Below are 120,273 nucleotides of genomic sequence, written 5' to 3'. Positions count from 1 at the left end.
CACATTACTCCTTATTGCTCCATTGGTTAGTGGGTTATGGGTACACCATCCTGTAATTGGACGCTCGCCCGTTGGATGATGGATTGAATAAAAAAGAATCTACCAGCCTACATGTTTATTCTGGTTGCCTGCCGTTTTATTCTGGCTTTAACTGAGATTTATTTTATTCTGTGAGAATTGGAGTACTTTCATTTCGGCATGCATTGCTTGTTGTTGATCTAGATGTAGAATTTATCAAGTCATGCTGTGAGAAACAGGGAAGTAAATGTGAAGTGAAAAGAAGAGGCTCTTGCGGTGGAATTCGAAATACGCTGAAAAGACGGGGATATAGACATCCTTTACCTGTCATTACTTTATCAAATATCTGTTCGATAAACAACAAGATTGACGAAATCTCACCTAGGTCATCATTCGATTCAGATTTCAGAAGTGGTCGAATCTGCTTCACGGAGACATGGCTTTGCGAAAACAGAATAGGCATGAATTTGAAAAGATCAACTCTTATTAAGGCTGACGGGGATAGTAAGCTTACACTGTCACAGAAACTAGTTGGCGGAGGATTTTGTATTTTCGTTGACAACAAATGGACCTCACAATTACAAGTGCGTGATCGAATATCGACACGGAACTATGAGATCAGTGTCGTCCGGCTAGTTTATTTTACCTCGGAAATTTGGACAAATCACCATAATACTGACGTTATTCTTGTGCCAAATAACAAAGAAGCAGCAGGGGAAATGCAGAATTGCATTATTCTGCAATTTCCATTTCGATGGATAAGCCAATTCTGATTGTAGGCCACGTCAAGACAATGTGGTATCTCCGGACACCTGCCCTTGTTGAAATACGTAACCTGTCTCACCTATTCCACTAAAGTTCTTGACCGCTGTTACGGAAATGTCGAGGATGCCTCCAAAGCAATCTGTCGACAATCACTATAGGAAAATCTGATCAAAATGGCAGACATATGTTACCAAAATATAGACAAAGAGACAAAGTCAGTGCTAATATGGACAGAAAACAGTGCAGATGAACGAATATATTGTTTTGAAACAACTGACTGGCAAATATTCTTTATATCCACGAACTGACGGACAGCGTAACTTCTCGTATTTAGTTTTGTGATGGTAACATCATAAACACATATAAGTTAAAGTCTTTAGAAACAAACTAAGGATCTTAGAAGGTGTTTGCAAGAAAAGGAAATTGCTTTTCTCTCGGGCAATGTGGTTGATTACCATGATAAAAGGAAGGAATTTAATCAGAAAGTAAAGTAAGCCGAGCTTGAGCAAAAAGATGAGATGGAATAGCGACCTTTTTGAGGGATAGCAAATAAAGCATGGCAAGGGATTTATGCCATGAAAGGGAGGCGAATGCAAGAAGATACGTAAGCCCTAAAAACAGTGTGAAGTTTTCAAATCAATCGCCTCTATGATAGATATGATAGAAATAACTTCAGCATTGACTGTTGGACGATCTGTAAGAATATGCCATTGCGTCAGCCTGTACAACTCACAGAGGATGATGAAGCATCTGCATGCCAAAAAGTTATCAACCAAAATAAAGCACCTGGGCCTGCTGGTTTGCGAGGTAGAGTGATGAAAGTCTGAGGCAGTCAGCTGAAACTTGTTTTGACATGTTGTTTCAGGTTTTGTCGATTATTGTACTGTTCCAAAGTCATGGAAAGGGCCAACTGTAATAACTGTTCCAACGTAGCCAGCTGCGAATTCACTAATTGACTTCAAGCCTGTGACTCTCACCTTTTTGCTATCGAAAAATATTGAAAGAGTTATCAGAAATATCTGATGTCTTCAGTGTCAGGTCGATAAGATCTTTTGCAATTTGCGTATAAAGCTCGAACGGGAACTTAAGATGCCACGATTACCTTATTCAACATGATTGCAAAATTATTTACAATACCAAAAGACATATTTGCATGTGTTCATGGACTTAACGTCAGCATTCAATACTGTGTAGCCTCATATTCTCCGACAGCAGCGTTCTGATTCAAATGTTAGGGGATACATTATCCACTGAATTAGAGACTTTCTTCGTCACATGAGACAAAGATTATTGATGAATGGTGCCTTTTCAGGCAAGCACAGGTGCTCCTCAAGGCTGTCTTTTATCACTAGTACTGTTTTCAACAATAAACTATGAAATGAAAATTCAAATTCAAGTGAAAAGTTTGTTTATAAATATGTAGATGATATTTGGGTCTCTTAGTTAGTTAATTAAAAAATGTGCTTTATGATAGAGGTATTTTGACCGTGTTTCGACGTTGTAAAACTGGATTAAGTCAAGTTTATTGGAAGACCAAGACATTGATAATAGACACGAATATCAGTTGTTTTCCACTTGAGCTAGTGACAGTGAATGGTCTGTCTGTTGAAACTTGATTTTTTAAAATATATCTTGCAATCACAAATTGGCAAAAAAATTAAATTTCACTGATAATATCAGTTACTCATTTCAGAAGTCCATGCAACGTATGTTTCTATTGAGGAGGTTGAGAAGTTTTGATGTCAGTCGAAATGTCATTTGTAACGTCTGCAAGAGCCTCTATGAAAGCGTGCCTACTTTTGACTGTGGTATGGCAACGTAAGTGTTAGGAAAAGAATCACACTAACATCAGAGGTAAACATGGTCGAGAAAGTAATAGGTAAGAAGAAAGTCAGCTTTGTGTGCTTTATAGAACATCTATTAGCAGTACAGCACTACCCACAATTGATATTGAGCGATAACCTCATGATATTCAATAGCAATTATCAAGTCCTAATCAGCTTCTTACATGTATAAGGGTTGAATTATTTCGTAAAGTAATGATAAATCTATAAAATCAAAGGGTATAGCATGTTTCTATAAGATGTATCTCAAACGTCAAGATCCACTGATTTTCCTCACAATTGATCTGTTCACACAGCATATATATTAAAATTTAAAATAAAATAACAATCTTCCTAAGCAAGTTTTACGGGTGACTTTTGCTTAAATTACCCCTACCAAAAAAGGACAAAGAATTACGCCTGTCTGCAGTTGAGAAAGCATGAGATAGCGGTACGTAAGAACACTTAGTTCAAAAGTTAGGACGGTGACACCCCTTTTTCTTTTTTTCTTTATTATACAGATGCTTGAATCAGAAAAAAACCACAATATTCCCTTACAAGTTTTACGGATGTGTTTTGCTGAAGCTACAAAAAATGGCCAAAATAAACCGGTTTGTAGTAGAAAAATGTGTAGTATTTCCTGACCCCTTAACTAAAAATAGAGCGTGTGAGTCACCCTAAAACAGGCTGTTTCCCTCTGCATTCGGCCTAAAGAAACAGTCTGTTTTGGGGTGACTCACAGTCGTTCGGGTTGTAGACGTATGCTATTGCCCTCATGTGTATAATGACGACTCATATTTCATTGTGATGACCTTTACGATACGCCCGCTTCGGTGATTTTTTCTTTTATCTAGTAATGTTCCATGGTGTACCGTATGGATTTGTCCGGTGAACAGTTAAGCAGCTCGCCAGACAAAACCATATTCCACGTTGTTCCAATATACTTTAATTTGGTGAGAAAGCTGGCCGTCAGAAGTAGCCATTTCAATACTAAGCGACCCTGGCTATTTAGTCGTAAAAACAGAGATCATTCTTTTTGTGTTATTAGTCTGTTGTTCAATTCATTGTTATTTATTTATTTTATTTTTATTTATTCAGCTTTGATAAGAAGTCACGATGAGTCGCACAGGTGACTGACTCCTATAGAAAGCAACCCTCCACAAAAGAACAAATTTTACAAGATACACATACAAATGAAAAAACAAACAAGACAAAAAGACAAATGAATTGAGATAAATTCAAGAATATAACGATATAAATATAAAAAAACTATCCTAAAAATTACAAAAGCCCAAAAAAACAGAGAAATTAACAGAGACGGGAACTTTTACAGTGGCACTTTCCCACCCAAGTACAACTGTTATCAGAATAAAATTTATTGTTGAACAGACCCGAGTAATGTTTTGATTTTTGTATGACCTAACACTTGTTGAAGATTTGCCATGAAAGGGCATTACACTACATGAGTAAAAAGCTCTATTAAAGAAACGAATGACGAAAACATTCAGTTTTAAAAGTGGCATCTTCATGGAAGTATCATCAGGGGATTTGAATATGACAAACTGGCTTAAGTTTAAATCATACATACCAATAAAACATTTAGCCAAAAAGACAGAGTCAATTAATTCTCTCCTGTAGCTCAACGGGAACAAATTCAATTTAATCATACACTCTTTGTAATTCCTCTCCTGGGGATATTCCAGAATATATTTTGTGGCTCTCTTTTGGACACCTCCAAGATGTAGCAATGATTGCTTTGTCGTGACAGCCCATGACTTGGATGAATAATCGAGAATACTACGGACAAGGGATAAATATAGTTGGCGTTTCATTTTAGTGGAACAGGTGTGGCCACATATACGTTTCATCAGTCCCAGCATACGGTTTGCTTTTGTAACAGATATATTGATATGCTAGTCCCATGACGTATTGGAAGAAACTTCAACTCCAAGATCACGGATGCTGTCAACTTTTTCTAGGTCTAGGGAAACACCACGCATTGAATAAATAACGGGGTTGAGTTTTCTACTAATGATGAGAAGCTTGCATTTTTCAGCATTGAAAAGCATGCTCCATTTCTCACTCCATTTGTTTCCGTTTAGCTACTAGCGCATCCCGACTTTTCTGGAACAGCTCATCTCGACTTAAGCCAAATCCGTACTTAACAACCCGCTGGTACCGATCGATCGACTTATAATAACTCGAAATCGAGTCCTGCTCGTACTCCTCTCCGTTCGTCTTCCGTACACTGAGATAAAATCTTGCGAGTAACGGATCTAATTCAGGAGGCGGAATATTCTCAATGCTGCGAACTTCCGTTGTCATTTGATTGTCGCTACTTCTCGAAGATCACAACTTCCCACATGGTTTTCATTCTGGTGTTTGTTCTTCTGCGTACCAACAAGTACACTGACATCACCTGTCAAAACATTCGCAAATCTTACAGGCGATCCGGTAAACGTAGAATAGTTTGCAGGTGCGCAGGTGTCCCGGCTGGTTCTGGCTTTTCCACGAGCGAAGAAATGGAAATATCATTAGGATAGTAAAGTTGAGAGGCAAAATGTTCAAAATAAATGCATATGCCAGTCGTAGTGGTCACGTTCGTCCGTCGACAATTTCAAAAGAGGAGCAGACGACAATATTTACAAACACTTCAGAAAGTCGTCCCTCTTATTTAAATATTTGCATAAAATAGAGTGAAAATACAACCCTCGCTTAAAAATATTTTATGGTAGGTCACCGTTTGTGGAGTTCCGCGAAGAAGGATGATAAAAGAAAACGGATGCAATGACTGATTTTTAATATGATCACATTATTATCGATCGTGATGTCTAAGAGATTGAAACATTCAGTGTAAACTGAAATTTTCCTATAGTTTTTGAATATGCACATTGTGAAGAGAGATTACTTTTTCCGTGGAAGATTTTCATTGAAAAATACCATTTTTGAATTTATTTGCTGCCATCATTGACTTTCTTACAGCTAACAGATATTTCCAGGAGATAATGGGAAGGGAAGATAAATTTGAATCATCCCGCTGGGTTCTCAAGGAAGTTTTGTCGTAACTGTATATTCCAAAGCGCTGTGGTGAAATGTACGTTGGCCGACGGTCAAGTGCAATAAAATGTACAAAATCGATACGTGACGAACACACAGTTCTTGCCTGTCATATCCACATTCTGTAAAGATAATGCAACGTGGATATCTTCCTTATTGGGAGTGTGTCAACAGCATACACGAAGTCAGAATTCTATTACGAACACTCCGGTACGTTTGAAGGCCAATCACAAACCAATATTCGAGGATTGAACACGAGTCCTTCTGGGCAGTTGAAGAAGTGCACAGTACCAAAATCGCATACGATGAATCTAGTGCAGTCTGTTGGGTGCGAAAAGTAACCATATCTTGAACACTGATATTGCTCTTGAATTGGTATTGCAGTAGCTGTGCAAATTAGAAAAGAAATATATTCTTTGAAAGGAGTGTGAAATGTATATTTCATTATATTTTTTGGGCATTTCAGATTGTTCACGCCTCGAAAATGACAGATTTAAACTTTTGCTTAAAATTTTGTTAGGCAAATTTTCAACCATTCTTGTTCAAAATAAGAAAAATCGGGGGTCAATGTGCATATTTTGGTACAATAGCAAATATTACCAATTGTTAACGGTGTTTGGAACTAAAATTGGTCTCCAGCCCTGTGTTATCTGCATGGAGTAATAGAACCTCACACCCCAAGGACCTGGGATCAGATTTCTCACACGAGTTGGGGATATTTTGTCTCACACGAGCCCCAGGCTCGTGTGAGAGAAAATATCCCCAGCTCGTGTGAGAAATCTGATCACAGGTCCTTGGTGTGTGAGATTCTTTTTCTCACATGACCACAAAATGCGTTAAATTCACATGGGGCACATACAACATTATCTAAACTCGCGACAAGTCTGTCGTCTGCCTCTGTACTTTGACCTGCTCACTTTGTAGTTCCGGCGCGTGTGTTACTCGTCATGCCATTGGATAACATTTTGCGCGCGGAACGAAATAGGCTGTTTATCATCCAATCAGAGCTCGTGTAATGTTTACTGCAGAGTGTGGACGATTTCTGAGAGTGTGGGATTAATACATTCCCACGCCGCCGATCCCGCACTCCCAGCGGTCAGGAAAATGAGAAAAAGAAGTTTCCCAATTTTCACAGAACTAAGCCAGTGAAAATTTCATTTTCTCCATAAGCTTCAAAATGAACCCCCACAAGTGGTAGCCCAAAAGAATATATTGTCAAAGTTTGAGAGTCCGAATGTCTGTCCCCGAGGCGCATTCTACAGTCTGTCAGCTTAGTCACCAATACAATGCTTCATTTTGTGTCTCATATTTAAAACAATCACGTCAAAGCTGTACAGAATCGTAGACCTTCTACATACCGACCAAATGGCAAGGCCGTAAGGTAGCCTGACCTAGCTGTGGTATTTACAAAGATAGTTTATTTCCGTGCAATCCGGTATGCTACCCAGCCTGCTTCTAGTAAAACACAACAGATCAGTCATGATTTATATCAATACATTCAGGCTCTTTTTGTCCTATTTTGAAGAAATTCCGAAAACACTTATCTTGCAGCAAGTGTTGCGTATGCTACTTAAATACAGAAATGCAACACAGGTCGGCAAAATACAGTCCTGCGTTCTGATTGGTGAATTTGTTGTACTCATTCACATAAATGTCCGTGAAAAATCGGAGACATTTGTGCACATTGTGGAGAAACTCTATTGTTCTTCATTGTTTTATAAAACGTTTCTATCAGGAATATACAAATAGACTGAACACATTTGCGTCAGAATATAGTCTGTCAAATAAGAAAAATTAGTAAACGTTGGACCTATTTTCATATGGTACATCGGCATCCGAAAACAGTCTGAAGATGTTTAAGAGTTGCACATATTCCCAGCTAAATGCCCCCGTGCATCTGACTTCCTTCGGTGCTGCATATGTGTGTAAGATCGATGACCCATGAAATCAGGACGATTTCAACGCCCGACAGAATTAGAGTAAACACCTTACTTTTATGCAAAGTTTTGAGTGCAAAGGTTATTCTAAGGTTGTCTTGCTACCACTAAAATCATTAGAATTAGTGAATTCAAATAAAATCGCAATTAAAAAGGCAGCTTTTCTACCTGAATTCTCCTGCGACGAACCATGGGAGCTCCTTAACACTGTCAACAAGTGAATCGTGTGATTTAACTCGTTTATCAGTTGCAGTTGTTTCTCCAACTGTCTCGCTTGTGAATCACGTGACCGTTGTAACTCTTCAAGATCTTGTTTTATACTGTGTAAACCTCCAATGGTCTCCTTCAGTGTTTGACAGTCCTCTCCATCTGAACGACTTAACGTAAACGTGTACGAACACGAGTTGCCCTTGTAGCAATCGTCACGGCGGTTCAGACACTTTGAGTTTTCACTGACCGTGGACTGGCTGAGAACCATCGTACGAGAACATTCATAGATGATGACCGACAAAATAGACATCAATATTGGCTTCGACATGACTGTCGTTGAAATTTCTGCTTCCACCTAGGGTGGCGATGAGTATCTGGGATAACAACAGAGAAGACAGCCTGTTCTCAGACATGCAATTCCCGACTTACTCACCGTAAAATGTTATGCATTAATGCCCCACCCTGGACAGGCACGCTTTCACGATGTCCGCAGCTGACCTAAATAGTCGTGCCCGGCGGACACATCGCTATCTCTTTCATGCCACAAGGCTGAGTTCTGTAACGACCGTCTGTTAAGAGTTCTACGTCCATTTGCCAGCTAAATGAATAGAAAATCAGCTTAAAAATACTTTGACGATCACTGTAGTACACGTTGCTGTAAAACACTGTCACTATCTCGTCAAGTTAGTAGAAATGACAATTTTATGTACTGGGAACTATATAGATATGACACCTGGAGACTAAATCAGTATTTGATTTATTCTTCATTTTCTGTCTATTATCTTTCTAATTTGTATACCAACATTGTCCTGACTGATTTTAACAATAATTCTCTAACATTTTATCACTTTGCTACACAGTCCTGTTATCTGCACACGAACATTTCTGCGTGAGAAAGCCAACTTTGTCAACGTCACATGAAACTGTACAAATATCAATTAGATAAATGATGAAATTTTGGCTGATAAGTAACATAGCAAATCGCACAAAAAATACTGTGTTTGCCCATATTACAATTGCTGTGATTTTCAATGTAATCTCTGGTAATGCCAAATCGAAAAAGGAATGAACCTTCTCCATTTAAAAATATTATATTTCAGACGACTTGCAAAATTTCCCGTTCAAAATTTTGTAAAATTGCCGACATAAAGCAGAAATGATGACTGTTCACAGTTACTCGGAACGATACTTTCAAAAGCCAATCGGTCAGTTTGGAAGAAATCTCACCAAGGGTACTACATGTACTGAATAGATTTGCTATACTTATAAGTTTTAAAGTGTGTTCCAATCAGAATGCACCGTGGGATATGTCACTTACTGGAAAGAGAGCTATTTTCGTCATGTGTGCACTAATGGATTTATAAAGGAGTGATTGTTTCATACGACCACAAAACTCGTAAAGCGCTACAACAAGCATGCATGGCACTTCATGTGTATTCCAGTAAAGTATATGACATAAAAAAGCAAGATTCTCCTCAAACTTGACAATAATCTTTAGGCCATCAACTGCAAACTAAAACTCCCCTTCTGTAAGTATGTAAGAAAAAGGGATAACAATTTGAAAACTTTTGTAGAAATGACATAGACTTGCCTATAAACAACCTTTAAAATTACTAGGAGACTGAAATTTTAAAATTACAAAACTTTTCCATAAAAGTACGCAATTTTATTGATTAGAAATCAAATTATAAAGCTAGTTTTTGTTATTGCATACGAGAATATTTGAATTATTGTTTAATTTACATCTCCCTCATGATCTATTAGTCTGAAACTAAATCTATTAGTCTGAAGCAACACTGCCATCTGCATGAAGCACATAGTAGTCCTTGCCAAGGACTACTCGCAAGAGCAATGAAAGGAACAGAAGTCCAGAATAATACATAATAAGATTTTTTTATTTTATTTTATTACTCATCCATACTCATTTCGGACCAAATTACAGGATGAGGTACCCATAACCCACTAGCAATGGAGCACTGAGGAGTAAAGTGCCTTGCCCAAGGGCACAACACCGTGCTGGAGTCTCGAACTCACCATCATCTAACAAAGAGTCCGTTACTCTGGACCTATCGGGAGTCGAACTTACCATCCTCCAATAACGAGTCCGATACCCTAACCACTGCCCCACGGTGCCACCTTTAGCCAATCATACTCCATTGGAGAGTTTGGTTAAGGTAAAGGGCGACGAATTCGGACGCGCACACGCTGTAGAACGTTTCTGCGCAGATTTAACTCCAGCCTGCCGCAAATGGGTTATTTTGTAGCATGTATTTAACGTCACCTGTCATTGTTGAAATTGCGCTTTTACCTAAATTTTTGACCCAGTGTCTTAAAAATTCATGTGACCTATAACCTTGTCATATTTTGACCCCCTAGGAAGCTGGTTTTTATTCAATATAAGCGAAAAATTAACATTTCTCTCCCATTTATCTGGCGCAAATTACCCATTCACCTGGAGATATTGTAAAGAGTAGCGTGGTGTAACCCTTTTATTAAAAGTGTAAACTAAATTGTATTATGTCAGGAGTTTTTATTCGCCAAGTTTGGTCAAAATGACACCATTCAAAGCGACAGGAAGAAAGTTCGAAAATTATGTAGTGATATAATTTCGATATCGTCATTTTGTAAAGGATACTTATGTTAACATTTCTTCACAAACATCATGAAAACTATACATTCGATAGATATGGATCTTAAGTCTTGGTATTTATTAAAATTAACTCATTTGCTAAGCGTTTTATAATTGCTTTCTTTAGTTTAAGTGAATTGTTCAAATCGGCTATGGTAACGCCAATACTAAAGAAAGCGTCGCTTGACTGTAATAATTTCAAAAACTGAGAGAAAGTGGTTGCGCTACAATTGAGTTCGTATCTATCGGAGCACGGGTTATTGGAACCGCTACAATCTGCCTATAGGAAATTCCACAGTACGGAAACGGCTCTTCTCAAAGTCCATGATGACATTTGCATTTCACTCGACACAGGCAAGCATGTTCTTCTTGTGCTTCTGGACCTCTCAGCAGCCTTTGATACGATTGATCACGCCATTCTCATTTCCAGGCTCTCTGACCTTGGTATTTCAGGCATACCATTAAAATGGTTCACCTCATACATCACACATCGATATCAATGCGTGAACATAGAGGGCACACTATCAGCATCACAGCGACTGGAGTCTGGTGTCCCACAAGGATCTGTGCTTGGTCCTGTCCTTTTCTGTATTTAGATCATCCCACTTGGTCAGCTTATCAGACGACACAACCTTAAATTCCATCTCTACGCAGATGACAATCAATTGTACTTATCTTTTGCACCATCTGATACCCAGTCTTCAGTCAATATTATGGAAAAGGCAGTACATGACATCAAGCTCTGGATGACTCACAATAAGTTAAAACTAAATGATGAAAAAACAGAAGTGCTACTTATTCGTTCCAAATTTAGCCGTGCGCCATGCCAAATTGCTGACATCATCATGGGACCAAGTCCTGTTTCACTCACAGATTCAGCATGGAATATTGGCGTCGAATTTGATAGTCACCTCTCCTACCGGAAACATATATCCACTACATGCCGTTCTATTTACTTTCATCTTCGAAAAATCGGCCATATCCGTAATTATCTCACCACCGACACTTGTCAACAGCTTGTCCAAGCTGTACTTTCATCAAAACTGGATTACGGTAATGCACTTTTATATGGTTTAGCTTACGACCACATCAAACCACTTCAACATGCACAGAATTCCGCTGCAAGAGTCGTCACCCGTACCAAGAAACGTCAACACATTACAACTATTCTCAAGAAGCTTCATTGGTTACCAGTGCAGTCAAGGATACAATTCAAAGTTCTCTATACTACCTATAAAGCACTCAACGAATTGGCGCCAACCTACATAACCGACCTCATCCAGGAAAAGCAATGTACAAGGATTCTCCGTTCATCTGCTAAATGTCTTTTGAAGGAACCAAGCTACAATCTTGACTCTTACGGTGGACGATCATTTTCGCGCGCCGCGCCTACTCTGTGGAATAAACTTCCTCTTGAAATTAGACAGAAGCCATCAGCCACCAGCTTCAGAAAGAACCTGAAAACTTACTTATTCACTAAAGCTTTTGCTTAATTCTGTCTAGCGCCTTTGAACTATTGATTTATAGGATACAGGCGCTTTATAAATGGATTGATTGATTGATTGATTGATTGAATTATATCATTTTTATTTATTTCTAACGACGCCATTTCAACGTCCGTTTTCATGGAAACAAGCGTGGTGACCCCCATTTTTTATTTCATTTTTGCACTTGCACAACTTCCAAGAATATTTGTGCAAAGTTTCAAGAAAATTACACCACAACTTAATTTTGACGTAATTCGTAGTACTTCACCTTAAGCCACTGGTTTTATTGCAACATAAACATATGTCAACAGGTCAATGGAGATATTGCTTACGCATAGGTATCGTTGTGGAAAAGTACAACTGAACGATGCGAGTTGGACAAATATTGTTCTGATGAAGTCGAAATATCAAAAATGAAACGACTAACAAAGATAAAACTTATCAGTAAACATCACTGCTGACGAATGTGACATTTATATCACTTAAGCGGGTTTTTTTTGTTTTTTGGGGGGGGGTTTTCAATGAGCAAAAGCTTGCAAATTGAAGCTCATTTGACTTCGGTGAACAAAAGTCGGGTCTTTATTTTCTAGAATTTATACTGTATAGATTTACATGACGACTGCTAATACAAGAAATACACTTAATATGCATTAAAAGTTAGTATTATACTTATAACAGGGAAATTACTCAATAACAGCCTTGGGTTCCTATTTAGAAGCATTAAGTAAAATTTTTTCCATGTTACTTACTGAAGGCAGAGACTACTTGAAGGTATATTGTTTCGTAAACCAATAATATTTGAGGCTTGGCTATTATAGTAAGACCTTATAACATAATGGTGAGTGACAGAGAATGAACTCATATATCGCCAATTGTGTGTTAAACTTACATTACAAAATGTACGATACAACAACATTTATAAAAACAACCCACGTACCAAGACGATTGCTATCATCTCTGGATTGTTTTCAATGGTATTAAGTTTTATAACATATGTACCACAGTTTACTTGCTTTACTTGCGCGCGCGAACTACCGGTATTTGCACTGCAGTGCAAATACCAAAAACATTATTCCATACCTGCATGCAAATGAATAGAACAGCGCGTGATCCTTGTCTTGCAATGTGTGTCGCGTAAACTATTTAAAATGTGTTCGCTTGTGTTTTTAGTTCCTTTGTTTTCTCGATAAAATAAACAGGGGGAAACATATGTAATAATAACAGAACCCCATGGCGAGCGAGCAAGCTTGCCGTACCTGATCATGAGGTATTTGCACTCGTGTTTGCGTTGAGTCCGGCTGTCCTTTCACTCGCTGCGCTCGTGAAAGCACGACCGCCGGATCCCCCGCAAACACTCGTGCAAATACCGCTGGTATGGCGCGCTTGCACTCTCTCGCCATGGGGTTCTGTCATAATACAAATGAAAAGAGAGTTTATTTCATGAATACAATAATAGCTGTTACAAGAAGAAAGTTCGGTCCTCAACTGCGAAGAGTTAAACCCTTTGACGAAACATAAAATTTTCTTTGAATTTACTCGAAAAAAATTCTAAAGTGAAGACTCCTTTTGAAATGACAATACAAGATATTTGCATGTTTTCCCCCAGTAGCAGTGATAAATTAAATACGCCACTTGAACTACACCTGTGAAAAGTTAACGTTCTTGTTGACATTTCTCTGTAAAAACTATACATGTATAAAATTGTGTACGGAAAATTGCTTTCGTAGTTGATGACCGTGGTTCTAAGATTATATCAAATTAAAAAAAAACATAGTAACCGACCCCGGATTATAACCGATGAGCAAAGCTAACACCTATAAAGAAATATATTAACGATAACATACTTGTAAATTCTATTTTAGGACTAAGAAATAAGAAACATGAAGGGGTGAATATTTTACGCAGCAGCTTTTTCTTATATTTTATAGGTCAACATGTCCTTCTGATGTCCTCGCACTAACAATTGATTTTATCCTTTGCAGTATAAAATGGCATTACATTAGTAAGTATCAGCAGCCGTGCTGGACATGTTGGAAGGACTCCGCTCTGATACACTTCACTGACATTCTATTCCAGACAGGAATACCGGTGACACGCCTTCCCAGGTGAGTATTTTTGATATTTTGTTTTACTTGATGTTTTCTGATAACTGTTATCATATGAGCCATGTAATATAACCACAACGTCTCTAGTATATAGGATAACATGCGCAAATCGTACTCAAGGGTTTTCTAGTGTTAATGACTTCTTCTTTCTTCGTAAGCTTTGTTATGCATTTTTCTCGTTTTACATATATTCCTGTCATTACTTACACAAATGTATAGATCATCCTATCAACGGCAATATAGGGAACACCATTTGCTTCGAAAGCGTGACATGAATATAAGGAGTGGCCTTGGTAATTGTGTAGGTTTTGATACTCAACGAAATGTTGACCCTCTAATTTGTATACGATGGAATCAGAGTGCTGACTTACTATGACCAAGAAATGCTGCTCACAATATTCCAAATGACAGGATGATCTACCTTCAGTTGTGTTGAAAACTTGATGAATTTCGAAGGTTGAGTTTGAAGTGTTCCATATGTACAATGGAGAAGAATCATGATCACTGTAGAAAATTGTATGCATCAGATATGCGGTACCTACGATGTCAAACACTATCATACCTGACGTAGTACCTGTAACTGGTAAGGTTTGATGAGGTACAAACTGGGAAATGTCAGCACTGTATTTGTAAACGTGTGAGATTTGCTCAGGATAGGCGAACCAACTGCCGATACAAAGATAAAGTTCGCTGTCGCTCGATTCGAAAAACTTGATGTCATGTACGTTATAGCGTAATGAAATTTCTTGCAACAAAACGAATTCGCTGCCATTATATAGATACACAAAAGTGTTTTCAACAAATATGCCATCCTCCATATTAGCCAGTGCATTCGCCAGAAAGATCTTTCCGAATGCCTTGCTTTCAATAAAAGACCATGCGGCACTAAACGGAAGTCCATTCCAGTAGGGCACGAGTGGGTACGTAAACTGTCGATTTTCAGTGAAATCGGTGCCCTGCCACTTGTACAGCTTACTCGTGCGATAGTCACTGTCGGCTGTTCCAGTCATGAAATAGTGGTCTCTGTTCCACTGAAAATATTCTGAAGCAATATGCCATCCACCATAACTCTTTGAGAAACCACGTGATGGTACACTCTGTATTTTCTGTAAGGTACGTTCACAAAATAACACATTATAAACATTGAATTCCACTCTTGTCACTACAACCAAATACGCCTGACCACCTGAGTTGAAGCCCCTCAAATCAAATATTCCATTTGCCGGAGTTACATCGGATGTGGCAATCGTCAGATTGAGGTAACTCTCCAAACTCCTGGTAAAATTGGCTTCGATAGGACATCTAGCATCTGGAGAATGAATGGATTGCGTAATATTAGTTTTACAAATTTGTGAAAGTTTTTGTAAAGACAGAAAGAGTAACAGACATACAGACGGATAGATAGATAAATCGATAGTGTGTGTTTGAGTAAGTGAGTGTAGTGTTTTCATCAAATATTCTTTCCACGGTGTTTGACGTCATGCTACGTACTAGGAAATGGAAATGTGAAAATAAATTTCAATTCTTAAGATCCATTATTCGATGACCATGAAATTATTCATTCAAGATTGTTTACATTGCTTGCTTGAGCTAGAGAGGCCGTCCTCTGTGTCACTTATTTGACAGATAGACTAATCCTGACTTTTGAGAGTGACGGAATCTGTAAGCAAGTCCCGTGCATGAAACGGCCTAAAATCAATTAGCAGGACACCATAATGGAATAGTAAAGCTATTTGTTTCGTTCATTCTACATTCATCTCATACTATTATATGGATGAGTGTGAAAAAAAAGAGAAATGAAAGTTTACGATAATTTATTGTGTGTCTGATTATCATATATCAGGCACTATTATCCTAAATTGTCAAATAAAGAAACACTTTTCCATGGCATGACTGGAGATTCAAAAGAGGACGTAATCGCCATATATTGTAGGTTGCCCAATACAATCACTTTGTAGACATACTTTAAACAAAATTCTAGTAGCATACATATCAATCATTACCATTGAAATTCCTGCCAAAGGAACTGTTAATAAGCATAGGAGCAATTTTCAGCAAGCATGCGTACAATACCGATGTTGATGATGATGTTATGAGAACTAATTAAAGGGGAGAGCCTTGACCTTTAAATTTCACAAGGCCTAAAACAATTAAGATGCATTATACAGGATCCAATGGTTACCTTTGTGTTATCAAGAACAGCTAAATTTCTCGTTTTTAAAATTGTGGATTTCACAGGAGGTCGATATAACAGTAACTAACACTCTTATCATTGTAAATTCTGCGAACTATAGAAGCGATACATATGTCCAATGTCTTTTATTCAATACTGTGTATGTAACCCTATATATATTCTATATGTGACCCTCTCAAAAAATATGGCTTTTTTACTACGCAGCTCTATTTTCCGGGGGTACGACGCAGCTCTTTTGCGTGCTCTTGGCGAACACCGACGCGCCCTCGACCGCCTCATTCTGCCGCCTGCTGCGCTGTACTCACGGAAAACGCCCGGTATATGGAATGCCATCGATGGCTGCCAGTGGCATTTTATTGACCAATCTGATTGGTGAACACTGCATTGCAAACGACACTACCGAGAGGCTAGGTGAGAGTCTGAGGGTTGAACTTCAAGAGGCTGATGTCCGTCTTGAGATTAGAGAAAGGTTTGAATACATTTTTTAGCTAGCATCTCCATATAGTCGCGACAGGCAAATGCTTTTTAAATCAATGCTTAACTTTCCTTAAGTTTTTTCTGTCTTTTTTAGACCAATACCAAATTTGACATCAACGAAATCCGTCCATTATCGTAAATCAGATCTGACAATGTGGTGTCAAAAAGATTAGCATTCCAAATCCATGGCTTTGTGTAATGAGAAATATCGATATTTTATATATGTATATAGTATTGACTTTTATGTGACACGTTATGATATAATGTACGCAACAAAACATTGAAATACGATGTCCTATGAACTTGAATTTCAATATTGATTGTGGTCAACCTTGTTTATTTTGTGTCATCCCTCAAATAGACCAAATATGCCTGCGAGCATCAGCGTTGTCGGCGACTGTTAAAAATAGAGGGCGGTATTATCTGCTGCTGCAATTCTCGCTATTTTAATTTAGGCGGTAAACCATTAGATCTTTGGAGGGATGGCAAAAGGAGCATCTACAGGGTGAAAAACTGTTAATTTGTTTTTGCAGCCCCACTGCAGCAGTTGGCTGACTAAAGTGAGGAAATCTGGTCGAAATAGCATGCCCATACAAAATTTCCATTTCTAATTTTGCTTAGTGTATTACGTATAATGACATCCTTCCTCTTTCCAACTAATTGCTTTGAACAGCGAATTTGTTCAAAGTACTCTTGTTTAAGCGAATTTAGTTCTAGGGTTCAAGTGTCGCCATCAAACAACAGTGGCCGTCCGATGCAAGAGTTTTCATACCATAACGAATTTCCAATATGGAAAGACGTAAAATGGCATTTAAAGGACGAAATTTCCTGATGCTTGAAAAGTTCTCGGTACGAACGTGTCTATATAGAAAAGCATAACATAAATGTACAACGGATTATTCTATTTTCCTGCCGTTATGTTTGAAACAACAACTTATAGGCGAGCGGCGAATCCACAAAAGGGCCTTATTTTAGGAGTTTAATGTACCCACCTTACATACGGCCACATCATACGTCATTTGAAAGCTTATTATCTCTACTTTAAGAAAATTGACGATGTGGAGCTGCCAAGTAGGGCCATAACCTCCTAATTTGCATAATTAACAAGGGTACCCAATTTGCATAAATGCGATATAATATTTGAAATTTATTGTTAACTTCTCTGACGATACGTTTAAACTATCGAGTGATATATCAAATGAAAGGTCTTTCCATGTAGAATACAAAATGGATATTCGAAGAGATATTGAAATTGATTATACTGAAATATTTTCATGTTTATATGGAAAACAATATTTTCCCCTATTGAATAACAATATTTTAAAAATTTTAACACATACAGCAACAACACACAGCCACACCATACGTCATTTGAAAGCTTATTATCTCTACTTCACGAAAATTGACAATTTGGAGCTACCAAATCGGGCCATAACCCCCTAATTTGCATAATAAACACGCATACCCAATTTGCATAAATGCGATATGGTATTATAAATTTATAGTTAACTTTTCTAAACATACGTTTAAACTATCGAGTGATATATCAAATGAAAGGTAGTTACATGTAGAATACAAAATGAATATTCAAAGAGATATTGAAATGGATTTCACTGAAATATTTTCCCCTTTAGAATAACAGTAATTGTTAACACATAGAGTCCTATCATACAGCCACATCATACGTCATTTGAAAGCTTATTATATCTACTTGAAGAAAATTGACAATGTGGAGCTATCAAGGAAGGCCGTACCCCTTTATGTCCATAAATTACACTGGTAAGCAATTTGCAGAAATGAGATATGAAATTAGAAAATTCATTGTTAACTATTCTAAACACACTTTTACACTATCGAGTGATATATGGTCTGTGGTGATGGTATTTACATGTAAAACACAAAATTGATATCAAAAGTGATATTTAAATCAATTTATGGAAATATTTTCATATTTCTATCGAAATAAATATTTCCTCTTTTTAATAATGGTATTTAAAAAAATTAATTTAAGTATCAATGCAACAAAAAGATCCACACGAAAGACACTACTGTAGTTGTTGAAATGTAGCTTTGTAGCTGAAACAATGTGTCAGAGTAAGCTACAGTCAAAGTAATGGCATGATTCATGATCCAAATCATTCATGTCATTTCCAGTAAATCTAGCAATTGTAGGAATTCATCATCCTCTTCTTCACCAGCATTGTCATGAGTAAAAGGGTTGCCACAGTTATCGCTGCCTTGGCAGGAACAAAGGTCTGTGCAGGGAAGATTAATTCGACAGCAGACACAATTGGTGACATGTAATAAGAGAAAGCAGCTCCGCAAATCGTTCATATCTTAGTTGTTTGAATTTTGTGTACGGTACATGTGTATATTGTAAGTGTATATTATGTTATGTTTGGCCGTTTTATATATAGTGTTGATTTGCCATGGCGAGACGCAACCCTAATCTACGTGTTCTGCCCTATGGGGTAGCAAGACTAATGTGACACTGCGATCCTTTGATGCTACCTTTTGAGAGTACTGAGTTGTCTTCATCAGCCCTTCATTTTCTTTTGGTGGAACATGTGCACTGATTGAATGATTGTAGGTATTACCAATCGAGTTGTTCCAGTGAAAGTTCAGTTTGTTCAAGTACGGAAGCTAGGGTGTCTACTGTTCGTTCAGGCTGTATTTGTGTACGCTCATTTGAATCGGAGATCGAACTGTTGTAGGTTTTGTGAAGTTTGGCATCATCGTAACGCTTATATTTCCGTTTCTTATGTATGTGATTAGGCTACGCTCACAAATAACGGTGAGAGGCAGAGGAATTCGGGTTGGATTCGAAAATTTTGGGAGATTGTAGAGGGGTACTTGGAGATTTTGATCAGCATATAGGGGACCTGAAAATATTTTGGTTCCCTTTTACTATTTACGATTCCAAGGAAATTTGAAATTAATTTAATGAAAATTTAATAACATTTAAATGTCATCCGATTGTCCAAAGTTAGTAATAATTTAACAAGATTTAGAATCGTTTGGTCGCATTTCATTACCTTTATCTCGAAAATATCTTGTATTCTCTATTGCCTTGTTCTTGCATGATTATTCTAATGTATCGTAATGTTTCGCGTTTAACAAGGCCCTTGAATGTTGCCGTTTGGTTTCGTGAACCGCAATGTATCTGTTGGTTTTGTGTGTGTTTTGCAGTCGAGAATGTCCTCTTTGTTCCGATGACCTTTATAGATAATGAGGTCTAACGATATGATTTCTTGAGAAGAGCTTTCGAAAATTTGAAAGTATGATGCATTTTTTCATGTTTGATATGAATTCATTAAGCTCGTGTTGAGTTCCAATGAGAATCATACATCGTTTCTGAATCTCAGTCAGAGCGATATTTGTTCAGTGTGTTGCTGAATTATTCTCATTTTGTCTTGTGAAATGTAATGTCGGGAATTTCTGGTAAAACTGGAGATCTCGTACCGCACCCAAATACATGACGGTAAAATTCACTGTTGACTTGAAAGTGTTGTTTTTCAAGATTATTTTCAGCATAGCTATCATGTATTTTGTTGTTGGTTGTTTGATTATGCAATCATTTGATGATCTTTCCTGATTTAATGCTTTGTCGACTGATTCCATTGGTTCATTGTGCGTTGTATTAGTGTACACTGAAACAATGTCTAGTGTTACCAATGTAGTATTGGCCGGAACTTTTATTGTCTGTTGTTTATTTCTTAACGATTTATTTGAGAAAATAGTCAATGAATTTTGATCTGTGAAAGGTTGGACTGCATCATCCACTTATAATTGGGCGGCCAACGAACTTTCCTCGTGGGCGTCATTTTGTTCACTTGTATTTTTAGCATAAGGTACCAACTTGTAAGTGGTGCTAGTGTTTTACTCTTAACTAGAATAATCGCCATGGCTAATTAACACTTTATATAAAACAGCCAAACATAATATACACTGACAATATACACAATATCATACAGAAAATGCAAACAACGAAGATATGAACGGTGTGTTGAGTTGCTTTTCCTTCATTATATGACAATAAATACGATAAATGAAATATGGTGCCTTCCGTCTACATATTCCACATAACTGAACTGAAAATAAAGATGTAACACAGATGTAGTAACCAATGATGTCTCCATCAAACAAGATTTCTAGAGAAATTGAAACAAAAATGACATCAATAATACAAAAGGGTCATTCAACACACAGCTATTTATAACAAGATTGGAACTAATTTGGATAATTGGATGGTGAAGTAATGTCGGTTTAATTTGCAAATTTAAGCTCATCTGCTTTTCTTTTTACTTGTAATGTTTTTAAGAGTAACTTGTTATATTTCAACACTCAACTATAGAGCACAAAACACGCTTTAGAAAATTTGCAAAATATGAAGACCCAATTATCCCAAATTAGTTCCAATTGGTTTTATGTATTCTTGTTGTTCAGCTATAAGGGAATTAGACAGGAAAATATTCCAGTTTTCGTATCCTTAATAAACAAAAAATCAATTGCAAAACAAATTCAGATATTTATCCCCAAAACTTTAGCATTATTCGTTATTAGTACACAATATTTTGAATATTATAAACTAGTCAAAACGTTTACGATTTAATTGAAAATATTCAATAAGAATATTTTGAATACACGTTTGGAGTTCATGATTCTATTCTACATGCAAATACCTATCATTTGATATATCACTTGATAGTTGAAAAGTAAGTTTAGAGTACTTTACAATTGATTTTTGTAATTTTATATTGTATTCATGAAAATTAGGTACCCGTTTGCATTATGCAAATTAAATCATTACAGCCCTATTTGTCAGCTGCATATCGTCTTTTATCATGAGGCAGAGATAATAGGCTTTCAAATAACGTTTGATGTGGTTGTGTGATGCGGTTCCATGTGTTAAAATTATTATAATATCGTTATTAAAAAGGGGAAAGTATATTGTTCTACATTAGTACGAAAAAATTTTAGTAAATCATTTTAATATCTCTTTGGATATCCATTTTGTATTCTCCGTGCAAATACCTTTCATTTGATATATCACTCGATAGTTTAAAGTATGTTTATAGTAGTTAATAAATTTCTAATTTTATATCGCATTTATGCAAATAGGGTACCCATGTAAATTATGCAAATTAAGGGCCACGTCCGTACCTGACAGCTCCACATTGTCAATTTTCTTGAAGTAGAGATAGTAAGCTTTTAAATAACGTATGATGATGCTGTAAGATTTGGCTTTTTGTATTAAAGTTTTTTAAATATTGTTATTGAAAAGGGGAAAATATTTTTTCAATATAAATATGACAATATTTCAGTAATATGAATTTAAATATATTTTTGAATGTCTTTTTAGTATTCTACATGCAAATACCTTTCATTTGATATATCACTCGATAGTTTAAAAGTATTTTTCGAGTAGTGAATAATAAAATCTAATATTAATCGCATTTATGCAAATTGGGTACCCGTGGGACTTATGCAAATTAGGGGCTACGGCCGTACTTGACAACTAAATGTTGTCTATTTTCTTCAATTAGAGATAGTAAGCTTTCAAATGATGTATAATGTGGCTGTATGATGTGGCTGTATGTGTTCAAATTTTTAAGATATTGTTATTCAAAAGGGTTAAATATTTTTTTCAGTATTAATATGAAAATATTTCAGTAAAACCATTTAAATATCTTTTTGGATATCAATTTTGTATTCTACATGCAAATACCTTTCATTTGATATATCACTCAATAGTTTAAAAGTATGTTAAGAGTAGTTAACAATGAATTTCCTAATTTTATATCACATTTATGCAAATTGGGTACCCATGTGAATTATGCAAATTAGGGGGTTATGGCCCTACTTGGCAGCTCCACATCGTCAATTTTCTTGAAGTAGAGATAATAAGCTTTCAAATGATGTATGATGTGGCCGTATGTAAGGTGGGTACATAAGTGTGAAAAATGGGTGTGTCTGCCGCTCGCCTATTATATATACCGTAGTTGTCATTATTGATACTGATACAAAGTTGTGGTAAAATGATAATTGGAATTTTCATTACTTAATATCTTTCCATTTATCGTCGACACAGCATGAGAAGTAAAAGCGCTGTGTATGAATACAATATTCATTTCGTATTTTCAATTCGTCAATTTCTTAACATCTGCTAACGAGTCTGATGTTAAAGTTCATGTACACCAACGAAAATGTGATGTAACTCTTCAAATAAAAAAGCCTTGTACTACTCGACGACAAACGGAGACTATTCAGCCCTATATGCACAAAATTTCTAGAAGTGAAAGTTTGATAGCGAAAATTTATAAGTTAAGGGTCTTACTAAGTATACTTATCGCTCGATTGTGTGTTGTTTACTATCGCTTGCACGTTCGTTTTAATGGTCTGGTGGTTATACAGTATATTGCAACTACATTCTAAACTAAAATTCCGATTAACTTTCAGTGCGGCCAGGTATGTGCATAATGTGCGGCTATGTAGTGATGGCTGTATATCTTATACGATAAGAGGCGGTCGATCATAAAAAGTGACGTATTTAAATAAACGAGATTTTCTAGTTGTTAGACAGGGGTCAGACCTCGATTACTTTCAAACAAAGCAGTAATTGGGGATAGTCTATCGATATTTGGCTGTACGAAAAAACGGAAGTAACCGGAAGGGCCAAATGTGACAAGAAACAAAAATAGAATCAAACGAAACCGCACGACCAAATGCACAAACACCCGCACAAAACGTGGATTAGTTCTTCCCTTATATAATGGACAACATAGATGCCAGAAAGCAAATTCCCGATAAAGAGTGGAAAAGTGCTGAGTACCGAAACGAAATGATTTTTCATGTGCATCTGAGGTACATTCAATCGGAATGGGTGTGTTAATATTCATCTTAACCGAGGCTGCACGTATAACGTCACGACAAAATAGTACACGACTATGACTAAAAAGCATTCAAATACCCGCTGTTGAAACTATTATTTTGAAGAAATGCTCATATGGTGGATAAGCAGAAAAACTAAGACAATACACTTTTCCTGTCTTACTGTTAAGGCTGTCCTTTGCAAATAAATTGTTGTTTTTATCGTTATTTTGTAAATGATTCACCTCGATAAAATTATGCCGATACAACAAAATACATTCCTACTAGTGCGGGCAATAATCAGTACAGAAATGAATAGTGCGAAAGCAGTAATCAAAATAGCGATGAAATACACGTTGGTAAACATTTTCTCAAGTACAGTATGTCGTAAAGTTTTGCAAGTTATAGCACTCGAGTGATCCTTGAGGTTAAGTACACAATGTTAGTTTCTTTATAAATGACTGTTTTCCGTGGTGGTCAAGCAGACTTTATGACGCAGTTTAATTAAATGAAACACAGTCACCAAAATGTTGAATTTGTTGCTTTAAATGTATCTTGAACATCACAGTAGAGACCAAAGTAATTCTATTATATATTGAATGAAAGCTCCAATTACTGCACGCGACTTTAAGCGATGTGGCATTGCATTCATTAGACAATAATAGTCAACATGCCTTTGGTATTTAGTGTATACGTATAGCCATAATCGTATGATATCTTTTGGTTGTTTGCATGGTAAGTAATATATTCTATCTCCATACAAGTAGAATTGGAAAACTCCACTAGCTACGCATGAAAACGCTAATCGGGAGAACTAAACGTAATATGTTACCTGATAGGGACTCAACTTGGCACTGCAACTTTGTGACAGATTCGTTCAAGAGATTTATCAGTTCATCTTGGTCGTCCACCCGTCTCTGTAAGTCCACTACCGTTCTCCCTTGATTGCTGTAGGCAATTTTCAATCCATCTAAATCTTCCAGTATTCCGTGTAGATCTTGAATGGTCGCTTGAAGCGACGGACACTGTTCTCCATCTGTTCTTGGTAATGTGAACGTATATGAACAGGTGTTTTCCTTGTAGCAGTCATCACGACGGTTGAGGCACTTGGAGTTTTCACTCACCGTAGATTGGCTCAAGACGGAGATAGTGTACTGCTGGAAGGCTATGGCGCAAATTGTAAGCAGAAATGTCATCGCAGCCATGACTACGTAGATTTTCTCAAGAATATAAAAAGTCACCACACTTCGCTACTCTTAAAGGCCCGATAGCTGTATCTTTTTCGCATTATTTTTGTGATTTTACTTCCAAACTAAACAAGTTCATGGGAATGTACTTATTGAGGGTGTTTATACAGGTTGAAGAAACTGTCCACTTGGACTATATGTGCAATTTTGAGCAAGATAAATAATAAATGTTTGCCCAAACATAAAATGGCGCCCTCATGCAAATAAAGCAAAAAACACAGTACGCAGTGCATATATGCATTGGAATCTTCACAGAAACAACAGAGTAGTCCAATATAATGCATAGTGCTGAATGTTTTCCACTGGGACACCATGTGCTATGTTTTCTTTGTAATATTACCAATTTTTAAAAATGGCGGGAAATCAAAATAACGGTTAAAATTTAAATTTACTTGTCCAATTTTTCAGTGGTAAAAGACTATATCCTTTAAATCTGCAGAATTTAAAGAAATCAGAGAAAAAGAAAGCCTTTTTCAGGTCGACAAATTTCAAGAGTTACAGCTACAGGGGCTTTAAGTAACTTTGTGACGAAGGCGGGCGCTCACCCAGGGCGTAGTATTAAAAACTTACTTCCCGTGAATGTTAATTTGAAAGGTCAAAGATATGATCGACCTACACATGGTACCGACTCATTGTGTAGGCCTATTGTTTGCTTAGTAGGTGACAGCACGGACAGAAATTTTAGTGGCGAGGGTCAAAGTAATGCAGGGAAGGGTCAACGTTTTGGCGATTAAATTGCTTCTTCAAAGAGTTGGGTATTAAGGCTCACCGTTTTCCGATATTGCAAGCGGTACACTCCATTATGTGTCAACAGCCTTGTGTACATATTGAGGTACACCACTAAAAACAAAGTTAATTGGTTAGACTTCGCCTTTATTGCTGCAAATAGAGGCTGCAATAATTCTGAATCTGATATGTACAAATATACATCCATACTGGATATTTCGTAGGCGTTCCCTTCATCACATATGGGTTGTCAAAGAGTATAATTCAGTTATTTTAAGGTTTACCGACGCACAAGGAAATACTGTGGTGCAAGGAGAAAGCGGAAGGGACTTTGTAGTGGGGTTTCTTTTTAATGGGGATTTCTCGATAGGTGTAGAAAGAGGGGAAATTTTATAGGGGAGGGAATTTTTTTCAAATTGCAGCGTGAGAGCAGTTATGAATACTGTATGAGTTGATTTACATTGGCTGCCTGTTGAAGCACGTACTGAGTTCAAGATTACGTTAATTACTTTTAAAGTCATTGGAGGCTGTGCACCAGTGTATTTGACAGAGCTGATAGAGCAGTGTGCTCCAACCAGAGATCTCCGTTCTGCAGACGAGTTACGTCTGATTCCACCTCGCGGTAAATTCAGTAAGGCCTACGGCCAAAGGCCTTTTCAGTGTTGCCTGTAGAGATTCGTACAGCAAGAAATGTTCAGTCTTTTAAATGCGGTTTGAAAACCTATCTTTTTAATCTGTACTATTAGTGATTTGTTTTTACTTTGCGGAACATTTTCTTCACCTTAGGATGTTCGTGTGGTGCGTTCATATCCCTGATACTTGCATTAAGTTTTTTTTGTAAATTAGCTTATTCTTTTGTGTGTTCTGTACAGCGCACTGTGACGTATGTGTAGTGCGTTTCTTAACCCTTTAGCAGCAGCGCCCTCTATTATCGATCATATATGATCGAAATTGCGTGTACGTCGGCTTTCCCGCTGTTCTTATATAGCCGTTCTGACGATGAATGAGCTGATTCAGCCATATATGGCAAGGTTTTATCCTAATAAGGCAATATTCGTTTGAATGATGTCATTTTTCTCTCCGAATAAACATGAGCCGAGGCTCTCCGAAACTGAGATACTGTAGAGCTTGTGATTCATATGGAGATTTTCAAGAGAGACACAGCTTATTAGTCTTAAAGCTGGTGAGACAAGGATTTTCACAAAGTAGGTTGGTTAGATCTTTTAAGAAGTTCTATGGTAGATATGGAGATCTTATATCTAAATATGGCAAATCTGTCACTCAGATGATGAAAGACAGTATTCCCGACTTTGACTCAGAACAGTAATTTAGCAGATAGCTGAATTACCGTACAATAACTTTGTCACACTAGTTTCAATCTTGACGGGTGTAGCATGCTAGCAGGGTACGCTTACCCATTCCGGACACCTGGTACCACCACTTATATAGTGGTTCAAGATTGTACTACCGATTTTGTCAGTGATCTTATGTTTCTTTGTGTGTTTGTTTTTACTGTTTATTGGACCTGGTAATTTATTTGCCTTGAATGATAATGATTGCTGGAATCGATTTGATGTCATATTATCATGTATACGATCTTGAGTGTAGACTTCCAACGCAGATTTCTGCGTGACATATTAAAAGAATTCGCACAGATCGAATTTCTTCCAAATCACTGTCAAAATGAGCGACACTGACGACAGCAGCGACTACATTAGCAAAAGTTCACCCGAGGAATCTGAATCTGACGATGGTTTTGAGCAGGATGATGAAATAAGGTGAGTTTCAGTGATTTATTGCCGCAGCGTATTGAATTGAACGTGAAAAAAAGGCACGTTGTTTCAAAATATTATGGTCTCATTATTTTTGGCGACTTTTATTGGCATTTTGTAATTTTTGTGGGATTTTGCGAAGTTTTCAAGGCCGTTACTCAACTGACAGTTCGCAGGTCAGCGTAACAGAAAGGTCAATTTGTGTGACCATGTACGCCATTTTGTGTTCACTGCTGCATTAGCAAGCGATTCCGCTTTTGATGAGTACATGAATTGTGATCGGCCTGTTCATTATGATTTACCGTTTGAAGGATATTTTACTGTTTGGAGTATTTAGTGAGCTTGGTATATTATTTAATCCGCTTTTACGTCTCCCCGCCGTACCACAGGCGAGGTACATGTACATACGTGATGTGAACAACATGAGCACATGGCGATCCGTCGCGATATCACACTGAGGTTTGAAGGTCACTGACAAAATGTATTGAAGTTGGCAGCTTATAGCGTTTTGGGTCGTTTCGTTCAAATTTCAGAGAAACAGTCGTCCGCGTTGTAAGTTTTTACTAGTTACTGGCAAATTCCAGACTGGTGCTGGTTACATCTGGACTCGATCAATAAACGGCAAACCCGAAGTTGTACCGCTGTTTACAAATTGAAATAAAAGACCCGAGAATCTCAATAGATAGAGGATTACAGAAATTCACTGTGGGGCAGATATTCGCATAATAATAGAACACAAAATTGTCTATCAGTTTGATGTTGTAGTGTTCGATATCATCCATTTTATTATTTCTTTTCTGATCATTTCTTTCCTAATCTTTTCAAATTTCCAGAATGTATCTAAGATATGGATATTCCGGCCATGGTGATTTAGACCCAAGTCTGTAGGGATCAATCTACGGCAGCTTACCAGACAGGGAATCCATCATCTGACACATGCTATCGATTTTTTAATAATAATAATAAATAACTTGTATGGTGATGACCATCAGCGTTTCCAGCTATGAAATAGAGGTCTCCGTTCCTCTTAAAATACTCAGAAGCAATATACCATCCAGAATAATCCTGCAAGACACCGTCTGATGGTACATTTGCAAGGTCCGTTCACAAACGAACACATTGTAAACACTGAATTCCTCTCTTTTCACTACAAGTAAATTTACTACGTGATGTAAAGCACTGCAAATCAAATATTTCACTTGCCGGAGTTACATCGGATATGGCAATCGTCAGATTAAGATAATTCTTAAAACCCCCTGGAAAAACTGGCTTTGATGAGACATGTAGCATCTAGAGAAAGAGTGAACTGTGTACGGTAAGTTTTACATATGTGTGCAATTTATTGTAAAGACGGACAGGCATACGGATAGAGAAATACACTCAGATAGGTGTAAGTAGAGTGTATGGGGGTGTATGTGCGTGTTTGTCACTTATCGTGTCATCATGTTCTTATGTTGACGCCATACTAGCAGTGAATAGAATTAAGCAAATGAACTAATCGCAATACATTGTAGGTTTGTCAACACAATGATAGGGCACAGACAAGCAAAAAAATCTTGTGTGTGGATAGGGATAGACGTCCTAGAAGCTCCTTTTTAAAGTTAAGGTAGAATGCACCTCGGAGACAGAAATTACGACTCTAAAACTTTTATATTATTCTTTTAATCTTCCTTCTGTAGTGGCTCATTTTGAAGCTTATGGAGTAAATAAAGTTATCATCAGCTATGTTTTGAGAAATTTGGGAATTTTACTCCAACCCCCCGAGATAATACAGAGATGGCGACCAGTTCCAATTTCAATTCCAATTTCAAATTTTGTGTATTTTTTTCTCGCACGGCGACCCCATTTTTATAATTGATTTAGTAAGACAGTGGTTGAAAGCTTAATTCAGAAAAGTTTGAGCACATGTTTAAGTATCCATTTTCGTTGCGCAAATTCAGCGAAACGTCGATATCATACATTTCCATCATTATTATGGAAAATCGTGTCAAAGTATCCGTTAATAAGCTTAGCAAACAAAAATATGCAAACGCAAACGATTTGCACCGCTGAGAGTGATGCCCAAGATATTTGTACAATATCGATGTTGATGACAATGTTAATGACAATGTTATGAGAAATAGTTTAACGGCAGAGCATTGGCCTTTAAATTTCCCTCCTCCTAGTACAATTCAGATGCATTACAAAGAATGTAATGGTAACCTTATTGTCATCAAGAACAGCTGAATTCCCCGTGTTCAAATCTGTAAATTTCCCAGGGGGATTGAAGTATTAATAAGTAATATATGTTTGTAACATTCTTGTAATTGTCAATTCTTGCCATCAATGCTAACAATAGAAGCGATACATATGTCGCATGTCCTTTATTCAAATACTGTGTGTTTAAGGTTGTATGTGTAACCTTCTCAGAAATTATGGCTTTTTTTATGCAGCTCTATTTTTTGGGGATGGGGAGAGGGGTGAGGTACTTCGCAGTTCCTGCTCTTGGCAAACACCGTCGCGCCCTCAGTTGTCCACCTGAACGAGGCTCTTAGTGCTGGCAAGAGCTGTTCCTCTACGTTGAACATTGGCAAAAGTTGCAGGCTTCACTGGTCGACTGCCTCATTCTGCTGCCTGCTGCACTGTTCTAACGGAAAAGGCCCGGTATATTACGGTTTACTATCGGTCTGATGGTCATTTCAACTACATTCTAAAATTCCGATTCACCTTGAGTGTTGCGAGGTATCTGTATGATGTGCAACTATTAGCGATAGCTGTATATCTTATACGATAAGAGGCGGTCGGCCATAAAAAGTGACGCATTCGCAATGTGATTTCTTAGTTGTTAGACAGGGTCAGACCTCTATTACTTTCAAACAAACCGGTGATAGGGGATGGTCTATTGATATGGGGCTCAACGAAAAAACAGAAGTAACCAGAGTGGCCAAATGTGAGAAGAAACAAAAATAGAATCAATCGATACTGCGCGACCAAATGCACAAAACATCCGCAATATTATAAGTCACTGAATACCACGGTATGTTGTTCACGTCGATACATGGTGAAAATCTGCGAATTAGCAAAGTTAAGTACAAGCACCAAATGTAGATAAGTTCTTCTCTTTTATAATGGACAACATATATGCCATAAATCAAATTCTCAACATAGTGTAGGGAAAGTGCTCAGTACCAAAACGAAATTATGTTTCACGTGCATCTGAGGTGCATTCAATCGGAATGGAATGTGTGAATATTTATCTAACCCGGGCTGTACATATCACGTTAAGACAAAACACTACACGACCATGACATTACGCGTTCAAAACACCCGCAGTTGAAACTTTATGATTTAAAAAAATGTTCTTACAGTGGATAGCAAAATAACTAATACAATTTAAATTCATTTTCCTTTCTTTCTGTTATGGATGTCCTTTACAAAGACATTTTTAATTTTGTCGTCATTTTGTAAATGATTTCGATAAAATTTAGCTTATACAACAAACTCCATCCCTATAAGTGCGGGAACTTATCATTACAGAAATGAATAGTGCGAAAGCATTAATCAAAATAGCGATGGAATCCACCTTGTAAATATTTTTCAGGTACTGTATGTAGTGAAAGTCTGCAAGCGGTAACACTCGAATGATCCCTGAGGTTAAGTACACAATGCACGTTTCCTTATTTATACCACTCCAGATCATGCGACCTATTGTTCATGCCATCCATTTTTCTCCTCAAAGCACGATACCACCTATTGTTCGGATGCTAATTAGTTATCGGTCATACTTTTATTCACATGTTGATGACTCACTTCTGCTTTCAGCTAAACTTGATTTGTGAAAAACAAAGAGCCGTTCATTGTTTGAGACTTCGTGCTATGCATGTGTCTTCCGTCCATTTCTGTTCACCGAGCATTTCAAAAGAGTTTAAGAGAATCATTGCTACCGTATGAATGCCCGTTACCGCTTCAATTCCTTTTGTGGCCCGCAACCTGCATTTTAACGCTTCTGTCATCTTCTTGGGTAGGTCTGTTGACGTAACAACTTGCATGTCCACATACAGTTACGTCTACTCCTGAAAGTTATATTTCACCAGTGTTAGTGTATGTGCTGATTGAATGCAATAACCATGTTCCAATCTAAAAGATTACCAAAGAAAATATTTCTCTTTATCCTTTTGTTTGTACAATCTAGTCTCGAAGGCATTTCTGCCCATAAGGTCGGAGCCTGAAAATGTATTATACGACAATCCTGTTCAATTTAAGAAGATGAAAAATAAATTACATTGAAAAAATTAGTGAAGTAAATAAAACCACCCTTAAACGGCATGTTTCAAGGTTAGCTATGAGCAGTCCGAATAATCTGTCTGGCAAAAGTCAACTGAATAAGTTTGGTAAATACACAGAACCTATGGGAAATATTACAAACAAATACATTTACATTTAAAACAGTTTCTGATTTTCGAATGAGGTAATTACTTTGCAGACCCCAATTACTTTGAAGTTTATAATAGCTTCACTGGTTTTAAAGATCAGAATTTAATTCAGACTATACAGGGGACTACATTTTGTATTCTTGGAAGAGGTCTGGAAGATTTAATGTGGACGGGAGGCATTATTTTGTTTTTCTACCTGCTCAACGACAGCGGGAATTATTCTTTTTTTAAAACTTTTAGACTTCTTGTAGCTTTTTGTGACTCCCTAAGATTCGTTTTTCTTTCGGGGGCCATTTCCGAGTATATCTCACGTTCGACAGCAAGTTAGGTTAGAAACTTACACACATGAAAATATGTACATTTTTTTACATCCCATAACTGCTTTTATTTAAGGTAATAAAGAGATGTGAACACGCATACGTTTAGAATGTTATCAGCATACAAGATAAATGTAAACATTAAGATGATAAAATCAACAAACAAATATACAGATGATCTGCTGAATTCAGCATAGAAATACTATAAACCTTCCTACCATTAATTTAATTTAATAATTGACAATAAATGTGATCCAAGTAAATACAATGTCGCTGCGCTATCCAGTTATTTTTCAAAGCGTATTGCCGGTATTTTGAATAAAAGAAGGCAAATTCCTTAAAAATGACAATTTGTTGTGTGGAATATCCGGATTTTTGGAAAAACAGGCGCAAAAGTTAAGCAATCTTTCGTCTCGGAAGAGCTCTTGACAAAACACTTTATGGTAAAAATGTCAATGAAGTTAACTCGATAGGCTTATATTGTTACTTTAGGGACGTCACAAAAGAATTTGACCTTGTCCAGAGTGATGCTTATCTCTAAAATTGCGAAATTCTGTCATAAATGGTAAAATACAGTGAAAAACTGACCAGTGGTATAATTTATATTTCAATCAAGGAATGATGTTCCATTTTATCAGCCTTGTTCAACATATTTTCAAATGAAACCCCATAGATAGTTGACAGCCATAGGAATAAACCTGTTATGTTTAATTACAGAACCATAAATTGTATATAGATCATCTGGTTCTTGTGTTACAGACTGCACATCAATTACAAAACTATCATGATCAATTACAATGTGTTAATCTTGTTATAAAACACTGACATTACATGATTTTAATACACATGACATGATTATAAAGGATATCAACTTCAAACCTTATGATTATAACAGCCGATAAAGCTTTGTTATTTAGGAACAATTCTTATCTCAAGGGAAATCTTCAAATTTAAATAAACTGTGTTGCCTTTAAAATTCATTAGTCAATGCAATTCATAATCAAAAATGAATATTTAGTACCCCTATGTTTTCAACTTTTCTCTAATCTTATCATATTATGAAAGATTGGTTGTATTTATGAAACAACTTATTGTCAGCAAGGTTTACACCAGTAATTTTTCACAAAGTGAGAATAAAGGAGACCTTCTCTCTAATGAATAAAGCAGAAGTTATTCAGACTAAGTATTGGTCTAGATTTAGAAGACTGCCTGAAAATTATTTCTATACATAGTGCGATGAAAGAAAAATTATTTACAAAGAAAGAGTAGATAAACATATCAACATAGTTCTAAGAAAACCTAATAATTGGGTATTTGTATAAATAATGTAGATCTATGAGAAAACGTTCCTAAAATGAAGTTAGCAAATTAGTATATTCAATCTTGGAAAGAATAGTTTAAGTGAAGATAACACAGTTTGCTAAGAGGCTGTAGATTGTCCAAGACCATTTTGGGATTAGAAAGTAATCCAGAAGAAGTAAAACAATTTAAATTGAGGAAAAATGTACAATGTCGGTTTTGTTATCATCACCTGAAGATTGTAAGACATCAGGAAACTAAAGATACCGGCGAACAGGTCGAAATAACGTGTTGTCAACTTGTGAACAGTACATGCCAGTTTTCGCTTCAACGTGCACCTGTATCCGGAGGTGTTCAGGATGGCGGGGTTGTAATTTATTAAAAATATATGTATGTTCAACGTCAGCCTTCCGAGTTTCACCGTTAGCATTCTTCAACTATTTTGGCAATATAATTGGTCTCCTGATTGTCATACAATCGTCACACAAAGTTCAATTGCTGAATCGTACGCAGCTACATACATATATCTAGTTCATTTGCTTGTCCCTTGATTTCACTTTGTCATTATATCTAATTTTCAACAAAAAGGTTAAATACGTATGTTTAGCAGGATGACTTTGTGTGTACAGGTAAAAATCTGATACAATGTATTATTTTCAACATTTATTGCAAACTCGATGAATATTGTTGAAGATAACATGCATCTTAAATCGATTGTGAACTTTGTGATTGAGAGAAAAAAATTTAACCGCTAAAAATTACAAAATAATAATACCATAACTGCAAAACAACCTGGAAAGATACAGTCGTCGGTGTTATCTTTCTGAAGAAAACCATCGATACTACGTAAGCCTTTTATATATGCCACTTGTATTTCAACTACAAACTCAGATGTTACGCTAAAAGTTTGAGGGCCAAAACAAAAACTTAAAACTAATTACCGATTTGTGCATAACTGCCCATTAAGTTATGTAGATGTTTAAAGGAAACATGGCTGTCACCATTTTACCACGCAACTTGGTCTGAGGGAGCGCCGTAAATGTTATTGTGACAAAAAGTCACAACCGACCGGCGCGCGAAAACTGTATAAGTTAAATGTCAGCAGGTTCATTCTAATTGATTTTCCTTCGATTTTCGCAGAAGCTTGCCATTTATTCGTCAAGCCATCTGTACCTTCATTGTTTTATTGATGTCTGAATGAAATATATTTGCAAAAGACACCCATACCATCCCTCGGCAAAACGAAATGGTCAACCCCTTATAAACATGGAAATGAAATCGACCAAAATTACATCATGATATCTCCGTTCGCTAGTACTTTTGCATATAGCGATATTCTATTGTGTTGTTTTTGTTTATTTATTTCTGGGCGATCACACAAGTCTATATATCACTTTGTCAACAAGCAAGTAAAGATTGCCATTTGTGTTAAACATGTGGCATGAATATAGTCTAGTGTTTCTATAATTATCGAGAATCTGATACTGAATAAAATAACCATTCTCCAACTTATATATGATAGAATCAGATTCCATGCTTACGATTACTAGGAAATGTTGATTGCAGTATTTTACATGACATGCTGATTTAGCATAGGTTGTATTGAACACCTGTTGAATCTCAAACATGGAGGTTTGCGTATTCCATTTATAAAGGGTAGACTGGGTCGAGGGATTAATCGTACTAGATAATCTCATTATATGTAGTAAGAATGTATCACTATCGATATAGAAAATTAACATATCTGACGTGACACCAGATACTGGCAGGGCTTGATGGTAAACAAACTCAGAAACACTGGCATTGTATTTGTAAACAAATGAGGTGTACTCAGGCGGATAGGAAGGACTAAACCAAGAACCGAGTAGGAGGTATAGCTCATTGTTATCTACTTCAAAAAAGCGAACATCAAATGTATTTCTAAACGTATCGATTTCTTGGAAGTAAACGAACTGGCTCCCGTTCAACTTATAAACAAAAGAAGGCAGAGCTTCTACAGCATCTCCACTACTAGCAACAGCATTCGCCAGAAAGTATTCGTTGTAGAATTTACTTTCAAAAAATGACCATCTAAAGCTAAGACCAGAACTTTGGTATCTGATGACGTCATCCTCTACAAGCTGTGTTCCGTCCCACCTATAAACACCAAGGCTGTCAGGTCCATAGGAATTAAGGATGAAGAAGTATTGTCCGTCTATTTCAAAAGACCCGGTACCAGACATTCCATTATAACGATTGTAGCTGCCAACGGATGATATATTTTGTACTTTACGTAACACTTGACCACCAAATACTTGATAAACATATAATTCCTTTGGTGTAACAACCAGAAGATATGTGTTGTTTAACCCGAAGGATTCGAAGCTAAGTATTTCACTAGTTTCTGTGATGTCAGACGTAGCAGTTGTCAGGTTAAGGTAATTTTCAAACTTCAGACTGATGTCACCGATCGTTGAACACATATCTGCAAATAGAACAGAAACACAAAATTTCTAATTTAGAGCAGAATATTTTGTTGAACGTAACAAATATCACCATAAATGGTTTCGCTTTGATTGAGAATAATAGACAACGTCAGGGCGAGATAACAGTAAGCATAAACATGCATTGTTCCTTTAAGACTCAACTCCCTCATAGCAGATGCTTGGTTATCCGATATTTTTCATCAAAATGTTTAGGAGAAACTGTGATTTGTCACGGTACAAATGGCTTCAGCCATATCGTGTCTAAGTTAATAATTTGTAGCAAAAATGAAATGTGCGCAATTGATGACCGACGCCCTGTATAAAATTCAATAGGGTGGCGATGTATTCACACATGTATTCGAAGTGCGATTCAATAAACCAATAGCTACCTTTTCGAATAAGCGTACAATATGAAATAAATACGATTTAAGGTTTATGGTACGATGAGAAAAGTCCCTAAAGAACTGATACCTCAGGTAACTGAAGAAGTGTTGTCACAGGCAAGGTGTCATTAACAAAATAGAGATACTCTCTGCGTAACCGTTTCTGAGCCAGTGCATATCATTCCTTGCCTAAACACAATGATCAACAGTGGCACAAACACACACACACCAACTCTCTCTCTCTCTCTCTCTCTCTCTCTCTCTCTCTCTCTCTCTCTCTCTCTCTCTCTCTCTCTCTCTCTCAATTTATTTGTTAATTTAAAGATATAGTTATACAGCCTCCTAACAGATGAATTAAAGTAAAAACACATTGGTAATCAACTTGGCAGTGTTGCTTGTAGCGAAAGAGGAAACTGCCACGTTCAATTGACGCTGCAAAACTCTCTGACAAACTGCGAAATAAAGTGCGGTACTCTCTGTTATTTCAACAGTAATGTCAAATCAATGCACGTTCGTGTGAGTTTTCCAGACAAAGGTAAATTGTTAGCCATCTGACTTTCCAAGCATGAACTTTCACGGTGTTCAGAAATGTGACTATCGTCGACAACAGCTAGGTGAGAACTAGCGCTGGCTGGCGCTAATTACCTGTAGAGATCAATATTAATGACGTGCAAGGCGAATACAGCCTGGGTGTTCACAGATAATTTGACATTAAGAATGATCGCATTTTCCTAAATTTCGCTCTGTGAAAAGTAAGAAGAGCAGTGATGAGGTAACATTTCCCTTTCCATTTTACAGAGCTGAGAAAGCAAAACATATTCTCAGGTTAAAAGTGAATAACAATAAGATACATGTGTCGACGAGGTGTTGCTTGCTACAATACATGCAAACACGAATCCCGAGGTGTGTTTTGTAATATTCAGTGGAACATGCATGTGATTTAACATTATTTCGAATTGACAGGTGTTAGTTTCGGCAATTTGATAGCTATAGTCTTCGCCGAGCCCTTCTCTAGTCCACATTTCAAAGCTCAACTTATCATGCGGTAAAGGGGCAATTATCGCCCTTGGAAATAGTTTTCAAGGTGCAGATTGACTTGAAAGTGGAATCGCAAAATGGAGCTCGGAGCACCCCACTAACCAACCCCCCTCGTATATACTGACATGCGTTGCGAATCTACGCTAAGGAAATTGAACTCAAGGAAAATAATAATATAATATAATCTTTATTTCGAGTACTTGCTCAAATGTAAAAAAAACCCCAACAAGACAGTAAACAGCTAACGCCCGCATCACCAAACAATACAAAAAAATGAAAACACTAAAAGAGCTTTTAAAAATACAGAATTAAAAACAATCTGATACAGTCTTTGCCCAAAAGACACTTTGCCTTACAACATCGACAGATAGAGCTGCTTTAATCAAGGTATTTGTGCTTTTATGCAATCTAACATAGAATTTAGAACGAAGCATGCGTTGTTTGCTACCAAAGGTCATAATATGGTTGCTGACAAAGGTTTCAGAAATACCTAAGCGATGTTTAATACGAGTAGGATTCTGAAAGCGTTATTATATGACACTCGAACATCGTTAATACATTTCTGTGTAAATACACTCCACAAATGTGCACAGTACATGGTTGAACAGTACGCTTTAAATAAATGAATTTTGACAGAAAATGAACAATTGTAAAACTTACGGATTAGGGAGTTCGCATTAGCATAAAAGCTTTTCATTTGTCGTTTAATATCATCCATGTCGTTACCCAAATGGTTTAAAACAATACCAAGATATGAGTGTTTTCTCACAAATGAAAGGGTGGAATTGTTCAAATATACATGTGGAATACATGTTATTTTGCAATGTTTTGGTAAAATAGACAGACACTTGGATTTGTTTGGATAAAGACAATGTCGTGAGACATAGCATAATGACGACTTGTTTCCAAGAGTTTGTTCAAACCCTTCACAGATGGACAAATTAAGACAATATCGTCAGCATAAGGAAATGATTAACGCATTGCCCAGCAAGGTGACAGCCAATTTGTGTTTTACAAAGTGAATCACTCAAATATCCATATAAACATTAAATAAACGAGGAGATAAAATCCCCCCTTGTCGAACGCCATTATTTGCAGTAAAACTCTCAGAAATAGCGTTACCCCATTTGACACAAAATTCTTGTTTGCGATACCAAAATACTAAAACGCGAACAATATACACAGGAACACGTCTGTCAATCAGCTTGCGAAAGAGGGTCCAATGATTGACCCTATCAAACGCTTTAGTGGCATCTAAAAAGCACATAAAGACTGGACTATTGTTGCGATTATAGAAATCAATGACTTCTTTTAACAGAAAAATACACATGTCAGTCGAATGACCAGTTTTAAATCCAAACTGATGATCGCTTGTACCAAGATAATGCTTACATCTATCAAGTAGTAAAATTTCGTATAACTTTGAAATGGCTGTAGCTATGGCAATAGGGCGATAATTTTTAGCACAAGTTATATCACCGGTTTTGTCTTTAACAATTGGTATCAAGGTAGTATCTAGCATAGCAGATGGTAAATGTCCATGAACATGTACAGCTGTAAATAAAAGTGACAACAAAGGGTGTACACAGTTGTGTGCATACTTGATATGCTCAGCAGCAAGGCCATCTGGCCCTACTGCTTTCCCATTGGCTAATCTAACAATACAGTTGGAAATTTCATCGGGCCTGACAGTCATATTGTCAATAAAGTTAACATTCGAAATTCCGGCCCTTACATAGGATTCGTTACTATGATCAGTGACAGATGACAACAGACCAGAAAAATGATCTCGCCACATTCCAGCGATATTTTGATGACCATTACAACCACCCACAGATGATGACAATGGTGAAGACTTCTTACCACTGACACCTTTCCAAAATTGCTTAGTATTTTTGTTTGAGAGATTTTCAGCAAGGGCGTCAGCTCGCATTTGATTTTCACTTTTCTTACAAATCTTCAAAATATACTTAAACTTGGCACGGGTTTTCCTCATTATTTCAAAGATTGGACCATGGCGAGGACTGCCATTATCCCTCCACAAGATAAATGCATCCCGAGCAATTAAGTGGTGCTCCTTTACATAGTGATTCCAACCCGGAACATTCTTATTGATATAATGTGTTTGCTTCGATGAAATACACTGAGACGCGGCAGATGTCAGGGCATCAACAATATTGTCATAAAGCTTATTTATAGAATTCAGGTGAGAGGAATGTTTACATGTGGAATCACGACAAGAGAGTGCTCCAGCATCGAAGCTGATGGTTCTCAAATAATGTTCTGACAAATCATGATAATTCTGTACGGAAGTTTTATCAATACAAGACCAGTCGATCTTATTGAAAGTTGAGCTATTTTGGGCACAAAACTGAAAGTCATAATTCTGAAGGGAATCAAGATTACATACAACACTTAAAGGGAAGTGATCTGACCCGATATAATCATGTAAAATGTTAACATCACGAATACATGAATGTGCAGCAGAGTTGAAATGCAGTGGTCAAGCCATGATGTAGAGTGATGGACTTCACTATAGTACGTGAAGTTGTGGTGATTGTTTATATCAAGGAAACTGATATCGGAACAGATGTAATTATTGTCTGTACAAAAACTAGTAATTTCTTTACCAAATTCAGAGTTACTTCTAATGTCGGCATTCCAGTCCCCTATGACCATAACACTATTAGTTTGAGCATTATCAATGCAGTGGCGAATTTTCTGCAGATATTCAAGAAACTCGTGGTAATTATCTCTATTATGAAATGGCATATATACATTTATGACGGTCAGAATACCACCGGAATGCTTAATTTCAAGCCAATAATACGGCTATCATCATAACGTTTAACATTCACATCAACAAGGGATTTTCTCCACATGACGGCCACTCCCCCATATGGACGACCAATCCGAATACCTGCCTCATCATCCATCGACGTCTCACCAACTGCATAAAATTGTCACTAATATGTGATAACAGGTTAAGCTCTGATTGCGTCAGCCAATGTTCTTGAAGACAGCAGATATCACAATCTTTGCACAGTTCCTTTATAGTCTCAATAGACGATTTCATTCCACGACAGTTGTAAGAGAGAACAAATTCAAAAAAGAGAGAACAAATTCAACATAGTTTAATTATCACGTAACGTAAGCCATGCAACTTAGGGACCGTTCAGTTTTTTACGGCCTGGGGGGCGGCAAAATCTTGTTGCCGTTTTTTAAAAAATATAGACCCCCCTTGCATTTTTTGTGAAAAAAGATGACACCCCTTTGTCAGACGAAAAAATTTGATGACCCCCCCCCCCCCCCCCCGGCTGAAAAATAACCAAAACCCATATGTCAAATTTACCCGCATGGTTTGGATTTGAACTCCGGTACGCGGCGCACTTTATCCGTGTAGCAGAGATGCCAGTGCACAAACTTCTACGCCACATCCATGCAAATGTCTGTTAATTAGGACAACTGTAAGGCAATTTTTAACTTCATTTCCATAGACAACTTATGTCCATCACACTGTTATGCAAATTCCCCTTTTTGTCTCAGTGCTACCATTCAGGGTCGCGAGCATGTAAATGGTCTTTCAAAGATGAGATAGGCACTTAACCAGATACTACTGTAATATGAGTTGGCCGCCGAGGGCAGCCCGCTGCTTATAATTGTAGTGGGTTGGCAAAGTCCGGGCCTGCCGGTAAAGAGGGTCATGGGCCACACGTCGATCATGGCCATTGCATGAAGTAAACCTATTTATTGTAGTGGGCCGCCGAAGGCGGCCCACTGGTAAAGAGGGTCGATCATGGCCATTGCATGAATTAAACCTAATTGGAGAGGAGCTGCCCGTTAAGAGGGTCATGGGCCATTACATAAAGTCAATTTATTGTAGTGGGCCGCGGAAGGCGGCCCGCTGGTAAGAGGGTCGATCTTGGCCATGGCATAAAGTGAACTTTATTGTAGGTATTATGTTTTTGAAAATCTGGTGACCTCCCCCCCTTTCCTACCAGTGAAAAAGTGATGACACCCCCCCCCCCTTTGCGGATTCCAAAATTACGATGACCCCCCCCCCCCCCGGCCGTAAAAACTGAACGGTTCCTTACCGTCACACGTTTTTTTCGTCCAATTTATTGATAAGCCGTTGCTGTTCTTCCAACCTCCTTTCTTGTTCGTCCAAACGTGCTTTCATTCTCTGTAGATCCAGGATAGTATCACGGAGTGCTGGACAGTTCTCTCCATCTGACCGAGGTAATGTAAACGTGTAGGAACACAAGTTGTCCTTGTAGCAATCATCACGGCGGTTCAGACATTGAAAGTTTTCACTCACTGTTGACTGACATAATCCCAAAGGGATATAGCACTGGTTTACAGTTGCAAAAAATACCACCAGCAATGCTTTACTGATCATTGTGAGTGTCTTATTGTTGCTTTCACGACACTAATATGATCACGTCAAGCAGATTCACTTTACAGTCCAAGCAGGAAATAAAATATAGCCTTCACCCCTGGGGATGGCAATTACGATCACGTGATATTTGGGCAGTCACCTGAGCTGACCCTATTATAGAGGCCTATTCATCGAGGCTAACCTGATTCCTAGACAACAATAGGTATGGATGCATAGGTAAAGTAAGACTAGGGTATTGTTATTACCACCGGTACTTAAGGTAGAATGCGCCTCAGTCGGGGATAGATATTTTGACTCTCAAACTTCTCCCATTCTTTTCTGATCTACCGCTTGTTCGTTTCATTTTGAAGCCCTTGGAGAAAGAAAAACTTTCTCTTTCTTAGGCTTTTGGAATTCGAAAATTTTATTTTTCTTTTATCACAGGGACCATTTTGAATTTCAAATATCGGTAAATCTCGGGTAATTTATTTCTGTAGTGCGAATTGTTCGTTGAACCCCAATTTTTAGCGCACGTGTTCATACACGTGGCTAATGTCGTAGTGATGTCTGTCTGTCTGTCCGTGTGTGTGTGTGTGTGTGTGTGTGAGTGTCTGTCTGTCTGTCTGTCTGTCTGTCCTGTCTGTCTGTTTGTTTACACGATAACTCAAAAACGCCTCAGCAGATTCTAGTCAGATTTGATACACAGGTACCATATGCTACTTGCAAGAACTGATTAGAGTTTGGTTAGTATGGTTTGCATATTAACGAAGTTTAATATCATTTTTTCCGTACAATGGTTTCCTTATGAAGACGGTAATGACAGTGTAGATATATATCAAGAAATACCGCACAAAATTTTATGAAACTTTTCACAGATGACAATCTCAGACCATCATGATGGTACTGTGAGTGGTATGGTAATTATCTGCTCATTTGCATATTTAATGAACTTTTGTTATTGGTGACATGACTCTGAAATTTCTGCACCAAACTTCATGATACTTGCGACAAATATTGATCTGATATATATCTAATGATACTTAGAAGCATTGGGCAGTGTCAAGCTAATATATAGCTCATTTGCATATTTATGAAGTTTTGTCATTGGTCATATAACTCCGATATGACAGTACCAAATGTAATGAAATCTGCTGCAGATACTGATCCGACTGATATCTATCGGGTGTTAAGCGTTTCTTAGTGTGAAATTAATTAAGGGTTCATTTGCATATTTAATGAACATTGTAATTAGGTATATAACTCTGAAATTTAGGCAACTAATTCAGTGAAATCAGGGTCAGATAATGATCTGATCAATATCTAATTGTATTGTGAAGCATATGGCAGTGTCAAGTTAACAAATGGCTCATTTGCATATTTTATGACGTTTTGTAATTATATAACTCCGAAATAATTGCACCAAATGTGATGAAATCTGCTGCAGATCTTGATCCTTCAGATATCTAATTGTGGTGTAAAGCATTTACTTTTGTGGAGTTAATTAAGGGTTCATTTGCATATTCAATGAACTTTGTAATTAGTGATATAACTCTAACATTACAGCATTAAATTTAATGAAACGTGCTACAAATTTTGATCTGGTCGATAACTTTTTCCCATGAAGCATTTAGCAGTGTCTAGTTAATTAACAGCTCATTTGCATATAAAATAAAGTTTTGTAATTAGTGATTCAACTCTGAGAGTACTGTGCGAAGTTGATAAAACCTGCTACATATAGTGATATAACAGATATCTGATTGTTCTGTGAAGCGTACTACTATTAATGAACCTGTTGTAAAACACGTGAGCACATTCAGTTCACATCTGGTTAAGTTCTTAGTTTTGAAAGAGAATGGTTGAAATATTCCTTGGTTTGAGTAAAAGCTTAAGTCCTTCATTTGATTTCGAGGCGCGTACCACCTTAATCATGGAGTTCTTTCTTTTCGCACAGAGATATTTATTTTGTTTTGAAAACTGTGACATAAGTTACTTTTATCCAAGGACACAACACTTTGACCTTTCACATTTTATTTCTTTTTCGATCTTGCGACAGGTAGCGCTGTAAACGTCACTAAATTTGAGCGAAAAAGAACAAATTGCTGTACTAGAACTAAGATGGTAACAACTTCAGTTGAACAATAGCGCTATATTTGTGTGAAATCCTGGAAGAAAACGTCATTTGTGATTCTGATGCATTCAATAGAGAATAGTTGTCATCAAATTCAGTTTTCCCTTTAATTATACATTGTCAATTAGAATAATTAATGTTTTTTACTGTAACTAATATCACTTTTAGCATTTTGCCCACTCTTTTCTGATCTCCAATTTTAATATTTGTGTTTTGAGTATTTTTCTACTTCGCGAAGTCCCTCCGAAGCACATATTTGAAACATAAATATCTTGATACGATTAAGTATCTGCAAACCTTCAAAGATAAATAAAATCAATACGGTAATCATGAACTATTTCCCTTTAATATGAAGACTGGAATTTCTTCCACTGTATAAAAGGAAGTTCGGCAGTGATTCAATAGTGTACATAACTGTCTCTGAATTACAAAAACAGCTTAAAACGCAATCAGATTGACAAAAATGACGGTGAAGTGTGAGGAAGCCGTTACGAAATCCCATAAAACTTTCATAGAAGTGTGCTTTTGTATTGCTATATGAAATATGTAGACGTTGCAACGTTTTCTACCACATTAAAACTATTGCAAATACACTCAACATCTTATTGATTTAACCGTAGTATATTTTCATGATTGAGAGTATCACACTCGGAAGATATAAAGTACAAATCATATTTATTCAATGAATACTCATTTTAATCAATTGAATTATGTCACGAGAGTATGGAACCCGCTGAGAACGAATGTATTCATTCAAGATAGAATGGTATTGCTGCCTGGATGTTAGGGCTCAAGCACACAGACCCAACAGCAAGATTGCTGGAATTGAGAAACAGCGCGGAAATCAGCCTCACAGATCAAACTGCAGACGACTTTGGAACTGACGGCTGTCATCGGTTAATTTCGTTCTTTGATTTTCCAAAAAGGTGACTGCTCCCCCGATGAACTCTGCCGTTTTCACCCAAGTGTAGTCACCCGATGCGTCATCTCCTTGTCGCTGTAAGTTGATGATGTCATAATCGGTTGTGCGAGTATCACCGAAAAAATCCGAACAATTGCCATTACTGGACATGATTAGGAAAAAAGACGCACAGGAAATATTCATTGAATGATCAAACCACGTGTTATTTCTTTGTTGTGATCCGGACATGTGCTATTTAAAATATTTCCTTATCCTTTGTTTGGACAGGTAGATCAGTATCATTAAGTGAATGTCAGAAATAAAGTGACAGTTGAGTTAATACAATATATCTTTATAAGATATGGTACCAAATATGACAATTCTGTTTCTCTATGATTGTCACTTCCGGTCAAGACGGGTGTAGCTGATAGCAGATACGCCTACCCATTCCAGACACCTGATGACACCACAGACCGGTAGTTCACATTGACCCTATAGTTATTGTATTTTCTATTTATTCCCCGGACCTGGTAGACTTTAACTTCGATCGAACTTTCTGTTAGGAAACTTTAAACCATTTCATTGATAGTAAAAGTTTGTCCGTTTTTGCTTACAATTTTTTTTTAAGTTACGAGACTCATGTAATTTTGCACTAAATTTCGATTATCATCCACATCTATTTTCAGCCACACGGCAAGTGATAAAAACATTAAACTTGAATGAAATTTGTCTGATGAATGCTTTTGCGAATAGAATACATACACTGTAGGGTAATACTGTATGTAATACATTGCTGGCAAAAATTGAAAAAGATTACCATGTAGGATGATCATCGTACCTATACAGACGCCATATTTTTGGAGTGGATGCTTGCTTAATTTTTGCCCCTTGTTTATGTGTGCACCATCGCAAAATATTTTACTTTCTTCAAAGATTGGATTGATAGAAAGTAATGACACTGTCGTTGATGGCTCACTTCTGCTAACAGCTAAACTTGATTTGAGAAACCAAAGAGCCGTTCATTGTTTGAGACGTCGTTTTAGACATGTGTCTTCCGTCCGTTTCTATTCACTGAGCATTTCAAAAGTATAAGAGAATAGTTTCTACCGTATAAATGCGTATTACCTTTCTTAATTCTTTTTGTTGTTCGCAACCTGCATTTTAACGCTTCTGTTATCTTCTGAGGTAGGTTTGTTGGCGTAACAACTTGGATGTTCAGATGTAGTTATGTCTTCTCCTCAAAGTTATCTTTAACCAGTGTTAGTTTATTTTATGTGCTTATTGAATGCAATTACCACGTTCCAACCAGAGATGTGACCAAAGAAAATACTTCAAATTTATCTTTTATGTTTGAACAAACTAGTCTCGACGGCATTTCTGCACAGAAAGTCGAAGCCTGAAAATGTCTTATACAACAATCCTGTTCTGTTAAGGAAGTTTAAAAATCAAAGGTAGTGAAGTAAATAGAAACCAAACTTGGACTGCAAGTTTCAGGATAAGGAACGAGCAGTCCGATTAATCTGTCTTGGAAAGTCAACTGAATAAGTTTTGTAAATACATAGACCCTATAGTAAATATTACAAACGAACACATTGCCATTTTAAAGTTTCTGATTTTCGAGTGTGGTGATTTCTTTGGAGAAATCAACTTCTTTGAAGTCTAAAATATCTCAACCTATATTTTAAAGATTAGAATTTAATTTGCACTATACGGGGATACTGCATCTTTGCAAATTGTATTCTTGGAAGAAATCTGGAAGATTAATTCGGTAGGGCAGGCATTATTTTTTCCTACCTGCTCCACGGCAGCGGACATTATTCTTTTCTTTTCAACTTTTAGAATTCTTGCAGCTTTTTGTGACACCCTCAGAACCTTTTTTCTCTGGGGCCATTTCTAATTATATCTCACATTTGATCGTAGGTTAGGTTATAAACTTACACACATGTGTACAACTTTTTCATCCCAAAGCTGATTTTATTTAAGGTAATAAAAAGATGGGAATATTACTACATTTAGAAACTTGTATGCATACAAGATAAATGTAAACCTTAAAATTAAATCATTAAATTTAAAGATGATTTGGCGGATTCAGCATAGAAATACTATAAACCTTCTTATCCATAACTTTTTCGATAAAAGTGATCCAAGTAACTATGATAATAATGCAGCTGCGCTATCCAGCTGTCTTTCAAAACTTATTATCGTTATTACCAGTATTCTGTACAAAAGACGTTAAAACTAAATACAAAATTACAATTCATTGAGTGAACTATCTAGGTTTTGGAAGAAGAGACGCACTTCAAGAAGAGTTCCTGATAAAACATTGTACGGTAAAAAGTCAATGGAGTTAACTCAGTACGTTTATATTGTTACTTTAGGAACCTTGTCCAGAGTGATGCGTATCTCTAAAATTGCTAAATCTGTCATAATTATGGTAATTTTACGATTTACAATGATCAAAAATTCAGTGAAGAAAATAGCCAGTGGTGGAACTCAGATTTCAATCACGGAAATATGTTACATGTCATCAGTCTTATTAAACATATTTTCAAATGAAACCCATAGATATTTGGCAGTCATAAGAATAAGCCTGTGATGTTTAGTTACAGAACCATAAATTGTATGTAGCCCCTTAGTTCGTGTGTCAAAGACTACACACATCTGTCCTCGTCAATTAAAATGTGTTAATCTTGTTGAAACACTGACATTATATGACTTTAATACACGTGACATTCTTATAAATAATATCAACTTCAAAACTTATTATTATAAGTTTCGTTGTCTAGGAGCAATTCTTACCTAAATGGGAAAATTCAGAATGAACTGTGTCAAAAATTAATTGGTAATTGCAATCCATAATTCAAATGAGAACATTACCCCTGCGTCAATTTTTCGATCAAATCATTTCTCGAATATTGTCATATTATGGAACAAAAAATGTGACTGATTGTACTGATTACATAATTTACAGTCATCAAAGTTACCCCACTATTTTTACGAAGTAAAAATTGGGAAGACCTAAGCGTTCTATCATGAAGAAAACAGAAGTAGTTCAGACAAAATATTGCTCTAGATTAAGAACATTGCCTAAAAATCCTTCCTACATAGTGCAATGAAAAAACAAATCATTACCAACAAAGAGTAGATAAAACACGTGAAGAGAATTCTGAATCACATTAATCTAGGAGAAACTAATAATTCTGAATATAAATAATATAAATCAATTAGCAAACGATCCGAAAATGAAGTTAGCAAATATGTACATTCAGTCCTGGCAATAATAGTTGAAGTGAAGAAGGGCACAGTTTACTAAAAGCGTGTAAATTGTCCAATACCATTTTGGGATTAGAAAGTTATCCAGAAGTAAAACAATTTCAGTTGAGGAAGATTGTAAAATTTAGGCACTGTTATCATTAACACGATTGGAACTAATTCGGGATAATTGGATCTTAATATGTTTAACATTTCTCAAAAGTGTTAGGTGTTGTATAGCCGAATGTGGCAATATTACAAATTACCCATAAAAACAAGTGTGTACCTTAAAAAGAAAAGTAGATAAGCTTACGTTTGCAGGTTAAAAAAACTTATTTCACAATCCAATTATCCCAAATTAGTTCCAATCGTGTTCATTACTTTGAGATTGAACGACATAAAAAATATAAAGACACCGGCGAACGGGTCGAAATTATTTATTGTAAACTTGTGCTCGGTGTATACCGGTTTTCATTTCAACATGTACCTGAATCCTTAGGAGTTCATGGTGGCCCGGTTTTGATTTATCAAAAATATGTCCAAAGTCAGCCTCCCGATAATCCCACACAAGTTTTGCCCTTTGCATGCATTCTTCAACTATTATGACAATATACTTGGTCTTCTAAGTGTCACACTATTGTTCAATTGCAGAGTCATACGCAGCTTCATGCATATCTAGTTTCTCAAAGTTTGCTTGTCCCTTGATTTCACTTTGTCAGTAAAGCTAATGCTTATCAAAAAATTAAATACGTATGATGAAAAATCATAAGCAGGATATCTTAGTGTGTACAGATAAAAATTTGATACTGTAACAATGTAGTATTTTCAACATGCACTGCAAACAAGGTTAATATGGTCAAAGTTGAGATACATCTTAATTTTGTGATTGAGAGAAATTACACGATAACAACACAATAAAAGCAAAACAACCTGGAATGATACGGTCGCCAGTGTGATCTTTCTTAAGAACACTATGGATACTAGTATGCCTCCGATATATACCACTTGTATTTAAATTACAATATCACATATTACGCAAAATCTTTGACGTCACAACAACAAAAAAATAAAAACAGTTGGTGATTAGTACATTTACTGCTAATTAGGTTGTGTAAATGTTAACAGGAAACGTGGCTATCATCATTTTACCACACCCCTTGGTCTGAGGGAGCACAGTTTATATGATAGTGACAAAATGTCGTGACAATGGCGCGTGAAAACTGTAAATGCTAAGCGTCAAAAGGTTCATTCTAATTGAGTTTTCTTCCCTTGTGCAGAAGCTTGCCATTCATTCGTCAAGCCATCTGTACCTTCATTGTTTAATTGATGTCTGTATGAAATATCTTTTGCAAAAATCACCCACACCATCCGTCCACAAAACGAAATGGCCGACCCCTTCTAAACATGGAAATGGAACTGAACAAAATTACAGCATGATATCTCCATTAGCTAGTACCTTCGCATATAACGATATTCTATAATTGTCTTGGTTTGGTTTTTTTCTGAGCGATCACACAAGTCTATATATCACTTTGTCAACAATTAAGTAAAGATTGCCATTAGTGTTAAACACATGGCATGAATATAACCTAGTGTTTCTATAATTATCGAGAATCTGGTACTGCACGAAATAACCATTCACCAACTTATATACGATAGAATCAGATTCCATGCTTACGATTACTAGGAAATGTTGATGGCAGTAGCTCACATGACATGCTGATCTAGCAGAGGTTGTATTAAACAGCTGTTGAATATCAAACGTGGAGGTTTGTATATTCCATTTATAAAGGGGGGACTGAGTCGAGGGAGTTTCCGTACTAGACATACTCATTATATGTATAAAGAATGTATCACTATCGATATAGAAAATTAACATATCTGACGTGACACCAGATACTGGCAGGGCTTGATGGTAAACAAACTCAGAAACACTAGCATTGTATTTATAAACAAATGAGATAAAGGGATCTGAAGGACTATGCCAAGAACCGAGAGCGAGATATAGCTCATTATCTACTTCAAAAAACACTAACATCAAGTGTATTTTTCAAAGTATCAATTTCTTGTAAGTAAACGAACTGGCTTCCGTTCAACTTATAAACTAAAGAAGGCTCAGTTTCTACAACATCTCCTACACTAACAAAAGCATTCGCCAGAAAGTTCTCGTTGTAGAATGTGCTTTCAAAAAATGACCATTTCAATCCATCATAAATTGGATAGCGTGAACTGATGATGTCATCCTCTACAAGCTGTGTTCCGTCCCACCTATAAACACCAAGGCTGTGAGGTCCATAGGAATTAAGGATGAAGAAGTATTGTCCGTTTAGTTCAAAAGACCCTGTACCAGACATTGAATTCCAATGACCATAGCTGCCAACGGATGATATATTTTGTACTTTCTGTAACACTCCACCACCAAATACTTGATAAACGTATAATTCCTTCAGTGTAACCACCAGAAGATATGTGTGGTTTAACGTGAAGGAATCGAAGCTCAATATTTTACTAGTTTCTGTGATGTCAGACGTTCCGGTTGTCAGGTTAAGATAATTTTCAAACTTCAGACTGATGCCATCGATCGTTGAACACATATCTGCAAATAAAACAGAAACACATTGATCTTAAAATTTTTCATTTAGAGCACAATATTTATCTTCACTTAACATATATCACCATAAATGGTTTTGCTTTGATTGAGAATAATAGACAACGCCAGGGCGAGATAACAGTAAACACAAACATGCATTGTTTCCTTTCAGACTCAGTTTCTTCATAGCAGATGCCGAGTTTTTCATCAAAAGGTTGAGGAGTAAGTGAGATTTTGTCAGTGTACAAATGTCTCAGCCAAATTGTGTCTTAATTAATTATTTTTAGCAAAAACAATGAAATATGCGCATGTCCAAGTATAAAATTCAAAAGTTGATCAAGACGGGTGACGATGTACTTCACACATGTATTCAGAGTGCGATTTCAATAAAAGAAGTGAGGTACCTATCTTCTGAATAAACGTACAATATGGAGTATTTGGTGAGACCGCTGCGAAATGTAAATGAATATTTTTTATTATCTCATTATATTTAATTATCTAATTATTTCAAATTAAGGCGTTGGCAGAATTGTCGTGTCACATGCGATTCAAATGGACATGTAAAAAATATAAATAAACACGGTTAAGGTTTATTGGTACGATGAGAAAAGTCACAAAAGAACTGATACTGCAGGTAAGTGAAGAAGTGTTGTCCGAGGCAAGGTGTCATTAACAAAATAGATAGTCTCACTGCATAAACTTTTCTGAGCCATGATGCATATCATTCCTTGCCTGAACAAAATGGTCAACAGTGGCAAACACACACACACGTACACACACACTCTCTCTCTCTCTCTCTCTCTCTCTCTCTCCTCTCTCTCTCTCTCTCTCTCTCTCTCTCTCTTCTCTCTCTCTCTCTCTCTCCTCTCTCCCCCAAACGAAATTATTCGGTAATGCAAATATTTAGTTATACAGCCCCCTAACAAATGAATTAGAGTACACACACATCAGTAATCAACTTTGCAGTGTTGACTGTTGTAGCATTAACTTTCACGTTTCACTTTCTGACGTTCTTCATATGTGACTATCGTCAACAAAAGCTAGGTGAGAACTGGTTGTTGTTGGGCGCTATTTATAGACAGCCTGGGTGTTTCATGGGTAATTTGACACTACAAATGATCACCTATTCCGAAATTTTGCTATGTAAAAAGTAACAGAGAGCAGTGGTGAGGTAATATTCCCTTTTCCATTTTATAGAGCTGGGGAAGCAAAACATTTTCACAGGTTAAAAGTCAATAACAACAAGTTACATGTGTCGACGAGGTGTTGCGTCACTACAATACACGCAAACACGAAGCCTGAGGATGTGTTGTGTAATATTAAGTGGAACATTTATGTGTTTTAACAGTGTTTCGGGAGGGCAAGTGTTATTAGTTTCGGCAAATTGATAGTCAGAGTCTTCGCTGAGCCCTACTCCAGTCCAAGCCAAACTTATCATGCGGTAAATGGGCAATATCACTCTTTGAAATAGTTTTCAAGGTGCAGACTGACTTAGAAGTGGAATCGCACAATGGAGCTCGGAGCAGCCCACTGAACCCCCCCTCTCTGTCATATATTCTGACATGCGTTGCGAATTTACACTAAGGAAATTGAACTCAAGAGAGAGAACAAATTCACTAATAGTTGAAATTGTAAGCCATTCAACTTACAGTCATACGTTTTTTCTTCCAATTTATTAATCAGCCGTTGCTGTTCTTCCAACAGTCTTTCTTGTCCGTCGAGTCTAAGTTGTTGCTCTTCCAAATGTATTTCTTGTTCGTCTAGTCGGAGTTGTTGCTCTTCCAAACGTGTTTTCACTCTCTGTAGATCCATGAGTGTATCACGGAGTGCTGGACAGTTCTCTCCATCTGACCGAGGTAATGTAAACGTGTAGGAACAAGAGTTGTCCTTGTAGCAATCATCACGGCGGTTCAGACATTGAGAGTTTTCACTCACTGTTGACTGACATAATCCCAAAAAGAAATAGCACTGGTATACAGTTGCAAAAAATAACACCAGCAGTGCCTTACTGATCATTGCGAGTGCCGTACTTGTTGTTTTCTACGACGGTAATATGATTACGCCAAACGGATTCACTTTACAGTCCAAGCAGGAAATAAAAAATAGCCTACACCCCTGGGGATGGTAATTGCGATCACGTGATATTTGGGCAGTAACCTGAGGTGACCCTATTACAGAGGCCTATTCAACGAGGCTAACCTGATCCATAGACAACAATAGGGATGAACGCAAAGGTAAAGTTAGACTAAGGTATTGTTACCACCGGTACTCAATGTAGAATGCGCCTCAATTGGGGGCAGATATTGTAACTCTCAAACTTCTCCATTCTTTTCTGATCTACCACTTGTTGGGCACATTTTGAAGCCCTTGGAGAGAGAAAAACGTTCGCTGTCTTAGGTTTTTTGAAATTCGAAAAGACTATCCCTATGTTCTTCATAGGGTTCAAACAGGGATGGCGGCCATTTTGAATTTGAAATATCGGTATTGTGTAGGTTTTTTCTCTCTTTCTAGCACCAAAATTTGCACGGGGAACTCTGATTTTTATTCTTTATTAAAAAAAAAATGGTTGAAAGATTCTTCAGTTTGAACAAAGCTTAAGTCTTTCATTTTCGAGATGCATACCACTTTAGTCATGAAATTCTTTCTTTTCGCTCAGAGACGTTATGGAATTAACTCAATACGTTTATATTGTTACTTTATGGACGTCACAAAAGCATTTGACCTTGTCCAGAGTGATGCTCATCTCTAAAATTTCTAAATTCTGTCATAAATTTCACGATTTACAATGATCAAAAATGCAGTGAAAACTAGCAAGTGGTGGAATTCAGATTTCAATCAAGGAAAAATGTTACATGTCATCAGCCTTATTCAACATATTTTCAAATGAAACCAATAGATATTTGGCAGTCACAGGAATAAGGCTGTAATGTTTAATTACAGAACTATAAATTGTATGTAGATCATCTCGTTCTTGTGTCACAGACTGCACAGAAGTGTCCTGGCCAATAAAAATGTGTTAATATTGATAAAAAACACTGACATTATATGAATTTAATGAACGCGACATGCTTATAAATGACATCAAATACAAAACTTATGATTATAATATTTGATAAAGCTTCGTTTTCTAGGAGCAATTCTAACCTCAAAGGGAAATTAAAAATGAGCTGTATCATTTGAAAAAATTATTTGGTAAATGCAATTCATAATAAAATAAACTCATTACCCCTATGTCAACTTTTCGATCAACTAATTTCTCAAATCTTATCAGATTATTAAATAATGTCTTTATCAAACAATTTATAGTCATCAATGTTTTCACCAATATTTTTTACTAAGTAAAAATCGGTAAGACCTTTTGTCATGAATATTTAGCTGAATTTGTTCTGACTAAGCATTGGTCTAGATTAAGAAGACTTCCTAAAAATCATTCCAACATAGTGCAATCGTTATGAAAGAACAGGTCATTACCAACAATGAGTAGATAATACACGTCAAGAGAAGTCTGAATTACATTAATCAAAGCTTAAGAAAGACTAATAATCTGAATTTGTATAAATATCCGAATATGAAGTTAGAAAATCAGTACATTCAGTCCTGGCAAGAACAGTTGAAGCGAAGAAGGACATAGTTATCCAGAAGAAGTAAAACAATTTCAGTTGAGGAAGATTGTAAAATTTATGCTCTGTTGTCATTACTTTGAGATTGTACGACATAAGAAGTATAAAGACACCGGCGAACGGGGCGAAATTACAGCGCATGCCAGTTTTCGATTTAACATGTTCCTGAATCCCGATGAGTTCATGGTGGCCTGGTTTTATTTTATCAAAAATATGTTCACAGTCAGCCGTCCTATAATCCCACGCAAGTTTCGCCCTTTGCATTCTTCAACTATTATGGCAATATATTTGGTATTCTGATTTCTCCTTCAAGAGACACAAAAGTTTGATTGCAGAGTCATTAGCAGCTACATACATTTCTAGTTTCTTTGCTTGTCCCTTGATTTCACTTTGTCAGTAAATTTAATTTTCAACAAAAAAAGTAAATACGTATGATGAAAAAACCATAAGCAGGGTGACTTAATATGTACAGTTACAATCTCATACAATATATGATTTTCAACATGCACTTCAAACTAGATTAATATTGGTGAAAAGGACATGAATCGTAAATCGATTGTGAACTTTGCGATTGAGAGAGAAAATTATTCAACCGTTTGAAGGTACAAAATAACAATACAATAAGATCACAATAAACTGAAAAGATACAGTCGCCGGTGTTATCTTTCTGAAGAACACCTTCGATACTAGTACACCTCTGATATATACCACTCGTATCGCAATTACAAACTCAGATGTTACGCAAGAAAAATTGAAGACTACAACAAAAAATATAAAAACAGTCGCCGATTAGTAAATTTACTGCCCATTAGTTATGTAGATGTTAACAGGAAACATGACTTTCATAGTTTTACAACACAACTTGGTCTGAGGGATCACCGTAAGTATGATAGTGACAAGTCACAAACGACGAGCCCGCGAAAACTGTAAAAATTACATGTCAGAAGGTTCATTCCAATTGATTTTTCTTCCCTTGCGCAGAAGCTTGCCATTTATTTGTCAAGCCGTCTGCACCTTCATTGTTTCATTGATGTCTGCATGAATTTTTTTTGGAGAAATCACCCCTACCATCCCACCACAAAACGAAATGGTCGACCCCTTCTAGACATGGAAATGGAACTAACCAAAATTACATCATAATATCTCCATCAGTTAGTACCTTCGCACATAGCGATATCCTGTTGTGTTGTTTGTGTTTGTTTTTGTTTCTGGGCGATCACACAAGTCTATATATCATTCTGTCAACAACCAAATAAAGATTATCATTAGTGTGAAACACATGGCATGAATATACTCTAGTGTTTCTATAACTATCGAGAATCTGGTACTGAATGAAATAACCATTCTCCAACTTATAAACGATAGAATCAAATCGCACTCTTACGATTACTAGGAAATGTTGATCGCAGTATTTTACATGACATGCTGATCTAGCATTGGTTGTATTGAACAGCTGTTGAATATCAAACATAGAGGTTTGTATATTCCATCTGTAAAGGGGAAACTGAGTCGAACCTCCCATTGTATGTACTAAGAATGTATCACCATCCATATAGAAAATTAGCATACCTGACGTGGCACCAGGCACTGGTAGGGCTTGATGGCGAACAAACTCAGAAACACTAGCGTTGTATTTGTAAACAAATGAGATGAAGGGATCTGAAGGACTATACCAAGAACCGAGTAGGAGATAAAGCTCATTGTCTACTTCAAAAAAGCGAACATCAACTGTATTGTTAAAAGTATCGATTTCTTGTAAGTAAACAAACTGGCTTCCGTTAAACTTATAACTAAAAGAAGGGCGAACGTCTACATCCTGTGCAATACTAGCAAAAGCATTCGCCAGAAACTTCTCGTTGTAGAGTGTACTTTCAATAAATGACCATCTCATACTAACATCAAAGCGATCGCCAGAACTTTGGTATCTGATGACGTCGTCCTCCACAAACTGTGTTCCGTCCCACCTATAAACACCAAGGCTGTCAGTTCCATAGGAATAAAGAATGAAGAAGTATTGTCCGTCTATTTCAAAGACCCGGTACTAGACATTCCATTCCAATGACCGCCAACGCCAACGGATGATATATTTTGTACTTTCTGTAACACTCCATCACCAAATACTTGATAAACGTACAATCCCTTTATTGAAACCACCAGAGATATGTGTTGTTCAATGTGAAGGAATCGAAGCTCCATATTTTACCAGTTTCTGTGATGTCAGAAGTAGCAGTTGTCAGGTCGAGATGATTTTCAAACTTCAGACTGATGCCACCGATCGTCGAACACATATCTGCAAATAAAAGTGAAACACATCGATCCACAATTTTGTAATTTAGAGCAGACGACTTTGCTTAACGTAACACATATCTTTATAAATGACTTCTCTGATTCGGTTGAGAATAACAGACAACGTCAGTACAGGGCGAGATAACAGTGAACACAAACATGCATATTGTTTCCTTTCAGAATCAGCTCCCTCATAGATGCGGTGGCTGGGTTATCCGACCTTTTTCATTAAAAGTATGAGGAGTAAGAGCGATTTTCAGGGTACATATGGCTTCAGCCACATTGTCTCTCGGTTAATTTACTTGTACCAACAAATGTGATATGTGCAATTGATGACCGATGCACAGGCCCTTTATAAAATTCTACAGTTGGTCAAAACGGCTTGCGATGTACATGTACTTCTCACATGTATTCAAAGTGCGATTTCAATAAACCAATCAGATCTCTCTCTCTCTCTCTCTCTCTCTCTCTCTCTCTCTCTCTCTCTCTCTCTCTCTCTCTCTCTCTCTCAGCCCCTAACAGATTCCGATGACGTGCAAGGCGAAGACGTTTATAATATGAGAGGATATTTTTACATTGAAAATGATCGCATTTTGCCGAAATTTTCGCTTTTTTAAGTGAAAATAAAAGTGATGGGGAGCTGTTTTTAATATCGTCAATTTTATCGCCAGGGTCTTTGTCGGGCCCGACTCTAGTCCATCAAAGTTCAACTTATCGTGCGGTAAAAGGAACAATTATCGCTCTTCGAAATAGTTTTCAAGGTGCAAACTGATACAGGAAGGGAATCGCACAATAGAGCGTCCTAACTAAAGCGTACGCGCACACACACACACACACACACAATTCTTTAAATCCTAGAGAAATGTCTCAAAACATCAAAATAGTTGTGAATCTGCACAAAGAATCCAGAAAAGAGTGAGAACCAATTCAAATCATCCATAGTATTTAGGGTATTTAACTTACCTTTATGCGTTGCTCCGTCCAATTTATTGATAAGTCGTTGCTGTTCTTCCAACCGTCTTTCTTGTTCATCCAGTCTGAGTTGCTGCTCTTCCAAACGTGTTTTCACTCTCTGTAGATCCATGAGTGTATCACGGAGTGCTGGACAGTCCTCCCCATCTGACCGAGGTAATGTAAACGTGTAGGAACAAGAGTTGTCCTTGTAGCAATCATCACGGCGGTTCAGACATTGAGAGTTTTCACTCACTGTTGACTGACATAATCCCACAAAGATATAGTACTGGTATACAGTAGCAAACAATAACACCAGCGATGCTTTACGAATCATTGCGACTGCCTTATTTGTTGCTGTTTACGACGCTAATGAGAAAAAATGATCGCGTCAAGTAGATTCACTTTATTGTCGAAGCAGAAAATAAACAGAGTACGCCCGTGGGGATGGTAACTGCGATCATGTGTTATCGAACAATAACGTTGGCTGACCCTATAATAAAGACCTATTCAATTTTATATAGGCTTACCTGATTCAAAGACGATAATAGTATGCACACTTCATGAGGATGAATGCAAAGGTAAACATAGCCCAGAGTATTGTTACCACCAATACTTAAGGTACAATGCGACTCAGTCGGAGACATATACTGGACTCTTTGAGGGGACTCATTTTAAGCCCTTGAAGTAAGAAAACTTTCACCCTAATAGCTTTTTGAAAATCGAAAATTTTATTTTTCTTGATAGAGTTAACGCAGGGATAGCGGCCATTTTGAATTTCAAATGCCGGTAAATCTTGTGTAATCTGTTTCTGTAGTACTAAAATTTGCGCGGCGAACCCTCATTTTTGTTCTTGATTATGAAAGAGAATGGTTGAAAGTTCCTTCCTTTGATCAAACGTTTAAATTTTTCATTTTCAAGGCGCATTTCACCTTAATCATGCAATTCAGAGATATCAATTTTGTTTGAACTCTGTGACATCTCTTGCTTCTATCCTAGGAGACAATGCATTTTGACCCATCACATTTTATTTTTTATTCAATCTACATGATATCCGACAGATAGCGCGGTAAACTTCACTAAATTTAGTAAAAAAGTACAAAATATTATACCAAAACTAAGATAGTAACAAGTTCCGTTGAACAATGTCATTTTGATATGAAATCCGGGAAAATATCATTCGTGATTCTGATGCAGTAAATAGATAATTATTATAGTTGTCACTATTTTGACTATTTCTCGTTTCCCCATTTTGCTTTTGAAGCACGTATTTTCGCGAGGTACTCGAAGCTTGTGGAATACGTTGATACAATCGAGCGTCTACAAACCTTCAGTTTTTGACATCAGTACGTGAATCCTTTAATATGAAGACTGAAATTTCTTCCGTTTTATCAAAGGTAGTTCAGGAGTAATTCGATAGTGTATGAAACTGTCTCTGAATGTACTTAAGGAAAATTGTAGACCAATTGATAGGCAAGGTAAACAGACTCAGTAACTCTAAAAGTCGTTCGCCCTTACCGACTAAGAAGTAGCGCGAATCATATTATTAGAAATGGTCTCAAATGACGACGATGTTACCACGTTAGCCAGTATATCCCAAGACACTAAACTTAGCCAAAAGGGAAACGATGAAAGGAATCGCTATATACGACTTCACATGACTAAATAAAACATATTTCTGATGTATGAGATTATGTCTTTGACGATTTTATCATAGATTCGTTCCCTTACAAGCTACCTAAATCTATAAACTGTTGACACCCCACTTGAACATTTGAAATGTGCTAAAGTAAGAAATGGATCTTGACAATACATTTCTTTCCCACTGATGATCGTTATATTTATTGCAAAATCTTCCAATAAACTTAGTATCAAACATAACATATTGAAGCACATGCAGTCAGATGAACAAAAATGACAACGAAAGTCTGAAGAAATCCGTTACATCATGTAAAACCCCATAACATTTTCAGAAATCGAGCTTTTGTATTGCTACAACAAATCTACAGACATCACAATTACATTTTCGACCATATTTACACTGTTATAAATATGCTGTACAGAAAAACTCTGGGTCGTTATAGTCTTCAGTTCTCCTGTTGCCTGTGCTTTAAAAATTGAAGAAAGTGATGTGTTTATTGGTTGAACCATAGACCCTCGAGAAAAACTCGAGGGTCTATGGTTGAACCGTAGTATAGGTTCGTGAGTGTGGGTATCACACACTGAAGAGATAAGGTACAAATCATATTTATTCAATGAATAATTATTTTATTCAATTCAATTATGTCACGAGAGTATGAAACTAGCTGAGAATGAATGAATTCATTCCGGATTGGTCGGTTTTGCCGCCTGGATGTTAGGGCTCAAGCACGCAGACCCAACAGCAAGATTCCTGGAACGGAAAAACAGCGCGGAAACCAGCCTTACAGGGCAAACTACAGACAGACTTTGGAACTGTCGACTTTCCATCGGAGAATTTAATTCTTTGATCTTCCAAAAAGGTGACTGTTCCCCCGATGAATTCTGCCGTTTTCACCCAAGTGTAGTCACCCGATGCGTCATCGTCTTGTCGCTGTAAGTTGATGATGTCATAATCGGTTGTGCGAGTATCGCCGATAAAATCCGAACCAATATTGCGCATTCCTGGAAATCATTAGGAGAGAAGACACAAAGGAAAAAATTGAATGACCAAACCCTGTGTTATTTATTTTGTCATGATCCGGACATGTACAATTTCAAATTTTCCCTTAGCCTTTGCATGGATAGGCAGATCGGCACCATAAGCTTATATGCCAGAAACAAAGTGACAGTTAACTTAATGTAACTACATTTTTATAAGATGTGATAAAAAATGTGACGAGCCTGTTTCTCTAATAATAAGTGACAGAATTCCTAGCTTTTACTCTCAACAGTAATTTGGTGGCGTTACTGGATTACACAATTAGTCACTTCAGGTCAGTCTTGACAGGTGTGATGCTATGGGATACGCTTACCCATTCCGGACACATAGTAACACCGCTAAGCGGTGGTTTAAATTGACCATATTGTTACTGTAATTGTTTATTTGTTTCTTTGCCCTGGTAAAGAGTTTACCTTTTGCTCGAACTTTCCGTGGGGAAACTTTTATAAATCGTTTTCTTTCGAAATCAGGAAGAATAATTTGGGATCAACGTGCAAATTGGTACGAGAGGAACAAATTACCCAATGATTACAGACAATTTCAAAACGGCCGTCAACCCTGTGTTTATTCTATGGGAAAATTTTTAAAAATTTATTTACTTTATGAGCTTCAAAATAAACTCCCGTGGGTGGCAGTCCAGGAAAGTAATGAAAACCTTGAAAGTTGAAATATATGTCCCCGTGGCGCATTCTTCGACCTTATTTTCTAATAATTATTGGTCCCGTTTTAATGTGTTATTGCCTTTAGGAAAGAAACGAAATCGTACGTCGTCCCTAATTATGATAATCACATCTACCGCATTCGTTGTAAAGTCAAAGCATGAAGTTGAAAAGTCAGTAAAACTAAAATATCTAAAACGGTTTACCGGAAAGCTGATCCATGATTTTTGTTTTCGGTGATTCGCAGGCTAGTGTGCCATCGTCGTTCGCGGTGAGCCTATCAAATACCTTGGCAAGGCTGACTACAGCATCCTCGATCAAGTACGTGCTCCCGAAGTGAGAGCTTCCTTTGTGAACGATAACTTGACCACTACAGCGCTCCTTCGATGTTGCTGCTCTGTTCTCATCGCTTTCAAGTATACAACCAAAACCATCTCCGTAGACCTCTTCCATATATTCATCGAATTCAACGTCTCTGGCGTTGGGACGAGAACGAAATGAAATGGCGCCTTCTGCGACGGAAAAGTTTCTCATTGCGTCCTCGTTCCCAATCCAAACAAAATAACCGTCCTTGTTGGCTCTCGTCGCTGCTTCCAACAAGTTAAGAACAGACTCTTCTTCAAGAAACAGAACCACCGCTGTCGTTGAAGAAATTTTACATTATACTCACCTACTGATGGGGTTTAAAACGCATGCATTAAAACTACAGCAACGATGATTTCCTCATCATCATCATCTCTGCGAACGTGCCTGTCAGCTAAGGGACCGTCGATAATCAAAGCTGACACACGACAATCGTTATCCTGGGAGGGGGCAGAGCTTATTCGTTATGCATGCGTCGAACTTACAGACTTGCGTATTGTTTACGAACATTGTTCTTGTCCAGGTGTCAAACAATGAAGAATAGACGGAGACTAAAGCCGCAGTCTGCAGATGTAAATACGTGTTCAACTCAAAATCTGATCAGGGGAGACACAACCTACTGGTACATCAAGGAGAAAGGAAAGCAGAACTAAAGAGAGTACCAAGAAAACGAGGAAAGACTACTGACTTAGATGCCACACACGGATTTGTATGTGGCTTTCAGCTTCTGATGGTACCAAGCGCGACTTTGCTGCAAGCACGCAGTACTATCTTCGCGTCCATCGAGAACAAAAAAAAACCCACAAAATATGGAGACGAAATACAAAGATCTGCCGAAAACATGTGACTTCAAGTGAAAGTGAGAACTGACAAGCTGGCACTTTTTCAACGTGACAAAACTGAAATGTGTCAAGCATTTTTCTTAGTCAGTAATATTACAACGTTCTATCCCCTTAAAAGATAATTAATCTTGATGTTGAATAATTTTTCTATGTGGGCATTGTACAGTATACGGGATCCGCCTCGCCGGAGCGTGTGCGTGCAAGTAAAGGAACCATGCTGATGTCCTTGATTTTTCCATTTCTCTTAAGAACTTTCGTTTTGCGAGGGAGGGAGGGGGTCTCAACTGAAACGTGGGAATTGCGTAACGTTTGTTGTGCGTCACCTTTAACTATCGACGGCCCCTAAGGTCAGTTTAAGTTTCTTGCATGTCATCAATGCACTCTAGTCTCACCTATGACAATCGGATTTGCATTTGACACATTATCAAAGAACGGAACTCAATTTTTACAGATTCCCTAACGCAAAAAATAAATGGTTGAACGCAAAGGCCAGCATCACAGTACTTTGGCAAAAAATGACGCGGCAATCCATGAAATTAGTCAATTTTCCAGAATCCGACATTACTTCATGCTGCTTGTTTACTTTTTAGTCCCTCTGCAACTTCGTTTGTTTGTTTTCCCATTTCTTTATTCTGTTTTCAATCATTCTTGATATGCCATGCGCATGGATTAAAATTGGCGGTCATGGTGACAATTAAATATCTTGTGCTCATACTTCATAGGATTCTTTTAGAAGATGACGTGTAAGACGTAAACGTTTCAGAAACCCATGACGTGCCATCATACCATAATACCGCTATTTATAAATTTGCATCAACTGTTTCTTACATTATGTACATACCTCTTGCATTCGGTGTCCGCATTAGATTATCGACAACACTGTCATAAAATGACGGGGTGACGTCAGCATTGCGTGACGGCACAACTGTCAAGGTTGCTATGCAGATACCCCTCTTCCTGGCTTCTTGCATGAGTCGTTGGTTGAGCAGAGTTTTTGGAAAGCTATCCTCATACACGACAGAGATATAAGTCCAATCTAGTTTTTCAGCCACGGCAGCTATAGCCTCAGCCTCGTCCGTGTCATACACGCTGTTCAATGAGACGCAGGCCACGCCTGAATATTCTGGACACATTTTACCGAAGCCTACCTGACAACAAAATTGGCAAATACTGACATTTGACAGGCGATACAATTTGCAAGATATGAAGTTCATTCGTTTGATAATTGATATACTGACGGTTCAGATAACGACCTAAACCTCTAATGTATTTCCTTACTTTCTTCTGTTTGTAAAATACACTTTCTTTTTCTGCTCCCAAATCTATTCACATCTGGATGCACGGGTTCAATTTTTTTCACCGCAGCCTATGTGCGTATTAAGTCCAATGTTATCGTTTACAAATGAATTCTGGTCCACACTGGAACTCATCTATTGGTAATTAACATCCGCATGTATACCTTTTAAACTTATGATGCTAATATTTCATATAGCAGGAGCAATAAGAAAACGCGGTCACAGTACTGCCTCTGCAGACTCTCTGAACAATACATGTCTGCCTGGGCAGTGTTATGACCGCGCATCAAGTTATTGCGCAATGCTGTTGCAGTGTAACGATATTGACCATATTTCTGAGGGTCTGCTCTACAACTGCGTGAATTTGGTATAAATACTGATCATCATTTAGGATGTTAGCTCTGTAGGGTACTTTTGTAAGTAGACAATAATGACAGAAATATAATTTGTATCCAGAATATTCAGAATCATAAATTTAATAATAACAGGGACTTTACTGCGTGAATTTGGTATGACAACTGATCGTCATGATTCAAGATTCGAGTGCAGTAGGGTACTTTTTGTAAGTATTCAATAATGACAGAGATATTTAATTTTCATCAACAGTATTCATAGTCGTAAATTTATCTGTTTTACACTCTTGCTATGACTTATAATGCCTTTTGGCCCAATGTGAATACCGGTCGATATCACTCAATCTAAGCAAGCAAAGTAATTACTTACCATCGGAACAGTGTGAGAGTGTTTGCCATAGGCAAGCCCAAGATCGACAGAGGGCGCTGCGATTATGCCAACTACAGTGCCATCCACGAGGGAGGACAGTGAACATTCTCCATCTACAAATTGACGATCAACCTCTTCGACTATCCGTGTCTGATTCTTGCCACACGTATCAATGATCTTAGCTCCTAATTCAACATAGAACATAGAAATGGTTAAGTAAGTCTCACCTTAGAGAAGAAAATACAAACTAGAATTCTTCAAAGATTGTGTTGAAGAAGTCGCAAATTCCACGCAAGCTTTTCCACGGTGTTCCTAAGAGTCTCTCTTCGAGCGTGGAATTTGCAATTTGCAACCCTTTTATATCAAAACTATTGCATCTTGAATTGAGCTAAAATCTATAAAATTACCCGCAAATATTTCTAGTCTATGCTACGTTGAAGTTAACAGTGCATCCCCACCCCAATACAATATAACACAGATGAATAGACATGCTATTCAACGTAATTGCCGACAATTTATGCCCAGACCCGAACTCACTTCTTTACGATTACATACTGGTTGTCGACGAAAAACTTTACTTGATAAATGCAGCATGCAAGTTTTCAGAAGTTACTGCTCTGACACTGAAGTTCTGTACTGTAAGCTGCAATTTTTAAATGTATTTTCTTTTTATTCTGTGTAATATATAGGCCGTTCTTACTCCTAACACCAAAATGGTGCAAAAATACCTAGTTTAACTTGTAAATACAGCCCATATGTGCATACTGTCAAATGTTATTGCTGGCAACTGATTTTAAACCCGACTTTCTATTTTTGAGCGAGTTTAATTTAATTTATACGGTAAAAAATTTGTGATCTTGGCAATCTATAATTTGTACTACTGTATACTTTAATGAGAAGAATAAGAAATGAATTTGTTCAACATAACAAAAATATGTACAATCATGAATAATAAAAGTTGAAGATTTTGTCCTTATATGCCGCTGCTCAGTGCATTGCAAGGCAAACGAAAGCTGGGGATAATCGCTTTTCTAATTAGACGTACCGATTGAAATGTTTGGAAGTGTCCACATTTGTCTGTTGATCTGGTCGACACTGTATAGCATTCTGTGCATCTTCCACATCTCGTCAGCTCGGATTACGTCACAGTAGCCATGCTCACTGTTGGTGCGCAGTTCGAACAAACCGAGCAACATCATATCGCCATTGACGACGTAATCCGGAGTATACTCAGACAGACTCGGAGAGGCCATGATGCGCATGTCACAAAGCAGCCAACAGCACATCACCGCTAATATCACGTGTCTACCACACTTCATCATAATTGTGTTTTTCTGTTGAACACCGAATACCGGTAGAGCAATTCATGCAAGAGGCATAATTTGATGAAATCCACATGTATTTTGTACGACTAAGTGTGGTGCTAGATCTACGACTGGTGTATTAGGTGACCATTTAATTCTTCTTTTGAGTGAATTAGGGAGTTTTCCCTTGTTGTGGTGCTGTGTAATTGGGCCGACATCTGGAATATTGAAAAACTACAAAGGGGTTGTTTTTCAAGAGAAAAGAGAGATTAGAGAGAGTTTCAACTGAGATTAGTCATTTGACTTTCAAAATTATCCCATAGTCAAAAAGACTTGTTTCGGTGTAAAAATATTTCCATGATATAAATGTGATTCTCCACATGGTTTCATTGTCTAAAGTCATTTCACCATAATCTGAATAGACATAGAATATGGACTTGAAATTAAGGTCTATGCATAGAATTATAATCGGTCTTCTAAACATCCCTGCCTTGGTAAATTTATAAGGACGTTTATAGCCACTCTCTTCATGGTACTGAAATTTGGGGAACGCCCATGTTGTTGTTTGTTCTAGACAAAAAATGTCGATTTCACCATAATTTGATGATATCTACATGTATTTTGTACGACTAAGTTTGGTGCTAGATCTACGACATGACAAGATGATGCGCCTGCATACTAGTAGTTTTGTATAACTAATGGCTAAGATGTACTCTCCGTTTTCACACAAACAACGAATACCGATTTAACGTAATGAAGCAAAATCACCAAAAAGTCATGACATAAACGGACACCTTGTGTGATGTGGCCTATCTGTTTGTTGCTTAAGTTTTTTTGTGGAATGAGAGATATATTGTTGTCCCCTAATCCAGCTAACGTCTCATGCAAATAAAGTCCCTTCGTTGCAAAAACGAGTCATGCCAAAGCGAGAATTCGAAAAAGCGGGCCACTTTGTCATTCTCTGAGGGGCATAATTAGATCTCGCGAGGATGTTCAAATACAGACGAAAATTGTTCTCCACCCTGGTCTTTGTAAAATATTCAAACACCTGGAAAAAATTATCGAATGCATGGACAGTTACACATATTTTTTCACTGCTTCGGATAACTCAACCCCTAAAGCAAAACGAAATTTACGAGCTTTTCATTCTAAAAATACCTCTGAAGAACGATACTTCAGATATATAATGTAAAGTTGCTTTGTCGCAAAAACTTGACAGCAACATAGTAAGAAAATTCGATGTTTGGAGGAAACAGACGACAGACCCTGCACACTATGTATTGCAAATATTCGAATGTCGGTATTTTTCAGCCGATGGCTTCACGTTATCGTGAAATAAAATGAGTACATTCTTACGTTATTGAAGTACAAAATCAATTACGTGTCTTTAACCGTCAACCTCTGTCGCGAACCACACGTCGTCTGATCGCCCAGATTGTACTGGAGTTACTACAATTGTAAGTAAACTATTTTCCTTACATGTGTACTCACAAGCAACTCTTCTTGCTGATATTAAATGCCCCCTTCACAACCAGCGATAGAGATTACAAGAGAGTCCCGGCCCTGTAATGAACGATTTTGTCATGATAGAGACATCCTATAAATATAATTCCTGATAATGGGAATCATTTGGGTTGAATTTATGCATTTATCAGTCAAGTAATTTCCGATCACTTATTAAGTATTTCAAATTAGGAAAATACGTGTAATGGGGTTAGATTTCTTATTAAATATAAATGGCTTGATTCCGGCGGATGCAGCTCGTGAATTTGAAGGTCGGACAGGATCAGTTGCCGCATCGTTTCTGGAGTCTGATTTCAAAGACGGCGACAGAAAAGTTTTATAATTTACTGTAAATATTTTAAAGTGGTGCAGTAGGCGGAAAACAAAACAGCAAAGAACCGTAGCTTCGGACAGAATGGACAAGTCTCTTGACCGATAGGTAGGCTTTCAAGTAGCTAGTTTGCTTGGAGACATAAAGAGGGACAAGAAAGACACCGACTATGCTAGGGAGTGGAAATTGGATGTAGCATGAACACAGAATAGATGTGTAAAGGGAACCTTATTGACTGAAAGATCCGTCGCTCGAGGGCGCTCTCTACGCTACCACCTCTTACAAGGAGGTGGGAGCGTAAAGAGCGACGGATCTTACAGTCTGGGAGTCTCACAGGCATGACGTTTGTAACGTACTGAAGTAATTCTCTTGTTTGAGTTTGTTCTGGATCCGTGATAAGCATGTCGAAATTGGAATGTAGAAGATTAGATTTGATTGAAGTAAAATGTTGAAAATCTGGCCAAAATTTGTTTAAAAAAATAATTTGTTCTGGGGTAATAGTTACGATGTCATGAAATCATCACAATCGACACCCAAGGTTGACTTGCTCATTGACGAAAATTGACCACATGACAGCGATGACTATCCATTTACTCTTTTGTCAATTCGGAAGTCAGCGGCCTTGTCATTAAATAGCCAATAATTTTCCAATAGAAAGAAAACTGTTTGATGAAAGCATTTCCAAAGTTTAGCAATTCAGATGGACAGACAATGTATATCCACTACTTTTAAGAGTTATCATAAAGTGGTATTTAAATACTTGACTGTATCAATATTAATAGTGTAGTTTTCGGAGGTAGTATCACATGCTTGCAGGATGACCTTCAGTGTAAAGGAAGTTGACACACACAAATATTGGTCTAAAATATATGACTATGAGAGCAAGCGAGCGAGCGAGCGAGCGAGAGAGAGAGAGAGAGAGAGAGAGAGAGAGAGAGAGAGAGAGAACTTTGTTCTTTCACCTTTCATTCAAATCTAATTGAACTTGACGCCATGGCATATGCTGTTATGACATGTAGTATTATATCAATCGTATCTTTGACCAACACTGCATGGAGCATTATTGTTTAAGGTCGACCCACAAAGATTTATTTTTTACCTTTTTGTTTCTATGCTATCGGATGATTTAGATACAGAAAAATTCTATACAAGCATTCATTGACCAAGCACTACACAGGTATGTAGAGGGACAATTATCCGTGTACAGGTAATAACTGAAATCTGTAATATCTGAATTGGGGAGGGTTTTGTAAAAATGAGCATTAAGCTGTACCTATCTGCTTAAGCAAACTTCACTTTTATTGGGTCGTAATGGAGCCAAATATACAATTCTGAAACAAAAAATCTCAAAAGTTCAATATCATAATTTTTCATCCTTTTTGGGATTTTCTTTAAAACTAATAAAACACTGAAATAAAAAAAAAACATTATTTTGCTTTGCTTTTCTTTTTCTGTTTTTTATCCTTTTCTTTGCCGTCTTCCTCTGTGTTTTCTTCTGCTCTTGGTTTTTGCCATGACAACGGATTTCTTCTGTACATGGGCCATGGCGGCAAGGTAAGCTGAAGTCAAGATGAAATGAGAATGAGTTGAAAGAATTTGTATGGTCACAATTTTCCCAGATTTTACATTGTCATGCTATGGAAAACATTATGAATGTTTAATCTTGTTTGAAAATAACACCAAAATTTAACTCAATACTTCCTAATCTGGGCTCTTTCTCAAAATTCCATTTGGTACAACTTTCGATACATTCTTGCACTAATTTTGTTTTGTTCTCCCCAACCAAAAGCCATAGTTTAAAAGCTCAGAGTTGAACTTTTGAACAGCTTTTACATGTGTAATACTCAGCTTATTATTGATAAATGAATTCAAGTTCTGACTACTACCGGTAACTATGCATGTACTTTGTAACATAACTGCACACAGGCTGTATTTGCCAATTTCCCTAACTGCAAGGTCTGCAAAAAATCTTTACTTAGGCCAAAGAAAATAATAGGTTTGTTTCTGGTCATTGACATGTGGCAAAAATGATGGGGTGATGCGATTTTTAATTTTTTTGTTTTCGGTGAAATTTGATACATTTTCCCCTTTTTTCCATAGGGGCAAATGAAAAACAGGAAAAAAAAAGAGTTGACGCGCACACTTTGAAATGATGCAGGTGGTGACCAGAAACAAATCAATTTTTTTTGGCCTTAACATCATTTTGTACAAATAGTATGCATAGTCTGAGTATTTAAATACACTTATAAATATTAGATAATGGAATGACATAAGGATTTTTAATCCGTATGAATGTTCACTGTCTTGGAAAAGGCGTTCAAGGTCAATTTAAAAAGAAGAGTGATCTCGACAAAAATTTCAGGAATGTCCTTCTTGTGCTGATGCTACAATTTGTTGGCTTGGAATCCTAATATCAGTATTTTTGTTAAAGACAGTAAGATAAACGTTGCCAGTCATTTTACCAGCGTTCCCTTAGGTGCATGAATGCACTCAAATTTGGGGACAGAAATGTTACTGGGGTTCCAAAATAACTTAGCAATACTAAACCCAAGCAAAACCACTGCTGCTATGTTCATAATAATTCAGTACACCAATCCACTCTCCCACACTACAACCAGTGCAAAATCACAACTTCAAAAGGTTCTGGATAAATGTGTTACTTACTAAGCATGACAAAACGAAACCTGCTCCAAGGACATACATGGTCTGGACAAACTGCTCACAGATGTATCCCCATAAAAAACCAACAACCTGTAAAAGTCAGACAGTTTGGTATTCTGAAACAAAAGCTTTGTACTTCTTAGATCATTGATGGTGCAGCCAAACAAACTTTTTTTTTTCAATTCAAGTAAGACAAATGTGTGTGGCTATTACACTATAAGTATCCATACTGTAAATCATTTTTTCTTCTGTCTGTGATTGAATGTCTGTGGAAGCATCACAAAAACATCTTTTGGCAATTGATGTTCGAGTGTGAGTATTTTGCAGGCATTTATTTGATATTTGCAATGTTTCCGCATTAGATTTAGGCATAACTACACCTGGCAGTCTGTTAATTTTTGTGTTAAACGTGTATATTTCTGTGACTTTCTCTTGATGGATTTTGAAATGAAGCAAATCAAAATATCAATAAAACTGTACCCCATTGTAATTGTCAAGGAATCAGTAGAAATCCATAATATTGAAAATATGGCTGACAGCCTTATATATAATCGTATTTAAGGTTCATTTAAGGTACTGAGATCTGCATCATGCAATAGTCTTATTTGTCGGTAGCTTTGTTCCTGGCTAGCTGGACCAAAAGACAACTTTACAACAAAGATGTCCACATTTTTACATGGCTGTTTTACAATTTCATGCATGAAAGTTCTTGTTCTTCTTAAAATCAGGTAAAAAGCTGATTTCATTCTTTAAAACTACTTGACATTTATGTCGTAAGATTTCACAGGACAGTGATGATGGTTGATAAGCTTATTTCTGCATTTTCAAAATGTTTTTATAGTTTCATGCAAGCATTTGGCATAAACAAAGAGACCATTTGGATTTGTCACAGAACCAAAACCAATACATGCCACAATCGCGTGGCACTTATTCATAAACAACTCCTCCTAGAAACATGCAAAACACAAAAATTGGACCAAAATGGCTAAAGTGTTTGCACCATGTTGAAAAAAAACCACTTACCCCAAATACAACAATTATGGCTTGAAACAGCTGTTCTGCGAGTTTCTGTCCCTTGTAATCCTGTGAAAATATAATATTGGTTATATACAATTGTCTGGATAGCCTTACAAACCTAACCAGCCGTTAAGAGTCTCTCTCTCGAGATTCTAGCAAATGGCAATGCATTATTAATGTTATCAAAGCGAGTTACGCGAGTCTACCAACTCAATATGCTGAATATTGTACCTTCATGAAAAGTGATAAAATTGTAAGTGTGGTGCGCCAAAGCTGTCATTTCACTTTCTTCATTCCCGTTTGTTCTTCATGGGAGAAGTGTACGGTATATAATGGACGTACCATGGGTATATAAAATTATCTTTGTTCCGCAAATAATATAGAGAACTGGCTATTTGCGATGCTTTGCTCTCCAGTTGGACATGCCTATCGTTCACTTCAGCTTTAGGTATCACCTATTCACACTACGAAGAAAGTAAGGGTGTAAATTCACAGTAAATCATTGTTTTGAGAAATCAATGAAAAGACACGTCATTCTTAGATGTTGAGTGTGCATGCATGCACCAAACGCGAAACAAGCGTGGAAATATGCTACCGATACACTATAATGATGTTTCGAACGGACAATGTCGTTGTCGAGCAGAAAGGATATTTGGTAGGATCTTACCATATGTGTGGGTAACGATTTAAATGCTTGCAACATGATGAACGGTTTGATGTACCCTGTCACGCTGAGAAAACCCACAACAATATGTTTCACCAGTTGCCGTTCAGACGCAAGCAAGGTAGTTCCCGGTAGAAGGTTGAACCGGAAGCAATCGTCCACCTCGAACCAGGCCACCTAACTGAGTGATATAAGGCAGATGGCTTCGAGGAGAAAGGCGATTATGTTGACCTATATGTGGCTGCATAAGTTATAAATTCAATCTCTATATTGAATTAGTGATTCTGATTCAGAATATCTCCTTCAAATCATTCAGGGAATTGGAATTACTTTGAACAGTATCGCTCACTGAATTGGCATTTAGTTAAGTGGTCGACTATTCATATAGGTCAGAGTTCAAAAGTTCTTAATTATTTACATTTGACCTAGTGTGACCTAAGAAATTGTACCAGTCGACGTGGACAGGAATTTCATTAGTAAAAGCAATGGCGGGGATGTAGTCTGCGAAATGGTTCGAGTTTATCCAACAACGGGTAGGTGGTACTTCTTTTACACTGTAGAAATCAGCGGTATCTGTTGTATAAGTGGTCATTTTACAGCTGACTTTGATTGGAATTATATAATGAAGTTTTGTTTCAAACTCGATCAACTTTTGAAAATGTAAACATAAATAAATGTCACTGAATGTGGTGTACAGTTTTGATGGGATGTCTTTCGGTGGCTACCCGAAGTACGTCGAAGAACTAGCAGTGATAAACATTCGACCGGGCATTTACCTCGGCAGAAATATACACTGATTGCCACAAAGGGCATACAATAAATAATGTTCGAACAAAAGTGTTTGAAGCCAGTGGTACTCTAATTCTGACCATAGACCCTAGGCCCTATGTTCTGACACAAAGTCAACAATGATACAATCGTTGATAAGAACTGTACAATACAGTGCAGTGCTACGTTGCAAGTTTGATTCAATAAATCATAATGTAGACATGTTCTGCCTTGCTGATCACATTGTCCAGTGTTTGATGTTTGATATCATTTTTTGAGCGACTGCAAAGAAGGGCTTATGCAAACAGTGTAGATTGGTGCAATTTGTGCACTTTGGTTAAACTTTAGAAAAACGCAGTCCCTTGATAACCATGATAGAAACAAACGTCATCATTTTTGGCCAGTGAGTGTTGCAAATCAATGAGGCACTTTTTGGTTTTTTGTTTGTGTTGAGGCAGTATGCGCCTCGGAAGTGAAAGACTTAAACTTTTGTTAATTTTCTTGAATGAAACGTTCAACCATTCTCTTACCAAATCAACAATAAAGTTTGGAACTAGACTCTAAAATTTTGGATTTTCGAAAAAACTAAGCCGGTGAAATGTTTTCTTTCACCAAGAGCTTTAAAATGAGCCCCCATGAGTGGTACATCAGAAAAGAATTATTGAAATTTGAGAGTCAGAATCTCTGTCTCTGAGGCACGTTCTACCTTTAATGATAAAAGTGAGCAAGGGGAGTTCCTCTATATTTTCTGCATGCAAGATTATGCACCTTTAAAAGAATGTTTCAGATAACTTGTAAACTTGAAGTAGCTGTTATCAATGATTGATTGTTTTATTTTTTTTATCATAGACCCTCGAGAAGAGTTTTTCTCGAGAGTCTATGGTTTTATCAACATAATGTGTACACTGTTGGAATGAAGTTCACGCCGAACAAAAGAGTTCCTGGAGCTTCTGTATCCTATTTTTCATTTTGGTGGGGAGGGGGATTCAGATGTTGATATGTATATCAAAAGTTACTTCAAAAGTTGGCTTAAAAGTGGCTTCAGACCTCTCAATTAAGATGATTTTAGATGAGTGGTCCAACACAACATTCAAGTAATTTTTAGCATTGTTCAGGTACTATCCTCAACATACATTTACTGCAGTATAAAACATTTTGACAATCAATCTTCTTTTGCTTTCAGTTGCCACAATTGTGGTGATCCTGATCACTCTGTATTTGGTTTTCTATCATCTGCCAAAAGAAACTCATCAAGTCAAGAAAGATGACAAGGATCCAGGTAAATATCTAACAACTAGGTTTGTAAATTAAAGTGGAAAGCAGAATGAGTGTAACTATGCTGTAAACTAAACAAGATTTTTTTAGCAAAAAGAAACTGTATTCTGAAAGTTATTTATTTATTGAGTTATTATTTATTTATTGAATCCATCATCCAAAGTGAAAGCCCAATTGCAGGATGATGTACCCACAACCAATTATCCAATAGCACTGATTGTAAATGACATCATCTTTTCTCTCATTCATATGCATAAGTAAATATTTGTCTGCGTTTTCCGCATAAACGATGAAAGTGAAACCTGATAGTGTTACAATGGCTACTGAAAGTCATACTTATTCGTATGAATTTATGGCTCAGACAACAAGCTGCAACAACAGCAACACATGCAACAACAAAATTTGTCCGAATTTTAGGCAGCGTTGTCCGATGCTGCATGTGTGCAGCTATATTTAGTAACAAATCTGAAATCGCAATCAATGGTATTGAGCAATGAGAAATAAAGTGCCTTTGCTCAAGGGCACAGCACAGTACTGGAATCTTTAAGTCACCACCCTCCAACAATGCATCTGTTACTCTGGACCCAGTGTAGTAGTGGGTTTCAAACTCACCATCCTCCGATAGTGAGACCAGTACCCTAGCCACTGTCCCACAGTGCCTCCCATAAACTTAGACAAATAGTAGATGTAAATTGTTGACACTACTGCCATCATATTGTTCCCTAAAACTAATAAAGGTTTTCTTCTTCTTTAAAAAGGGTATCTTTAAAAATTAAAGGGACAAAATCACTCTTTTTTGACCTTTCTTCATGAATTTTGTTTGATGTGAATAGTTGTTTGTGTTGATTGACTTCTTGAAACATGCTGAAATACTGGTCACCTGTGCATACCCTCAACTCTGCTAGCAGCCAGGCAAGATTAAACATTCACTGAAACAATTTACAGTCTGTACCAATAAATCAAGCTCCATGCACAACTGTCACCATGCATGGCTGAACTTACACTGTTACAGAAAGTGTGGACCTCATGAAGGCTTATGTAATGAAATCTTAATTGGTGGTGCCTTTCATACAGATAATGATATCAGCTTTTCCTTACATTGTAGCAATGTTTATTTGTCATAGGAAAGCAAGTTGCAAAAGGAAAAATCCATTTTATCCAGAGGTCACAAACAAAATCACCTGTTTGAATTCAGCGAAGCGTTAATCTTTTACCCTTTCGCAGTTATGTACCTTCGTCAATTTGCAGTCAGAGTGACTTTATGCTAATATTCTGAGTCTACTTGACATCACAAAAAGGTTTAAAAAAGAGCCACTTTGTCCCTTTAACCCTTTCACTACCATGGTTTGGCCCAAACCCATTGTTATCAATGGCACATTAGGGGAAGGCTCCATTAACTTTGATGGTACCTGAAACCCGAGTTGCTGCCTGCCAACTCGGGTGACAAACAGAAGACTTTTAATCCCCAAGGTGTTAATTTTCCATTGTTCCGATTATCTTATCGAGCTGGTGCTATGATAAGAACGTCAGGCTGTAACGACTCACTCAATACCACGGGCACACACATATGCTTGCACATGGAACTATGTTGACAGGAAAAAGTGAACTGCCCTTTTTTCAATGCAAGTAATCTAGCTTATTCTTTAATTTAGGCTCTAAACTAAGTTTTAGAAATATGGTGAAACAAAATATCGTTCTTCGTTCATTTTCATTCAAGTTTCCTATTTTCGGACGCTTCACTTCAGTAACGCGCATTGATCATATATGCAAATGTGATCAGAACAGCATGGAACGTTCTTTCCACATGGCGAGATTTTTCTTGCACTTGCAAACAACGTAACGAGTGAGTAAGGACTCCAAGAGCTGCGCGTATCCTGTGACATTACAACTCCTATAGAGTGAATTTAAGTCAATGAATTGCTAGCCGGATCCGTCTATAAACAGTATGGCCACTCGTACATATTATAAGAAAGGAGAAATAGTAGAGGCAGTTAACGAGGCCGGTTGGCGGACGTCACAATTTTCAGTGATTTAATTCACGGTATTAATTTCACAATAAAACGAATTCGCGAGCTTACCATTGATTTTTGGGGATGTTGAATATAATTAAAAAAGAGAGCTAAATTCCAGTGTTCATGTTTGATAAAATTCCAAATTGACGACACCGAACGTCAACCTGTACGACACCGTATGTGTACAAACCACCTGCAGTCGACTAGTCGATTGTGACACAGTAAAGCTTACACATAATGCAATATCGGTCGACCCACAGTCCCTCTATCCATGCATTTCTGCAGTTGTCTTTCTTATTCTGCTCAGTTAACAGACATGATTTCACAGAATATTACACAGAAAACATATTTTATCATATTTGGAGGCACTGAATACTAACATCGCCAGAGAAAGCGACGACAAATTTTCCGGTTTGATTCCAGCCGTTGCTTGTGCTACGTCAACACACTCGCAGCGATCAACCCCGGAAATTATCGCACACTATCATCATTTACGATGGGATAAGGATCACGAAAAACAAACACCGGTTTCAGGATATGATGATTTCTGTCTTCGACTCGTAGATAGACGCAGAGAACACTTGATAGAGCCAAAAACAGCGAAAATTCGAGAAAAGCGTACACACAATCGGGGACTGTGGCATGGAGGACAAACCCAAGCTACGCATTATCACGTGACTGCCCCTCGTATCGCGGTTTGGCTGTGCGGTCCAGGTGATTGACACCTTTTACAATTGGCGTTTCCAGACCGGTGGATAGAGGGACTGTGGTCGACCTGAAATTTGACACTGTGATCGACGTAGCGTTTCAAAAGTACGAGAAATGAGACTAAGTAATTGTTTGTTTATTTAGATTTGATCTAAAACCTCCGGCAACCAACAGACAAAGTCCTACTCTTACGCAGAAAATCAATGTTTTCAAGCGTAGACTCCCGCGTAGACTTTCCCTTCCGCTTAAACCACGGCCCCTCCACAAAACGCGATGTAGATCTATGATCGACTATGGATGGATTGACGTGGCGTTTCAAAACTATGAAAAATGAGACTCAGTAACTTTTGGTTGCTTTACATTTGATCAAAAACCTACCCATCAGACAAGGCCCAACTCTTACGCAGAAAACAAAAGCTCTGAAGCGTCGACTTTCTCTTCCGCGTTTGAGACTTTCTTCTCTTTCGCGTTTGAGAGAAACAAACGTCGGCTTTATTCGGAAATGGCCGGCTATTGATGGGCGTAAGTCAGTCCAATGGTAAGTTGCACCCGATGTGAACGTCGGAATAATTCGGGCTGTAGTCGGGAAAGCAAGGATGACCTCGAGAGCGATTCCCAGTACAGTACACGTTCGCAGATCGCGGTACTACAGGCTGGTACTAGATAGAAACAAGTTCACCGCGTAAATTGCTAGATTACATATAGCCACATAGGCACTTCTGAAATGTTATCTCCGGCTTGCAAGACAACAAATATCAAAATATTATTATCAAACCAGAATTTCGGGGCCAGAGAGCGAAACATTGCTGAAAAGTAGCCGGCCAAAATACGGAAGTAGCCGGTCAATTTGGCCGGCATCCGGCTAAAAATGAACACGCTTATTCAAACAGAGAGGCTTGTTGCGATGGACAAGTAGCCTTTGGCTTTTGACCAGAAAAATAAGTGAGTGTTCATTGATAATTCAAAGACTGGATCCGTTGACACCAAAGCTTGCTCGTGACTTTCATTGCATTGCATGCGCCTTTCCGCAATGTGAGTCTGAACTGAAATTGAAAGAGTACGTTTTAGTAAAAGTCCTGTTTTGTTGTGCTGAAGTCCTGTTTTGTTGTGCTGATTTTCGCTACCGTACTTTCTTTTATAGGGTATAACATTCATACAAAAATAGCTTTTCGTATGCAAAATCAGCGTGCGTTAAAGAGGAAAGTCCAGCGCCGTGGGCGCACAATAGGCAACGTCGTAGTGACGTCGGTTGTTGGCAACACTGGGCGGATGGTTAAACACTTGCTTAGTCGTTGGCTTATCAGAGAAACATAAACTATCTTTTACACAGGAACTACCGATTATCACCTCTGCCTGAATATTACGGAAGTGTGTAGGGTTCACACAATTCGAGACTACATTATAACTAGGGTGGAGTACTGGTCGAGGGGCTGTGGTCTGGTCGACAGACCTTCCCTGACTGTGATTTCTTCGCTACTAAGGTGACTGTATGCCGTACGTTGTGAGTTCGAATCCAATCAAAATTTACTGAATTCAATCACAGTCGTTTTTGTGGTTCGATAGACAGCGATGCGATGACCGCTGTGGTATGCAATAGAAATACATGTATAGGAAGTTATGAAACAGAATGGCCGCTCATGTATCGCCGAGTTCGGAGACGAATTTCCATCATACAATTTGCTCAATAAACCAGCAACAATGTATGGCTTTCAATACATCTCTGAATTTCTGCTAACCTTTTTGCGTCTAAGTAGATGTGTGCAAATTCCGTTGCGATTTCAAACGGAACCCGGTTTTCAACCCCCTGGTTTCAACCCCCCGGCGTTCATCAACACGGAACGGATACTTTCTCACAACAGCAGCGGGTGATTTGAATGTGAAAGCGCTGTGATGGAAGCCAGTAGTTGAAATGGACATAGTATTACGAGCTTCGGAAGGAAGATAAAAAACGAAGGTCTTGACTTGGTTCAGGCACAGTTCAGGAGAGAATTTCCTCGGGCACTGTATTGAGTTTAAATCTAGCCCTGAACATCTCGTGCTCGGTACAAGCGCGCAAACTAGACATATAAAAAATAAGGGGAAAGTCTAGCAAATAGATGATAGTCTCTAAGGACGGCAGCAGATTGTGATCGTAAGCAATCGTAAGTTAGAACCTTCTACTGTTTGTAGCTTTATGGCTTTTTTGGTTGGCAGTGATGTAGATAATAGCCGGTCACTGGTACTTCGCACGGCCGGGTTACACGCAGCTTGCAACGGGAAAAAAACTTGTGAATTTGAAAAACAAATCTTCACCCATTCGTAAGCTTATTTTCAGTGTAATTTTGGCATTTCGAACAAATCACAGGAAAGGGTGAAGAAATTTTGAGTAAAACTGATTTAAAACGTTACGATCCCCAGTTTAGAGTTTGGTATGCATGACCCGAAGTATAGTAGTAAGCGCAGATTGCATATCCGGTTACCTCGGATAGGTAACCTCGGAAAACATCGACGACCGTTCGTAATATGCAAATGACATGTGACTGAGACGTTGTGGAAAAGTTGCCGTAGTTCCATAGATGAGCCTGCATATTTGAATACTATACATACGCTGCTTGCTGTTCCGATATGTAAGCCAGAATCTTCAACAAAAGGAAACTACTAGTAATCTGTGACAATGGTCAGCCAAATATTTTGAAATACATTGGTAAAGAAAGTAAATGACGCTGATGAGTCCCCCAGGACAGCTGTGCAGGGCCGTGGTCGTCGTCGATGAGTACTCGAGTATGGATGATCGATCTACAACGCAATAGTGGCAACGATGTAATCGACACTGAAATTTCAATTCCACTCAGCTCAACTGAATTGAATCAACTGATATAAACATGACCAAACTTGTCACAATGCCAAAGGTACTTCCTCAAAATGTGAGTCAAAAGATTCAGTTTCGATGCCTGAAGGAAAAAATGAAATTGTGATTGCCTTCAAAACGACGTGTGAAGACTCTCAATGTTTATAACTTTTTACAGGAACACATACAAAACTTTTTTTTCAAGACCACCAATCACTCCAAAAAGAAAATGCCGTTTCTTGCGTGTTCATTACATGTGTCTTATCGTGTACGTTGTATGTGGCTGTGTATGCGTATGTTTAGGTACATAACGGTGATTTTAGTGATAAGTCAGTACGCTTTGTTAGTTGTGCTCGGCAGGGATCAAGATCGCCCAGGCCGCAATTTGAATTTGAGTAATCATGATTGGCAGCATACATTAACATTTAGAACAGAGGTCAAATGGACATTCTGGACCCACGCTTTGTGAAAATATGCGTTCTCTGTATTAAATAACATTGTTTTTCAACGTTTTTTCGACATAAAGGCAGTCGCTATACATTCACAGGTGTCATGTATGAGATTGGACGGAAATTAACGCCGTTCACCCGTCGAATTTCTGGAAATCTCGGAGCAAATCGAGTGCGTCTTACCCGTAGCGTGGCTTTTTCACATCTGCATAGTCTTACCATAATCCCCCTTTTGTAGGGGACTTTCCTCTTTAATTAACTGCTAGTATTGTTTAAACAGCATTTTATTTGAAAGGGATTCTATAGTACCATCGTTTTTGTAATCTCTTCATGCAATTTTATGAACTAAATGATGATCTCAGAGTAACAGCAAGTGCTGGACGGCACTTTTAACGCCGGTTGGAACTCCTGAGTGCCGGACAGGGGGGCCATCATCAAGTCAGGCGCCGACTGGCATTGACCATGCTAAAAGTAGTTCCGGCAGTGCTAATGTTTTGTTTACACTAAAAGATAATCTGTTCGCATATGTTGACATAGAGATTAATCCTCTGATAACCAACTCGGGTTACTCGGGTACGTCCAAGTTAATGGAGCGTTCCCCTCATGGCAATTGTAGACCTGTATACAGGGAATTGGGGGTGAACAGGTTAAATGCAAAGTATTATTCTCACCATGGGCACAATTTTATCATAGACAAATGAATTCTTGTTCAGATGAAATTCAGTTGTCAGTATCAGACTTTTACACAAATACATGCTGTGTTGACAAGTTGAACGCAAGGCATTATGTATGATATTTGCAGTTGAACAACGTACTATCTTGCAAAAACAGTACGAAGGCAGTGGTAAATGCATCAAAACGTCAGCTGCAAATGAAAGTGAAATAGGTTTTCTTATGATGTAGTGTCATGGTAGTAAGCAGTACAAACAATGAGAGAGCACCAGACAATACACAAATTGTAAAGGAAAAATAAATGTATTGACCTTTTTCACCTTCCTACCACAAAGGGCGATAGCTATTTGAACAGTCAGTGACAAAATATTTGCCGTGAGGAAAATAGAGGTGTTTGCAGTTACAGGTTTCAAGTTGTTACTAAATAAAGCTGCATGCATGCAACATTGGACATCGACGCTTGAAATGTGGACAGATTTTTCAGTGTTGCATGCATAGTTGTTGTTGCAGTTTGTGGTCTGAGCCACTTATTAAATATATATCTTTCAGTATTCACTGTAACTAACAGTCGTCCACAAAGTTGTATTTTCGTCATTCTTGCATGCGTAATTTCCAAAAGTGTAATAAAAAAATGCGGACAAATATTTATTTTTGCATACTAATGAGAGAATAGTGACACTTAGTCAATTAACTCATTGACTCCAATTAACTCATTTCTTGTCTTAAATTTCCATTTTGTGTTTCAGACGAAGCAAAGCATTTGTGGGCCGACAGTCATGGTGATCCAGTCTATGTATTGCTAACTTCAGATGGTAACACACTTGGTGGTATGATAGCTGCTATGAACAGTGTCTACAAAAATGCAAAGGGACCTGTTAGATTCCTCTTGGTGGTTGATAAAGATAATGAAGATCATCTCAGGTTTGGAATGAAACATATTTACTCAACTCCCTCCTCTCACACACCCACAACTGAGCTGAACTTAGGATAACCCCTTTTGGTTGTACTTGTATAGTGTTGTTGGGTCTTAACCCTTTCACCACCATGGTTTGTCCCAAATCCATTGTTTTCTATGGTAAAGTTGGACCTGTATACAGGGAACTGGGGTGGAAGGGTCTTAATGTAAAATGTGCCTCAAGGACAGATATTCAGACTCAGACTTTTACAGTTTTCCTTTGGCCTTCCACTTTTTGGGGCTCATTTTGCAGCTTATGGAGTAAATATCTTTATTGTGAAAATAAAGAATTTTATTTTCCCAGACAGAGATGACAATGGGATTGTGGCCATTTTGAGTTTCATATATTGGTAAATCTTGGTGATTTGTTTCTCTGAAAGCAAACTTTGCATAGTGATCCCTGATTCATAATCTTTATTTTGAAATAGATTGCCTAAAAGTTAACTTGACAAAAGTTTTAGCCAAAGTTTAATAATTTTATTTTCAAGGTGCATACTACCTAAGACAGAAAACGGTAATGAGTATCACCATTTAAATAAATGCATCAGTGATACTAAATATCCGTCAATTGTGATATTTTTAAAACTAATAGCGGACATCTACATTTGATATTTCCTTTTGCTTTATTCAAATCTAGTTTTTGGGGGTTTGTTTGATATTTCAGGACATGGATGACCCAGACTGATCTTAAGAGAATTAATTACACCATAGCAGTGTTTGATGAGGACTGGGTCAAAGGTAAAATAGCAGTCAAAGGAGGCAGACCTGAGTTAGCTTCACCTGTAAGTTGTTACAAATCATTCTCCCTTCCCAGACACAGTCAAAGAAAACGTGTGCCATCCTCATTGTGAAAATCAGTGCTTGTCTAAGGGTGCCTTCAATAGTGAATAAATACAAACATACCCTTAAGATAATGTTCATTATCATATCATTAATGTACACCTTGTCTGATATTAAACACTGCATATAAACATTGTCCCTCCGACTGTGATTTAAACAAACATTTTATGGTTTTACAAGTACCAAAACTGATAGATCCTGCAGGGAAAAGATTCACATACTTGACATTTTTGTGTACAATGCAAGTACAGTTACTCAGCAAGAAGTCCTCAAATTGCCATCAATTTGACTTCAGTTGTCATTTATGAGGCAATCTGTTACAAATCTCGAAATTTTGTGTCAAATATTGTGATATACCGAATTTTAAAGTTTAATGGAGATTTTTAATATTTATGTACTGATTGCAAGCATGTTATCATTTTATTCCTTTTGAAAAGGTGTCAATAATCATCATTGTTTTATTTTCCAGTTAAATGTTGCCAGGTTCTATACTCCCAAGTTGTTTCCGTCCATCGATAGTAGAGTGGTATATTTAGATTCTGATGTTATTGTTCAGGGTGACATTATTGAGCTGAATAATACCAAACTCAAAGACAGCCATATAGCAGCATTTTCTGAAGATTGCAGCTCACTTTCAAAACGATTTAACCTCTTTCAGGTAAATCACCAATTAGACAATTGTGTAAATGTGTTGCTCACTTTTGGAAGAGATGTTTGTGTGTGTGTATATAAATTGGGTGGAGAGTTGTACAATACAAGGAGAGATGGTTTTGCTCAGACCAATGACTGCCAATGCCCTGGTCTGATGGGTGAATGCCATTCTACTATCAGACAAGTGACCGCCATCCAACTGGTCTGACCAGCAAGTGCCACTCCACTGATCTGACCAGTGACTGACACTCCACTGATTCAACCACTGACTACCACAGTCCACTGATCTGACCAGGACTGCCATTCTACTGGTCTGACCAGTGAGTGACACTCTAGTCTGACCAGTGAGTGACACTCTAGTCTGACCACTGACTACCACTCCACTGATCTGACCAGGACTGACTGCCATTCTACTGGTCTGACCAGTGACTGCCACTCCACTGATTTGACCAGGACTGACTGCCACTCCACTGGTCTGACCACTGACTACCACTCCACTGATCTGACCAGGACTGACTGCCATTCTACTGGTCTGACCAGTAAAATAATAATGTGATATCACTTCAATAATCAATGTAATATTGTGAAGAACTGCTTGTTTCTCATTGACAGTCATTCTGACTGTGAGGGCGCACTGTGCAGAGGAGGTACACAGGTCATGCAACATTTAATCCATTGCTCATTGCATAAGTGACGAGTGAAAAGTCACGGATTTGTTTATTAGTCGAACAATGTCACATAGTTCAGTATTTTTCTATTCCACAAAATTGTTCAACTTTCAAAATGTGCATTTTATCAGTCTTGGTTTTGTTAAACTTTCTTGATCATGCACAAGAATTCAAGATGCCTGATGTAATTTTCACCATTTTACACAACATTTACCGTTTTTTCCCCAGAATAACTATGCCAGTTACATCAACTTTCAAAACGACAAAGTTAAAGCTCTCGGAATGAACCCAGGCACATGTTCCTTCAACAGCGGTGTTTTTGTCGCAAACATGAAAGCATGGAAAGAAGAAAAAATAACAGAAAAGTTAGAATTTTGGATGAGTTTAAATACAGAGTAAGTACTTCCAGTTGATTTGAAGGTATTCCTGAACTCATATAATCAAATGTTATGTTTAAATTAATTGTATTGAAGTATGCAGTAAACTTGTAACTCTTTGACATCTGTTAAATATATATTATTTTCAAAATAGAATTTCAATTTTGGGCATCATCAAAACTTTAATATTAAGTAGTTTAATCAAATTTTCACAAAAGTGAAGAAATAATCAGTTTGTCATAAGTCTTGTGTATTTTGTTTAAAAGTGTTACATCCAATCTTACATATTTTTCTTGATGTTTTAGAAGCAGGGGATAGGCATAGGAATTTCCCCAACACTTGCATCATTTCTCATGTGTCTTCTTTGCCAAACAAAGGGAAAGTCAGATATTGGACAATAATATACGGCCTAAATATAAACCATTTCTTCGGATAATTCGTTATTCAAGTTTCACTAGGATGATTTGCACCAAGCTTATCTATTGTCAATTATCGATGATATGTATCAGTTTTTGGCTAAGCAAAAACACAGGGAATAATGGGGAACAACTTTATACAATTTACAAACTTTGTCACCCTTACCCAAGGCAATAAACTTGATCTCGTAAATTGTAAAAATTGCCTCAACTCATTCAAAATTTATGACTTTCATTGTTTCATTTTTAGTATCTCCTAACAAAACATTATTTTGTTTGATTGTCTATGTTATCTTCATTGTATCTTTACATGTCACCACAGCATTTGAAACTTTGTTTCCACCTTTTGCTTTCAGGACGGATGTCTATGGAAACCAAAGAGGTGGTGGAGTAGCCCAACCACCGATGTTGATAGCATTTTATGGAAAGCATTCAACCATTGATCCATATTGGCATGTACGTCACTTAGGTAAGCTTTCGCCAACTATTGCTTACCATCATCCCTCGTTACCAGCATTCCCATCTCTGTAACTGGTTACTTTTTTGTACAAGAACATTGTCGCCTGTACATTTACTGACAGCCAGTCATTTTAAGACGTTACAAAATTATTATGCGCTTTTAAATTATTGGAAAGCACATAATCTGTTCCACATGTGACATCAGAACAAGTTTACCAATATTAGGTCACTTAAGATATCATGAAAATATCCTTGGGATTTGGCTTAAGGTAGAATGTGCCTCGGGGACAGATATTCAGACTCTCAAACTTTTATTATATGTTTTGGGCTAGCATTTGTAGGGACTCATTATGAAGCTTCCATGTGTGGAGTAAATAAAGTTTTACCAGCTCAGTTTTGTGAAAATTCAGAATTTTTTTCCCAAATAGAGATAACACAGGGATGGTGGCCATTTTGAATTTCAAATATCGATAGACATTGCGTAAGGTATGTCCACAGTCCCTGTGGTTTGTCTCAAATACCAAAATTTGCAGGCCAACCCCCATTTTATTCTTTATTTTGAAAAAAAGAATGTTTGAAAGTTTGCTTGATGAAAGTTTGAGCAAATGTTAAAGTCTTTCAATTTTGAGGCCTGCACCACCTTAAGACACAGTTTGTTTAGTTTTTGTTGATGTGTCAGAGAGTCTCATACTGATGGTCAGGTATTTACTTTCTGTAGTCTACTTATTAATTTACACAGTGACTACACAAAAATAACAAAAGTTATATATACTAGAATGAAAATATATAATATTTATCAAACGTGCTTGTGAACAGAAATTTCCTGATAGTTTTTTTTGTTTGCTTTCCTTCAGGATGGTCAACCGGAAGCAGGTATTCCGAGGAGTTTTTAAATCATGCCAAACTGCTACACTGGAGTGGAAGCTTTAAACCCTGGAAGGGGAAAGCACAGTACAATTACATGTGGGAAAGGTACTATGTCCCAGATCCAACAGGAAAATTCAAACTGGTCCGAAAATATGTCCATTAGGATACACTTTTGTTGAAAAAGAAAGTATTTCATCTCTTATTATGAACAATTTTCAAAATGATGCCAACAAGAAGAAATCAAATTACATGATAAGTTTGAAGGTTTGAAAGATTCAGGGTTACATGTTTGTTGTTTTAAACAACAAGAGTGCATTGTGTGGGAAATAGACAAATCACAACAGAATGAGTATGAAATATTTGGTGCTATATATTTTTGATAAACTTTTAGCCTTCAGCATTTGTTAAAGGCTTGAATTATGACAGGGTATTTTGTATTGTATTGTATATGGCATTGTATTGTATTGCAACTGTTTTGTCAATGTGTTTGAATCTTTCAAAGTCAGCTAAAAGTAGACGTGCAACTCATGTATTTGTTATAATGTTTCACCCTGCTTTCTTGTGTAGAGGTCCAACTTTGCCTCAGAAACATTAGGCTTATACCAATAGACAGAGGAAAAAGGGGTGTTGTATGGTGTGCTCTTTCTGTCCTATTCTTTTGTATTTTACTGAGTTCATTGTTATTATTTTAATTAGGTCTTTTCATAGGTGATTGGACTCGACAACATTTAGCAGGTGATATCTTTCATCAGTTCCTTATTTTTGCTTTTAAGATAGAACGCGCCTCGGGGACAGATATTCAGACTCTCAAACTTTTACAATTCTTTTCTGATATACCACTCGTGGGGGTTTATTTCAAAGCTCTTTGTGTAAGAAAACTTTTCACCAGCTTAGTTTTTCAAAATTCAAAAAATTTTATTTATCACTATAGAGTTAACACAGGGATGGCGGCCATTTTGAATTTTTAATATCTGTAAATCCTGGATTATTTGTTTCTCTAGTACCAAAATCAATATACCCACTGTCATTTGTAGCCGTCAATCAACAGTTTCAATATTTTGATAAACCTTAAACAAAAATCCAAATTTGTGTTCTAGTATGTAGTCATTACTATTAAGTCACACCTTTTTGTATATCAGTGAGTTACCAATTTGCATATGAGATGAACTAATTTTGATAGAATCAGAGAATTGAAATTGGTTGAGATGTACATCCAAAAAGGTTTAAACTTTTCAATTTATCAATACAGTGCCAATGGCTCACCATTTATCATTACAACAGTCAGCATGACAACAGTCAGTGCACCGTATGTACATACATTTTGTAATATTTTGATCAGCGCTCACATTAAAATAAGTTTCATATTTGCATGTTCAATAACTCTTGCAAAAAATGTCAGTGTTCAATAACACAATTAGACTCAGCATCTATGGCCACAAGTACTGAATAAACTGAAATTGAATTGAATTGAATTGAATTGACTCAGCATCCTTCAAGGTTTCCATAATTTACAATTTTTCATGTTAAATGAACTTTTGTTATCAAGCTAGCTTTTATTAGTTAAAAAATATGAGAGGGTTGTATCAATTTTAATATAATACCAAAACATTAACACACTGACTCATATAATGTACAAATTCATTACAATTTGTTTGACATAAGTATTTTCTAATTACACTGATTGTAATTAAATGAACAACTGAGCTTGAAGTTCGAATTTTCGATAGAATAGTCAAGATTTAGACTACGAAAACAACCACAGGGTGTCATCATGTGTAACATGCCCCCCCCCCCCCCAATGCCTCGTAAACAGGTATGCACTCAACATTGATAACAGTAGTTTTGGACCAAACCATTATAGTGAAGGGTAATTACCACTGTATTGCATCGTGAGTTTTCACCCGTACTGAGCTACATCTCTAAGTTTCTTTCTCACAACTCACAAGTCGAACTCAGAGTGAAGGAGAAAATAATGATTCAAGTTTATGGCATGTAATATTACAAAGATAACAGAGTTGTTTAATTTATGTATTCAATAAATCATTTAATCACACACATAAACTTTGTCATTGCTTTTATTTTTAATGTTGTTAATATTTGTTCTTTGATTATTTGTGCACACTATTTTACAGTCCAGTGATATTGATCTATTCATCATATTTGCATATGTTATGCCAATTTTTGTATTTCCTTCTCAGTTCCAATGTTACTTTCTGAAGATATGGTTCATAATAAAACATTTTAATATGATAACAGCAAAATACTCAATATGCAGACAACTCTCTATTAAAGTTAAGGAAACACAACATACAAGAACATTCATTTTTTTAACTTTTGAAACTCAACTCATCATGCAAATATATGTATAAGATTAAATGTTAACAACATAATTCTTTGTTCCATTGGAGATCCTGATGCGAGAAACTCCAGTGCCTTTAAAGCTCAGTAAAGCTGTCCTCTCTATTCTCTATAGCGGACCCACATATTGATTTATGCTACATTCTATGTTTTAGCTTTCTTTAATTGTTCTTCGAAAAGTTTGCTTTTCATTCACTATGTTGGTCTCTCTTTTGCCTTCCTAGTTGTCTTTATTGTTGCTGAGTTGTTTGTTTTTACCTTGTTCTTTTTAATGATAAAAGTCTGTATTCTAGTCCTGTAATTATCACTTGTTTGTTATTTATACTCAGCAGGCGCAGGCTCTATTAAGGGATGGACCATTTGATATTGGGGGTCTGGAAGATTGATAAGACAGCATTTTTTCACCTGATCCATCGAACATCAGTTTTTTCCACATTCCCGCCTTTTTCTCAAGCCTTCTCTGTCTGGCTTATTTTTTCACATACATTTGCTGGGATACGGAATCTTTCTTTCGAAAACCTCCCAGATCGTCCTGGATTAAAGGTCCACCCCTAATGATGCTCAGTTCCAACGTTAGAGCGCCACCTACGGCAGCTAGCGAAACAAAATACTTCCGGTTTTTCTGACCCCGGTCCCTAGTTTCATCAGAATTACACTGCAGAACAACTCTACTTACTGTCAAACCACACCTGAGAACGCACCAGAAAGTCAGCCATGCCGACCATAGGAGTTAAGAGGGACCTGCTTTTCGAAGCCCTTGGTCAGACAATGAGTGAGTTAGAAGTTCTGAACTAAACTGATTGCTATCTTGTATTACAGCTGTGTCTGCTAAACGATGGGCCGGACCGGACACGTGTGTCTTACTTACTGTTGGATATGTACTGTTGTACACTGTACAGCAAAGGGATCGAGTGTTGCCGTTCAAAGCCTGTATTTGAGAGTACCTGTGCACAGCGAGGTGTTTCGATAGTTCAACGATACAACTTAGAAAATTGACAATTTAATGATTACTAAGACAATAATCTTATATTTAAATTGGCCCCAGAATTCATCATGCCAACGACCATATCATCGTCGCTCTGCAGCTCTGCACTCATTATAATTGATTAATTCTGACGTTTCACTTCGATTAATAATATGCTAAAATGTAATGGGGCCCACGACTAACTTTCGGTTTACGTTTCTTATAAATTGTGGAAGTTTTCTCATGCTATGATTTTTTTGTGTTATTGTTAGGAGCTTTCTTTTTGATGTATGACAGTGGCTTCGAAATTCTTATTATGTGTTTGTTTATGTGTTTGTTGTCTACATTTGTTTTGTTGTCTGCGAAGTGTATACTATACATGTTGCAAACGATTCCCACTTAAAGTAACACAGCGACTATATCCTTAGCATGCCACAACAATTATGCAAACAATGTGTGGTAACAATAAATTTTCTTTTGGCTTCTGTGGTCATGCCTACGGGCGACCTTTAGAAAAGGAAGTATGTTCAATGTAGTTTTGTACTTTTGCAATTTCAAACTTCATGCATTGATAATTAGTGAACTGCAGTGAAAGTCTTTTCCAACATAATGTAACAGTTAAATTCAAGCAGAATGCAAATTAAATTGCAAAACCAACCTCCCCATGGTTAGTGTCAGAGGAACCATAGTGTACAGAACTAAAGGGACTGTTTGCACAGGTACAAACAAGAACCATAAATACATGTATAACAAGATCAATTAAAACATGCACTCACACTATGGAATGCAGCTGCCGTCTACTCACAGAGAGGTTATCAAGATAAGAAATATCATAGACCCTAAAAACGGGTCTATGGAAATATGAAAAGCAAATTTGACTTTTTTCCCTATAGTCATGAACTTTGTTGTATCTTTTAACATTTACTAGATCCCACAGTTCTGATTGAAACTGTGACAGGAAAAATTTCACTCTTTCACTGAGGAACATTGTCATACCTGAAAACAAACAAAAATGAATCATATCTGTCAAGAATTGTGTTACATTGCTGTCATTGTTTCTCAAGCCAGACCCACTGGGAAGGTTTCAGCAGTGAAACCAAGAGAGGTTCTAGTATTCAAAGCCTTTGACGACATGAATAGTTGAGCAACTTTGTCGACACCTTTAACTATAGGCTCAATGGATGCATATGTTGAGACTACTGGCCATCACCACACGTACATCTATTTTTGGAAATGTGGGGTGAATATTGTTGGCAGGTCTGCAAATTGTGGCCAATTAAAATAAAATTTCTGAAACGACGAAAATGTAAGTTCATCTTTCAAAACAAAACTGCCATTCAACAATCTCTACATTAAAAGTGTATGATACATAATGTCATCATAGCAAGTAGATCAGTGATACAATATATGATAAACAAGGTCAACTACATCTTTGAATAATGAAGTCCACTTTATTTCTCGCTGAGTGTTAATTATTCATATGGTCACTCAGGCAGCGTATTTAATTATCATGTGCAGGCACTTGCTGATCATAATGAATTATTTATTTTTGGCAGCTGACGATGAATTTGATGAACTGTGTTTCCAGTATGGTCTTGAGTTGGATGAAGTGGTAAGTACCTTCATTTGACCTTGACTGTTGACAGTCAGCAAAGGTGAACGTGAAAAAATTTATGCCATAGCTATGATCAGTGTAGATTCTAACAATCCGTCGGTGTTAAAGTGGCATGAAAGTGGAGACTCGAGTTGTGAAATATGTGAGGAGATAGAGCAGTGTTTTTTCATGGTACAGAATCCCTTAAGTTACCATTTCTTTATAGTCCCTTATCCTCGTAGCATTGATATACCAACAAGAACATTAATGATATTACTTACTTGAGGTAAATAGAGTTTCATGACTTTCATGTATTGTAGATTTTGATATTTTACCTTCAGTACCTAACTTACGATTGATGTGGATAGGGAAGGTGTCTTTTCACCCTTCCTGAAGTCAACCAAAATAATGCCTATTTTGTCACAGCAATGTGAACATGACTTCTAAAAAATGCCTTGTAGGGTACTTCAGTTCATTTATTTGACTATGCACATTTAATCAAAAATTTTAGCCCCGAAGTAATCAACAAAGAGCAGTGATTATATGAAAAGTGAAAATATCATTTGCAAACTTGTTTAGTTTCACTTTGTATTGTTGACAGTTTCTTTCTGCAGGCAAGTGTTTATTTAGCTTGATCCTTTCAGTCAGAAGAATGCAATTAGGTGATTGGTCATCAACATTGTAGGGCTGTCTCATTTATGTAGGGTATAGTTCTTGATAGCATTCTTGAGGGGTTAAATAAATTTATAATCAAAGGTATGAAAGTGAAATGAGAAGAGGTGATCACTGAATCACTCAGAGCAGTGAATAATAACAATTTAATTTTTGAATGATAACTTTTAAAAGAGGGAATGCTGGAATATCACTTCATATTGATAGATTACCTGTTTCTATAATAGCATCTTCCAGTAACCTTAGCAACGACGTGCATGCTATGTGGGTTTCAGTTCAAAGGTCAAGCCAACCAGTGCAATCAACCGTGAAACCTGCCACAGTTCCTTCAGCAGTTATTGTAGTCACAGTGGCTCTGTCAAATGCTGCCACACATGAACAGGAATTTTCTGTTTGAAGTAGGCAGTAAAATTTACAACATTGTACGCATTGTAGTGTTGTTATGGTCTCGGGTCAGTACCAAATAATCAAAACAAAGTAGTCTAAGGAAGCTGATGCAATCCACTTTCAGTGTTATGTTTTCTTCAGTGTCCATTGTACTGTAGGACAAGTTCAACTGCATTGTGAAATGATTCTCTCACTCACCATGCATACCTTGCACAAGTAACTTTTGATAATTTTCCCTTCCAGAATATGTCATGTTAAAATGTTGGCATTTCACCTTGTAAACACAGGTTGTAATTTAAGTCTAGGTTTTGTTTGACAAACACTTCATTGTAACATATCTATAAGATCTCACATTTAAAACACTGGATGGAATACATTTATACATCTATCCATGGGCCAAATGAGAAAAGGTGTTTTTTCTCTTCAAAGTGCATATTGTTATTGATCTGGCATAACATGTTGTTAGAAGTTACCCTAATAGCTTCATAGCTAGACTTGGTTAAAATATGTGATTTGTGAATGTGTGAGTTGGGTGAACGCGACAATTTGTTTTCTGTTTTCATACGAAATGTGTGAGTATGGTAAACTAAATGAGTGGAGAGAATGCGATATACAATTTATAGGGAATTTAACCCAGAATCACACCGATAGAAGCTAAATTTACTATTGCACAGACTCAGAGGTAACGCGCATTCAATCGATAGGAAAATCTGACGTAGCCTACCAAATTTCAAATAGGTTTGTATGAAATACATACAGAAGAGACATAGGAGAAACTGTTGCAAATTAATATATTTTAAAAATTCACCTTCTTGAACCAAGTCTACTTCACAGCTTCAACATCACTGGTACATGTACCTTTTATTTGTTTGTTTGTTTGTATTTCTTTTCTCCAGACATCAGAACTGCACATGCTGATACGAGAACAGGGTGAGGACAAAGCCGGCAATGCATCAGATGCTGTCATCTATAGGATTGAAGTGCCAGCCAACAGGTAAAGTAAAATGTCATCATTGTTGTCCAAGCATTTCTCACTTTTGACGAAGTTCAGAATTTTCCAATGAATCGGCAGAGCCTGCTAATATATGATTTGATAACATGCTAAGGCTTTATTATTTTAATGGCTGGAGCTTATCTGAAAGCAAAACACAGTTAGATTAATATTATTTTCAACAGTTCTGGACTAAATAACATTCTTGTTGGAGCTATATGGTAGAATAGGAAAATTACCAAAGGGCTTTACTGTACAATATCACCTTCAAATTTGGGTAAATACTGTATTGTATTGAGAAAATTATCAAAGAGAGCAGACGAACAAAATGAACTTGAAAAGCCATAGTGCTGACTTATACTGAAAATAAATTTGTAGTGTCATGTTACATAGACTGGCATTGTCCCATAAGCAGTACCATAAACCAAGTTCATTTTATGAGATAAATGACTGGTGATTTTGTTGTCAGACCAAATGTATGTTGTCAAAACCCATTAAAATTTCCATAAACCAACTCGCATCTCGCTGGTGTTATTTGCAGATATGATCTGTTATGTATGGAGGGTTTGGTCAGAGGACTTCAGATCTTCAAGAATAAAATCATGGCACCCAGATACAAGACGTTACCACCCAGTGATGGCACTATGCAACAACTTATCATAAAGGAAGCTGTAAGTAGCGTGAATTCTCTCATTCCTGACATAGAGGGCCTGCTTCCTTTAATTTTCCCTGCAGTTATTAATTGCCATTACAAAGTATGCTCAACTGTTTCACAGATTTAACCATCACATTTCGGTTTCTTTATTTTACTATTTTAATTCCATCTGCCTCAACAAAGGCGCCACTTTCTCATTATTGATTAGTATTTTAAATTTTGTATCAAAAGGGCAATACAGTGAAAGATAGAAGTCATAGGTTTGAAGAAACCACTGTTATCAGTATATTCAGATCTATGATGTTGCTGTTTACAAGAGATAATATCATATTTGCACTCTTATCATCAGTGACAGTATTTGGTCAGAGTGGAAAGCTCATTAAGTTGATTGCTGAAGGAAAACGTGTAGCAAGAGGACAAATAGATGAGTAGCTGTGATGTCATCTGCTTTTATAAGAAGACAGAAAATCACCAGCGAAATTCTAGTAGTGAGATTTTGCGTTAGGAACATTTAAAGACTGATGTGTAATGGTTCATTTGCAACCCAAAGAATCAGCTCTTTAGAGCTCTTTACTGGTATTTGCCTTGAAATTTCTTTATCCTTTGTAGTTGTTTTTATGCTCCCATGTCATATGTAATGTGGCAGGGGTATATTCGAATAGTTAAGAAACTGTCTAGATTTTTGTTCTTTTTTGTAGACTGGTCAAGTACGTCCATTTGCAGTGGCAGCAGTTTTGCGTAATGTCACCTTCACTGTGGAAAATTACAACAGTTTCATTGACTTGCAAGACAAACTTCATCATAACATATGCAGGTAATGAATCTTAACTTTCCAGACACGCTCTGTGGGTTCATTTTAAGTTCATGGCTTTATAATTTATTCATAAGAAAAAGCAGATATCACATCAGGGTTTACACTGAAATACAAAAAACAAAATGTGTTGATCACCCAGACAGAAGAGCTGCAGACTCACTTAATCCTTGGGTAGGAAACACAACAGTAGCACTGGTGTGGCATTGGTTTTGTACATATATGTATTGTGTGTGGTCAATTGCCGTTCTTTTCACAAGAAAATGGTATAAGTTATAACTAGCACCTACAATGTTCCTGTAATAGTGATCTACCAAGACCAGAGGCTCTGTTCCGTTTTTCTTACCGATCACTGCTGTGTCTTTTCTAAGACCAGTTCCTCTGTTATGTTTTAGGAACCTGAATCTGTATCTGTATGTGTGGGATATTAAATAACATATTTTGTGTGTATTGGCAAAGAAAACGTGATGCATATGAAGTTGTAAGTGCTAATGTGAAATCAGCTGCACTTTTGAGTGAGAGCAACTTGTGTACAGAATGAAATGTGGCATTTTAACTCAATTATTTTATTTTGGAAGAATTTCGCACAGAAAATGTGAGTATCAAGTTTATTACAGGTAGGTGTGACCATTGATATGTTCCTGTTTCAGAAAACGATCTCTTGTTGCCATAGGAACACATGATCTAGACACAATTCAGGGACCATTCATCTATGATGCCAAACCACCAAAAGATATCAAATTTGTACCATTAAATCAGGTAAGAAGAAAGTAAAGCCACACTTTGTGAAAAAACAATATGTCCTTTGTGTTTTCCAGTATCGTGGTCCTGTTGAGTTTTGGAAAAAAAGATAGAAATTGACAAGATTGTACAATGGAAGGGTTCACTATATAATGTCATTCACAATTAGAATCACAATTTTGGGGTTTTTTTTTTTATCTTCTTTCATTTCATTTCATCTATTGACAGCCAATGGCTGCCCTCTATCGTGCTATTCCATGAAATGTCCCCCTCCCCCAGTGATATCACAATCCATATTAGAACTTGCTGGACTGCCCAACAGAATCGTCCAGCATATTAACTTGAGAAACTGACATTCCTAAATTTTCTGTTCTTTTCAGGCCAAGGAATACACAGCGGAAGAACAGATGGACCTGTATCGTTCTGACAGTCATCTCAAACATTACTTACATATTATTAAAGATAAACCAGTTTATCCAATCATCTATGATAAAAATGGAATTGTACTGTCCATGCCACCAATTATCAACGGTGAGTTCTATTCTAACAATTATCAAAATTTATTGCCAATGATTATGTAGCTGAAAGTTCCTTACATTTTTGGCAAGTACCTAAGTACTCCAGCAAACACCTACAGCCCTATTCAATTTTCAAATGTTTCCACATCAGGATGTCTCCATGACAGTCCCTTTTTAGACAAATTAAAGTTCAAGGACTCAATCCCCAGGATCAAGTTTGTTCTAGTCTGCAAGAGGATTATGGAGGTGTCGCAGCCTTTGTTTTCTATTGAAATTGTAATCCAGTGTCCTGCCAGACAATCTGACGCCTGAGCAGGCCTTTAAGGTTTGTGTGAAATCAGAGTCACCTTCTGACATTAACCCTTTTCCTGCCAAGTCCACATTTCACCACCAGGTCAAGATCATTAAAATTAATGAAACACAACATATTCCATATATGTGTATTTTAACATACCGTACTACTGTACATTTGAAAGCTGTTGAAAACATAAATACTGTAAACTTGAATTTTTTGGACTAAAGATGCTATAACAGACCAAGCCAAGTGGGTGAAAATACGTCATTTTTTGGCTCAATACCACTTTTTACTGACTTGGCTGATGGGGAAGTGATACTGTCTGGCAGGAAAAGGGTTAAAGATATTAGAAATTAAAATTTATAACAGTTTGATGACATATCTTGTCAAATGGAACGTTTGGAATACAGTTTGATTTGCAAGATCATTGAAAATTGAGTGTGGTGGTTAGGAATGTTAACCCTCTGAGAGAAAAGGGATAATAAAAGCAGTGTAATAATAATGCCAAGCAAATAGTAGTTAAGCACAGAATACCTGTCTGTTCCTTTTTGACACTCAGTCTGATAATTTATTGTCTTCTCTCAGGAAATCACACAAAGATCACACTGAAGACAAGGAATGTGTTCATTGAAAGTACAGCTACAGATCTGACCAAAGCTAAGATAGTCCTAGACACATTGGTCACCATGTTCAGTGAATATTGTGCTGAACCCTTCATGTAAGTGTTCCTTGAAATTACGCTGATTCTGTTAACCCTTTGAGTGCCATAATTGTTCCCATCAAAATTTTAGTGAAACATTTTTACCAATTTTCATGATTTTTTCTGTAAATTTTTGATAATTTTGAACCAAATGGACATCACATTTCATTTGCCACAGTTTGTTATCAAAATTTTGATAAAAATCTGAAAAATTTGATGTGAACATATTTTCTGAAGGTGACAAAAGTTGAATGGCGTTCAAAAGGTTAAAGATTCCTTCAACATTTATCATTATTGTTTACTATTTGTTATTTTATATCGGAAAACTCACTTTCTTCGGGAAAACAAACGTTACTTTTTCCAATTGTCAGATACACATGATATCAACAAATGATAATTCAATTCCATCTGTCACACCATGGAAATGTTATTCAATCGCATGCAAAATCTGACAATCATACTTAATACTTTTATGTTTTTTTCAATACAGAGTTGAATCAGCAGAAGTTATCAACCCAGATGGGTCAAAGGTTGTATATCCAGAACTTGCATACCGAGAGGAAGTTGTTTCCGTAAAGAAAGTCAATGGATCTGTGGGAATCAGGTAAATTTCAACTTAATTTGTACAAGGAAAGGTGAAAATCCCAAGTGTAAATATTGATTGCTGGCAGTAGATGCTAAGACAACCAGACAATGACAATGCGCCATTATGAGACCTGCATATAGAACAATACACAGTAATATGCTTTGCATAAATGACTATAATGCCATACTTTAAAGTGCAATAGCTGTAACTTTTGATGATTTTTCACTATTTTTGTTTTGTTTGTCAACTGAAATATGTTGTTCTTGCATATCAATGATTACATAGCTGAAAAGTCCTTACATTTTAATCTATGTAATTTCATCCAAGGTCTAATTGCATAATCACAGTGATGGAGGCAGTCAAACTCGAGCTATTTCAAGTTGCAGTCAGTATTTCTGTGACAATTTTGAAATCCTTTTGGGCTAAAAGCAGTGGTCCAAAAACGGCCACCAATAGCTTGATTAACCGTAGCTTAATTGACCAGTCCAAAATGAACTTCTTTAAGCATTTTGATGTAATTGTCATTCAGTGCATTTTATGTACCGTATTTATTTTGACTACATAAATCTCATTTCAGTGAGGATGCCAAGTCTGTAGCTTCACTTTTGACAAGAATGTGTCTGAAATCAGAAGTCCTGGAAGATGGTGAACACATCAAAGTAGAAATTCCTCCCACCAGGCATGATATCCTTTCCGTCAACAATCAGACCCCAGGGTACTGTGACAGTTGTACATATTTGTATAGTGCAGTCACAGTCAACTTACTTTTCATCAGAGCTTGTTGTATATAACAGTTGTCAAGTGGAAGCTGCGTAGAGAGAACTGCACTGTTTTTAACTTTGTGAAGGTGTTCAAGGCTTGTTAGTTGTACTTTACCTGAAGGTATCCCCATCTGTGACTCACTTACTACCATACGTAGGTTGTGTCATTCCCATTATCTCATATAGTGATGTATGGACCCATATACAAGAAAATGCTATTGGAAAGGTGATGGATTGCAAATTTGTTCTTAAATGTCACACATCACTGTGTTTAAGTTGAGTTGTTCACAGTGACAATTTATACAATTGTATGAAAGTTCAATGCTAACAATAATGTGAAGATATCCATAAAATTAGGAGAATATATATCAGGTTTTCAAGCTGTTATAATTATTCTTAATTTGTAATTTAAATTCTGAATCAATTGTTCAAAGATCACATTGTATGAATCATTTCTGCATATCGATCTCACAAATTTCAGTAACACCAAATATCCAAATTTCAGCCGTGTTGAGAAGCACTTTTAGCCACGAATGATGTAAAACTGCTGTCTGAAAGGATGTATTTTAGCGTCTTTGAAAGCGTTGACATTAGATGAGATTTTTGTGTCCACGGGTAGAGAGTTCCAAAGGATAAGAGTGGTTTAGGGGCGAGAGCGGCAACCATAGAAGTAAGATTTCACAGACATATTATATCTGATTAGATGAGGTCAAATTGCTAGTCCACTCTTGATTTGTGTTTTGTAATTTTGATTGGAAAACTTATTTTGATATGCACACTCAATACTTCCTTAACACTACAATACATGTAATGCATGCATGTGACATTTATGAAGACGTCGCAGTAGCTTATGGTTTTAACAACATTGAGGAGAGAATGCCAGCCTGTGCCACCATTGGAGAACAGTTTCCAGTCAACAAACTATCAGACCTGCTGAGGCACGAGATTGCTGGTGCTGGATTCACAGAGGCGCTAACTTTTGCTTTGGTAAGTGAGTTTTCATATTAAAGGTATACATGCACCTGTAATCTAAATATGCCCATATATGGTCAAGGGGGTGTTCCTTGGTATTCAAAATGCCCATTTGAGGGTGCTGTTTTTAAAAAGCGGCCACCCACTTAAAATCTTTGATTGGTTAGATTTTCTCTTTCCATGGTAACTGTGGCAAAATTGGAACAGGTGACTGAATACCTTTAAAGTGATCCATTTTATGTGTGCTTCAGGAAATGTGCACTTTTGTTAGTGTGTGTGTTATGGTTACATATTACACATTTTAAGTGTTGTGGTGAGTGTGTGCTATGGTTAAACCCTGGCTCAAAAAGGCCCAGGATCGGGATTAATTATGGTGTTAAGAAGATTATGAGGTGTTTCTGTTTTTTGTTCTCCTTTGAAATTGCAATCGATGACTTATATAAATATGTTGCTAGATTTTTGGATTTAAGTGTGTGCTTTGGTGAGTATATTTGATAAATGTGCACTACTTTAAGTGTGTACTTTCACAGGTGTGTGTATTGGTAAGTGTTTGCATATTTGGTATCTGTGCTTTGGTAATTGTTTACTTTGGTAACTGTATTTTGGTAAGTGTTGTCTGTAGAAGTGTGCTTTGGTAGATTTGTGCTTTTGTAACTGTGTTTTGGTTGTGTCTGATTGGATGTGCTCTTTGGCAAGTCTGTGCTATGGTGAGTGTAAATGCTTCAGTAAGTGTTTACTTTGATAAATCTGTGCAGAGCATATCTGCTTTATTTGAGTGGTTCAACAAAGTTCAAGTGACAAGTTAGTACAATGCATGTACCAAAACATTTACGAAATACTTTGTTCATTTATCTGACTACTAGTATTTATTTACAGCTTATGAAAATAGTTCTGAAGACGTCTTTATCGAGATTGCCTATTTACAAGTCATTTTAGATACCAAGTGCTTACCAGAGAAGCTAAAATATATGTGATTGGTGGCAGTGTTGTTTCAATGTCATTGATTTGTAGAAGAGTCTTGTCTATCTAATGGTCATACATGTATGCAGACATGCACATAATGACTGATCAACCAGAGTTTCGTCAAGATTGCACTGGACAGAACCAGTACTTTTGTAAGAATGCGGAGAATTTTTTCTTGAGAGTCAAGTACAGTAATAACATAAGACACAAACACCATCGGTGTCCCATTGTTCACATATTTGTATCTGACAAACACTTACAAAGCATAGTCATTTCACACTTCTAATTCTCTACCTTGTGTTCTTAATATCATCAGTGCTCAAGGGAAGACATTGCTGATAAGCTGAACAAAGATTTGGCCACCACAAAGGCAGTCCACATAGCAAATCCAAAAACGGCTGAATTTCAGGTACTTTTGTAAAAGAGTGATCAAAAGTTACAGCTACTGGCCCTTTAATAAAAGACATCACAGATGAAACTCAAATCACATTTCGGAAGGCTCCATTAACTTAGGAATACCCTACTTCCCTAGAGGATCAATTTCACAGACCTGCCTTTCCTACAATGGCACTACAATAGCACCAGCTGGATTAGATAAACATAACAATGGAACATTCACACCTTGAGGATTAAAGTCTTCTGTTTGTCACCCGAGTTGCTCAGGCAAGGACTCGGGTTTCAGGTACCATGCAAGTTAATGCAGTCATCCCCTAATCATAATCTCCTTTTTTGCAACCGCTCAAGTGACACCAGCATTATTTATTTTAGTTCAGGTTCTTTCCAAATGTTTTACAAAGCACATCATGCTGTACAGTGTACTTATGAATCAACTGAGATTGTTGAGAACGGTACGTGTCCCTTGTGTCTGGCGATGTCACGCAACCATGACCGAATTTTCAAGCACTTGACAATAAACCTACCACAGCAATGAACCATAAATGTGTGGTGTTTACCTTTGACCATTCATAAAAATGGACTCAAAGAATGGACAATGCAGTTTTAAAAAAAGTATAGCAGCATCTCAGTTGACACAGAAATTTCACAGATTTTGGTTCAATTTTGACATGACTGTCATGCTCTTCTCTCATATGAACAGGTTGCCAGGACAACACTATTGCCAGGGTTACTTAAAACTATCGCATCAAATAAAAACATGCCCTTACCTCTGAAGTTGTTTGAGATCTCTGATATTGTTGTTCAAGACCCAGACAAAGATGTTGGTGCTCGAAATTACCGCAACTTGGCAGCAGTCTATTATAATAAAACTCCTGGTTTTGAGGTGAGTGCTTACCTATCAGGTAAGGTTTAACCTGTTCACCCCTAATTCCCTGTACACAGGTCCGCAATCACCATTGATAACAAAGGGTCTGGTCCAAACCATAGTGGTGAAAAGGTAAATCATAAAAAGAGCATGATAATATCGCTGTATGTAGTAATGAGAGATATTGGATTTGAACACTAAGATAAATTTCTTGAATCACATTTAAGAATAATTCTGTATTTAGGGAAAGTAAAGATTTGTTTGGTGAGTAATCAAATATAACATCCAGTTTTCCCATATTTCCTCCAAAAGCAAAGGATTTACTGAGTATTGTGTACCACATTTTACAAAATTATCATCTTTATTTGACCACTATTCAGATAATTTATCTCATTCAAACATAGACACAGGCATACAGTGTGTATTCACGTGTTCCTTGCAGATAGCATACAAGCCATCATTCAGTTTCTGTGACAAATGTATCTGCACTTAATGTGGTTCTTGATTTGTACAGATAGTTTGTTACATCAGTGCAAGAAGTTTGTAACTGACATATTTTGTTGAAATTATTCTTCCTTTGGAAATCACCCAGTCTATGCATTGCTGTATAAGCCAAAATTCAACCAAAGGAATATGTTTGTGTAAAACCATTATTCAATAATTTAAGGACAGGTTTCACATCCATATTATGCCTACAACTATGAAATACACCACGTTTTTCCTGGTATACCTGTCAAATACTGAAATTTGCAGATATGACCTTAATTCGCTGAATTAAGTTCCAATCATAATTAACAATCTGTCAGGCATCATTAGTATCTATAGAATTTAGAAAGTTCTGTTTCAACCACAAAGGAAAATTCAACACCGTATTTATAAAGAACTTTTGTCGATACCATCATTCGGAAACTGTGTTCTTTCAGTAGCAAAGTGCAATGTATGTATCTGAATAAAATTCCACTTGACTTGTATCCGTTTTTCCATCAGATCATTCATGGTTTGCTGGACAGACTAATGCTATTACTGGAAGTCCCATTACAGAAGGATGATAAAGGATACTACATCAGAGCTGCAGAAGGTATGATAATTTTTTTTTTTTCATCAGGGTGACTTGATATTCGTGTGTTGTAACAAACCACCTCTCAGGATCATGTTCAGAAAGGATTGTGGATAGTTTCCATCCACATTGTGTAGATTAACATAAAATCCTGCACTGCTTTGCTGCCCAGGTACGGAGCAATTATACAATATCCACTGTGATTATTAAGAACATATCAAGTAATGCATTATTTAAGCGATAAATCACACCCAGTGACTGTATACCACAAGATTTTAACCAGTTCACGACACATGCACGAGCAATAGTGAGTGCATACATGTTCATGGGCAAAATCGAGTGATATACTCATTGCTTAGATGGTTTATTGCTATTCATAACATTACATTGAAATTCTGGCTTGAAAAATTAAAAGGAAATTTTTCTCTGGCTGAGAGCTCGTGCCTGTTTCAAAACCCCGCAATATTATGAATATAGCAGTGTTATTTGTACGTCTTGACCAATCAGATCACAGTATTTGCAACATCAAAATACTGGTATGATATAATGTATTATAGAGTGTAACCCATGCAAGTCAATCATTGAATGGACTCTGTGAAATCCTTTGCTGCTGATAGTAGTAGCATCGTGGTGATGTTGATGGCTGTTTGATCAGATCAACACCATTGTAGATGTTAACTATAACATTACAGGCTGTTGTTTTATATAATTCTTAGTAGGTTAAGTGTGACAGTAAGCCAGAATGTAACTGGAAAAGTATAGTGTTACCTGTGGCTATATTTCACAATATTTTGACCAATACGACACATTACATATATATGAAGTTCACTGTATTGTTTCTCTGTAATTTTCACAGATTCCACTTTCTTCCCTGGCCGCTGCGGAGAAATTGTGGTGTACGGCAAAGTGATTGGAAAACTAGGGGTCCTACACCCAGATGTCATAACGAAGTTTGAACTGGCCATGCCGTGTTCAGCCCTAGAGTTCAATCTTGAACCATTCCTCTAAGATTTTAAATAGTAATTTCTCTATATAGTAGAATTGCACCGTGTAAAAACAAACCCAGCCCTGTGTGTTGCATTTGCTGCCTTTTGAAGTCACACCTTTAAATGATTGTGTAATTCTTAATTATGGTAGAATGCGCCTCGGGGACAGATATTCAGTCCCAAGCTTTTACAATATTCTTTTGGCTGAACACTTTGAAGCTTATGAAGTAAAGACAGTTTTCACCTCTTATTTGGTGAAAAGCAGGAATTTTATTTTCCTCCAGAGATAACACAAATTTCAAACATTGGTAAATATTTGGTAATTTGTTTCTCTTGTACCAAAATTTGCACTGCAACCCTCAATTTTTATTCTTGATTTTGAAAGAGAATGGTCGAACGGTTGCTTTGGGAAAATTTGAGCAAAAATTTAAGTCTTTTCATTTTGGGGGCACAAACTACATTATTGTAATGCTTCCCATCTGACAACATCACTCGGAGCAAACTCAGGTCAAGCCACAATATTTTGTGCTCCGTGAGATACAATTGTTGGCCCTCACTTGGTAAGATCTGCAATCAGTCCATTCACAGATGTCACAGATAAAAATCTCAGAGAGCTTTGCTTCCACAGTCATGTTTTGAGATGTCAAAAATATCAAATACGTTCAATTAGTCTATATGTATGACCCTTTTCTCTCAACATCTTTGTCCTGATTTTGTTTTCAAGAATATTTTCTCTGCGCAAGAAAAGTGGACAGCCCAAAGCAAGGATGTGAAAGTCCAAGCAGATTTCACCTATTAACTCCTATAATGTTTACAAATCATCTCATGCGATTGGTTAAAATAATTGCATTTTGAAAAGTAAGGCATACATTTGAACAGTCACCACATTTGAAGTATCCGATATATTCCAACCTTACAGCTATAAAGTATAATCCATGTCGAGAATATTTTGCTGAAGTTTGTAAAAAGTTTTCCAAAGTAGATAGATACCCATCAGTAACCAAGAAACAGGCTTTGAAAATTTTAATCATGATTGGTCAATATGCAGTCGCCATCTTGGCTGTTGCCTTCTGGGAAGACACTTCTTAAGTGCATTTGCATGACTTTACAGTAACATAAAACTGAATGATATTTTGGAATTTTTGTTCTAAATTAAACAATTTACCAAAGAAAAGTTCCTATAGTGGCAATTCAGTATAGAATTCAGTGAATGTGGCTGGCTGTCACTATTAAGAATACATTCAAACTGATGAATTCTGACTAGTCAAAATACCAGGATGTAACTTCAGGGTGTAAGGTCATGTAGGGATCAGAAAAGCATGATGAAAATGATGTGTTGGAGTTGATTCCATATTTATTCAAGTTATGAATTTCACAATTTCATGTATGCTCCCAACTAGCTGTATACTTACAGAGATTCACTCAAAAATGACAAACACAGAGTCTACCAACCGATTAATCTGATTGTATTGACAGAGAAGGAGAATACAATACAGGACAAGAAAATGTATTGCATGACAATACTTTTTAATGAGTGTAAAGTAAATATAACATGTATTGACGTTTACTGTAATAAACGAATCAATTAAACAATTGTGAAACACTGAGTTCATTCAAAACAATAATTAATCAACAACACCCTGATTATGTTACATCCACAATGATTATGTAGATCATTCAATTTTTAGCTCCCATATAATATGCATATGTATATATGCAAATGGGAGGTATTCGTATAAGGTGGAAAAATGTCGTCTGTATGTATGTATGTATGTATGTATGTATGTATGTATGTATGTATGACCGTCCACATCAAAAACTCCTAAACCGTAGCACCTACTGTCTTAGTATTTGGTGTACAGGTGCACCTAGGGGTGGAGATGTGAATTTGTTCAAATGAACATGTCAGTGCCAAAAATATGCAAATGAGGGGAAAAAAAGGAAAAATCCTGCAAATGGCTAAAACTCAGTAAGCATTGGTCAGATTTGGTTGAAACTTGGTATGCAGATTTTTTTAGGTATTCTAAAGTATGTGTGCAAAATTTGGGATGAAATTTGCATGTTTGTATTTTTAGGGTATTTTTTCCGTTTTTAGTCAAAAAATCTTGTTCTCTGAAATCGCTCGTCTGATTGCTATGAAACTTCATATTCATGTTCCTCAGAATGACCTCAGTCATGCTTGTACAAATTGTATTGATATTGTCATATTTGTAATTTTGGGCAATTTTCCCAATTGTTGAAAAAATGTTTTTATCAAAAACTACTGATTTGATAGCTTTGATATTTAATATACAGGTATCTAAGATTAATCTCAATATAATGTATTGAAGGTATGTTGAAACTGGCAATTTTTTTTATTTTTGGGGCAATTTTGCCTTTTTTGGTCAAAAAATTTTTCTCCTAAAACTTGTGATCTGGTCGCCTTGATATCTAGTGTACAGGTTCCTAGGGTTTATGTTAATTAGATATATTTAAAATTAGGATAAATTTCTGCAATTTTGTATTTTGGGGGGCAATTTTTCTCATTTTTGGTCAAAAAATTTGTTTCTAAAAAAAATTTACCAGTCTGATTGCTTTGATATTTAGTAAACCGGTTCTTAGGGTTTTTGTTAATAAGATATATTGAAATTAAGTTGAAATCCGGAATTTTGAATTTTTGGGGCAACTTTGCGAAACTCAGTTTTATTGGGATATCTTTCATTTTGTATTTTTTAGATTTTGTTTGGTAATTTTATACCTACTGGAACTAAGAGTATATAATGTGGTGGTTTAGTAAGCATTTGATATGCTTAACTTTATTTGGTGTTGAAATGCGGTAAAAAATCCTGGCAGATTTTGAAAAAGTTCCAAACAAATGCCAATAAAAAATTCAGCCAGAGAAGGTTTGATAAAAAGAAAAGGTGGGAGAGTGGATCGGATAAAAAAGATAATGTACCTCATCGATCTTCCAGACACCATCCCTTATCAAATGGTCCACCCCGATGTATTTTTGTGCGTAATTAACCATGCAGTGTATTTTTTTAAGATGTCAAGTTAGGCAAGGATTTGAAAGGAATAGTCAAGTTCACCACAGTTTAACTTTTTCTCTTGTGTCATCATCCTTGTGTAATTGGTTAAGTTTGTAAGTTGTTCCAGATGTGGATGCACCAGCTGTTCTGGAAGAAAACAATGTTTACTTTTCCCTGTATAGAGTTTTCTGAGTAATGATTTTATGTAAAAATTTCTCCATGTATCTGGTGTATGCACAAAGTGTAAACATTGGTTGCATGTTACGCATTTCAGTCCATGTCAAATATTGTAAATGAAAAATCAAGAACAGTTTACTGTGTGCTTGTAAAAGATAACATATTTGTCAATACATAAACTGCCTTGCAGATTGATTGTCTTAAAGATTATCACAGAAGTAGAAAAGGAAAAGAATTGCTGTAACATATTCACTCTCAGTGCCTGTATAGGCCTATACTTAACTATTTTATCATTACATTCAGCTGTTTGTTATATCTTTATCACTCTCCATGGGCCAAGGCACACTTGGGGTCAATGTCATCACTCTGTGCCAGTCTGTGTATGTCAGTCTGTCTGTACATGTATGTCCATGTTTCATACAATTGTTAACTTGTTTTGATAACTATATGGGAGCGAACAGTGATTTTGTCACTATTTTTAGTGATGCAGCTTGACACAATTTTTGTATTTCAGGTTATTAATTGTCGGTATGACAAGGGGAATTAAATGACTAGCCCTGAGGGAAGCCTGGAATTGTGTTTGTTTACCTTGTATAACTTATTGCACAGTGTACCTAGCAACACTGATGGGTAGTCTCATTTGATCATCTTAATGGCCCCTACTTCTTAATATATATATTGGTACATGGCCAATAAGTCTGAAATGATCTCTTGCATTTTGATGTGGAACAACTTTGTAAGATCTTTGAGGCTGTCGAGCATAAAAGCTGATGCACTTGAAATGTAATTCCTTACTTTAGGGGATGGTAAAAACCCAATTAGTTTTCCATGCATCAAAATTGCATTAATAATTTTGTTGTAACCACAGTCCCTCTATCCTCTATAGAGGGACTGTGTTGTAACAAAACAATGCAGAATGTGAAACCAAAACAAATATGATATGTTATTATAACTGGAACACATGAAATTACTAAAAGTCATGACACTGAGCAATTGCCTGCCTGTTGCAAAATTATAAACTAGTCTTCTTTGACACTTGATAAGTTTGTACCAAGAAATACCATGATACATTGACACTTTCTGAAGGATCTGTCCACGGTATCCATGTGTCTTGACATGAAGAAAGTCTTATCTGTTTGTGGTCAAACCACTGTTTTTGGGATGTTGAAAACATGTAAAGGTACATTGTATAAAATTAATCTATATGTACAGTAGATTGTGTAAAGCGTATGGGATAAAGACAGGATGGTATTCAAGGTTCCCACACATATTAAAGAGTAGAGTTTCCCTGAAAGCACTTGAAGGAATTTCTTTTTTAGAGGCAGATGGCGATTGAAACCAAACTAAGAAATTACCTTTCTGGTGTGTCAGCTGTTATGATTGACATACCCCTTATGAGAGAAACGAAACAACTTTGATAAATTGACTTCCAAATACAACCTGTATGGACATGTTCAGTAGGTTGAAATATGCAATTATAAAGTCATTTGTTCTTCAAGTGAAAACTGAGTGGAAATACATTAGTTTTGACAAGGGCATGAATTTACTGTATTACAAATACATGTCTTAAAAATAGCGTCAATGACACTGTAGCTCCCATCCTGGACTATTTAGTGTTGTTCTCTGGTCAGATATTTGAACATGTGTGAAAGGGATAAAGTGCATGAAGTGAAAATACTTAAATGAAATGTACTGGAGACAGTGAAATATGTTTAATGTAATTATTCAGAATATAATGGAAAAAATACAGAATTAGATATATAGAATACTGTGATACAACCATTAACTCAACAAGTCATTTACAATGACATAGTCCCCACTTGTAATAGGAGTATTAGTCTTGATGGGCAGGAAAATGTGGTCATTAAGAAGTATCACTGGGGTGTATATGTTGAGATCTATGGGCACATAGGTCTATGTCTAAGTTATGGTTCTAAATCGGGAAAAAAGATCAGACCTCTAGCAGTATTGGCCAGCCAAGAAATACATATGCGCATTATAAATGAGGTACAAGATGTGACATCTTAAGGTCTAATATCCTATCAAATTGGAGGGTATAGAACTTGTGGTTACTGAAATATGCATATATATGTATAATCAAAGTCAAAGGTCATGGAGATCACATGACATTTTGAAAAAAAAAATTATATTGCTAATTAATCCCTATATGCCAAAAAATCAGATCTCTAGCTCTATTCGCTTGCCCAGAATTAGATGTGTACATAATTAATGGGGTAAAGCGTGTGTTGTCATAAGGTCTCCCATCCTACTAAATACAAAGGACATAGCACTTGTGTTACTTATTTATTGACATAAACATATATTTTAGGGAAAAGGTCATCGAGGTCACATGACATTTGGTCAAAAATTTCTCTCCTATAGTTATCCCTATACCAAAAATCAGACATCCAGCTCTATTGGCTCGCTCAGAATGATATATGTGCATAATTATTGAGGTACAGTATGTGGCGTCATAAGGTGTCCAATCATACCAAACATGAAGGGTTAGCACTTGTGGTTACCAAGTTATGGAAAAATATGTATATTTGAGGTCAAAGGTCACGTGACATTCTGTCAAAAAAATTGTTGTGCTAAGTTATCCCTATATATCAAAAATCAGACCTCTAGCTCTATTGGCTCGCTCAAATTAGATATGTGCATAATTAATGAGGTACAATATGTGGCGTCATAAGGTGTCCCATCATACCATACATGAAGGATGTAGCACTTGTGGTTACTGAGTTATGGACAATATGTATATTTGAGGTCAAAGGTCACCGAGGTCACGTGACATTTTGTCAAAAAAATTGTATTGCTAAGTTATCCCTATATACCAAAAATCAGACCTCTAGCTCTATTGGCTCGCTCAAAATTAGATATGCCACATAATTAATGAGGTACAATATGTGGCGTCATAAGGTGTCCCATCATACCATACATGAAGGCTGTAGCACTTGTGGTTACTGAGTTATGGACAAATATGTATATTTGAGGTCAAAGGTCACCGAGGTCACGTGACATTTTGTCAAAAAATTGTTTTGCTAAGTTATCCCTATATACCAAAAATCAGACCTCTAGCTCTATTGACTCGCTCAAAATTAGATATGCACATAATTAATGAGGTACAATATGTGGCGTCATAAGGTGTCCCATCATACCATACATGAAGGCTGTAGCACTTGTGGTTACTGAGTTATGGACAAATATGTATATTTGAGATCAAAGGTCATCAAGGTCACATGACATTTTGTCAAAATATCCAAGATATCTGCGTGAACGGATGGACTCACGGATGGACGAACAGACGGACATGACCCAATCTATAAGCTCACTGGACTTCATCCGTGGGGACTAAAAATTGTGTCACTGCATCCTTTTTGCAATATGAATACGATGAGAAACTAAATTTTTATTTTTCGTTTATACATGGGAGTCTATGGAGATCTGCCTTATACATGGGAGTCTATGGACGTGTAAACTAAAAATATGCAAATTTCACCACGATTTGCCCAAATTTGGGAAAGGTCACTCCTATGCACTTCCATACCAAGTTTCAAATCAATCGGACTTGTGGTTTCAGAGCAGGAGATTTTTTGACCAAAATGGGAGAAAATTACAAAAAAGTTCATGAAAAATAGCAAGTCCAAGATACTGACCCAAGATGTGCACAATCATTTCATGTCAGCCCAAAGTACTTACATGCTAATTTTTCATGTAATCTGCTCAGTGGTTATTGAGTTTTTTCAATTTTGACCGTTTTTACATTTTTTCACTTAATTTGCATATTTTTGGCAATGACAACTTCATTTGAACAAAATCTCATCTACAGCCCATCATCCATGTACACACCAAATATCAAGATGAAATGTACAGCGGTTTTGGAGTTTTTGATGTTGACGGACAGACATACAGACATACAGACATACAGACACACAGACATACAGACATACAGACATACATACATACAGACATTTCCCTAGCCTATAAGAATAGCTTCCATTGCCATATATACATATGGCTATGGGAGCTAAAAATTTATATATTTGTCCCAGAAAAGTGAGTTCATCAAGTATGTTCTGTTAGCTGTTTGTGAGCATATCATCATTTGCCGTGCTCTGCAAACACTTGAAGGGTGGTGGTGATGTCAAGCGAAATCTCAGAGTTCAATTGCTCAGTGTTGCGAACATTTCTACAGTAGGTTTAATACCAATATGGGAGGATTTGAAGTTCATGAACAAGAAAATGAGTAACTTTTGATATTAGAATAATCAGAACTTGTTCATTTTATGCCTGTAAAATATGAAAGGTTTGAGAACTTCCACAAAATTAATTCTCTTTTAGAGTATGTGTTTATTTGTTGCTGCCAATGCCTGCATGTGTGCACACTGTGATTTTTATTGCGTGTCAAGATTCCTTCGAATCCTTCCGCTTGTAAGTGAGAGGTCGTAGATAACCAGGTAACCAATCATACTCCCCATCCGATTCAGGGGATTCATCAATATTGCCTATGTCAGGTCCGTCAAGAGTCGCTGCAACTTGAGCTGCAAACTGCGCAGCAATGGAATTACCCTGTATCTGTTGCTGTGATGGAGGCAGAGTTGCTGATTGTGGAATCTGCCATTATCAAAAGTAAGTAGAGTACAAAGTTAGCTTCAAAGTTCTGTAATTTTACGTCCTTAAGACATAAACTGGAAAAACCTACAGACTGTCGTATGACTTTTAATGACTTGACCTGCTATAACATACAAGCTATACGTGAAAATTAACACGTTTTGACTCAATAGCATTTATAACAGACTTAGCAGATGGGTAGGTGAAAGGCCTCTCTGGTAGGAAAAGGTATAGAGTCATATTTGAAGCTCTTTAACAATTAACACTGATTTTGTCCCCTTGCAATGACACAATATTAGTTTAATTGAAGAATCGTGGTAGGACTTGCATAGTAAACAAAGAATGGTCAACAGGGATTCTTTTCTCTATTGTAAATTCAGCACAACATCCAACAGTTTTCGGAGGCTCTGTAAGAAATTCGTGGCAGCCTGTTGAGTAAAACAAAACAATGACCTAATATCAGGCACATCACCATCTCGCACACAGTGACCAGTACATACACCTCACAATGATGTTATACTGGTGCCTTGACATCCGTTCCCGACATAAACATTACATTTGCTACAAGTCAATTAACAAGATTTTTCTGAAGATTCACTGATGCATCAATGCCTGCATGTACATCTCTTTTCTACCTTGATGTATATCTGGCAGAATTTAACCTGTTCATCTCCTGATTCCCTATAAACAGCTCCACACTTGGAATGAATAACTAAGAGTCTCGGCTTAAGGTGGAGCTGCATGTTGCCAACATAGTTTTTTTTTCAAAGCAATATTTTTTATCAAAGATGACAAGGAAACCCCCTCATACTATATATTTTCAAAAAGCAGAGACTCTAAAGTTTAGTATGGTAGCAGTACTTTACTCGAAGGATGAAGTGGGTGTATATTTGGGGTAAAAACCTCAATTTTGGTATTAATGATAAAAATTAATTTAAGTAAAAAACGACACTATTTCCTAAAAGTAATATTTCACTTGAAACAAGTATATGTAGAAAAAAACGACTATTTTATTTTGCATTATCTATCCTCATTCTAAAATGGCAAGGGTTGAAAGTCTGACACTCAAAAAAGTGATTAAAATCATGATTAGCAAAATTAAAATGCCTCTTATTCAAAATGTAAGAATTTATTGCCAAACAAAATAGTCGTTTTGTTATATAGCATTTAAAGAACATAATGTGAAAATTTCAGAAAATTTGACCCAGCCAGAGTGGAGTTAAATTCTTTGGAAATCTTGAAATTGGGAGAAAAAAGAAGCCAGGAAATCGGGTGATTTGCATACATTTGCATAAATTAACACTTCTTTATCACGCAACTTACGACTGCTTGACAAGCTCAAAGGTGAACCAAACCAGTATTTTAATCTTTGGTAAATAAATTAATCAAAATTGAATGAATATTTGCAAAAAAGTGATTTTTGAGCAAAATGTGCTCTGTTGGGTGAAGCGGCCCTTTAACCATCACGGTGAAGGGTGAAAGTTTTGAAGACATACCTGAGGTGGTGTCCCGGATGCACTTGACCTTTCTGAAAAAGGTGGTGTGATATTAGCAGTACTACTCGTAGTGACACTACTGTTGCTACTACTTTTCATTATTTCGTCTGTAACATCAACACCTTTGTTAGGGTCAGTAATTTGTATCAACTTTATAGGTGGTGGGTATATAGCCGTACACTTTTGCACAGGTTGTCCAGAGTACGTTTGTTCTTGTTGTCTGTATTGCACCGGAGGGGCCATTGGTTGTGTTGTTGTTGGGGTGCTGGTAGTAGTGGCCTGCCGAGTACATAATTCTGGAGGAGCAAATGAAGGGAGATAGGAGAGAAAGCAGATGTTGCTGAAAGTTAGCAAAATGCAGAAAGTCATTTATTGGTTTGTAAGACATTACGTCATGTACAACCTAAAAGGCCAGTAGCTGTAACTTGTAAAGGTTTCTTCATACAGGTATGTGTAGACTGCTTTGTTATTGTTGACATGTAAATTCTGGTGGAGATTAGAAAATTCTCATGTAAACAGTAACAGTGCATTATACACATGTGCTGCTTTGACAAGCTACATGTAAGTTTTCAACATGCTAAAATTGGGGAGAGAACTAGATCACGAAACTGACATGTGGAACAAAAATAAAGAAAAAATAAAATATTACAGGTTCATAATCCCTTTAAGACATCTTAGTACTTTGTGCAAACCTGTACACTTTTCCTACACAAACCCCCAGTTACAATTGCTGTTGTTGTTAGTATATACCAGTAGACTACCGGTATGTATATTGACATCACAAACTCTGGAAAACTATTATAAATATGTACTCTAATACACACAATGTCAATGAATGCTGTTTATATCATTTGGGTAAGCAAATATAAAACAGTGACATGGAAAAAAGAAAATAGGAAAAGATTTAATCCATTCCGAGCCCCTGTGTGCAGGAGGCACACTAGAGGGCAATATGTCATAATTCTGTTAATCTGCCACGGTGTTTCAGTCTGTCTGTCTGTCTATCCATCCATCAGTAGACCATAATTTTTGGGCTAATAACTCAACATACATGTAAATCCCCATTCTAATTTTCCAGAATGAAAACTTGGCCTTTGCTTAACTATCCCAAGAATATCACTAACATGCAGACTCAATGACACTCGTGTTAGTTTTATTTTGGGAAAGAAAGATATACACATTAAAACTGCTGAAAAATCAGTCGTCATGACTATATGTGTGAGTGTTGCTTTTGAAGAATGGCAACTGTGCGGGTATAATATTTACCTGTGCCAGATTATCATCTGCATAATCACACACAACCAAAACAGCAAACAACCCATCAACAAACCAAACTTACCCGAGCCAGAGACTGACTGTGCAGCTTGTTGGCCAACTATAAACAAACAGCAGAACCATATGAAACAAAAGATAATTTAAGCCAATTAAGCAACCCAAAATACTGGAGTATATACCAACACAATCAGCGGAATTATGGCAATTGTCACGAATTGCACCTCAAAAGGTAATGGACAAAAGATTGCATTCGTCAGCCTTTTAGATAGCACCACTGGAGTGTTATTGCATTTATTGTAACAATTAATTCCCAAACTATCAATTTGCTGTTGCCGTTGCAGAGTACCGTCACAACTCTTTGTCTTTCTAATTGCTGTGATTGGTTGTCGCCATAGTATGTGAAGTAACAATTTTCTGTCTACATCTCTCGTTGTCATTCAGTACTTTGGATTGCAACCTTTCTGTCCTTCAAAAGCACAGTCTCTATTGGGCAACATGTATGATTGAGTTATCATGGAAAAGGGCATTCTAAAAGTTGAAGTCCATGTTGAGGCATTGTTTATTAAATGCAAGTGTAATTTAAGAAAAAATTTGAATCAAACCTGCAAGTGTAGAACACTGCACTTGTACACTCAAATTGAGTCACCTGGAGTTCAGGGACTTTTAAAGAATTTTCAAGGAATTTTTGAGATCCACATCATTTTCCAGTTATCATTTTTACAACAGATCAGTTTTATATGTCATTTTACAACATCATGACTTATCATTTCTTGATTTTATGAAAATCGTTGGCTTTTTAATTTCCAAGACTCAATTTCATTTTCAAGGACTTGCGAGGAGGCTTTCATTCACTTGACTTCCAAGAAGTAAAGTAAACTATCCTGGAATATCACATTGCCTCTCATGATGCAATATTAAATGGTAAATTGGGCAGAAAATAGTTTTCACTTTTGATTTACAGTGTACATACATGTACAATAGATATACACTTACCAGGATTAGGACGGGGTTGGGATGGGGTGTAATATGGTGGTGTACTAGGTGTTGTATGCCCACTTGCTTGCTTTGCTACCGGCCTTGGATACGCCTGTCGGACACCTGGCTGGTACTGAAGACAGACAACAAGAATCCAAATGACCCTTAATTGTCAGTGTTAGATTTATTTAATTGCCAACATCACAATTCCATCAAACAGATCTTTATTATAAGCGTGTATTTTGGATATGTATAATGTTGTGTTAGATTCACACAAAATCAGAAATTCTCTGATAACTTGTGTACGACCACAGGGGACCCAGAAGTCTGGTTGTTGTTTGTACCGTTGTTTATGTTTATTAATCATGTTGTTGTCATTGTTGACCAATAAATTCCAATGAACATAACTACTGTGTTGTTGTTGTTTCAAATGTAATAAATAGATGTCCTAAGAAACACTATGTATACAAGGACACTATCATTATTTGACCAGATGCAACTCTTTCCAAACATACACATTCTACCTATCCGCAAAAAGTGTACGCTTGGAGAGAGTTGCATCAGTAAAAGTAACGATAACGTCTTTGTAGTGCTTTTTAGGACATATACATTATGTTTGAAACAACAACACAATAGTTAATGGTATTTGTTGAATTTTATCAGTCAATAACAACAAAAACAACAACAATAAAACTAATAAAATACACAACATTACCAACAGCAATAACAACAACCAGACTTCTAGGTCCCCTGTGGTAGGACGGGGTCTCTCTATTCATTTGTTTATCTTTTCATTGTTTTCCAAATACAGAAACAATGACAAATTATGACCCCTTTTGATAATACATGATATAAACATAATCAGTACACAATCAAAATCCTGATCACATTAAACTTATTCCTATTACAGGGAGCAAAAGAATTCTAACAAAACTAAACTTCTTTCCATTCTTACATTCGTGGTTTGTTGAGGAATATAGATGGCCTGTTGTTGCGGATGAGCTTGTTGTTGCAAACCTTTTTTAGCTGAACTTTTTGAATACATCATCTGAGACTGTGGTGCAACTGGTCTCTGCATGCTCATGCCACTCGGCCGATGTTGACGTTGTTGATGCGGCTGAATGTGGAACACAATTATAGCTGAACAGTCAACATTTTGGCAACACCAAATACTGATAGTTTATCACACATCAGCTTCAGCCAGGAACCGAGAGCGCTTTTCATTTCCTGTTTCCAGTAAGTACTATAGTAGAAAATGTGTCTCTTCTTTGAATTGCAGAAAATCAAGATATCAGAGTATTAATCTTCACACCTTTCTGACTGACTGCCTTTCATTAGTTCTTTATTGACAAACTAAAGTAAGCATTTCTTGTCTCACTGATTCATACTTTGCATCATTAGAATTAGGTTATTAATTCATTTTGACCTATATCCTTGTACAGAGAGGAGAACAAAGATGCTGGTAGTTTAAAACAAGCAACCTAGTGGAAGACATAGCTCCAGTTCTAGCCGTTTTGAAAGCAATTAGAATCACTGCATGGCATTCTAAAATTAAAATAACTACCAAAACTGCCTGAGAATACAATATTGCAGATTTATCATGATTTGAACAAAGCTGATATAGATCATTCCTAGGGGGCCTTAATATCAAATTTAAAAGCAACCAGACAAGCTGTTTAAGCTTTTTTCCCCAAAACAGGAAGCATTGTCCCAAAGAGTCAAATTTCACATGATTTGCAAAGGTTTATATCCCTTGGAACCCGATTATCAACTTTCAAAGAACTGGAGAAGAACATTTTTTGACCAAAAGTGGGGCAAATTGCCCCTAAAAATTCAAATTAAGCTAGTTTCACAACAAGTTGAATAAACCTGATTATATGAGATCACCCCTTGGAACCTGCATATCAAATTTCAAATTGGACAATTGTTTCAGAGAAGTCAATTGTTGGTGGACAACAGATGGACAGTCGATTGATAGGGACAAACTATCAGCCATATCTTTTAAGCTCCTCATCACTGACAGTGGAGCTGTGACTGTACAAAAGAGCTGGATATGGAAAATTGGCAATGTATGGAAACATATACAATCTGTGCGAAACAAAATGACAAGTACCAGTATATTTCCAAGTGTAAATATGCTGAAAGTAATATGTTTTGAGTATAATGTGTGTTTCTGGCTGACTGCATATAATACTATCAAGAAGAGCCACTTGATAGCATATTGGATCATTTAAGTCTTTCTTGGATTGAAAGGTAATATATCTGACCTTAGCACTCAACTCTACTGTATCCTGGAGAATTTTTCTTGCTTCCTTGGAAACATCTTCATCATTGAGAATCTTCTTTATGTGTGCAATACACTTTTCCATTTCTTCCTAAGGAAAGACATAATGCATAAAGATATTATTTACAATTAACCCTATATGCCATTGTAAGTTTACAAAATGTCAGCTTTCATACACTTTGATGAGCTGACCGATTCAGTAACTGTATATACCAAATATTCACACGGCATACATTCACCTCATGGCAATTAGCAGTAAGGTAATTATTCGAAATATAGACAATGAAAACGGTGCACTTTACAAAAACTCTATGTTGACAGGCTAAATAGTAGGCAGCGTGCTCATTGGAGTAGAACAAGAACTTGCAATTAACATACAAAACAAAAAAAAATACAAAATTACGAAAAGTTACAGCTACTGGCCCTTAATTTAAAACAAATGAACATTAATATGCAAATCTCAACATTTACAGTAAAATACAAATCCTGATATTTATGGTTAACATCACTCAGATGGAATAAGTTTGTTACGGATATTGCAAAATATACAGTAGTCAAAGCTATGAAAGAATGAGAAAGTTTATCATTCTGTCTTTTGATGTTACAGACAGCCATGGATGCAATACATACAAGTGGCGCAGTAAAGCTAGTGGTAGATAAGTAAATTAATTAACAGCCCATCCTAACCTTGGTGTCTGCCATATTTACATCAGCACAAATTTCTTTCATTAGTCTTGCGGCTGGTAAAACAAAACAAGTTTTCTTCTCTACAAAAAACAGACCAGTCATTAATTTCATGATGAAAAGCTTCTGTTTCTGTAGAACTGATGACCAACGATCCCCTGCCTGTGGAACAAAAAAAGCACCAACATTTAAATGTAGCCTCATCCGATTTTGTGTGCAATGTTTGATTTTGTAACTTGATCTACCACACTTCCCAAAGTGTGTCGTTATGAAATAAAATTATTGTTATTATTGTTATTATTATTATTATGTAATTGATTTACATATAACAACAGTATTTTTAACTACTAATTCTGAACAAATATGGTGTACCAATTAGTAAAGCAAGCAAATTGATGTTTTGTGGAAGTAGTTCCACAAACCAAAAAGTTGGTGGGCGATATACGTCATTCACCAATCTGACAATATCTCCGTTCTTAACAACAATCTCAAAAAGTAAATGGTACCAGCAAAAAATGAATAATGTACTGGTAGTAAGCAGGCATGGAAGATTTTCTCAAAACATTTACATTTTGCGCTTGATTTTGTAGCAAATTTGTTTACAAGACAATTACAAACATAAGGGAAACTTACCAAACTGGTGCCTGTGTTAAGGTTGATTAGGTCCCTCTTCTGGAAGTCATTCTTACATTGTTCTATCAGCAGGTCTCCAAACTTCACCTTTTCTTTAAAATCGTGTGACGATGGGACTTCTGTCTGTAGGACAAGACATAGTTTAGGAAATATAAGTTCTCTATAGATCGACACTAGCCCTTTTGAAAATTTGTAATTTTTCCTTGGAACAATATTAAGCTGTGTAGAGCATTTGTATGAAAATGATCATTACAATATGTCAGTAATACAGGGTTGTTCAAAGCAGCATGAAATGTGCATGATTTAACACATTTTTTTTTTGTTTGTTTTCCTCTGGACTACTTTTTTACAAAAAAAAACACTTATCTGATTGCTTTTAACTTTGATGTGTATATATTCATTGGGATGATCTTATTCAGTTGAGGTCGATTTGTGGTCTCGAAGTCTGCATATTTTTTATTTTTAGAGTTCTTTCTTCCATTTTTGGTCAAATCTCCATTTCTCGGTAATGACTAGTCAAGTAGCTTTTATTTTAATACATATTTACAAATAATGAGAGGTGATGTTCAGTAGTTTCGTCACTTTCAAATATATTCCATAACTGCAGCAATTTCAAGAAATACCCATTACCAAGGCTGTGAACAGTCGACATAACTTTCGAGTTCCCGCTGCCCCACTCAGTATTTCTATTAAAACATGAACTACCATCACCAAGTCACAATCTCTCACATATGATGATTTTCTACTTACAATTAACAAGAGCTAAGAGTTCACTTAAGTTGGATGACAAGACGGATATGTTTTATGATATAAATGCATGTTCCTTAGTAGCTGTGATATCGCAGCGGTACTTGTGGTGTATATCGAACGCGCTCGGGTCATTGGGGTCATCGCTACAGTCCCTGCGCCACAAGTATACCGCTGCGATTTCACAGCTAGTTCCTTAGGGTTATTAGGCCTACACTGATTCGGTCGATATCGCGTCGTATTCGTGTCCGTATTTAGACGAGTTGCGCAGCAACGAGTCAAAATGCGGACACATCACGAGAATACGACGCGGTATCGACTAAACTTCGTGTAATAACCCCTTTATCATACATGCATACTTTGCTTATGACTGTTTTCCTGGGGACGTTCCGAAATTAGAGACGAAATCAACTGAAACCGACAGTGCTGCTCATCGCTGTACTCATAAAAAGTTGGTTGCTAAGGAGTGAATACGTGGCCAAAACTACCTGTTCTCCGCATTTAAAGTCTGCGTCACATTCAATTGTTTTTCTCTCACATATGTCTCCGCATTCAAACTCTGCGTCGCATTCAATTTTTTTTCTCTCACATATGTCTCCGCACCACAGGCAACCGTATCACTTGTTGATATTATTGCGCTGTTTGGCCATTCCACTTCAAGGGAGGGTGTATGGTACACATTTAGAGCAAACAATTTAAATATTAAGATGTTTGCACACAGGTTTTCACAATTTTAAGAATATCAATGTTTTAGCCTGGTTATTATGGCGGTAGGTATAAAACAGAGGCTGGACTGTGTAAATTTAGTGGCTTTTTTGTGTTTTAAACACAACCTTCGCGAAAGTTAAGTTATGAGGCCCGCCAAAAATTGGGTCAATCTTGATTGAGTATGAATAGCAGAACATAGTGCAAGCTGTTCTGCAACATCTATGAATGCAAACTGGACATAGAAGCCGTGCCAGTCAGTTTATCTCCAGGAACTACACATGTACTTGGATGTCAAGTATGCCGAATTTATCATCTCAGAAAGGAATTTGCAAGCTGATTAGGGAAATGATGTGAAGTGAGTACACTTTATAGTGTTGTAACCTGTTCTTGTAAATTTTGTTGTAGTGCGAATAAAACATTTCAAAGGTATTTACATCGTCTGCTCGTATTCTTTCCTTACTGACTTGCCTTATTAGAACTAAACTTGCTTGAACAACCTAAACGAAAGTTTGACTTTCTTCGGAGTAATCTTACAGAATAACTATTGCATCCGAAACCTGCACTGAACAAGATCATGACCTGTAAATCTGCACAGTACAAATAGGAAATATAATTATGTGCACCTTGTCTGTCGCAAGTATTTTCAGTGTGGTTGGATTTTAATTTGTGGCTCATTTATGGCTATACATAGCCCTGCGTACAGGTCTGTGTGTTCCCGGCGTTATACGGCCTGTGGAGGAGACCGTATAACGCCGGGAACACACAGACCTGTATGCAGGGCTAGGCTATACACGATTAATTCACTACCTAAATATTTAAACTCGTCAATAGGAAACTTGTCGTATAGCGGTTCTGTCATGATGCACCGACGACCAGGACTGTAATCTTCAGCAAAGTAGACGACATGAAAACATGGGATGGGAGTGGCCACGCAATGAAAGGTGTCGATCGCAAGACGTACGAATTTTTTATGCATTCGCTTGTTTTTGGTAATGCTACTGAACTGAATGAAAACAACAAAGTGTTGACATTTTGGAGTGGTATTAAGATAAGTACTATTCGCTCAGCTGTTTTATAAAT

The 120,273-nt window shown here is 36.9% G+C and overlaps 7 protein-coding genes across 11 annotated transcripts in view; 2 read left to right on the top strand and 5 right to left on the bottom strand.

Moving 5' to 3' along the window:
- Positions 1-13,831: 13,831 nt before the first annotated feature.
- LOC139136216 (uncharacterized) lies at positions 13,832-52,617 on the bottom strand. Of its 2 annotated transcripts, XM_070703957.1 has the most exons (3): positions 52,130-52,617; positions 48,285-50,486; positions 46,597-48,066 (listed from the first exon to the last, which is right to left on the bottom strand). In XM_070703957.1, the coding sequence occupies exons 1-2, from the start codon at positions 52,494-52,496 to the stop codon at positions 49,912-49,914; spliced, it is 942 nt and encodes a 313-aa protein (XP_070560058.1). In that variant the 5' UTR covers positions 52,497-52,617; the 3' UTR covers positions 46,597-48,066; positions 48,285-49,911. The 2 variants fall into 2 exon arrangements, with proteins under 2 accessions (XP_070560057.1, XP_070560058.1); XM_070703956.1 differs by lacking the exons at positions 46,597-48,066; positions 48,285-50,486 and adding an exon at positions 13,832-15,340 and having other exon boundaries at positions 52,130-52,609.
- Positions 52,618-53,033: 416 nt separating this feature from the next.
- LOC139136215 (uncharacterized) lies at positions 53,034-57,774 on the bottom strand. The gene is made up of 2 exons (XM_070703955.1): positions 57,350-57,774; positions 53,034-56,390 (listed from the first exon to the last, which is right to left on the bottom strand). Exons 1-2 carry the CDS (start codon positions 57,672-57,674, stop codon positions 56,242-56,244), a joined length of 474 nt encoding a protein of 157 aa, XP_070560056.1. The 5' UTR covers positions 57,675-57,774; the 3' UTR covers positions 53,034-56,241.
- Positions 57,775-59,573: 1,799 nt separating this feature from the next.
- Positions 59,574-66,802, bottom strand: LOC139136214 (metabotropic glutamate receptor 7-like). 2 transcript variants are annotated; one of them, XM_070703953.1, is made up of 6 exons: positions 66,695-66,802; positions 64,945-65,233; positions 63,896-64,084; positions 62,723-63,025; positions 60,883-61,314; positions 59,574-59,980 (listed from the first exon to the last, which is right to left on the bottom strand). In XM_070703953.1, the coding sequence occupies exons 2-6, from the start codon at positions 65,219-65,221 to the stop codon at positions 59,694-59,696; spliced, it is 1,488 nt and encodes a 495-aa protein (XP_070560054.1). In that variant the 5' UTR covers positions 65,222-65,233; positions 66,695-66,802; the 3' UTR covers positions 59,574-59,693. The 2 variants fall into 2 exon arrangements, with proteins under 2 accessions (XP_070560054.1, XP_070560055.1); XM_070703954.1 differs by having other exon boundaries at positions 62,723-63,029; positions 63,900-64,084.
- Positions 66,803-68,313: 1,511 nt separating this feature from the next.
- On the bottom strand, positions 68,314-71,545 carry LOC139137431 (signal peptidase complex subunit 1-like). Its single transcript, XM_070705527.1, has 4 exons — positions 71,383-71,545; positions 70,722-70,781; positions 69,702-69,788; positions 68,314-68,596 (listed from the first exon to the last, which is right to left on the bottom strand). Exons 1-4 carry the CDS (start codon positions 71,416-71,418, stop codon positions 68,465-68,467), a joined length of 315 nt encoding a protein of 104 aa, XP_070561628.1. The 5' UTR covers positions 71,419-71,545; the 3' UTR covers positions 68,314-68,464.
- A 229-nt stretch (positions 71,546-71,774) lies between these two features.
- Positions 71,775-86,694, top strand: LOC139137430 (glycosyltransferase 8 domain-containing protein 1-like). Of its 3 annotated transcripts, XM_070705523.1 has the most exons (8): positions 71,775-71,912; positions 73,331-73,426; positions 80,837-81,011; positions 81,710-81,827; positions 82,355-82,543; positions 83,433-83,599; positions 84,354-84,466; positions 85,311-86,694. In XM_070705523.1, exons 1-8 carry the CDS (start codon positions 71,888-71,890, stop codon positions 85,484-85,486), a joined length of 1,059 nt encoding a protein of 352 aa, XP_070561624.1. In that variant the 5' UTR covers positions 71,775-71,887; the 3' UTR covers positions 85,487-86,694. The 3 variants fall into 3 exon arrangements, with proteins under 3 accessions (XP_070561624.1, XP_070561625.1, XP_070561627.1); XM_070705524.1 differs by lacking the exon at positions 71,775-71,912 and having other exon boundaries at positions 73,331-73,445; positions 85,311-85,672; XM_070705526.1 differs by lacking the exons at positions 71,775-71,912; positions 73,331-73,426 and adding an exon at positions 78,922-79,045 and having other exon boundaries at positions 85,311-85,672.
- A 1,589-nt stretch (positions 86,695-88,283) lies between these two features.
- On the top strand, positions 88,284-105,118 carry LOC139137429 (phenylalanine--tRNA ligase beta subunit-like). The gene is made up of 15 exons (XM_070705522.1): positions 88,284-88,453; positions 90,202-90,257; positions 92,195-92,292; positions 92,831-92,960; positions 93,643-93,758; positions 94,406-94,514; positions 94,877-95,027; positions 95,895-96,027; positions 96,500-96,613; positions 97,173-97,279; positions 98,162-98,343; positions 99,608-99,700; positions 100,388-100,570; positions 101,540-101,630; positions 102,466-105,118. The coding sequence occupies exons 1-15, from the start codon at positions 88,396-88,398 to the stop codon at positions 102,615-102,617; spliced, it is 1,773 nt and encodes a 590-aa protein (XP_070561623.1). The 5' UTR covers positions 88,284-88,395; the 3' UTR covers positions 102,618-105,118.
- Positions 105,119-110,048: 4,930 nt separating this feature from the next.
- LOC139137428 (uncharacterized) overlaps positions 110,049-120,273 on the bottom strand; it is a 20,737-nt gene continuing 10,512 nt past the window's right edge. The window contains exons 4-10 of the mRNA XM_070705521.1: positions 117,739-117,861; positions 117,109-117,267; positions 116,405-116,512; positions 115,093-115,254; positions 114,156-114,270; positions 111,888-112,183; positions 110,049-110,394 (exon numbers count right to left, since the gene is read on the bottom strand). Of these exons, the coding sequence (XP_070561622.1) occupies positions 110,185-110,394; positions 111,888-112,183; positions 114,156-114,270; positions 115,093-115,254; positions 116,405-116,512; positions 117,109-117,267; positions 117,739-117,861 (1,173 nt within the window). The 3' untranslated portion in view covers positions 110,049-110,184. The remainder of the gene's footprint in view (positions 110,395-111,887; positions 112,184-114,155; positions 114,271-115,092; positions 115,255-116,404; positions 116,513-117,108; positions 117,268-117,738; positions 117,862-120,273) is intronic.

This window comes from Ptychodera flava, chromosome 7, assembly GCF_041260155.1.
Source record: "Ptychodera flava strain L36383 chromosome 7, AS_Pfla_20210202, whole genome shotgun sequence".
NCBI classification, from domain to species: Eukaryota; Metazoa; Hemichordata; class Enteropneusta; family Ptychoderidae; genus Ptychodera; species Ptychodera flava.
The sequence above is the reverse complement of the archived record's forward strand: the minus strand, read 5'-3'. Positions and strand labels throughout refer to the sequence as shown.

What these genes read in the sequence shown, in the direction of transcription:
- LOC139137430 (XM_070705523.1), top strand. Translation starts at nt 71,888, where the DNA reads ATGGTTCGAGTTTATCCAACAACGG. An exon ending in GACCTGAGTTAGCTTCACCT is followed by an intron (nt 81,828 to 82,354) that starts GTAAGTTGTTAC and finishes TTTATTTTCCAG; the next exon opens with TTAAATGTTGCCAGGTTCTA. An exon ending in TGGATGAGTTTAAATACAGA is followed by an intron (nt 83,600 to 84,353) that starts GTAAGTACTTCC and finishes TTTTGCTTTCAG; the next exon opens with GACGGATGTCTATGGAAACC.
- LOC139136214 (XM_070703953.1), bottom strand. Translation starts at nt 65,221, where the DNA reads ATGATGAAGTGTGGTAGACACGTGATATTAGCGGTGATGTGCTGTTGG. An exon ending in ACTTCCAAACATTTCAATCG is followed by an intron (nt 64,085 to 64,944) that starts GTACGTCTAATT and finishes ATGTTGAATTAG; the next exon opens with GAGCTAAGATCATTGATACG. An exon ending in GCGGACACCGAATGCAAGAG is followed by an intron (nt 61,315 to 62,722) that starts GTATGTACATAA and finishes CTTCAACGACAG; the next exon opens with CGGTGGTTCTGTTTCTTGAA.
- LOC139136216 (XM_070703956.1), bottom strand. Translation starts at nt 52,496, where the DNA reads ATGATCAGTAAGGCACTGCTGGTGTTATTTTTTGCAACTGTATACCAG. An exon ending in GGAAGAAAAAACGTATGACT is followed by an intron (nt 15,341 to 52,129) that starts GTAAGTTGAATG and finishes TTCATTCTCCAG; the next exon opens with ATGCTAGATGTCCTATCGAA.
- LOC139136215 (XM_070703955.1), bottom strand. Translation starts at nt 57,674, where the DNA reads ATGATTCGTAAAGCATCGCTGGTGTTATTGTTTGCTACTGTATACCAG. An exon ending in GGACGGAGCAACGCATAAAG is followed by an intron (nt 56,391 to 57,349) that starts GTAAGTTAAATA and finishes TTTTATTTGCAG; the next exon opens with ATATGTGTTCGACGATCGGT.
- LOC139137429 (XM_070705522.1), top strand. Translation starts at nt 88,396, where the DNA reads ATGCCGACCATAGGAGTTAAGAGGGACCTGCTTTTCGAAGCCCTTGGT. An exon ending in ATTGAAGTGCCAGCCAACAG is followed by an intron (nt 92,293 to 92,830) that starts GTAAAGTAAAAT and finishes TGTTATTTGCAG; the next exon opens with ATATGATCTGTTATGTATGG. An exon ending in AACTTATCATAAAGGAAGCT is followed by an intron (nt 92,961 to 93,642) that starts GTAAGTAGCGTG and finishes TCTTTTTTGTAG; the next exon opens with ACTGGTCAAGTACGTCCATT.
- LOC139137431 (XM_070705527.1), bottom strand. Translation starts at nt 71,418, where the DNA reads ATGTTGCAAGCATTTAAATCGTTACCCACACATATG. An exon ending in AATCGTTACCCACACATATG is followed by an intron (nt 70,782 to 71,382) that starts GTAAGATCCTAC and finishes ATATTTTCACAG; the next exon opens with GATTACAAGGGACAGAAACT. An exon ending in GTTTCGTTTTGTCATGCTTA is followed by an intron (nt 68,597 to 69,701) that starts GTAAGTAACACA and finishes TCTTGACTTCAG; the next exon opens with CTTACCTTGCCGCCATGGCC.